The 144,179-nt window shown below is 42.3% G+C and overlaps 2 protein-coding genes across 6 annotated transcripts; both read right to left on the reverse strand.

Annotated features, from left to right (window-relative positions):
* Nucleotides 1–4,510: 4,510 nt before the first annotated feature.
* On the reverse strand, nucleotides 4,511–24,587 carry ACAD9 (acyl-CoA dehydrogenase family member 9). 4 transcript variants are annotated; one of them, XM_080625513.1, is made up of 18 exons: nucleotides 24,440–24,587; nucleotides 22,447–22,540; nucleotides 20,035–20,136; nucleotides 17,313–17,419; nucleotides 16,067–16,167; nucleotides 14,206–14,284; nucleotides 13,055–13,229; nucleotides 12,357–12,430; nucleotides 11,838–11,913; nucleotides 11,099–11,169; nucleotides 10,631–10,750; nucleotides 10,100–10,228; nucleotides 9,225–9,304; nucleotides 8,570–8,696; nucleotides 7,079–7,156; nucleotides 6,227–6,355; nucleotides 5,264–5,336; nucleotides 4,511–4,765 (listed from the first exon to the last, which is right to left on the reverse strand). In XM_080625513.1, the coding sequence occupies exons 1-18, from the start codon at nucleotides 24,575–24,577 to the stop codon at nucleotides 4,665–4,667; spliced, it is 1,854 nt and encodes a 617-aa protein (XP_080481639.1). In that variant the 5' UTR covers nucleotides 24,578–24,587; the 3' UTR covers nucleotides 4,511–4,664. The 4 variants fall into 4 exon arrangements, with proteins under 4 accessions (XP_080481639.1, XP_080481640.1, XP_080481642.1 ...); XM_080625514.1 differs by lacking the exon at nucleotides 24,440–24,587 and adding an exon at nucleotides 22,188–22,332 and having other exon boundaries at nucleotides 22,447–22,507; XM_080625516.1 differs by lacking the exon at nucleotides 10,100–10,228.
* Nucleotides 24,588–35,666: 11,079 nt separating this feature from the next.
* On the reverse strand, nucleotides 35,667–107,362 carry IQSEC1 (IQ motif and Sec7 domain ArfGEF 1; the record flags this gene model as incomplete). Of its 2 annotated transcripts, none has more annotated exons than XM_080625660.1 (14): nucleotides 107,248–107,362; nucleotides 87,905–88,187; nucleotides 82,907–84,171; nucleotides 64,426–64,587; nucleotides 60,229–60,351; nucleotides 59,307–59,473; nucleotides 56,614–56,753; nucleotides 54,993–55,022; nucleotides 52,058–52,183; nucleotides 50,281–50,380; nucleotides 47,055–47,216; nucleotides 46,249–46,425; nucleotides 39,310–39,359; nucleotides 35,667–35,883 (listed from the first exon to the last, which is right to left on the reverse strand). In XM_080625660.1, the coding sequence occupies exons 1-14, from the start codon at nucleotides 107,310–107,312 to the stop codon at nucleotides 35,845–35,847; spliced, it is 2,889 nt and encodes a 962-aa protein (XP_080481786.1). In that variant the 5' UTR covers nucleotides 107,313–107,362. The 2 variants fall into 2 exon arrangements, with proteins under 2 accessions (XP_080481786.1, XP_080481785.1); XM_080625659.1 differs by lacking the exon at nucleotides 35,667–35,883 and adding an exon at nucleotides 37,382–37,978.
* Nucleotides 107,363–144,179: the final 36,817 nt, after the last annotated feature.

The raw sequence follows: 144,179 nt of genomic DNA on the forward strand, positions 1-144,179 counted from the left end.
GAGAAGGAAACAAAAGATGTGTAATTGCTAAACACGTCTGTTATATACCTCCCAAAGTATAGAGGTGGTGACCACACTGGGAATGCAAGCCAGATCAGTTTCATGATCAATGAGTCTATTGTATTACAAATCATTACCATAAAGCACAATGAAACAAGAACCTTAGCTCAAGGCCCCCAGCCGATAAACACTAACACAGCAAATACTGGCTGAAAGTAGGTACGACATGCTGAAACTGTGAGATCAAGAGCAACAACTTTGAGAGCCAATAAATCAGCATTGTGACGAGTCACTATTAATCTGAAACAATGAATGCTTATCACAAATATGATTAGACACACTCTGGTCAGATCTGTTGTTATCTCAACCCTTTGTGCCCCACGTTGGGTGCCACAAAGAACTGTCGTGGTTTAAGCCCAGCTGGCAACCCAGAACCACGCAGCTGCTTGCTCACTCCTCCCTCCCCTTCCTCCCCCTGCTCCCAGAGGGATGGGGAGGAGAACCGAAAGAATGTAACTCCCACAGGTTGAGGTAAGAACAGTCCAGTAACTAAGGTATAACACAAACCACTGCTGCTACCACCAATGATAGTAATGATAAAGGAAATAACAAGGGAAGAGAATACAACCGCTCACCACCCGCTGATCGATACTCAGCCTGACTGAGCAGTGATCTAACCCTTCCGGGTAACTGCCCCCAGCTTATATACTGGGCATGATGTGCTGTGGTATGGAATACCTCTTTGGTTAGTTTAGGTCAGCTCCCCTGTCTCTGCTTCCTCCTGGCTTCCCCTCCTCCCTGGCAGAGCATGAGACTCACAAAGTCCTTGGTCAGACTAAACATTACTGAGCAACAACTGAAAACATCAGTGTTATCCGCTCTGTTCCCAGGCCGAAAGTCAAAACCACAGCACTGCACCAGCTACTAAGAAGGAGAAAAATGACTGCTACTGCTGAACCCAGGACAGGTTGTTTTCAGAAGGGTGAATCTCAGCTCCCCCAGCCAGCTCAGTGCTGTTCCCCTCTATTACCCGCACGTTCTTACGCTGTTGTGTTCTCTCCCCTTTTCTCTCTCTTGGATCGCCTCCTCCTTCACGTGAAGGGTTATTTTTGCTGTAGCAGCTCAGAGCTGTTTGCCAAGTGCTGCAGCAGCAGCGTAATTGCCCTCCCTGTCCTCCTGAGCAGGATCCTGGCTCACTGATTGAAGGTCTCAGCTGTGCAGGTCTGGGCGCTACTGGAGCACAGAGGGGTCACTGGGGCTGTCCCTTGGCTGCTCCTAGCACCCTTCCCAAGGCTCCATTGCTCATCCCGAACTGCATACCAGAGTCCTTCATTCTCCCCAAGCTCCTTGTGCCATTAATACACAGTGTTTACAGCCTGATCCTGGGTACAGACTTTGTCTCTCCAACAGGATTTACATTTTGCTGCGGAAGCAATTATAGACTTGTAATTACGTGGTTTTGTACCAGTAAGGAGGCTCCAGGAAGATCTTTCAACAGTGAAAGGGCCAACAAGAAACCTAGAGAGGGCCTTTGGACAAGGGCCTGTAGGGACAGGCCAAGGGGAATGGCTTTAACCTGCCAGAGGGGAGACTGAGATGAGCTCTTAGGCAGAAGCTCTTCCCTGTGAGGGTGCTGAGGCGCTGGCACGGGGTGCCCAGAGAAGCTGTGGCTGCCCCATCCCTGGCAGTGTTCAAGGCCAGGTTGGACACAGGGGCTTGGAGCAAGCTGCTCTAGTGGAAGGTGTCCCTGCCCATGGCAGGGGGTTGGAACTGCTTTAAGGTCCCTTCCACCGCAACCTTTCTGTCATTCTGTGATTGTGTGTTTCAGATGCTGCCCTGTCACTCAAATCTTGCTCATTGTTTAGGTGTCTGGAGCACACTTGCAGCCACTGGGTCAGGTGTGCTCACATCCCACCTGCCCGCAGCACTGCTGGGGGGGAATCAGCCTCGCCAAGCTGTTCTGGTTGACGATGGGGAATTTCTGCTGCACATTTCAATGCACTTGTGGGGCAAGCAAAGTGCCTGGGCCCTGTGCGACAGCCTGGGGCACCTCCAGGCTGGGGCTGCCTCTCCACTGATCAGCCCGGCACGGGTGGGGTTGTGTTGGTTTGTTGTTGGTTGGGTTTCTTGGTGGGTTTGTTCCATGGAATCACAGAAGGTCCTGGGTTGGGAGGGACCTCAGAGCTCATCCAGTTCCATTTTGTTGGTGCCTGTTTTCACTGGCAGTCAGCTCGTGGCGGGCAGCTGGAAGGTTTTGAAGCGCAGAGGTTGCATGTAAGGGCTTTGTTTATACAGAAGTGATCCGAAGTTCAGGCTCTTATTGCACTGGAGCTGGAGCACCACGTGCCTGAGCTGGGGAGTTTGCCTGTAGGAGCAGTGCTCTGGGGCTCATTTCTGTAACATGGGAGGGTGCAGCAGCTCTCAGTTCATTGCCCACATTCTGGGGATTCCATGGATTTAGAAGGGGACTCTCCCTCGTGCTCAGGGGCACCCGAATGCCCCGGGGCTTCCCCAGAGACCCGGCTGAGCACCTTCCCGTGTGCTGGTTTCTCTCTACAGCCCACCCCAGACCCGCTGGCAGTGGACAACCAGCCCTGGGAGCCCAGAGCATCACCAGCGGCTTTGTGCCAGCTCCTGGTGGGCAGCACAGCCCGAAGGGCAGCAGAGACATCACCCGCAGCCCAACTGAGCAGAAGGTGTTTGAAGAGCTCAGAGGAGCAGATTTCAAGTAAGACAACCCAGGGGCTACAACTGGCAGCCGTGGGCCCAGGTCATTTTAGGTGGGCTGTGTCAGAGGGTTACAGTGCCCAGACATTACACCACCACATTACTACATCAGTAAATGTAGTTCTTAGGGTGTATCCCAGGGAAACAAACCAAATCATACGAAACAATCCGGTGTGCCTGGGAGGTCTCCCTTTCAAATCCAAACTCCAGAATTAAGGAATCAGGTTTGCCACTGGTACAGACTGGCCCTGGGGATCCCTGTGTACAAAGTACCTACATGTTCACAGACTGAGCTGGTTGACACTGATGCTTCAGCCCTATGGCTGGCCTCGTACAGGAGAATGGAGGCTGCAGCATTTGTAACCTAAGGAGCTAAGTCTAAGGTCTTGAAGAGCAATTTTTACTTTTCCAGTTTAACTGCCAGAAACATGCAGATGTTTCATTTTATTTGGACAGTCTAAATGAATTAAACTGTATCAGACAGCAAATGTAACATTAACGGGAACAGAACAATGTGAAGTGGTTTAATTGGTGTTCTGTTCTTTACTGTGGGAGATAATTTCTGGCCTCTATTTTGCTGTCATGCCACCAACTCATCCAAGGTACCACTTCTCTTTAACTGCTCAGTTCTTGCAGCAATGTGATCTTTCAGCATCCCCCACAAGACATAGATCACACTGAACAGGGTCAGACCCATGCCTTTTGGGTGTCAACGTGTGAAACAATGATTCATGAGCTCCTGTGGTGACCCTGGTGTTTCATGGGCTGTGCCTGAGTTTTGCCATTTCACAGCTGGCCTCTGTCTTCCAAAGGCAACGCAGGGCTGCAGCTGGAAGCAAGCAGGATGTTGGCAACAAAACTCCCTGCCTGGATCAGCTGGGTCAGGGCCACCATGCTGCCAGCAAATGTGGCCAAAGCCCACAGCAGCCTTTAACTGCTGCAGCACTGGGTGACCTGGAGTCCTGGTTCAAATGGTGCTTCCCTGAGAGCTGAGCACCAACAAGACTGAAGTGACACAGTCACAGTGACTGATCCCAGTGGTGAGCTCATCAGTGAGGTTACAGCTTTAACTGAAAAATTGCAACTCTCTTCATTAGGAATTTTAGATAGAGAAAACTTCACCTGAGAGTCCCTTTCTTTCTGGCCAGCAGATAATTCCCACTGTTGGAATGTGTTACCAGACACAACTGACCTTGCTGGATACTTCAGAGGAGGCTGAGGAGGCTGTCAGGGGGTTAGTGAAAGGGTGGAGGGAAAAAGAAGTGTAACCTGGCATCAAGTCTGAACAATGCTCATGAAAAATCTCTTGTTTTGTGTGAGGCTTTTTTAAACAAAGATTTAATATAAGAATTTCATTTATACTTTAATATAAATAACCCCCAATTGTTGATTTTAAAAACCAAAGCAAAGGGGGCAGTGCAGGCTGAAGGCCAAAGCCAGAGCATGGAGGGTGCTGATTAAATACAAGGAAGCCCCATTAAGTGGGAGCTCAGTGGGACAGCACAGCCCCATCCCCAGGGACATTCCACCTCCCTGGACTCTTCTGAGCACTGGGACTGGTGTTGGTGCCTGCAGCGTGCTTGGCAGGACAAGCATGGCCCCTCCAGGGCTCTCTAAAGGTGAGTAGGTCGTTGATACAAGCTTAAAATACCAATCTCTTCCCTGGGAAAACACATCTCACCCTCTGAACCTCAGCTCTCTTCACTTAGGTCCAAGGAAACAGCCACATAGACACCTAACAAGGTAACGCAGATTTAAATAAAATTGCTTTATTTATCCTGTTTATATAAAGTTGTGTTAGAAGTTGTATTTTACACTGTTAGACACAGTTCCATTTGGTAAACTCATTAAATAGCTATTTCTAAGGTGTCAGATGCTTGAACTGCAGAAAATGACTCCCAGATACACCCTCAGCAGCATCTGCTGTTAGGACGGGGTCAGAAGGTCCTGTCCAACGGGTGGGAGCACGTGTAGGCTCTCTTCTCCAGGATGTGCTTTGCAGCTTTCTTGATGTAGTCATCCAGATTTTCATCTGCATCTGAGGAGAACCAGAAGGAAAAGCTGTCTCAGGTGCCATAAAGAGCTTTTCTAAGTTTCTTTCCAAAAAGCTTTTAGAATACAAATGCAGCAGCTGCCCCCAGTGCCAGGAAATGAATTAGTTTCCAGAGACAACTGGTTACTGCGGACTGAGTCTCACAGAGCAAATCTGATCAGTCGTGGTCAGTACATCACCAGATCAGTCCAATACCTCATTGGTATTTCCTTTACAAGAGCATTGGCCACTCACAGATTTTTGTATTTCTCTCCACAGCTGGAAAAAATCACTGCAGTTTGTTTTATGTATTAAATGAACACTCTTTATTTTCATCTGGTACCAGTTCTGTTCATCTGAATTAAAAGCAGAGCAGAACTCCTCTGTTGGTCACATCAAACACACACACCCCTACTTTTAATTAGAGTCTGTGAAGGCTGTAAGAGTATGAAATTACTGCATTTTTATAAGAGTATAAAAATGATTGGATTTTACAGAACTTACATTTTTCTAATTGAGCCATGGCATAATTATTCTTGAAATACGCTTCTGTGCAGAAGATGTTGGTGAGAAGCACCTGTGAAAACAGCAGCACTCAGGTGAAACCCGGTGACTGACTTGCAGGAACACAGCCATGTGGTACACCCAGAGACACCCGAACTTCTGCACATCTGCACTGGGAGGCTGTGGTTCTGCCTCCCGGCAGCGCTGCCCTGTGAGCCAGCCATGGGTGCTCAAAAAGGGCTTTGCTTTCTCCCCACAGCTGCTGAGGGCCAGAGCTGCGATGGCCCCTTTGCTCCACAGGGACCAGCAGAGAGCTCTGGTAACAAGTGCAGGAGGGGCCCACACCCACCAGTGAAGACAAAGGTGAATCGGTTTGGGTTTGTCTAACACTGAACTATACCATTGCTGTTACCATAAAACTTCAAATACAATCACTTGTGTCAAACTCTCACTTTACTGTCAATTAATTTACTGACAAAATACTGTTATTGTTACATGTTATTGTTGATGACTGACTGTATGGAAAGAACTGCATGGTAGCAACAGGTTTAAGAGACCACGCAGACTTGCACTTCGTTCATGAACACGTGTGCGTGTGTTCAGCTACTTTCAACACCCAGATAGTGTGTGCAACACTGAGAGGCAACTGCTGTGGTTACTGCACCTCTGCACCAGCCAGGTCAGAAGCACTCTGGTGCACTGTCTTACAGAGAGTCTGCTGTGGTATAAATGTAGACAGCATGCTGAAGCGTGATGAAAGCCACGTGTCACTGAGGCTTTGCAGCACTGCAGACATCAGGATGCAGGCCTGGCTGGGTTGGAGCTCTCATAGGGGAGCATCACGCTCCTGCACGTGAGGCCCAGCGCTCTTGATACAAAACATGTTGGGAGGCAGAATGGGAACAGACCCTGGTTGTGAAGCCCGACACAGAATGGGTGTAACTGATCCTGGAGGGTACCCACCTCATGGTCATGGTTTCTCAGACCGATGCTGATGGACCGGCTGGCTCTGGAAATAGCTGCTGTCATTGCATATAGATTAATAACTATATCTGCCACTCTCTTCAGGACCAGCTGCTCTTCCACGATTGTCTACAGAAGTGATTAGTAGTTGGTTGTCAATTTAAAACCTTAATCAAACACTTCTCTCACACTTTGTATTTAGGGTCACACTTATTCAGCACAGACAGGTTCTCCCCTAAGGCAGAAAGCTTTGGATTACCTGTGCTCTGCCTTGTAACAGCCCTTTGGCTGCAGCCAGCCCTGAAACTGCTGTGACTTGAAACCACTGTGACTTGAAGCCACTTGGTAAATGCCCAAATCACTGAAATTTAAGTACTAAATATATAAACCTGTTCAAAAAATGCATGAAGTGAAGTGGAAGGTGGTGGGGCCTGGTCTGAGAAGCATTCTCAGCACACATCAGTGTCACAGAATTGAAAATCCAAGGTATTCCAAGTTCAGTGCTGCTGTAACTACACCCTCTGCACAGTGTTACTACAGGTGTGTTTGCTGTACATCACAGCTGACCAGTTCAAAACCTGCTGGAATAGCTCTTCCTTTGGGAAGGGGCAGTGAGTCCCAGTGACTGCCACAGCCCCTGGGCAGGCTCAGTGGGTTTGTGCTTACAGGTGGAGAAAACAACTAATGCACCGAGATTGGTAGGGTTTGGTTTTTGTTTTAAACAGAGGTTGTTCATCACATGTTATGTAAAGGAAGTCCTGGTTCTTGCCATACACAGTCCACTCAAGATTCTAGTGAGGCTTATTTGGTTGAGGAAAAGCTATTCAGTAACAAAGATAACAGAATGGTTACCTTGCCAAACCTACTGAGCAGGCCTTTCACGGTCGTGCCAAAATAGTAAATGTTTTCTTCGAGTTTCTTGCCACTTTCCTATAAAATAAAACAGAAAACACAACAATTTGAGTAGGTTTCAGGGCAAACCAAGCACACCCTGACCCCCTTACACTGGATGTCCAGCCACGACAGGCGTTCCCTAAGGAACCCCTGAGGAGCAGGAGCTGCTCTGGGGCTGCCCCAATGATCTCCCTACAAGGAAAGGGATTATAAAATGTTCTTTTCCAAGGGGGAAAAAACCTCACTGGTCAGATGCAACCCTGGTGTCCTGAGGCCCAACCAACATTCATGCACAGCAAACCTAACTCTTACTCTATGTCCTGCAGGTTATGAGAACCCTGAAAATCAAGTTTATGTGGCAGTACTGTGTGAATTCACCAACAGGGTCAAATCCTGGTACTATGTTGGAAGAAAATGTCCAGTGTCATATTTAGCTGGGCTTGTTCAGCCTGGAGAAGACTCCAGGGAGACCTTAGAGCAGCTCCAGCGCCTAAAAGGGCTATAAGAAACCTGGAGAGAGGCTTTGGACAAGGGCCTGTAGGGACAGGACAAGGGGAATGGCTTTAACCTGCCCGAGGGGAGACTGAGATGAGCTCTTAGGCAGAAGCTCTTCCCTGTGAGGGTGCTGAGGCACTGGCACAGGTTAGAACTAGATGAGCCTTTAAATTCCTTTCCAACTCAATCCTCTATGCTGATCCTTGCAATACTGCAAGTGGGTCTGGAGCTATGTAGAGGACATTCCACTCTAGTGTGCAGCTGGGACAGAACTGCTGCAGTTCAAGCAATCCCCCATGTCCCACTGCAGCTCATGGGGTATGGACCTGAAGGAGATTCCATGTTGTTCAGGTTCCTCATGGGAAGGGCACAGTACAAGCAAGTCCTAACAAATCCTTGTACCTGTGTGCCTGAAATGGCTGTGTGGGGAAGGTGGGGAGCAGAGATACAGCACAGGAACAACCACTGTGTTACAGCTTTTCAGATCACTGACATGCTAGGAAAAACAAACCTTATCTCTTTCTCTGTGTTAACAGAACATTCCTCATAAAAATGATGCAATGAGTGCTCCAGCATGTACAGAAATGGTTCACAGCAATTCTTATGTGAAACTGGTACTATTAAACAGGAAAAAATCCTGTGTTTTGTAACTGAGCTGATTATGAAGGGCAGCAACAGACCACCGCAAAGCCTTTTGTATGTGACGGCTCAAATGGATTATTAAATTGGATATAAACCTGGAATTGCTATAAATACAGACTTAGAGCAGTCTTCATTTTACCTTGGTGTGTACCCACAGTATCTCAGTCCTTATCCCTTTGAACCGGTATAAACATCAGCTTCAGTTTGTGCCTCTCCCCTGTGTTCGGCACAAACAGGACACTGGGATGTGACAGCAGTGCACAGGGAATCGCTGCGCTTCCCGATGTGCTCCAGGAGCTGTGCCCCCCTCACCTGCAGGCTGGGATGCACCACTCCACGGTCCCCCACGAGCCCCAAATCCACTTTTCTGCCCAGCGTGTCCCGTAATTTGTTCAGGAACTCGCCCAGCGCCACTCCCACGTTGCCCTTCCTGATCTCCCTGCGGGCCCAGGTACAGAACAACTGTTAAAGGCCAGTAGTTTGTGGAGGGTCAGAAACCAACACTCAGTGCTTTACCCAAGCACCTGCACATTGCCTCAGAATCATCAGATCTGCTCCATTTCACTAGGAGCAGTTACACAGCCTCAGAAGTGCACAGCAAGGGTAACACTCGGCTCCTCTCGCAACTACAACAAACTCCAGAGCCAGTGCATGGACTCGGGGTGTACAACCCAGCTGGCTGAGCCATAAACATGAAGTTACACAATTTTAATGACTGGTCTCATAAGAGAGGATTTTACACAAGCTGGATTTACAAAATAAAGTACAACTGGGACAAGACCCCATAATCTATAAAACATCCAAAACCAACCCCCCCCAGCCTATAACACTGAAGTACCTTTTCAGGCAGATAATACACTGGAACACACTGCAGGGGCTTTCCTACAGTCTCCTCTCTTGGCTATAACTGAACAGTTAAAAGATTCTGATCATTTATTAGAACTATTAGCAATACATGAGAACCTACTTAATTCTGTCAGTCAGGATTTTGCCCGCATATTGCATCCCCGTCAAAGCAATGTACATGCGCAGGATTTCGTTTGTTCCCTGTAAGAAACAGCACAACATGGCATCAGTCTCACATGCAAAGTGGTTTTAACAGATCTACATCAGCTCTGCTTCTACTCTGTTTGCTTTCTGCCCCCTAATCCTGCTCACGATGTCTCAGTAACTTGAACTGTGCTTTTCCCTGAGATGCTCTAAAATGCCTCTGGACTGAACATTACAGTTGTTGTATCATATACACAAAATTATGTAGCATTTGGAAGAACAGTTCTTCAGTTAATGATAAAGTTCCCAATATCAGTGAGTGTTTCCCAGGCAGGTCTGTTTTTATCAGTCTTCCTCTTCTGTTGTCCTAATATTAAAACATCACCCTTCGTCTGTCCACAGCTCTTTGCTACTTTGCTTTATCTCAATTACAAACTCTGATTCTATTTCACTGTGAAGAAGTCTCATTATTAAACATGTGTGTGCATCACAATGAAAAAGAAACCAGACTAAATGCGTTTGGACTAAAAAGCAAATGCTGCATTGCCCTAGTAAAGGAACACTTAAATAGTTGTGGAACTGCACAATATGCCTGTTTGAAAGCAAATGCAGACCAAGAAATTGAGCTTATACCCTAGGGGTTGATGTCTGAGTGAAGGGATTGTATGAGTGATTGTTTTAATATTGATGGCTGAAGAACAACGACCAGAACACAGAAGGCTGGTCACAGGCAAAAAGCACCCCAGGTTAGAAAGCTCTCCTCACACTGGGTTCTGATTTTAGTGGTCAGAACATCTGCCAGGTAACAACCCTGTATATTATTGTCAGTAAAACCAGTCTATTGCTACTTGCCTCAAAAATGAGGAGTATCCTGGTATCTCTGAGGTACCGCTCATAGGGGTAATCTTTCATATAGCCAAGGCCTCCAAGGATTTGCAATGCTTCACTTACACAAGTCCAGGCACCTTCAGAACTGAACACCTGTGGTGGAACAGGAGTCTCATCACCATGCTACTCAGTACCCAGAGAATACAATCCCAGACTGGTTTGTGTTGGAAGGGACCTTAAAGCTCATCCAGTTCCAAACCCCTGCCATGGGCAGGGACAGCTTCCACTAGAGCAGCTTGCTCCAAGCCCCATCCAACCTGGCCTTGAACACTGCCAGGGATGGGGCAGCCACAACTGAGATGCGGGATTGACAGTACGTGGGATGTAGAGGAAACACTGATGTCTGTTGTTTCACCTCGCTGAGGTTTTTGTGTCTCATGTCTAAATGCAATACCTGAACATCACAGCAACCTGGAACATAAACTGAACAACAGGAGAGGTGTTTGCCTGTGTTAACCTACAGCCATAGCAAGTCTTTTCAATCAGATGAATTACCTTGACCATGGCTGCCTCCATGGAGCAGTCTGTAAAGCCTGGCCTGTCCATCATTCCTGCAGTGAGGTAAGCCATACTCTCCATTATATACGCTTTCACAGCCATAATACAAAACTTCTCCTGTCAAATAGCAACGAATCATACAGGAATCATACAGTAATTCAGGTGCAAAGGCCACAGTCAAGCCTGAAACTTTAAGAGCACAACTGAAGTATTTGCATGTTTAAGACATTACCAAATACTAATAAAAAGTACTGCTGCAAAACAGTAATGGAAAGTCTAAAAACATTACCTTTATTCATTACATTTATCATTCCAGACATTTAAAAGATCAGTGCCCAGAGGTCTGCACTTCATGTTCCATTGAATACCTTTGGCAATTTCTCTAACCCAGTACAGCCAAAGGAACCCCCCCACAACCTACATCCTTGCACTCAGTCAATACAAAGCGCAGAGCTTCTTTATTACCTGAATTAATCCAAAGTCGCTCAGTTTCTTATTGAACTGTTTCCTGGTACAGGCATACTCTGCTGTCAGTTCTGAGAAAAGGAAACGAGAAATGCATCTCAGCACTGCTGCAGTGACAGAGCTCTGCTGGTGACTGACAGTGACACAGCTACCTTGAGAAAAACACCCTCAGAACAGCCGTGCTGGTCAGGCCTGGGGACACTGTGCCAATGGCTTTGAAACAAGCATCTGAGGTGTGAACCTGTGCTCCTGCTGAAGAGTAAGGGGAAGGCACCTTACTTACCTATGAGTTTTAGTGCTCATCGATGACTTTAGAGGGACTTCTGTTACTATTTGGGGTAATTACTGGTAGAAACCAATTTTATTACTTAGAACTGTGTACGAGCTTTGAGCCAGTTACTCAAGTTGGAAGTTCTACAGGAGATTGCACCTTGTAAAGGCAACAGCATAGAGGCTATTGTCTTGGTGAGAACACCTCAGAAAAATTAAAAGAGCAGCACCAACTTTCCAGTGTATGACCTGCAAAATCTTTGGTGTTAAAACACTGTAAAACCAGGCTTTTAATAAAACAATAACAGTATTTTAGTGTTTTAAGGAAGCCAAAGCATGTTATGACTGACAATGTAGCCATGTTGTTATGATCAAGACCCATGTTACTATTCAGAGTTAAGTGCTCTCTATACCTCAGGCAGAGCAGTTTCTGCAGGGACTGAGCAGGCAGAACGCGGAATGCACCCACCTATCAGCTTTTTGATCATTCCAGCAGAGGCACTGCCCATGCTGAACCTTCCACTGTTGAGGATATTCATGGCAACCTGTGAAGAAAATGAATGGGGTTTAGGCAATGCTGCTGCCACAGAACTTGCCCTCAGGCTATGAGGGTCACTGCTGTCCTGCTTCATGTTTCCTTAAGCAGTGATTTCCTGGATTTCATTCATCACCAGAAGCCACTTCCTACCCTGGGACACCCCTGACACCCACCCTTCTATTGGTAAGTACAGCATTCGGCACCCAGCAGTAATGCTTCAACACCAGGCTTTAAGGTGACTTACTACATCCCATTTCATATCTGAAATAGTTTTCGGTGATTCAAACTGCATTAAGGCAAAACGTAGATAAAAACGTACTGATCTGCAACTAGACAAGACACCAAACCAGAGGACTGCTCGAGTTCAGCAGATGAAGAAGAAAACAGAATACTGTTTAATGTGGGTACACAGCAGCAGGGGAAGGTTTCCTCCAGCCTTTTAAAGCTTACCTTAAATCCCCCTCCGACTTCTCCAATTACATTCTCTATCGGCACTTTTGTGTTTTCAAAATGCACTTCACAGGCTGAAACAGAGAGTTAAAGCTGCGAATTACTACATAGAAGTACTTAAAGGACATTCAGGAACATAATCTATTGGTTTTGTAACAAGAAGTACAGTTTTCCTAATGCACTGTTTATGACACATTACATATGCTTGGGCAAAGAAGTTAGAATTTGGGAGAAGATGGTAGTTGACATGAATTACTGATGTAAAACATTCAAAATACACTTCATGTACATTGTGTAACCAGAGAACAATAGTTTTGTCTCTATTTTCTAGGACTGATACAGCTGTCAAGTCCAAATGCTAGATAGTGAAAACCTATAACCACCAGTGAGCTCAAGCCGAGCCCATGAAAACTCACTGCTAGATTAAAGCCACTCAGCTACTGAATATTCCAAGTAATTTCTCTCACTGCACAGGCAGGGAAACATTCCCATGTGCAGAACACACCACCACAATCTGCATTTCTAACTTCAGACCCTGCATTAGGAAGGACTCACAGGAAAAGCTGGGAAAAGGAACAGGGAACTTACACTGCTATATGGGATAGATGCTGATGTACCTCTGAATTCAGAGGATCCAAACACATGAGAACATTCAAATATCAAACTAGTTTCTGTGAACAATTTTAAGCGATTCTTACTGTTGGATCCTCGAATGCCCAACTTATCCTCAGGTTTCCCATGGGTGACTCCACCAAATTCCCGCTCTACGATGAAAGCAGTTATTTTGTCTTTCAGTTGTCCATCTTTATCAACAACCTCTGTCCTCGCAAACACAGTGAAGATATCAGCAATGCCACCGTTCGATATCCAAACCTGTTTTGAGAGAGGGAAGATGCACTAGAAATATACCTGTTCTCATTCTGGTGCACTGTTGTTAAGTGTTTCCTAACAGACCAGCAAAGAACAGAGCAGTGAAAAATTGCTGCCTCTTCCCTTACATTCTAATGAGTGCTCTGCTACTGGTTGTGCCTCTTGTGGACACACTTCCAAGGAAGGCTGACCACAGAATGGCAGGTTCAGAGCAATTATACACATAGGCAGTGACACAGATCTGAATTAAGTTAAATCCCATGGAGCGTTTCCTCCAGACTGTTCTTGCCATTGTTTCTTTCAGCAGAAATGTTCCAAGCAGCCCCACTTCCAATTCAGTGTCAAGTCTTCTTTCAAAAATACCTACAAAATCTGGCATAAAGAATGAAGAGGGGAATCATGGGTTTAGGTTTCTTTTAGCCTATGGTGTCACAGAGGGGGCTAACTACCTACCCAAGTTATTTAACTGACCTCCCTGAAGCTGGACACCGTGAGCTGGTGATACAGATAAGGAACACAGGCTTTTCACATCTTTCCTGCCAAGAGTTTAGTGAAGGTTATTCCCCAAAGTGTGGCTTTTCCAGCCTCTGTAGCCCAAAACCAACAGAGGTTGTCTTTTGACAGCGTCATTCTTCACTAGCTTGAAAACCTCGGAATTGTGCTGCAGCTGCCAAGCTGACTTAGCAAAACCAACTGATGGCAGTGCTGCTTCCTATAGCCCTGCAACAAACCCCTGTGCTGATCCTGTCTGTGAGTGCACAGAACCATAGAACGGTTTGAGTTGGAAAGGATCCTAAAGCTCACCCAGTTCCAACCCTCTGCCACGGGCAGGGACACCTTCCACTAGAGCAGGTTGCTCCAAGCCCCTGTGTCCAACCTGGCCTTGAACACTGCCAGGGATGGGGCAGCCACAGCTTCTCTGGGCACCCTGTGCCAGCGCCTCAGCACCCTCATAGTAAAGAACTTCTTCCTTGGATACCTTGGAGCCATTTAATAAGAAGTGCTTCCCATCTTCACTGAGGGTTGCTCTTGTTTGGATGGACGCAGCATCACTTCCACTAAAACCCAAACAAGTTATTAATGTTACAACATGCTTTTAAAAAACAAAACTGTATCTTTTCCCTCTCCCCATCCTGTAAAAAATAATGTTTGCAGTTGTACTGAATAGCAGCGTATAAATATTAGGTTTTAGTTACCAAGGAAACAGGAGCGTCAACAGCTCTAAAGAAGCCTACTTCAGTGACCCAAGGGGATATTTCTGCTGACTAACACGAGGTATTGCTCTTGCACCTTGACCAGAATGTTCAGGATACCAAGCAAGCAGCTGTTTTGAGCTACACCCTGAGCTATGTGAGCGTGCAATGAAGCTGTCATCCTAAAGCACAAGCATGAAATGTCTAAGTTGTTCTTTAAAAATGCACACCCTGGTTTTATATCCATGTGAAAATCGGCTCCACGGAACTGAAAACCAAACACCTGACAGGCTGTCAGTGAGCACCTCGGGCACATCAAATACCTTCTACAGGAGCAAAATCAGCAGGTGAATTACAACAAAGCAGTAAGAACTTTACGTGCCGTGATTAAAAGCTCACTCCCTCTCTGGAGTCACCACCTCAGTACATAATGTACCAAGCAGCACATGACCTGCACCTTGAAAGAAGTTTCCTCTTTCACAACTTCAAATGCCACCACGGCTCACTGCAGGCTTTCAGCCAAAGACAGTTGTTAGCTTCTTGGAAGAGCCAGATCTCAGCTGGTATTTCAACAGATTGGCTGCTTCTGTGCCCCAGAACTAAGGTCTCCAAGAGACTGAAGCTCAAGTTACTAAGACCAGCAATCTTTTTAAATAACACTGGGGTACAGGTGTTTGAAGACCTCCAGAACATGGTCAGCCCTTGCTTCTCACCTGCATGCTACTTCCAGCTCCCTCCCATGGATCATTTTGTTAAAGTAACTGCTAGTTTCAATTCTACCTGCAAGTGAGGTGGCTTTCAGAGGGTAAAAGCCCAGCTTAGGAGTCTTGAATAAAACCCATCACTGGTGGCTGGCAGGAATCTACATCACAGCAACATGGCAAATAGCAAGTACATCAAAAGCTCACTGAAAGCTGTTCTAGCAGACAAGAATTCAGGAAAGACAGTTTCAAGCTATAATTCTGTGCAGACAAGCAAGATTCAGCCTCTAACATCCAACTGGTCTCAGTCCTTCGATCAGTTCCCTTTACAGCCGCGTATTAAACTATGTGCCTGGGTGCTTTTAAAAGTGTACCTCTTCTGCACAGAGTTTGCAACATCAGCAACAGTAAATGAATTAATGTAATACAGATAGCTTTTGTCTTTGAAGTGGAGGTGCTGCTACAAACATGTCTTTCCTAAACTAAGGAAAAACCAAAATGTCTTCACATTATTTTTGGCAGCTCCCTCAATACTGGCTTTTATAATTCTGAAAAATAATGTAAAGCTTCCCAGAACAGTTATAAATAACAGCATGTTATTTCTAACCTAGCACAAAGTATCCTTTCAATTCAGATTCAGTAATGCCAGACTAAGTGGATCAATTCCTGGAATGAAACAATAGTCAGTCATTTAATGGAAACTGCTATAACCAGCACGTTGGGGAAGGAGGAATTACATGACCTGAAATGTACCTATAAAAAACAACAACACAAAACCCCCACCAAAACAAAACCCCTGACTTACAGGTCAGTGCCACAAGCATCAAATAATAAAGATTTAATATATTAACCAATCACTGTAATGAAGATGGAAGTAATAAATAATAAATACTCAATAAATGGTGTTTGGTGCTTTCTGAAGCTTTTGTGGTTACCAAGACAGTACCTTCCAGGCTCAGTGAGACAAAAAGCTGCAATGTGCTCCCCAGATGCCAGTCTAGGCAGGTACTTTGCTTTTTGTTCATCAGTGCCAGCAATGAGGATTCCCTGCAGAAAGAAGTAATAGAAAACTCGTCAGCATCAACCTGTGCAAAAAAAGAAACAAAGCTGAAAAGCTTCCTTAAGTTCAGGAAACTTAATCTGCAGATTCTATGGCATAACAAGAGACAGTTTAATACAGGGTGGACACAATTATTTATCAGACATTCAGATGTGTCACAGCTACATCACACAGCTCTTCAAGTGCCCATAGGAAATGGTCTCCTGCTAGGACTGCCCTCTAGGATGGGCTTCACTGATCTTATGCTGTAAGTGAAGACAGGAACTGTTGCTCGGAAAGGCACCGACAGTCCTTCCCTCACAATGTGTCAGACCTTCATCAATACCAATGTAGTTTTATTTTAATAACCCCAGAAGCAGCATTTTCAAAGCTCATCACAGAACACAACACACGATTTACTCAGGTTCTAAATTCTTTCATTACTCAGCATTCCACAAGGTTGTGTGAGAGTGCACTTTCTTCTATTACCTGTTTAACTTTTGTACAGCAGGTTTCTTACAAAGGAAATCAAAATACAAAAGTAAATGACAAAGCTACATAATTTTTTCTTGTTATAATGAAGTTACTGCTATTTCAAGCTTTAGGCTCCTACCATCCATCCACCACTAAAGCTAAATACCCAAGCCTGTATTACAGGAGTTCAAAATCCGCAGTCTTGCTATAGTACAGTGGTCTTGGAGTAGTTTTCTCCTGTCAGCTCCCCAATCCGCAGCCTCACTCAGCCAGAATGCAGCCTCCTGAGTCCTCGGCATGGCTCTCCCACCTCCCCCTAATTTTAGCCCCCCTGTATTTTATCTTTCAATATTTATTCTACCTATTTGTATCCATTTGGCTCAATTAAAAAACAAACTTGGCATCACTTAAGGCATTTTTTCACAGAACGATCATCTCAGCATTTCCTGGACTAACAATTTCCTCATGCACTTCACACCCAGTCCTTACACTGCATGAAAGCCTTGCACTGAGCCACTGGCAGAGGGTGCTGGGGCACCAACAACCAGAACATTCCACCTGAGCGAGGCTTCAGAGTACTTCTTATTTGCTGCACCTCCACTCCACACCAAAACAAACTTCACCTCACCTCTCCTATGCATCTTGTGTAGAACTACTGGATGTAAGAGAACAGCATTACCTTAAGGCCAATGGCTTGATGAGCTGCCAGAGTAACCGCGATGGATCCATCTAAAGAAGTGATTTCTCCCAGACGTGCGTACATGGTGTTTGACAGACCAAGGCCACCTGCAATGTTTTATTCTAAGTACATACCTTGCAATTCAACTTTCCCCTTCCCCAAAACATCTTTTTCAAATGCAGAAACATCACAAATGTAACTGTTAACTGGAGAGCGTCTTAGTGCAGACTGGATGTAGTGTGTCCACAAATACAGGATAAAGAACATCCCTTCAAAAACATCCTTCATCAGAAAATGTGAGTGTATCAAGAAACAAACTTGACACCAGCACATCCTTTTTGGAGGAATTTTGTGATCTGCTGCTGCACCCACACAGACTAGTTGTATGAAGCTTCGAGAGAACAGAAGTAAGATAAATCAAAGCTGCATCTGCATGAGCCTGATGTTCCAGAATTTTATGTTCTCAGGACTACAAATCCTGCTCCCTGTAATTTCACAGTATTTTATATGTTACTGCTCAATAAACAACTTTATCTTTTATCCAGGTTATAATTCCCCACTTGGGACAGTGGTCTTAAGTGAGGACAATAAATACCGCACTTCAGCAGGTGTCTCTATAGTCCCACTGTTTTATTCACAGTGAATAAATACAAGAACAATTAATTCATATCACTGCCTCTTACACCCTTCCCCTTCTGAGCATGCTTATGTGAATTAAAGCTCCTCCTACCTATACACTCTTACCTCTTTTCTCCTTCCTGACTGGGGCTGGGTTCAGGAGTCACCCTGGAGACTACTAATGATGTGCACACTAATTCCACCGGTGCCCATGTTAAAGAGTCTTTATTCCATCATTTACATGAGCTTCATTTTCCCTATTAATGTTCTGCATTTTAATGCTTCTGGCAAATATGCCACTATGAAAAAATAACCATTACAAAAAATCCCATGCAATGCAGGAAGCACGGGGTATGTGTGGCTGAAGAGTTTTAAAATACAGTGAGCACCAGCAACAAAAATACAGCAGAGCAGGTTCAAACTACAGAAACTGGGAAATAACCTGGTTAGAAGCACGCTAGTTATGGTACAGAAAGAAGTAGCTTGTTTGTACAAGGGGACTGCTTTACATCTTCTGGGGTTTATAAACTGGAAGCTGAAAGAGTATTATTTCACAAGCTTCAAACCAATACAAGAGCAAAACAACACTAACATTTTATTGAAGTGTGATTTCAAAGTCAAATACAGTGCCTTTGAGAGTCTTTAAAACGAGTGAGTGGGAAAATGAGTGGGAAACTCATTTCTGTTAATCAATAGTAAGTTACACTTCCAATGTCATGATGCTTCCCAACACTCTGCTTTGAGTTCTGTCCGTGTTCTCCGCTTCCAACACCTTCACTCAGTGGACACTAACATCCTGCCTTCTTTCAATGTACTTCTTAACTCCTAAACACTTCTTTCTCCCTGTATGGGTTCAGGTGCACTGTCCAGATCTTTCTCCTCCCAAGACACTAGTCTTAAGAGAAAACTGGAGAGAACTTGAAAACCTCTTTTCTAACTTACTCTCGCATTGTATTTCATGAATACCATGAAAAACATCTAATACCATTTCTAATGCATTTCAAAAGCATTAATTAACAATTAATTAATCAACAGCAATCACATCATGTTACAGTACATGCCAGCTTTCCAACATACTTTAATGATTTCGTATATAAACACTTTACTTCAAGAACTGAAATCAATGCAGCACAGCAGCACTAGTTATGTTGCCTAATACAACAGAAAAGGTTTAGTAAAAAATGCTATGAAAAACAGGGTTTTACTTTAGCACCATGCAAATACTGAACTATGTCTCCAGCTTGCTGTAGTAGTACTGTAATCACTGAAAAAAAATGTATTGTTTCCCACTATTCTCTTAAAAAATCAGGTACCTTCTCCACTGAAACTATCTTTTACAGCTGGTCAAGCAGTTTTGTCCTCCTCTGAGCTGTTTCCTTTGAAGTCTCCTTCTTTTAGAATAGAAAATGACAATGCAATGATCTAAGTTCTTCAGAAATTTCATGTAATGTATCAGGGTCAACCCCAATTTTTATTCCATGCATAAAACCAACATTTTCTTGAAAACTCCTTTGCAAGTTTAATTGTTAATCCACTGAAAAACTATTGTCACTGGTCTCAGTTGGCACTACCATGTCCTTTAACACATGAACTTTCTGTTCCGCATCGCGTAAGAAAGATTTTATACAAAAGCCATACTTTTAATAAACAGACATTGTACTTTTACACTTCTATATGGTCAAACACATATCTATCTGCCAATGAGACAGGTGATAGCTTTGATGGATCAGTTCCATGACCAGGTCCACTGGAGTTTGAACCCAGTACAATCTTAGGAACCATCAGCAAGATCTGCAAGTCCCATAGGATGCCAAGTAACTCTACTGCATCCAAAAAATAACAAAAAAGAAAATCCTATGCCAAGAGGAATTTACACCATCTAAGAGTAGTTATCTAACTCTGGCAACCAAGGCAGGAGTACATGGAGCTCCCTCCACAGCCACCCGACATCCATGGTGCTCACATCCCTGGTAACTAGGGAGGAAGACTCAGCTCCTGATTATAGTCAAATGTCTACACATGGAATAGTACAGACACAACTTGCAAGACCCAAAAATGCAATACTTCATACAGACTACTGGGTTATTCTTTTGTGATCACTTACCATACTCCTCTGGAATCTGCATGCCAAAGAGACCCAAGTCCTTCAGTCCTTTTAGAGTTTCAGGTGGGATTTTTGCATCTCGATCAATCTTCCTTGAGTCCACTACAAATACAGAAAGTTTTATAATTTAAAACTGTGTTTCTTTCTGCAGGAAAAAAAACCTCTGAGGCTGCAGAGTTCTCAAGTCAGAGCCAAGGTCACTGCGTGCTCTGAGCCAGCAGCACTATGATCTCTAACCCAACTAGCAGCCTGAGAGCCCAGCGCTGAGAGGGAGCTGCTGGCACATCACACCCCTCCCTGCTCTCATTTTCCTCTGGTCTTCTGAAGTGCCTTTAGAAAAGATACAGGGCTGGTTGCACCACAGACATTCTGCTCACCCCTACCTTCACAAGAACCACTCCTCCTAACTTCACCCTGAGTTACCAACTGCCCTGTGTGCCCTCCTCCCTGGGTGGCTGGAAAAGTCTCTGACAAGGCCAAACTGGCCGTTTTTAGCCTTTTGATGGCAGTCACACGGCCAAGTCTTAAGCACTGGAGAGGGAATTCCCAATTCTGTTTCTAGAAAGCAATGCTCCACTTAAGTAGCCCACCTTATTACACCATCAAAGTCAAAACACAGAACCAACTGCAAGGTCCCAAGGATACTGATTATAGCTGTGAAGGCACAACACATACAGGACTTGGAAGTGGGAGAGATCAGTTTATTATTTAATATTCTCAAACATGTCTCTATGTACAGGTTGTGCATATGTGTGTTAGCTGATCCCATGACTGGAATAGCAAAGTATTTCCAGGATTTTCTACCTGACCTATGTCTAGGTTGTGAAAGAAAAAAAAAGGACATAAATGCGTTAGTCACAAAAAGCTTTTTCTTTTGAGTTATTTGAATTCTTGGGCATTAAAAGAGCTGTTCTGTCCTGTGGCAGTGAAAACAGAATCACATGAAGCAGCTCAGGAGGGCTGCAAGCTGCAGTAAAAGGAACAAAAGCTGTCTGTCCAAAAAAGTACCCATAAAGAAGCAATGGGGTTTCCCTAAGGAAACCTCACATTCACCCCAGTCAAAGGACGCTGTAACTCCTGTATGGAACAGAGCAGTGGGAGGCAACTGAACATTCTGATGCTCTTCTAGGAGAAGATATTCAGGAAGAAAACTGAATTAAAGAATTACATTAAAGAATTAAAGGATTAAAAAACTAAAAAAGAATTCTTGTTTCTCAGGCTAGTGTTTAGCTACACAGTGCCAGATACACGTTTGTGTTCTGCCATCAGCTGCTCAGGGGAGAGAAAGGTGCATTTTTACCTTTTTTCTCCACTATGCCCACACAGACCTATCCATGGTGTCTAGAATTTGTCAAGCTCTGTAGCAGCTCTGAGGAGCTGAATTTCCTTACCCAGTGCCGATCAAATCAAGTTTCTAACTGTGTGAAGCTGCCCTCCTAACATATTCTTACCACCCCTGTAAGTTACCTTGAGTAATGTAGCATTTAGCTACTAAAATTCAGAAGCAGTTGGGAATTCAAATAAAGATGAGCAATTTCCACCTTCAGTTAAGACTCTATAATATGACATTTTTATTCCTCACTTAAATATCAGCGTTTTTTACTCAATAAATGATGTTCCCCAACAGAGCAGAGAATTAAAAACATCATCTGCATGAAATCTTCATTTACAGTCACTGAGCAACATTACAATTTCATAGTTAAAATCACCCGGATCTCACCAATTGTGATCTGTGACAATCACAGGCTTCTTCAATCCCCTGCAGTGTTCTGCAATCTAGACCCAATACCTTTGTCAGGGGGAGATGGAGCCCATACTGTTTAACTGCCTCAGAGACTGCTGAGTTGTTGTAGAATAAATAGACTTACCTACTGCAGCAGTAAAGGAAGAAACACCCTGCAACCCTGTCTAGAATGGGTATGGCTAATACAACTTTTCGCAAATAGAATCATTACTCTGATGCTGGAAAACCATACATGCTTGTGATTTCTCACAGCTTCTCAATGAGTCACCATTTATGAACATCTCTGCTGAATTCTCCTAAAAACAGGTTTGATACAATAGGAAAGTTTAAAGGTTTCAGAACAAATTCACAATATATGGAGCAGCAAATAGCGTCATTCAACAGAGCTAAATGCAAGTTCACATCCTACCTCTAACCCAGAATACTTTTATTTCCTCGTTTTCTCTGTTCATTTTCTGATGTTTTGAAGATTTATGTCTTCTCATCAGCACCCAAATACTCCATATATAAAAGCCATAAATGAGCACGTCTAGAGAACCAGCAGCAGGATGTGACTAGCAATAAATGCATAAAATAACGTAAATATTTTAAGCATAATAATTTTATTCAACTGTTACAGTTAACTCATTTTTAATCACTAAATAAGAATAAGAAAACAATAACTATACCTTCTTCATGAAAGAATTTTTCTACAGGTCCTACAAACTGGTTCATCTCCTTTAGTTCTTCATTGCTGATTTCTGGAAAAGGGAAAACTTCTTCCTAAAATGAGAAGCAAATTATTTTTTCTTTTTTTTTTTAAAAAGCATGACTCATGCAATTGAAATAAAGACCAAGCACAGACGTTTCAAATGCCAGACTCTAAAAAACGTGAAAATTAAGAATTGTGGAAAATGTTCAGAAAGAGCCTTATCTGATGAATTCCACAGGACTCAACTCCACTACGTATTAAAACCAAATCAGAATGTACTACCAGAAATCAGAAACATCAGGGAGGAATAGGGATTTTTACAAAGTTTTTTACAAGTTACTGTTGCACTGTTTCCAAAGCTCACCCCATAAGCACAGCCCATTCCACCTGGTTAATGTCACCGGTACAAAGGTTAGGGCTCACCACACTGCTCTTTATCAGCACCTGGTAGTTTGGTCATACACAGAAGTGGTATGGCCGGACAGGCTTGAATAAATAAACGCAAGCAACTCACACAGGTGAAACGCTACCTGAGTTTCTGCTTCTAATTTTTATCATCTTTCCCCTTTAAAATAGAAGAGTCTACCTCTGCCCAAACACAACTGTTCAGGATAAGCTGAAGAACTGTGTCAGCTCCAAAGTTCATGATCCAGTAAATGCTAGTTTTTCAGCAAACTGTTGTATTGAGATCTGAGGGGGCAGAAAAAGGTGTATGAAAGGGGTTTAGTGTGATGGAGTCTGACTGCCAACTGTTAACGCTGTTAACTGTTTTGGAAGATGTTACTGCTCAACCCATTTGAGTTATTCCTTCTTTCAATTTACTTAGCCCTGCGATCTCTGATGAATGCACACTCCAAACCCTGGATAAACAAGTATTGTTCTAATACAGCGTTCATCTCAAACTGGTAACTGCTTTGTTCAGTGGCATCTCGAGACATAATAAGAAATCCAGTCTTTCCTGCAAAGCATTGTAAGCACAACCTTACATAAAGTCTTGTTCCTCGAAGTAAAGAGAGGATAAATTGACCTAGATTTTGTGCAATGCAGTTTTTCAAAGCCCAGAGCCAATTACAGACACTTGTGTTTCTGTAGCGAACTTGCTAGACTTGCAAGGACAGATGACTGTGGTTTAGCTGCACGCACTTGTGTGCTCCAGGCTTCAGGAAGAGCGGCTGGAAACTGCTCATGGAAAAGGAGCTGCGGATGCTGACTGATGGAGCTGAACATGACTGGCTTGTTTCCACGCAGCCAAAAAGCCACCAGCATCCTGGCCTGTATCAGCACGAGTGCGGCAGCAAGGCCAGAGCAGTGACTGTGCCCTTGCACTGAGCACTGGTGAGGCTGCACCTCAAATCCTGGGTTCAGTTCTGGGCACCTCACTACAAGAGAGACATTGAGGTGTTGGAGCGGGGCCAGAAAAGGGCAGTGGAGCTGGTGCAGGGCCTGGAGCACAAATGTGATGGGGAAGGGCTGAGGGACCTGGGGGGTTCAGTGTGGAGAAGAGAAGGCTCAGGGGGGACCTGATCGCTGCCTACAACTGCCTGACAGGAGGATGGAGCCAGGAGGGGCTGGGCTCTGCTCCCAAGGAACAAGGGATGGGACAAGAGGAAATGGCCTCAAGCTGCACCAGGGGAGGTTTAGATGGAGCTGAGGAACAATTCCTTCCCCAAAGGGTGCTCAGGTATTGGAACAGGCTGCCCAGGGCAGGGCTGCAGTCACCGTCCCTGTGAGTGTTCACACACCGTGGAGAGGAGGCCCTCAGTGCCATGGGTTAGTGACGGCCTTGGCAGCGCTGGGAACGGCTGCCCTCCATAACCTTAAGGGTCTTTCCACACCTCAGCCATCCCGCGAGTCGATACTCCCCCACAGCCGGTAACGGGCAGCAGGAGCGCGGCCGCAGCGCGCCGAGGGGCCGGGGCCAGGCCTCCCGTGCCCTCCGCAGCGCTCTGTGCCCTCCCGGCCCCGCTCACCTTGCGCAGCGCGCCCATGAACAGCTCCTTGGCGAACGCGTGCCGCGCCGCAGCGGTGCGCAGATTGCGCCCGGGCAGCGCGAGCGCGGCGGGGCCCGGCAGCGCGGCGCGCAGGGCGCGCAGCACCAGCGCGCTCATGGCTGCACCGCACCGCGCGGGAGTGACGGCAGCGCGAGCGACGCGCACGTGACCGCGCCCCTTCCCGGCAGCCCCCGCGGGACCCGCCCCGCCGCCGCAGTGCTAGGGCCCGCCCTCAGACCCCGGCTGCGGGCGGGGGGTAACGGGGCAATGGCGCTACCGGAGGCTGTCAGCGCCAGAGCCCCCAGTGCCCCCAGAGCCCCCAGAGCCCCCAAAGTCCCGGCCACCCGCTGCCAGCAGCCACGGAGCAGCTGCCGCGCAGGGACTGGTACCCACAGAGACGCGTTCTGGAGCACGGAGGTTGTCTTTGTGCCGCCTGCCTGAGCCAGCTCCAGAGCATCAGCGCGGCCCCGCAGGGCTGCCCGCCAGGGACCGGGGTGGCTTCACCCGCGTTCAGCTGTGGCTGATGCACTGCCCTGCACGCCGGGGCCATGGACATCGCCACCAAATCCCCGTCAAAAATCAGCTCCTCCCAGCCCGACCATCTCAGACTGGGAGCAGGGGTACGGCAGGGGCTGACAGCCCTCACCGGAACGGCCCTTCACTGGTGCAGCCGCTTGCAGGGATGACCAAGTGCCAAAGACAAACCACCACCACCGCAGCCTGGGGCAGGCACTGCGCTGCACTGAGGCTGTTCAGAGCTGTATTTCTCCTTTCATGGCTTTCATCTGCTGTGCCTTTGGCAGTAAGGTTTGCTGTAGTAAAAAACCAGTGCTGAAACCGTGCCGGCTTGCTGGGCTGGGTACCTGAACCCTGCAGGCTGTTAGGAAACAAGCTGCTCGTGTCCGTGCGAGAGGTCACTAGGCAGGTTCCCATCGCCTGCTGCTCTCATCCGCAGGTAGGTCAGAGTACTGGCTGGCACAGTACTATATGAACACTAAAACCCCAGTTACACAAGAGCAGAATTAATTTGTTTGCAATACTTTTTTCAAGTCCTTCAAAGGCTGTCTTTACTCTCATCTCCCTGTCCTGCTGCCCTCTGTTCTGCAGCTGCTCTCAGTTTTTTGGTCTGTGAGGAGACTCAGAATGCTGAGGATTTAATAAAATGGTATTCAACAAAAGAACAGGTACTAAAGGTAAACACAGGCCTCATGAACTGATTTACTTTGTTTACTTATTTGCTTATTTTACTTACAACTTCCAAAACGTAAATCCTTTAATCTCAGTCCAAACGAGTTGCCATTTCAGTTGCCTCTTAGGCACTGTATTGCAACTTGGGAATGGGAAAGGAGGGCAAAGGGAGGGGCAAAGGTAAGAAACTCTGCCTGAGCTCCAGCAGCTTTGCTCACTGGTGTTTTTGTGTATGTGTATATGTATCCAGATGTGGAATCCTCAAACTCCAAGCATTCGCAGGCAGCCGGGTATGTCGGAGCTCCGTGCCTGATGACTCTGCTGGCTGAAGCCAAAAGCCTTACATGAGTATGTGATGCTGTACCTTTGGGAGGAGGTGAGGAACATTTCACTCGTGGTTGGTGCGTTAGCCAGGTAACATTGAGTTCAAACACGTGTGGAACTCAGGAAACAAACCCATCCTGACCAGAAAGGCTTTCCTTTTCATGGACTCCTTGAGCCCACCAGTCACAACTGTTAGTTTTTGATGATCTGTACCAAGTACTTGTCTTTGTGTGAAATATGGATACCTTAATTAATGAGAGAAAAGCCAGCCCCTTTGCTAGCCGTTTGGTAAAGGGAGTAAAAGGAAAGGCTACCTACAGCCTTGGCTTCCCCCTAAAATTACAGGAACACAGGAGTATTCCTGGTAACAGGAATACCAACTACCGAAACTGATCCTGAGCTTCTAATCTCCACATGTTCAGATCTAGTTAAGTCAAGTTGTCCAGCTTCTAGGTTTGTAAGGTTTTGGAAAAGCAATAGGTGATGCTTAGTCCTATCAGGGCATAAAAAAGCTGGGGAACACTGAGATGGCTCCAGCACTTTGCAGTCCTTGGGGTGGAGTGGTAACATTACTACCTGTATAGGGTGCTTGTATCTCTAGATTGGTGGTATGGATAGTAAGAGTAAAAAGCCTGCTCTGCCGCTCTGCCTTCTGGCACAATGGGTTCAGGGTGCATACAGCCTTCCCACATGGTGTCACAGAGTGGGAACCTGTCTGGCACTGTGGTGAAGTGGTCGAGTGCTGAAGAGATGGTGATGCTCCACCAGTGCCACATCCCCGTTTGGATAGAGATGTGGTAGGTGGTAGGTGAGACCTCCTCTGGGAGTCAGGAGAAAAGCTGTAGGTCCAGGACATCCTCCCCAGACTAACTGTGCTCAATCTGCAGCTGCTCTCTATTGAGACAAGTCAGACTGGTTCTGATCATCACAAAGGGGATGATCTGGCAACTCTGAAGAAACAAACAAAGCACACAGTAAAAGACTGCTTGAAGAAAATGATTGAAACAGTGAAAACTGGGCTAGGCAGTTGGGAAACAGCAGAAAAAAGATGCCTCATCAGGATGTTCAAAAGAACTGAAAGAGCAGCCAGCACACTCCACCCTGTGCATTCATTCACTAAGCATGAGAATGGGATTGTGACCATATCCTATAGAAATACCTGTTTTTTTCCAGCTGCGGGATAAATCACAGTGGAGGACAGCGTATCCACAGCCAGAAACTACAAGCAGACTCTCACTTGCAGAGCATCCTCTTTGTCTCTGTGCTGACATAAATGGTATCACTTTTGTCCCATACTCTTCCTAATGTTGTATGTGACTACAGTTGAAAGCACTTTCCTGGCAGCTGCCGTTCTCTGCAGCCTTTGCTAACACTGAATTCCACTGTTCTGATCTATAGACATCTCCAGAGTGCATTGCACAGACCTGCACAGTATGCTGCTAAAACAATAATGCATTTTTTGCCTTCTGCTTCAGAAACATGCCCAAACTTTTTCTTTCCCCACTTTTATTTACAGCTCATCTCTGCTATCCTGCCACTCAGCTATTCATCCACACATTCGTATCATTCCAGCTGCCTTTGAAATCAGTAGGTCACTCTTCACTACCTTCCTGGACCACCTAATCCCTCAGCTGTTAGAGAGCTCTTCTTAACTCACATTTTGCCATCAACTATGACTGCCACCATGATGTGCATTTCAGTCTGTTCCATACAGAATTGCTTTCTTGAGAAGGAATTAATACAAAAAAGGGATACAAATCAGTACATGCGTGTCACGAAATTACCCACAGGTTTTCCTTTCCTTTTTACTCTACTGTATTTTTCAGCAGCTGCTTAAAAACTGGTATTCAGTAATAGAAACACCTGGTACTACTGAGCTCCTGGAGTCATGGATGTTTTACTTACTGAAGAAGTGCCACTGCAGGTCTAAATCACTTTGTAAAAATATTCTCTGGTCTTTGCAGCGCTTCCAGGAGAACACATACAATTCCTGTTGTAGCCTCTCCTTCCTTTATGCAATTGCCGTTCTGTCCTTTTCAATCAGACACATGGAAGGAAAGTTTTGCACTTGAAATTCATTACCGTCTTCCCCATGGGCACGTGGTGATGTGCTCATTGCACCACCTCTCCTGCCTCTGAATATTGTAAATGAAGTTGGCTTACAAATTAAACCTTGAGAGCAGGAACTGTATTTCCACTTCTGCTCCTGGTCACATGCTGTGGAATCCTGTGTTTGAAGCACAGCTGTTAACAGGGACAGATCTATTCAAGCTACCGTGTGTCCAGAACTACCAGGCTGCAGCTACTGTAAGAAGTGCCTGCTAAAGAAAGAAGGACAACTGTTAGTGAAAGGGGTTCCTCACAGGGTATGGTGGCACTGACAGGCAAACTGTCTGTCAGGTCTGTCATGGTAGATTAACATGAAGCACTAAATTATCTCTTGGTTTTGAGTGTTTAATTGTTTGAAGTATTCTGTTTCTGATTATAAATGTATAAATTTTATAGTTTTTTCTTTACAGCCAAATAAGATTTATTTTTTCAAGAGACAGAAAATCAGCCAAACACTGCACTGAGATCAGGTGTAAATCTTGCTCTGTGAAGGAGATAACCTGAACTCTGTCTACCAACCACACTGTGGGCAGAGCTGTCGGTAAAGAGCAGCAGGCTGGAGAGTACAGGTTTGTATCACACACAGATGACAGTGGTGAGGGAACAAGTGCAGCCACAAAGAGACCTTGCAGTAACTGCACAGTATGAATGGAGAGAGGAGATGGGTCCTGAGCCTCTTGGCCAAAATATATTTTATTGTACCCTGATGTTAGGAGCAGGAAAGAGCCCCATGATCTCAGTAATTTGCTTTATCTCAGATGAGGAATCTGCTTCTACCCTCTCATACACGGAAAGAGAAACAGATGACCTGAAACACAAGGGCTTTTTCACCAGCTTCTCTGAGATATTTCAGATCCACACAGCCAGAGGGATTGTCCAAGCTACCTCCCCTGTGCTTCATTGCTAATACACGGACACCTTTTCTGCATGAAGCTATGCTGGCAGTTTGCAGGTATGTTAGCAGGTCACAAAATACTCCAGGTATAAAATACACGAAAACAATTTGCTATAGCAGAAGAGTTTGTGCATAATCGAAGACACTTAAAAATCACTGAAATGCTGTGAAAATTCAGAGGTATAAACAAACACCTGGGATGCTTTAACTCCTACCTAGAGTACTTGGTACACATTTCTTATTGGGCTAGAAAATGTTACTTCTTGTCACTGCTCTTCTAAACTCAACTTTTGAAGCACGACAGAAGTATCTCCAACTATCATAGAATCATAAATCCCAGACTGGTTTGGGCTGAAGGGACCTTAAAGCTCATCCAGTTCCAACCCCATGCCATGGGCAGGGACACCTTCCACTAGCTCAGGTTGCTCCAAGCTCCATTCAACCTGGCCTCGCACTATGGCCATTGTGGTTGTGGTCGATTTTTGTGTGTGTAGTTTCGTTTAGTTGGTTGATTTTGTGTTTTTATTTTTAATTATAGAAACGGCATTTTTGGAGCCTGGGTTTAGGCTGATGCAGAAGCAGAGCCATGGGATTACCAGCAAGATGGAAAAGACAATCTATAGGATGAGTCATTAAATAATGATGATGTTCACTGTTGCTAGGGATGGATATAAAGGAATATTAGTCAGTAAAAGGAAAATAACAGTCATGAGCATGTGGTGAGCTTGTAGAGGAGGGAAATGCACCTCTGGAGGGAGAGAGCTGCTGAGCTGCACAGCCACGGAATGGATATGCTCCTGTCCAAGGATCATGTACAGGAAAAGGGCTCACTTAGTCCAGCTTGGTCCAAATGTGATGAAACCCATGTCTGAAAGTCAGATTGTTTCCTCATCAAAAAACATAAATCTGTAATGACTGAATGAATTAATTTCCAGCTTTGATTCACTGTGATACCATTGCTGAATAACAGCCTCCTGACCCAGCACACCTGCACAGGCCTTCCTTTTTCCATTTCCCTAGACAAACAAAGCCCCTTGCTTTGTCAAACATTTGCTAATGTATTATTGTGTAGCAGAAATGAGAAGCTGTAGAGAGGAAGTGTTTTTCACTGCATGCAGAACATTTCATTTGCGTCAGAATGAATTCACCTCATTCATCTTATTAAAGACAGATTATTTTTTCCTTGCTCATTATATTTACCTGTTTAAATCACTACATCTAAATCTGAGGGAGTAAATGAAAGCTGAAGTTGTGCATGTCATTTTCCAGCGGAGCTGATAAATTGTGTGCTTGTGTGATTTGTTTGAGCTGGCTGTGGCTTGTGAACCATGATGCTAATTTCACATCTCAGTTCCTGCAAAAATGCTAAATGAAGGGGATTTTTTCGTAACATTTTATCCCTAAAAATATGCATTTATATATGTGGTAAAAAAAATAAATCTAACCAGTTCCAAAGGGATAGTTTCAAGTCAGCATCACCCACACAACTTTCATTAAGTCTCATTTTGCTTAGGAAGTACTTCAAGCAGAGATCTTAATTTTTATCCTGCAGTTGATTTAGTTTTGTCAAGTAACACAGGATTTGGCTTTAATTCTTGAAATAATATGAAACAAAAAGAAAGTGTACTAAAAATACACCTAAAATAAGCATTTTCCTCATCATTTGTCTATTTTAAATATTTCTATCAAATCAGCTGTGCTATGTTCTCCTCCAGGAATTTTCTATCAACAAAATATAGCAGCAAAAATCACTAAGTAAGTAGGCTACAAATCCTGTGTGTTTCCTCTTGACAAAGGTGCAATGCAGCTATAAGACTTATTTAATAAATAAAATGTTAATAAAGATTTATCACGGCATGTTACTGTAAGTTCACTGTTCATCTTATGTAAATACGTCTGCCAGTACATACATGTGCTGAAATAGCCCACAATCCTAAAAAGGTTAAATAGAATTCATGAGGTTGTTTTGTCAACCAGAACCTGAAAAGAGATGCAGATGAAACATAGTTCAGAAGTAAAACGTATAAAGGTCTTTAGTTTGGTTTCCTGTCATTTCAATATTGCATTTCTTTATTTCAAACAGAAGAATACAGAAATACCTGGAAAGCAACCCCCTCTGAAAAAGATGCTGTCTAGACGAGCTTGCAGTAACTCGCACTGCACAACAACTGATCCATGCGGTTCCTGTGTGTACTGATCCATCGTGCAGGCAAACACCTGAAATGCACAAACGCGGGATAGAGTTTAGGAAACGTTTTAAGACATTCAGCTTCTGACTTGCAAAATATGTGATTTTCAGTTATAATTTATGGCAGCAAACCTTGACCTTTTTCTTCGTGTGAGGGTAGGATTGCCTGTTCTAAGTGAGAAGGCAACGTAACTTGTTAAACACTGGCATTTTTCACAACGTATGTACACAAGCTTTAGCAGAGCCTTAAGGAATGCAACTCCATTAAGATGAGCATCTCAAACAAATAAGGATATTAAAATTTAACATCCTCCCCCCCATCAACAACTGTGAGCTGTGAGACCGTCATGTTTAACACACCCTGAATTTTTCAGTGAAGTTACTTGGCATTGCTGCAACTGGTGCAAATCTATCACAAGCCACAGCTGCTGCTGAGCTTCCTTTGCCCATTTCTCCGCAGTTGCGCCATAAATGCTTTCAACCTAGTCTTAGTTTAGGTAGAAGGCAGCAGCATTTAGACATATTACTTAGCTCCTACTTTTCAAATGGATCAGGAAAAAACCCACCAAAACACAAACCCGAACGGATTTGTAACAAAATTTACAGGCTCCGTGAGTTAAATTAGAGGAGACAGACTCTTTGCCTTCTCAAAATGTATCCAAATTCTTAAAATCATAGAATCACAGGCTGGTTTGGGTTGGAAAGGACCTTAAGATCATTCAGTTCCAACCCCCTGCCATGGACAGGGACGCTTCACAATAGACCATGTCCCCAAGGCTCTGCCCAATGGCCTTGAACATTGCCAGGGGTGGGGCATTCACCACTTCTCTGGGCAGCCTGTTCCAGAGTCTCATCACCCTCACAGTAAAGAACTTCTTTCTTGTACCTAACCTAAACTTCCCCTGTTTACACCCATCACCCCTTGTCCTATCGCTAGTCTCTGATGAAGAGTCCCTTTCTGGCATCCAAAAATCATAGCTTCTAAACCAGGAATAGAAGTAACCAGTAAAGAACATCACTGCAAATACAGTTATTTTCACTAACAATGCTCCTGGGAGGCATCGGTCATCTTCTAATGGTCTGCAAAGCTCAGAAGGATGTCACACTGGAAGTGATAAATGGGTACTTACCTACCAAAAAATCTTTGATGGAGATGTGCATCCTGAAATGACAGCTATTTGGAAATAGGTCATGGCTGACTTCCCACAAAATAATTCCAGAACCTCCTAAAATTCATAGAACAAACAGGCACACACCGTGTTTAGTTTAAATTGATAGCTAAGCATTAGTTTCAACAGTCTTTGCAGACACACTATAATCCCCCTGAAATTTGGGAAATGCACAAAAAGAACGCAATCGAATGTGCCACAGGTTATTATCTGAAGTGACTGCAGGAGCCTAACATCAAACATTGCGAAGGCCACATGTGGCAAATACGCCTGCATAGTGATCCTTCTGTGGTATAAACTAAGACACACAACTAAACACAGGTACAAGTAGTAACGGGGTAGTACTTATGCAGGTACATCACTTACTGAGGTATGGCGCCGGCTCCCTGCCAATGGATGTGCAGAAGCAGTGAATACTCACAGCTCAATCCAAAGAGTGTGGGTCACACTTGCGCAAAGGACTGTACCCATGGGAAGGATAAGCTGAGAACACCTGAGTCAAGTGCAGTTGCCTGAACAGGAGCTCCTGAGACAATGGACAGCCAGAGGGTGAATGGGATCAGTGGAGCACGATGGACAGTTCATGGTAAAGAAGACTCAAAATGTGGTTACTGGTTTGCAACACTGGAATGCTTTGCTAAGCAGGGCACTAACAAGTCCCTTCAGTGATACCTCTCACTGTCTGCAGATCTAGGTGATGTATTTATTACTCTTTATTGTACTTTGGAACTAAATATATCTACAGCACCACCAAACCAACCAAAGCCTTTTGAGAGGGCATCACAGTCTCCACGGTACTGACCACTATTCCCACCAACTTTAAGATGAAGACTGAAAGCATGACCCCTCTGCAGGGAGCAGCAGCAATCCCATTGACTCAGTGGGGCCAGGACACACCATTGGAAGGAATTTCCTTCATTTTGGGTCTGAAGAGTTCTTGGATTATACAAAATGAGAAACAAAGAGTTTTAAATGATTTATTTGATTTCTCCACATGACCACAGTTATAGTTTTACATCAATAGGGTCTGTTACTACTTACAAACAGAATGCATATTAAAATGAAAGCACTCCTTTCTTCCCCAGAGTTACAAAAGGGGTCTCAAGCCTCCCCAGAACAGAAGCTTCTTGTAAGCATAATGGTTTTTGAAGTCTCTAAGAGTCTGCATTCAAGACCTAATTCTAACAGTTTAATACAACTCAAAGCTGATTTAAGTTCCTAGCAGGAAATAGGCAACCTCAAAGTGACTGCAGACTTAGAGTAATGCTAGTTTACACACTATGTACAATTTAGAGAATTCTCTATTCCCCTCACTGGTCCCGTTTTCACCGCCCCCTTTTCTCTCTTCCAAATTTGATCTTGTTATTGGTTCCACTTTTCTTTTAAATATATACACAATAATCCATTTTGCAGGCAAGAAGTGCGATGGTATTTTACAACGGAACAGCAAAATGCATGCTTAACTGCAGAAAACACACAGCTTCATATGGAACAGCAAGTCAACATCTAGAGATTCATTGTTTAAATATCTGCTGACTGTCTTTCAGCTCATTTTATCAAGAAACAAGAGGCTTCTGCTGCATGCAGTACATGATGGGAAAATCATTCTACACCGCATGTTAGACTTGGCTTTTTTTAGTAATACAAGACGCACATTATATTAGGATGAACTTTGCTTTTTTGTTTTTTACATTGTTTTACATTTCATTCGTAACTTAAAAAAATAAAACCCCCAAATATATATTTGATTGTTGTCCCAGAAAAGATTTTTGTTGCCACACCTTCATTCTTTATGTTTCCCTTTCACTTGTTCAAATCAGCATGACTACTTTGCCACATCATTGATGGGAAAAAGAACCATGGTCACTGTGCAGTTCTGTACCAGCTTTTGCTTGGCAATGGCATCTTAGGAAACCCCCTCTCAGTTCTACTCCTGCCTGCAGGCTGAAAATAATTCATTTTTTAACCCTATGCAGTATTCCAGTACTATCATTTCCCTGTTCTAGGCATGGTCCCCACTCCTCTAAGCAACTGTTAATGAAGGACGGAGCCAGAGAGGTTATACTACAGCCCTAAGAAGCAGCAAAGTTCTGAAGACTTGTGCTGACACCCAGACACATTTGTTTGTTTAAAGTACACATAAACAGAGTCTAAAAAACAAAAGAAAAAATCTGGTCCACTGTTTCTCCTCATTGACTTGAAATACTGGAGTTTACAAATACTGCTCTTCTGTGACCAGTTTTGTTCTACAGACTAGCCTCAAAATGATCTGTGATTTTACACATGCAACTTAATGCACAATCTCTTTCCCCACATGGACACGAAATCACATGTAAGTGGTTTTTGCATACACATTTTTGACATCTCTTGAATACTTAATCGATTGCACATGGAAAATCAGTGGTCAAGCAATGTGGCTTCCTGTGAAAATTTAGATTATTTATATGTAGCTCTACTTTAAATGAATTAAAGGGGTTTTTAAACATAAAGCAAATGCAGACCTGGGAGACTGAACACCGTCATTGTTAATTACCACACCAGAGTTGGATTTTCTTCTCCACTGCTACCGCATGTTTTGCATCTATTCCCTACACAGGCCTTTTACTTACAACTCTGCATCTGAACCAAAGACAGACTCCGTCACTCAGTGAAGAGGAGCGTTCTTACCTCTGGTGTAATTAAAAGATGCAGTTTCTGAAAGATGTTTGTACCTGAATGGTTCTTTATCTTTTCTGGAACAACCTATAAATTACAGTTAGACTCTACTATTGGTACAGATGTATGAAGAAAAGTCTACATATTGAAATATGTTATCACTTTACTTCAACTAATATCAACAGTAACACTGATATATTTTGCAAATATACAATATGTAGAGTGTAGCCTCACACTAATAACATTAGATGACATGCAGACAGTTCTACTTTCCTTTATAAGAACAGTATATATTTTTTAAACTGCAAAGAACAGAGCCTCAGGGACCCAGGGGAGCCCTCTTAAGGTGAGCCGCAGAATTCAGAACAAAATGAATGATACTTAAAAATCATAATGTAATTACTCATTGTCTTTTCATGAAGATAAGTTAGAGGAGAAGGAGCAGAAAGGGGAAAACATATTGCACTTGTGTGGAACAAACGCGGACAGCTTGAAACAAAAGGCTAAACTCTAGATTGCTGTATTTGCCCTCTGTGGAGGTTAACAAAGTGCTCAGTTTGCAGTTTGCTGGTATTGTGATATCAATGGCATGAAAGGGAAAAAAATTACGCATCCTCTCTGCCCTCCCCCCCAGATATTAGAGATGCCATGAGCAAGCCAATATGGAAAGTTCTTGTTCTCTTGTTCTCATGTCTTCATAATTTCTGACCATTTTATTACCATTCAATAGAAACTTGACTGGTTGTTACTGTAATTACTTTTACCCATCTCATACTGGAACTTTTTGCTCATCCTCTTCAAGGTTTGCTTTTAGGCTGGTACAGTTTTGCAGTTGTGATTCCTTTGTCTCTACTGTTTAGGTGTAAAGTCCTTGCAGTGGCTCAAAATGCTGAAACTACAAAGTAGGCGCCATGTATAACTTTGTACAGGATTTCGGGATAAAAACGGTATATCAATTTGCAAATTGTTTGATTACAACACATAAGCAACAACAGCACAGCCTATTTTTATGTGATGTCTTGCCACTAACTGGACTATGAAAGTGAGGGTTTGAGCATAATCTCAGCCTGCTGAGTGCTGGGTACTATCAAACTTACAAATGTGATGAGTAAAAATGGTGAAGCCACTTTGTTGCTAGCACATGGCTACATGGAATTACATATTTTTTATATATATATATATAAAAACCCTATACTAAATTCTAAAACAAACCTTCAAGTTTTAGAGCACTTCCCCCTGGAAATGCTCGGACTAGAATTCAGCTTCTTTGGGGGTAAAAATGAGAAATTATGGTGAAGAGGAAACAAAGTAGCTGAGGAAGATGGAAGTTTGCCATTGTCATGTTTGAGATGAATGTTTTTGCAGTGTGTACATGCACCTGTCGTCACTCTTCATGTGTGTTCCTGAAATCATACGTGTACAAAAGAAATGTGGATCATGTAAATTCACAGTTATCACAGCCTTTAAAGTGTCTAAGAACTTGTGTGACCAATGCTTCAAGATGACCACTGGGCAATGGTCACCCTACATTGCTACGGTAGAATTACTGCATCGTAATGAGTTTGCTTACCTGAAATAGCAGAGCAGTTATAATACTGATTACGTATGATATTATCGTGTTAATAAAATAAGGATTTATACAAAGCAGTATTGGACTACAACATTTAAATGCTATGTTACTTGGCACATTTAGTAATGATTGCTTAGAAACCTTAGCAAGTCCTGAGGACTTGGAATGAAAATACTGACGTGTCTGAAATTTCTTTCTAACATTTACTGTTTTTGGTCTACTCTTTCATATGTTATTCGTCTATTATACTGTCCTATCAAGTAAGTGGAATTCCTTGTAAGGTCTATATTGCTAGTTTTGTGGACTGAAAAAATTTCTTTCCAAGCACAAATGTTAACTATACAGTATATATATATATATTTATATGTATATATTTATATTATATAAAGTTTACTTACGTACTTTCATCAACCATATCAGGTCTACTTATTTATTTTGCCCATTGACAATAAAAGAGCAAGAATGCAACACTTGGTTCTGTATCACTTTGTCCCTTTTTCCATAGACTAAGTTTTTATTATGCATGTAAAATTGTCAAGGGATTTGGTGGGAAAGGTCGCTTTACTCATATGCAGCAAGCAGCACGTTTTCAAGGCAGTTTGGAAGTAAGAACTAACCAGATGGTGAAGTTCTATTGAGTAGATAAGTAAAACCAGTATTGACTGTGCTAACTTAAATTATTTTATTTAGTAACAGCAAGCCTGTAAGCTCACACAACTCAATTAAATCACCTAGGTAAAAACTGACAATATTACTTGGTGCTTCCTGTAAGTGCCTTTGTAACTTGGTTTAAAACTACAGTTATTAGGAGGGTCAATACGTTCTAGACTATTGTGCTGATGCCACTGTGTTTGGGCTTAGTGCTGGCTGAAGTGGAGGGGGGCGGTGGTGGCCCATGGTGATGCTGAGGGTGCTGGGGATGAGACGAGTGTGCCGAGTGCGGCGGTGGGTGAGGGGAGTGCGAATGCTGAGAGTGAGGGTGCTGCATGTAGGGTGTGTGTGGGGAGTGTGCTGCGTGTTGGGAGTGGGGCACATGTTGGTGGTACTGGTGTGGGTGCTGGAGATGCTGGGGAGGGTGGTAGTGGTGGTGGTGGTGGTAGGGCGGTGGGTTCTGCTGCATGTGGCAGTACTGCGAATGGTGAGAGTGCACTTGGGCCTGTGTCTGCCCCTCGCCTGGCCCTGCGTGATGCATGGCAGAAGGATGCTGTGAGTGTTGCTGATGTGGGATTACTGGAGGGTGCGGAGGTTGCTGTGATGAGCCGGATGGTGGATGGCCTTGGGAAGGTGGCTTTCCCCTTTTACTACCAAATAAGGAACCTAGGAGTGAGGAGGAGTTAGGCATAGTCTGGTGAGGGCGAGATGGACACTCTCGGGTTGATGTAGCTCTTCGGCGCATGTGAGGACTGCTAATGATGGACCCCTAAAAAGAAATTAATAGAAATAAAAATTAAAAAAATCTTAAAATGTTTAAAAGTTCACACTGACCCACAAACTCCTCCTTCAGTGCTCACATGGGTGGACTATGTTAAGAGTTCTAGGAAAAATGTCATTTCCACCTTCTCCGAGTTGCCAAGGAGGCACTCGTGCCCTTCTTGGGGGATTTTAAGCATTTAATGTTCTTCTCTCGGTACTTTAATAACAAAAGCTATGACTTCAAGTAAGAAAAATGTCACGGAAGAGTAACATGACAGAAGACCTTGGAGTGTGTTTTTAAAGGAAAAATACATTTTAAAATACTGTAAAAAATACCATACTTGCTTTTTTACAACCAAAAATAAAGCTACATTAAAGTCAACCTAAATAGCTAAAACACAGAGCAGCAAATACTACTGTTACAATTCTGATTTCAAAACACTATTTTTAATTTATGTTTTTATAGTAGTTTTCCACTACTATATGCCACAGTGCTGCTTCTCAAGCCTACCTCTGAGTTATGTGTGAAACGGAATCAGATCATTTTTGCCACTAAGGTTTCTATGGGATTGGGTTCTTCTGACCCAATGTTCTCTATGATTTAGCCTGGAATGGTGTATTTAGTTGCTGGACGTTTTGGGTTTGTATTGTTTAAAAAGAGCTATGGGACACAACAGTACTTAGGCAAAGTGTGCTAGATTGAAACTGCAATCTACCTAAAGCAAACACAAAAAATAAAGTCAAAAGAAAAAAAGAGAAAAATAAGAAAAAAATCTGCAAGCTGAATTCAGAGACATGAACAGTATATATAAATGGTTTGAAGATGAATGAAATCTCATGAAATCCACATTGAATTCTCCTATCTTAATAATTTTTTTCCTCCCATGCCCTATCTGTGCAATTCCATGGTGTCATGACTGCATACATTGAGCAATTTAACTCGAAAATAAGCAATGGGAATGGTTGAGCATGAAAGTTGATAGTTGTAGCTAAATATCAAACAGCAAGAACAGTGTACTTGGTAACAAAAAGCAAGTGGGCTTTTAAGCTGGGACCAGACTGAAATGATGGCAAAAGGACACATCATACTCATTTAACCATGCTTGCAGGAACAAAGGGAACAAGGTTAGCTCAAACCAAAAATGGCATTGGTCTAAAACAAGCTGTCAGTGCTTTTTAAGCTGGAAGAATACGGAGTGAGTAGCCTAGGCATGCATTTTATTTGTGGCAGGCAGGTTATATGTTAGAAGAAAAAAGAGCAAAAAAATATGTATATAAAAGAAAGGTTTGAAATGCACATCATCACATCCAGCTAGACATCAGGAACTTCCTACTTACTTCCATATTGCTGTCTAGCGATCCTGCACTGCTGCGTCTCCCACGCTTGCCTGCCCAGGACATGCAACACCAGAGATTAGAGATGAGACAAGACCCGGGTGAAAAACAGCTGCTTGCCCTGCATTGCTACAGCAGTCTAAGTGCAACTAGGGGCTGCGGGGTTAACATGGCACTGGACTGGTACAGCAGCTACAGAGGCAGAAACTGCCATTTTCAGGCCATTAGTTACATTTTCTGTACCTGACTGGTTTTTCAGAGGCATTGTTGTTGTGAACCGACTACTGTTAGCGGGGTGTGATTTTTTAAGTAGCTGTACAACTCTCCCAATAAATGTGTTTTAGAGCAGCCATATTTAGTATTATGGTTATGATGTTGGCCAACAACAATTTAAAATAGTTTGATTTCCTGGAATCTAATTGTCTATGAAGTTTCTTAAAAGACTGGTAGCATTGATGTATACTGGTGGGGTGGTATTAATTTAAAAACAGAATCTAATATTGGCATATTCTGATCTTCGGGGAGGGGACGACACCGGTGAGGGGCATTGGTTTTATCACTCCAGTTTCAGTTCTGAACCTCAGTGGATTTCATATAATCTTCTTTCATGAGGTTTAAAAGAACTAAACTTAATTTTTGATCAGTCTGGAATCTGTCTTGACATTATGGCTAGATTTTGTTTGTTTAGCTGTGCAGTGCTTGAGCTTTAAGTCGGATGGATTTGTTCTCCCACATGCCCAAACTGCCTCAGACATTTGCCTAAAACTACAACTGAAACACCACTGTTTGCCTGAAGAGCCAGAATACCTCAGAGGCTACAAGTAGGACTCAGGATCCTGGATGTTCTTTCTTATTTATACTAGCCATAAGTCTTATAAGATCATTATGGTCTAAAGTGCCACCTCAGGATCCATAAGCACAGCTTTGGCCTGGTTGGTCCCGGGATGCTGCCCCACAACACAAGTTTCTCTCAGGAGCTACAGTTCTCTTTATGCTACTGTAATATTTCCCCCTCTCTTACTAAACCCCAGTGTTACTCCCCAGTACAAACCTCTCTACACTGACATTCAGTTGAGGGGAAGGTGTTTGTGGCCAAGTTGTTTCGGTTGACCTGTTAGATTTGCTGGGATTTTGAACAATTCCCCTGGACAGGCTCTTGGTCAAAAGCACTTAATATCTTGCTGCAGTTTTAGCCTCATCGAAGTCACAATTGTACTATTTTATGAACTCCCCAAGAAAACCTGGGCTTGATAATCCCTTATTTTTACTTCTAGCCAGGCTATGACATTTTTTTTGCTCCTCTGACGGGGTTAATACTGATTAATACTCAAATCCTTCCTGCCTGCCGATACAGAAACACTGGGAAAGATAGCCATCTCTTGACTTAGCAGGCAATATTGCAAATAAGACTGACAGCTGCCACAGGTCACTAAATGTGCCCAAAAATGGAGAAAACCAGGAAAATCTACTGCCTTTTGCATAAAGCAGGAGACAAGTCTCTAATAAAATAACCATGACAGCATATATGCAGTATATATGGACAGAAAGAGACAGATGGATTTTTGCTTAGAGTAACTTCAGGGCAAAGTAGTACTAGCAAAGTACTACTTTGTTAACTTTGCTAAACAGACTAAAAACCCTAACTTTGCTAAAACAGAAAAATCCTACTTAATATGCTTGTCATTTCCTTCAGATAGGCACTATCTCTACTCAGAGCACTTTGGTTATGTTCTTAAAAACAAACTGAACTCAATTCCGTATTGATCTGGAGTGTGATAGGAAAGCTATTAAGTAAATCCTCTAGAACATTCCTCCTGCCAATGTGTGCTTATGCAAGACTCTTCTCTGGTGTCCGAGGTGGCATCTCCTCTCAGAAATGCTTCCCTAGAGCTGCAGACTTCCAATGCCTTTCAAGGAAACACTGTCACTTCACTAGCACTGGATGGAAGCATATCTCTGTACTCACATAGTAACTAACAGCTGTGATCTAAAGCAAGGTGATATTTATCAAGAGAGCAGTTTTGCTTAATATACTACTGATCTACTTGAAATTTTTAATTTATTTTTATAAAATTAAGTTTCAGTTAATTTAGTGTTTTCCGATTCATTCCAACAAATCATTGATGTTAGATATGGACACTCTAGTAAGAAATAGCTTTAACTTACATATGTATAATACGTCCCATATTCTCAATCATTCTCTGATTCTACATATGAACATGCATTACATGGGGCTAAGAATATTTCAAATTTAAAGTAGAAATATGAAGTGATTAAAATATTTTTACAAACTGAAACATGCCAAAAGAAAAATCAGTTTCATGAATAAAAATCCATTCTACCTTGCAGAAACTGATCTCACAGATGTGCAGGTCATTACAGGAAATGTCAGTATTTCTCACTGCTACCCTGTATTTCTTGAAACTGTTTACTGCCAGTGAGATACACTGATATCTAAACAATGTATGATCATCTGGCCATGTATATCTTGGAAAAAAAGGCTGGAAAAAAAAGTTCTAAATGAAGGTTTTGGTGAAGCAAACCAACATAGCAGCTCTTCTACAACAGTGAGTTGTTATAGTAGCCTCCAAAGGCTGTGAAAATGATTTTCTCAGCAATAGCAGAATCTATAACCATCTAGCTGATGGGTACTACCCAAGCTGACCTGATTAAAATTACCTACAAAACAGGCTCTGATCATTAGAGAGACTACTTTCAGGGTGAAAAGACTCTTTGTAACCTTCACATTTTCATCTTGATTTCTGGGAGAAATAGGTATATTCTTAAGATCACACACTGATGGTGAAAACAGTTTCTTAGCATCTTCAAAGAGATTATTCTCCAAATACTGATTAAGCCTTGGGAGATGAGAAAACGGCATAACCACACCTTGCCTTGCTGAACTTCTTCACTGCAAAAGCAAGCTGTATCTCTTCCCTCAGACTGAAAAGTTGCTGATATAAAGGTGTTCATAAACAGAGTGGGGCATGTAGCCTTGTAAAATGATTTCACAAAATTGGATATCACAAAAGATATCACATTGGAGATCACAGAAGACTTGATTCATACAAATCCCTTTTGTTTTAAAACCCCAGTAAATTCTATCATGCCCACTACTGTTGAAGAATAGGAAATACAACAACAGTGACAAGGGAAGAGATGGGAAGAATCCCTCCCTACTTTGAAAATTCTTTTAATAAGGGAAAAAAAGGCTGCTGGTACCCTTCATGCAATGTAGTGCAGCAAAATCCAGGGGAGAGGAAGGAAAAAATAACCCAATAACCCTGCCTGCATCTGATGAGGGACTGCCCCATACCACCACAGACCCATTTAGCAGATTAAGAAGGGATTCTGTAGTTGCATGAAGCCAGAGTCTTTAAGGGGATTACAATGCTATTCCACAGTATTTTCCATTACATTTTGTGATATAGGAAATTTTAGAGAATACATGATGGAATTGTTTTTAAAGCAGTCACCAGTCACCAGTGTCTGTGATTGTTCTGAGATAGCTCAGGAGATTATGAGACAAGCATTACTTATATTAATAGTGACCACTGACTACTGTGCAGATTCCAGTGTCACATGGGCATGCCAGCTGTGTATTACTGAGGCAAACCATAAGCAGATAATTTTTAAACCAGTGCAGTGTGCAAGTATAATTTCCACCTCACAGGTTAGGGATGGGTGGAATAAAGCTTGATTTCCATAGGTGCTCACCACTGTCCACTCAATGTGAAAGCAGGGGGTCCTCCAGCAACCCAGAGTCACTGGAGTTCAGACTGACTAGTCAAGAAACCTGTGAGAAACTCAACCCATGTAACCCTCCATGCTCTGCTTTAGTGACCAAATCATTCTTCCCATGTACTAATGGCCATGCTGAGTCTTCATACCTTTCCCATCTTTCTGTAAACCTACTTATTATGTGATTGTATATGGAGTGAGTGGTGAAATGCCCAGAATTGGATTGGAATCTCTAAAACTCAGCTTTAACCGCATTAAAATTTGTCTGTCTTCTAGGATTTTAATGTAAATTAAGAATTGAGAAGTTTGGGACAAATAAATTCAGCCCTTGCTTGACTGAGGCTCAAGCACATGTAATAAAAATGATATATTCTGCTTTTGAGAAAAATAGAACACCAAATACTTTTGACACAGTCACATCTTGGACTTGCTGATCTTGAAGGTCTTTTCCAGCCTAGCTGATTCTATAGTTGGTTGCCACATTCTCTTTTTATTCCTTGGAAAGAACTGTTAATCCACAATGAACAATAGTATCTTTAAAATCCAGAGACCTTCATGCATGTCCTTTTTTGCAATTATGATTTAAGCTATCGTGGCAAATGCATGAAGGAACAACCATCAGAAAGTGATTCCTGACATTGTTACGTGACAGAAGCCTTGCCTTTCCATACGGTTTACAGTTTAGGAGTCGGAATAATTCCGGCTATCAACATCCATTAGGTCTAAGAAGCTTACGAATCATCACTCTTTTCTAAGAGCCAATATAAAGTGGCTTTCCACAGCCAGCATTTACTGCTGTGATATCTGGTAGAGGGTAATGAACTGTTTTGCTAAAGAGTTTTGTCATATATCTGTGCAAGCAAAATGCTGCCCCATCAGATTTCCCCTTCCTTGGATAACGGTTTAAAAATGTTCAATCAGTTTCTTCAGTGTTCACTGGACAATTCTCCGCCTTTCTGCACAAACATGCAACCAGGCAATCTGCTCATGTTCATGATTTATTTCTGCTTAAATGTAGAAAGGAACTCTTTACAAATGCACTTTCATCATGCCTTTTCCTACAGAAAGACACACGTCCACATACTCTTGTTCCTCTATTTCTACTTCTTGTTCCTCTACGTCCACTACTCCTATTCCTCCTTCTTGCTGATCTTGTGATTCATCCACAAAAGAAGAATTAGGGCAACTTAACTCAATAGTCTTTTACAGAAGCAGTTTAACACGGTATAATGACTGGGCTGCAGTATCTTGCTAACTGAAGGGATGTCTTTGTTTTTCTGTGTATCATCTGTCTCTTATTAAAAATAAACCAATAATGAGCCTCACATGCAAGCTACTCACTGAGAAAAGGCAGGAAAAGCATGTATAATCTCATGACAGTTACTACACCAAATAACAAAGCACATAACAGGTATGTAATTTCTCAAGTCAGTTGCACTGCACAAGACCAAACAGAAACTCTCCATAATTCTCAACTTTTAAAGTTAAAATTAAGTTTAGTTGGGTTTAACAAACTCTTTGATAAACCCTCCAGTCTGTGATTTCTACTTTTTAGTATGGAAAAAGTTATTTTCAGTAATAAGCATGGCAATTGTAGGCATGCCCTGTTGAAACGTGAAATGCTTTCATGATTACAAATACTTGTTTATTGCATAAAACCCAAAACATGAATTTAAACACATGGCAATGTTTGAAAGACAGGGTTGAGAAATTCCTATGGGATGAATAAAATTAATCAGAAATCACATTTGTGGGTACAGACACCCACTGAACTCACATATCCAACAATATGGTAGTTCTCCTTCTAATGAAATTAGAACAACACAAAAGGGTGATGTAAGTATCCTCAAGAGATGGAACAGTGGTGAAGACTAGTGGCTTGATCTAAAATCCACTGAAGCCAATCAAGCACCAATATTCAACTTCAGCCTGATTCTGGATCAAGTCCTAGGTCTTTTTAATGAAGCAAATGGACATATGAGTATGAAAGCCTAAACAGAGAATAAAATAATTGAAAGAGCTCACTCTCTACGTATCTGTGTGCACATACATATACCCACAGAACACAGGCTGTAAGTTCAGTTTACAACAACTTTATTTATTGCAGCATAGCTAATATCTCTTCTTTAGTTAAGAAAATGAGTAAGTAGTGTCTACTATCAAAGATATACACTGTATTGAAATTATGACTACACTGTAAATCATCACTGCAACTAAAAGAACAAATCAGAGTGTATAACACAGACTATGAACTAGCAAAATTTATATAGTTGCTACTATCCCCAGAAGTACTTTCTGAATAATGGGCACAGTGTTCAGATATGGCTTTCTGTAAATCACAGGAGTCACATTTAATAGTGACAGACAAGGTTACTGCCCATGGTAGCCTGTATTACATCGGTATGCCAGTTGTGTGTTACCAAGGCAGACCATAAAAACAAAGCATACCAAGCTTCCCCTGGCTTTCCTTTGGCTAAAAAATCACACCACCACTGTTTTCGAGTCGTTAGCTGCATTACCAGTTAATTAATCTCAAGACACATCAGTGGTTTTATGGGCTGTCAGTATTCTTGGCCACTAGGGCTTCTTTTATTGTATTGGCAATAGTATTTCACAACAACCTCTTTGCAAGAATTGGGAACTGTATCTTGAGTTACAAACAATAAAAGAGCACCAGGGACATGCTGTATCTGAATTACATAGCTCTAGATAGAATTTAGTAGGGCTTCACTCAATTTCATTCATCAAGGTGGTAACACAGGTACACTTGAGCACAAAATACACAGAAAGCAGTCATTACACAGAGACCAGTTTCTTATTTTCTTTCTAAGCCTACTGTATGAAGGGGGAGAAGCAAAAGGGAAGAAAAAAAGAAAGGAAAACTAAGTGGTTTACTCCTAGCACAAGTCAATCATTACTTTTACAAAACACTTACAATTTTTCCTCTGTCTTCACTCTCCTTTAAAAGTATACATAGCAATCTACAACGGTTTAAATGCTTTCAAATAGTGGTTGCTTAATAGAACAAGGGTAAAGAAACAAACAGAAATTAAACACCAACTGTGAAAGAGGAGCTATTTAAAACGTTTGAAGTTTCAGTATGACTAGTTCTGGAAGCCCACTGCGTACTGAGCTTTATATGCATCACTCAGGCATCTTTGCATGCACTAGCCATAGCAGGGAGATGGAGGCAGTGCTTACCTGCTTCAGACAAGTCTCTCAGGGAGCTGCTCAGTGCACTCCTCTTCAGCCCCTCCCCAGTGGCATAGCTGTCATCCAGGCAAGCTCTGTTCAGTGTCCCATTGCCAGAGTCTTTTTTCAAGCTGGAGCACTGAGACATGCTTGGTCGCACCACACCCTTCTGTTTTTCTAGTTCAGCTGGAACAGAGAGAATCATTTTGCAATTCAGTTTTATTGAGTTTAATGAAGGACATGGTAACATCATGATCTTCCAACCCTCACGATTCCATAGTTCTATGATTCTATGTGATCATGTATGACTGTGAATAATAGATAAGAGTTCATTTTGGCACTGTTAGATGCCAGAGAGGAGCTTCACACCTGTACTAACAGCTTTACGTTACAACACACAGAAGAAAGGCTATTCCTCCTGAGAAGAAACAGAAGGTAAAATTCCATGTTTAGTCACAAACCCAGAAAAACTTATTTGAAGGGCCATCACTGAGCATTTCAGTGATGTAAATTATCCCTAGAATTCTTCCTGTAATAGATCCTACAAATTACAAATCCAGCTCTCCTCTGGCCATTGCTGTTCGGTTTGTACAGGCTGAATTTCCACTGCAGCTACATTGCAGTAAATAATAGTCCATGAACCCAGCTGAAGCTTCAGATATCATTGGTTTTTTTCTCTTTCTAGAGTCAAACCCATGGAGAAAAACCACATTATTTTCAACTTTTAAAGAGTTCTCATGGGTTATTTGTGTATTCAAGATTTTCTTATTTCAATTACCTCGAAAACGCTCTATCATATGTACCTTGGTACTTACACTCTATTCTGTGCTTTTCCATTTCTTGAACCTCTGCAATTGACTCCCTCAAATCATCTGTAAACTTCTTCCTGTCCTGAGGATTTGGTGCATTGAAATTTATGAGTACTTTGATATCTGCTCCCGGAACAGCTGATGTGAGCCGTATACCGTTGGGATAATCTAGAAAAAAAGTCAGGAAAACCTGAGCTCTTATTATTCTGATTAATAAAAAAACCACACCAAAACTTTTTACTAGTATTACCATCCAGGGGACAAAGTCAGAAAAAGAAAAGTCTAAAGGCACAGAATTAGAATGCAATTCCCTAAGATACACCAGAACTGCTTAACTGTCAAGATACTGAATAAATACTGAAAGATAGTCTTTATGCAGCTGTTACCCCTCAGATACAATGTATGATATAAAAGGAAGATCCCAAGCAGGAAAAAAAAGAACATTTAGGGGATATTATGGACATCCCCACAATAAAAGGCAGATTTTTCAGCAAACTCTCTTTGTCTCTTTTCTAGCTGCACATCTGAGAATGCAAATTGTAACAGCTGGTTGCAGCTATCTCCTGGTTGAGAGAGGTGGTTTCTTTACAGAAAGATAGGTTATAATGAAGACATTTTCTGCTGTAGAAAACAGCATCACCCTTTGCTTGAAGCACAGACCTGTGGAAATGACAGAAAGACTCAAAGTGCGCATTCTAATTCACAACATTTTCTTTTGCTCCACTGCCTGACCTGTTGGTTTGCTAAAGCTCTCAAATACCCACTGAAGTATTCAGCCTGAAGTTCAAGTGCTCTCATGTACTAGAAATTCATTCTCTTAAGAACCAGCAGATGACGGAAGGTAGTCTCTTCCCTCAAAGCCATCAGGTGTCAACGAGAGTTAAAATACTGAGAAATAAGTGCAAATGCAATGCTTTATTAAAAGGACATCTTAACTTCCAAATCAGTTTAACTAGAAGTGAAGCAAGTCCATGTACCATTCTCAGGTGAAAAAAGGTCCCACTACTACAAGCCCCAAAGGTACAGAGGAGAAGGAGGGAGCAAGAATTTGGGGCTTCTGCTGTGGTCTGATATCTCCGTCTCGCATAGAGGCAACATACAGCTGATCTGCTGCTCCTGACCAGATGCATCTACCCTCAATCATATAGAACAGCTACCTCAAGGTGTCTGCTGCTGTCATGCAGAATACAGCCAAAACCACCACATAGGGTGTTGAGCTCTGACACTGGAGAGGCAGCGAGCATGGCTAGAAAGTGCACCATGAGGGGGTAGGGGAAACAAAGGAGCTTCAGAAACTAAACAAGAAAGCTTGGGCCACCTTCATGTATGAACAAAGAACAAACTTTCACATTCTAAACACACAAACATATCTGATTACCAGAGGTACTTCTCCACATTGTATTGATTAAGCATCAGGAAACACAGATTTACTGGCTTCAGAGACACTCTCTTTGCAGTGATCTAGCTGCTCACCCCTTCTAGTTTGTCAATGAATTTGACTGCAAATGTAAAATGTATTTCCCTTATGACCTATTTGTTTACTAGAGATATATGACACCATTCTCCTTATTCTCCCTTTCGGAGCTCATCCATCCAATGGAATTGACTTCTATCATTAGCAGTGCATCACTTGAGGGGTGGGGTGAAGCTTTCTATCATCGGAAGTCAATTCTTCTATCATGAACACCAATCATGTTGCTCAACCTCATCAGTAGCCAAAACAGTATTTTTGTTGCTTTTGCTTTAGTGACATGAAATTTTATCCACTGGAAACCAGGCATTTCTGACAGCTGCTACACACAGGTCTACTGAACAGTGTGATGGCTCTGGCTAAAATACCCCAAAGCTTGCTGGGGACAGGGGAAACCAAGCATATGAATTTTACAAACCAAAAGAGGAGAATACTTCTCTTTCCCAACTGGAAAATACTACATTCCACCTAACAGGCACCGATACTGGAAATGTAATCAGCTCAGTGACTCACTGTAGTGAATTCACCTTGCAAGCCCAACTACTCCTACTGAAGTATCCCAGGGACAATGCTTCCACTTCACTGGGAGGAATCCGACCCTTTATTCCTAGTCTCTCTACAGCTATTTTTAAGTTGCTTGAATGGAGTGTTTCTGTTTAGCATGTTTATAAAATAGTTATTTATTTATTTAACTTGACATCAGAGGAATTCTGTATTCTCCTATTTTGATCAAAATCCAGGATAGAAGTATTTGGCCTTCCTCCCAAAAAATGAATTTTATATAATATAATGCATGCATAAGAGAGAGAATGAATGTGTTTGCATATAAATAACCTGCAAGCTACATCACTGCTGCAAGCTCTACAAAATCTTCCCTTTTGAAATCTCCAGATGCTTTGACTCAATAACAGTGACTTCTTTTGACCAAGATGAGCATTGGAGCACATTCTCAAGGACAAGCAAAAACTAAGAGCCTTCCACAACAGAAAATCACAGAAACTGCTGAATGTCACACTGAACTGTATCCAGCTGATCGGGAAGGTCAAGGCCTGGTTTCCAAACCATGAAGTCAGGTCAAGGAGACTGTCTCCCCATGTGCCACACTGACTGCTGTGCTCTGCTGTGTAGTTAGTGATGCTGTCTCTGGGCTTAAAATCAGGGCATTAGCACACTATTTGGTTTTTTTTTGGATTTTGTCTGGTAAGACTAAATTTGACAAACATTAAAGATAAGAAGAGTTGATTGATGCAGATTACAACTGACATAAACAAGAGGTATCGCAAAATAGAAACTTCAATCCAGGCTCTGTTTTGCATTCATATTTGAAGGAGTATTTATTACCTAGGCATGAAGCTGGGACATAAATCAGGAAAACAAATTAAACAGTGCTTTGAGTTACACATATCATTATGACAGCCATTACTTGTTATCATAGATTCAGTTCCAGCTAACTGTACCATTGACTCACCAGCAGATAGATTTGTTGCTTTGCAAACATTTTACAAGTATTCACAATCAACACATTTAGCAAGATTTGGCTTCTGACTACAACCCCAAAGACCTAACAGCAGCCTTGCCACTTCTTATGCTGACACCATCCAAAAACTGTAAAGTTTTAAACTTTAGGGCTAAGTTAAATTGCGAGCAATTTTATTCCTAAATTCAGAATCAAGTCCTGTCCATCCCTTTCACTCACACATTTCTTATTGTCTTCTATTTTTTTGAATAAAATGGTTATCTAAAAAGAGAGGAAAGACTTACACTGGTTCTCAAACAGAAGAACTTGCATTCCATAGAGGGAAAATGACTGTCGAAAACTGTATGTAACAGAGTTCTTCTTCTTCTGAAAAATCTTGGTCACCTGAAAGCCATCAAATAAACCAAGTGAAACATCCCTTTGACCATACGTATTTGTGGAAAATTATGGTTGAGAGTTAGCATACGAGGAAAAATTTTATACCACAGAAAGCTGTAATCTGCCAGAAAATAGGAACTTGTCTTTTTTTCCTTATTTTTAATGCATCTGATGTATTTAATCTATGACTTCTGAAAGAACAAAGCTTGCTTTGAGGCACTGGTATCTCTTCACCAGGAGGTTCAATATTTTATCCAGATAAAAAGCCTTTGTGTTCTCTGTCCTCCAGAATTCTACTTGAAATCCTGACAAAAACCCCACATCCATACTGTGCACTGCACATGTCAGCAGAAACGTGAGTATGTTTAAATGATCCTTTTAAAAGCTCAGCTGCTGCCACACTTTTCCTCACGCTTTTTTCTTAATCTGACTCTGGGCAGGACATGGCTATCATGGACCTCTTCAGACAAGTTTAATTCTTAGTTGTTATTCTCATGTGATGTGACCTTCTAAACTTGCTCCACTTGTGTGCCCCTCCAAAGACTCTCTTACAGTACCTCATCCATGACCCCTCTTTTCCTCATGATTGTACAGCACCTATCACAATCACAGCTGACTTTGTGGCAACCTTCACTTTTTGCTATAATAGAAGTAACATACTACTACTTACCATCAATTTTGGGGTTCTCCTAAAGTGTGAATGCAATCACTCTTTCTCTTTAAAAGCAAGAGGTTTATTTTTACTAGTTCTTCCTAATTTTAACTTCTGGTGATGGCAACTGGTCAACTGACAGCTTTGTTCAATATTATTCCCAAAACAGTTTGATAAAACTACTGACATCAAAGTAATAAAAAATAACAGAAAACTTGTAACCTGAAGACAACAATGTTCCATTATTTTACACCTAAGCACATTTACAACTAGAAGGCTACACTCACAATTGAAAGGATATTTTTTACCTTCATTTACTTCCTGGTTTTAAGGTCTGAAGAGATGTAAAAATTACACACAATAAAGTTGTGCATCTGAGTCATGACTTTTCATTAAAAACCATCACATTTTTAGTTTAGTTCTAAGGTTCTCAGGTAACAGCCACATACATTCCAAATAAAGTGCAACAAATTTTCTTATTTTGAAGAGTAAATCAACCAAATAATTTCAAGCTGTCACTAGTTTTGTATGTCTGTTTTGCAGAAGATCCGTCAAGTTAAATATACACTGAAAAGTAAGGTCAACTGTAAAACCTATTTCAACATATCCTATTCCCATTTCAAAGAAGAAACATATCTGGTTCATAGAACATCTGTGAATATGAAGCAGTATGTAATTTTGTTTTTCCACAAGTAACTTGAATTCATTATTCCCAGGGAAAAGAATGTCTCTGTTTACCCAGTAAGGAAATGGGTAACCTGGAGGTAATTTTTTCTTTATGGTAAAAGCTATTGCATCAAAGTACTTTCTTACAATAGAGATCAGTAATCAATAAACGGCTTCAGTTTAATAGCAAATTCTATATAATGAAGAAGATTTAAATCTCAGTCATCCCAAGCCTGTTGGAGTACGAAGTAACAGGTAATAGATATTTCTCTTTAGGCATGCTCATGCCCTGAATCGCTGCTGGTTCCCTGGAGCCAGGCATTCTGAACACCTCACTAGCAGCCTGTCCACCTCGAGATACATACCACAAGAAGGTCATTAAATAAAAATATTTCTCGCTGGTGCAATCCAAGCTTCTGAGGTTTATTTGGGTCTGGAACTTCAAACAGCCTACAGTAGCAAACCAGCCTCCGGTGGGGTAGTGAGAGGACCTGTGATAATATAAATAGTCATGGTTAACAGAGCAAGGGGTAGCCAAGAAGAAGCATCTTTCATACCCACAGCCTTCTTCTGAATACTTCAAATATTTCTACCTCTAAGGCCATAGGACTTTTTCATCAATATACCAACAACAGAGAAATAAAGATTTATATGCCACAAAGTTGCATGATACTTAAACTTCCTCAAAGTTCTTGTAAAAAACATTCTCCAACAGCTCACATTCTTGTATATGGATGCCAGAGAAAGTTTCACTGGGGATGGAGTCTTATTTTGTGGAATGATAAAGCCCTGAAAGAACGTAGGGTTAAGCAAGTGGAAGCTAAAAACAAAGGATGTTGCTTTCCTGAGCATTTTATCGTATCTTTATTAGAAGAAAAGTTGCAAAGCAACTTGAGCTTTTGTGAGATGAATACGCTGATGTTGCATGTTACTTATCAGTCGCTGAATTAAGCCAGTTAGTTCATTCCCCAATACCAAGGAAATGGTGACACCAGGAAGAAGTAAATGCACTTTCAGTCTGGCTTATTTGCTCAGGCTGGCAAGAAAACCAAGAATGATTTTCTATTTTCTGATTTGAACTATCTGCTGAAGCTGTCTCCAGAGCTACTGTTTTCAACCTCAAAGAGAATGCATTTCTTCCAAATGCAAATGCTGATATCTTGTTAACAATAATAAAAGAAATCCTTTTAATTTCATAAAAGTTTGAAGTAGAGAATACTCTTTGGTAACTAGACATAGATTTCATTTATACATTATATTTCTTTGTAAGTCGTCATTCTGCATGGAAATTACAAGATGTACGAGGTCAAGAAAACCAGTCAAAGACTGCTAATGCCACTTCTTCCTCTACATGAGCAGGGAGGAGCAAAAAAACCCAAACCAAAACTGAGGGCATACAAGAGTTTAGGGTTCACTATCTGCCCTCATTCCTGGTTGGTTAGCAAGTAATTTGGTGAGACTTCATTTTTCCCCCCAAATCCAATGATAACCATGCTAATAATAGATAAAATACTAATTACATTTAATTTACCTATGGCATGAATTTAATAATCCTCACTGGATTTGCAAGGAGAAGGTATTTAAGAAAGAAATGTAACATGTTCTAAAGGAGCTAATGTGGTGAAGAATGCAGGAGAAAGCAATGGTTTCTGTTTTCAGATTTTTCTGGTAACTGAACCTTCAGTGCAAAGCATCAGAAATGAATGTCTCATGTTCTCATTCTCTCCTACCTTAGCTTAGCTCCAGACAGCACACGGCAGTTGGAGATTTGCCTACAGCAAGGTAAAAAACCCCAAGGAGAGTCACTGAGCCTATAAACTTGCAGACAACTACAGTGAGCTCTGGTATTGAAATTTAACTGCAGACAATGCTTTCACTCACAGCAATAGATGAGCTGGTAAGATTCCTTTCCAGCCTATTTTATAAAGGTCACATCTTCCTGTTTGTTTTTACAGTCGAGTGGTACTGCTAGACATGCATCCATGGAACAGTGATAGGCATGGGAAGCTAGATAGTGATAGGAATGTGAAGCTAGGTTTGCATGATTTTAATTGTTTACACAGAAAAGCAAGAAATAAGACTGAAAAAACAAATGAAAGTTTAAAGTTCCTTCTTCACAGTGCTCAGTTCTGGGCCCTCCTACAAGAGAGACATTGAGGAGCTGGTGCAGGGCCTGGAGCACAAGTGTGATGAGGAACGGCTAAGGGACCTGGGAGGGGCTCAGTCTGGAGAAGAAAAGGCTCAGGGGGGACCTTACCACTCTCTACAACTGCCTGACAGGGGGATGGAGCCAGGAGGGGGCTGGTCTCTGCCCCCAAGGAACAAGGGATGGGACAAGAGGAAATGGCCTCAAGCTGCACCAGGGAAGGTTTAGACGGAGCTGAGGAACAATTCCTTCCCCAAAGGGTGCTCAGGTATTGGAACAGGCTGCCCAGGGCAGGGCTGGAGTCACTGTCCCTGGAAGTTTTCACACACCATGCAGACGAGGGCCTCAGTGCCATGGGTTAGTGGTGGCCTTGGCAGTGCTGGGAATGGTTGGACTTGATGAGACCTGATGATCTTTTCCAACCTGGCTGATGCTATCATTCTCTGGATTGTCCCACTTGAAGATATTAATGCACAGTGCAGTTAAACAGTAAAATCATTAGGATCAAATTTGGATAAGGTAATCATATTTCACTCCTCTGCTAGGAGTTGGTTTCTGTGTTTGTTCAAAAGTACTTGCAATAATGTTACCATGAAATGGTACAAGTGGAACACTGCAGTGGAAGAACAGGTTTAGGATTGTTATTGAATATGCCTATAATTTAAATCTGGAATCAATATTTTCCATGTCCATGACCTTTCAGAAGAGAACTGTTGAATTAACTGGCAATATCTTTCTAGAGTATCATTCAATACTGAAACGGGCCAGAGAGAATTGACACACCAGGACCCAGGTGGAAAGCAAAGGTGCAACTATAGGTTTACTGATTTGTTTACTCTTTCCTGGCTGTTTTATTTCTAGAGTGATAATGGCATTTGAAATGCAGAAAAAGTGTACTAAGGAAAGGTCTGGAAAACTCTTGGCAATACAATCATCAGTCTCTGGGAAACAGATTTTTAAGAAAGTCTTTGCCCTGGGTTCAGCACTGTTACATACTTCAGAGTGTTATCACTACAGCAATAGGAAAATATTGTGTGAAAGAAGCCCCATTTTTTAGAAGTTAATATGTAATAGAATGCATTATTGCAAGTTTAAGAAAATGCTGCCAGTTAAGGTTAGTATAAATTTGGTAGGAGTATGAGAGAAATACCTACACAGCCAAGTCCATGATGCAGAGATCCAATCTACAGTAGAAAGACATATACAAGTTCGTTAAACTTCAGAGAAACACAGTACTGTATCATAGCAAGTAAACAGTCACGGTCTGACTATGACTAAATGCCTATAAAGTAAAAACAAATATTTCTATCAATAAAGGCTGTTGTCCGCTTCCTAAAGTTTCTTTCACACAGTTAAAAGTTTATCAACAGAAGAATCCTTGAACCTAGAACTCCATTGAGCCATTGTTTTCTTAATCCCATTTAATTTACAAGGTTGAGATTAGTTTTAGGATTTGAATTGCCACATGCCTGAACAAGAAAAGAACCATGAAGGAACAACCCCATCTCCCACAAAAGCCTATATATAAACCTAAATCCCCCAACAATTCTGGAAAATCAGTCTCATATGAAAGCACAAATGACTGTCAAATACTGACTTTAGAATATTTATTTCCCTTCTCCTCAAAATATATGTAAAAGCTTTTATTAAGGGAATTTTGCTTTCTTTCTCCTTTGCTTCTTCTAAGAGATCTCCACAATATTTCCTTACTGGGAAACAGAAGTAAATGACAAGTTTAATTTTTGTTGGCCGTCCCTCATTCCCTCCCCATGTTCAGGCTTGTCTGAGAGGATATTACAAACCTTGAGATCCATGCTCTTTGTCTTAATAAAAATCCCTCAAGCCATCAGTCTCTGCTGCAATAAAGTTCCTAGAGCTGATAAAAAACCTGATGTAGGACTTCAAACCCATGCAAGTCCAGTATGTTTTTGGCTTTATTCTGAGCTCCCTTTGGGGCTACTAACATGAACACTCAGAAGATGAGTCTCTAGGACTGGAACTCAGGAAGGCTAAGTATTCACTGTCCCTCTCCACATTAGATACCACTGTTAGCATGTAAAATACTGGTCTTGATAGCTCTGTGTCCACTCAACTCCTAAAACAAAAGGAAAAATGTTGTGGCCTTCCTTTTCTCCCTCCTCTTTCAGCAGATGCTTTGAAGATTCATTAATTTAGCAAAGTATTTCAGGATTTTCCCCACAACAAAGCAAGAGGTATCTTTGGATGCTCAAATCCAGCATTAGAATCCCTGGGATTTGATTTCCAGGGAAGTTCTGAGACAAAAGGACACAATCTCGCCTTACAAGCACCAGTTTACAGAGCTAGCTGCGACGCTGAGAAAGATGCTGAAGTGAACAGTTCTCTATTACTCTTATAACTTATGGAACCACAACTGATAGCACAAAAGTTGAAATAGGAGTCACTACAACATCACTTCAACAAAACAATTCTCTTGAAACAAGCATGAGGGCTGCCTAAAAGGCAGGTATTTCAGTGTAATTCCAGAATTGTAAAGCTTCCCATAAAGAGTTTAAGACCTTGTCACTCATGAATATCAAACTGCAAAATCCATCTGCACTGGGAGCAGTCCAAAATCAAACCCCACCTTATAGCAAATTATTATTTTGATAGTTTCTGCCTTTTGCCATTTATCAGCTAATTTATACTTCTAAGCAATTAATACTTCTAAGCAATTTCTAATAATTCTGTATTGTCTATACTGTACATTGCCCTATGTCTCCTTAGGAACTGACAGGCAGTGCCAAGCGAACTTACCGGCTTTTTTCCCACTATGAGTTTTTCAACCTTCTGCACTTGGGATACATGATCCTCATTTGTCTTCAGTTCCCGTTTACGGATTCGCTCATAAATCCCAATCAGCATTTCTCGGGGGATATCCTCGCCATCATCCACACCTGCAGAATCACACAATGGTTTGCGTTGGAAAGGACCTTAAGATCATCCAGTTCCAAAAGCCCTGCCATGGGAAGCCAACACTTTCTGTTATCAGCCTGGCTCTGAGTGCTCTAAGACACACTGATACTGCTCAGCAATGTAGGCTTCTAGGCAAGGAGAGGGTAAAACCACAGGCAATCTCTGTTTCCTCCGCTAACACTAATGCCCATGCTGCCCAAGACTGGTGCTGTGCTTTTTCCTGCTGGTTTGTTCTAGAGCCTCCAAGACTCTTGTCAGCTTACATCTCCTATGCAGTCCTTGTGGAAGTTATGTTACTCATCACTGAAGCACTCATTTTTGCCCAAAAGCTTGCTGCCCCCAATATGCCAAGACACTGATGGAAATTACATAGGTTTGAGCTTTTGTTTCACAACTAATCTAAAACTAAGCCATAAAAAGGCTAACTTCCTATGTTTGGGGATTTTTAGTCTTTTTCAAGCTTCCTCTTTGGTGTCTAAGCTCAAGTAAGTTAAATAAACCTTTAGACACTCGAATCTCCATGTGGCCTCCTTCTAGGAGTAACCCACTGGGAGGAAGCAGAACTATTCCATTTTGCCTCTGTCATATTACCCAACACCGTTCATCAAATAATTTCCTACACAAGAACCTTATCAGCATCCAGTAAAATTAATTTAACTGACATTTCCTGTATGATTTCAAAACCAATTCATTTACACTGGAAAACAAATCATCAGAATAGCCTAGTTACAGTGTCATTGTTTAGCACTCTGTGATGATCACTGGCATGGTTTGAATGCTTGATCCTGTATTTTTAATAGCAGTGGAAAGAGTCCAGTTTCAATAGGTGACTTACAGCTGGATTTCCTGGGGACAGCGAGATGCATATCTATTTTTTAAACAGGCTTTAAAGCAATAAACTCTTATCTCCCATTCGGACGTCAAAATAGAATATCATGTCATCCAGTGGAACAACTGCTCACCATGACAAAATACAGTTTCTTTGGAACTACAGGCGAGCAAAACTACCTCTGTTCTGTTTCACATCAGCAAGTCTTCCACAGACCACCCTGTGTGATCCAGTCATTTGCAGTCACAGGCAAGGCAGCCTGTTACAAAAATGCATACAACCATAAGGAATTGCTGGCATTTGGGGTAGGGCTCACAGAGAATGTGCTGTATTCAATACAACAAATATAACTGTAGTATTATGCTAAGAGATGAATATCAGGCCTTTTTTTAATCTCTGAGGACTTTACAGTAAAATCTCAACACTAAATTATATTTTGCTGAGCTAAACCACCTGCTATCTTACAGAAACCTAAGGGAATAAAATCACCAACCAGGACTTTCACAATCTGAAATTCCAGACCCCCACAAGGATTTTGTTTTTACTAGGACTAAAATGCAAGTTCCACATGCACACAGGAATGCAAACTGCCATGCCTCTGAAATGCACCAGGATCTTTATGTATATTAAGCAGCTGGATTCTGTGTTTCAGCCATTCAGCCCACTTTTAGCTGTGAGAGAATGGCTGTTACACAACACATCAATGCCTGCTGATGCCTGTTCTGCTGCCATGCTGCTACAGCCATGGTCAACAAAAGAAAAGGGACTGCACTAAGTTGTGCTTATTCTGTGCTTAAAAGCAGGGGGCGGGGAGGAGGAGAGGGCTGCAACAACTGAGCAGGCAATTTTCCTCGCCTTTGCACAAACACACTCTAATGGAACTACAGTAAAAGCTGCTTTTTCCCTATAGGCACAAACTGTTGTAAAGGAAAGAAAGGGATAAGGACTTCAGCCTCACTTTATTTCTCTAGCATCTGAGTGCTCCTCCGTGATAAAAGGTAAATGCTGTCTGATCCATTCTTCCTTGAGTGCTCAGGAACAACAGGAGGCATCAGCTCCTCGTGCATGACCTTCCTGCTCAGCTCTACAGGGACTGCTTCCTGTTAGACATGGCTGAGCACTGGTGAGCTGATACTTCATAAAACCTGTTCTTTTTCACCAGAAAGAACCAGGATAGAAAGATCTGAGGCACAGATTTGAAAAAACATTCACAGTTTTTGGCAACCTAATTGTAGTTTGGGTGTGCCATAGAGTGGCAAGTAGCTTCTTGATCAGAAAATATACCAGTGAAGAAATCAGAATGAAACCTGTGTGCTATTTATGGTGTACTTTTTAGGGAGGTTTTGAAGTTGGGATTTCCCCCCACAGTGAGAATCTAAATCTTTAGTTTATTTCCAAAAGTTCTCATCACGATAGAGTGATTTCTGTTCCTTAATATATATGTGTATATATATGGGAATAAAAGGACCTGACTATGCATTCACTCAAGAAAGACAAGATAAAAATGACAAAAGACTATATGCTTAATTCTGTTTTCACTATTCCAGAAACAGCTAGAACCTGTAAAAATGACAGTAGTTTTAAGTCAAGTGAAATCGGCATCAAGCACCTCATGTTTTTCTTTATCCCAGAAAATACATGATGTCTCCCCAGTGACAGTTACAGGGAACAGCTTTCATGACCTTTCTCAGTAGAGCTGACTTACCTCTTAGATTCTTGATAAAATCTTCTAGCTTCATTTTGCGTTCTGGTTTCACATTTGGGCTGTACATATCTGTGTTTAACAGTATGATGGCGAAGGCTAGAATGAAGATGGTATCAGGGTTTCTAAACTGTCTCACAACACCTGGATTGCAGATACAGTATCGCTGGCTGTAAAAAAGCAGAAGTGAAAGCTGTCAGAGCTACTGTTCTGATTCCACCAAATAAACCAACTCCCATATCCCAGAAGCTCAGCAAGCTATTATTTGTGTTTCATACATATATTTAGCTTATAAGCCACTCCTAGAATGTGGAAGCCTTTGTTCTCTGCTGGCACTGCAGCTTTACATGGAACAGATTCTGAGCTACAATAACTTCAGTATTCCCTTGTTTTTTTTCAGTAATTCCCATTGACACGAGGTAAGAACAGAGCATTGATTTTAGCTTACTGCCACGTGGTGATTTACATCTCATCCTGCCCTTGATCAAGTACACTTGTGTTAGTTTTAATAAGTTAAGGCTCTTTATTCCACTATTGTTGAAATGCTTAATGAAAGGCTGAGCATATATACTCCAAAATGTAAGTGGTGTTGTATTGCACTCATATGAACTACTATATCCAAATACATTGTCAGAGACATTCAACGATCCTGGAATATCTTTTCAACTGATGCCAGAAAGAACTTTTAATTGAGAAAACTCACTATGTTAATACAAATGCTAGACTTGAATGGTACCAGCAAATAAAACTTCCCATTTCATACTTAGCAAATCCACCACAATCACATGCTGGATTTGAAACTATGTAGCTTACAAGAACACTGCAAATCAGCACGGAAATAACTTAGATTTACTTCACTTCCCCAGTTCTCCAGTTTGACACCAGCAGGTTTCTGGTGACTGAATAATTTATTTCAGCCTCATACCTAAAAGCTTCAATGAGCCTTTCTACTTTCTGGGCTTCTCCTTGGACACGGATATGAGCCTGAAATTTCCTGAGTGCTTCATCCAGTTCCATTGTTGAGAAGTCCATCTCATCCACGACACAGCTAGGAGAGAAACATATTGCCATTATGGCTTTTAATTTCTAACAACACAGTACCAAGATTTTGAGGTAAGATTTTGAGACCAAAAAACCCTTTCAATTTTTCATCTCTCATAGAGATTCATGGAGTTGTTTGAAAAATTCAAAATTTGACCAATTGCAATAACTGCAGGTAAGCTGTGAAGAAAGGAATAAAAATAATGGATCAATGTGTACATGTAAGTAGGCCCTTATTATTCTTGTAGCAGAGGAGCCGCTGGAATGACAAATGTCTGACCAATGTGATACACCATTGCCAAGAATAATTACTGGGTTTGTGCTTCCAGGCCAATCACTTATCACAGTGGCTATACTAATAACAGTTAGTTTATACTTCTCAAAACATCCTATCTGAAGCAGCCTGCAGCAAACACGGTCATTTGTACCAAATGGCTCCTGTGTCTAGGAACGTTCTTGTATACAGAGAAAAAAATCATCTTGTTTGGATACTTTCTTACTGTAAGTCTCATTTCCCCATCGCTTGCCATGTCTTTCAGTTAACGTTCTAAATAATTGCTTCTTGCTCTGAAAATGCAGTGCTGACAACAAATAAAATAGCAACCAGTTTAATATAATCAACATGAACTATGTCATTCTAATACTTGGAGACTACTTTAAAATCAAAAGCTTATGAATTTCCTTTCTTTAAACTTAGCTTTTAGTTTTCAAATAACCAGACATGAATCAGTGCAAGTAACAGCACTGTAATGTAGAAACCACAGAGAGAAAGCACGATCTAGTTTTAAAAGTCCTTTCATGGATGTATAGCCATACAATGATAAATTAGAGTAGCTCACATTATTCTTCTACTAACATTGTAGCTAACACAGATTAATACCAAAGTAATTTATTCTCTTTGCCTTGACTGTTTTTCCCTTCATGCAGATGCAGGGGGACACAAACAGATTTGGCAATTCTCATGCTCTTTCCAGTTCACACCTACAAACCTATTATCAGTTCTGCAATGATGCTCACAGCCTTCCCACCTATTGTAAGTTCTGTAACACCTTCAAAAGTTGCTCTCTCCTTCAAAGGTGTAAAGCTGGAGTCAAAATGAAGAAATGAGAGCAACGGGGGACCTTGCTGGCCAACAACGTAATGGGGAGGGGTCTTCATCTTTTATACGAGCTATGGAGACAGCAGACATACCACCATGGTCAATGTTCTTAACTGGAACCGGGACTTTTCTACAAGTATGTCAGAATAGTAAACAAAACTTTGCTCATGGCTATCTAATGACAAAAATGGGAACAAGTTATTCTAGTCATTATATCAAATGGAAACATGAAAGTAAGATCAGACACACTTGTTTAGCTTTTGTTAATAACAGTTAACAAAATGAGAATCCCTGATAATAATAAGATCCTCATCATAATGATAAAGAGAATGTGACTATAGTCACTGCAGGAGAAAGTGAGTACATATATTACTCTGAGTGAACAAGCCTTTGCTGAATGACCACATCTCCCCTAGCACTGTTACACGTCCCAGGCAGGTAAAAGCATGAGGCAGTGAGGCTTCACCATTGCTAGGAGGCAGAGAACTGAAACTTCTTCCTGGGAACCATCTCCTGCTTACCATCTCTCTACAAAATCCAAGTAAGAAGAGTGGAATGTACCCATTTGCTGGGTCACCAACAACTGCCTTGGTTCTCTCTCTTGATACTCTTGCACAGAACTGAAATGATGAAGTCCTGACAGCAGCAGAATGTCATGCCTTCCTCTCACTTTTAACAGTGATCTTTATGGCTTTATTTTATTCTTTGAGTGAGTGTCCTTTTGTTTTCTAATGCAAAGTCAAGACACAGTAGAAGGCCAGGTCCTCAGCTGCATCTCTATTCCATCAAGCACTCCTTGGTAGGCAGAGAGGGAAAGCTGGGGCTCACTGTAGGACAGCAGTGTGTTGGGGAGAGTGTCTGATGTGCCTAGATGTTGGTCAGGGAACCACCATCAATGCCAGCTATGCAAGCTCCACACCATACCAACAATGCCTTTACACTTGAGCTGCCACCAGGCAGCAACTCCAGTAGGCCTAGAATACAGCTCTTGGTCAAATACTTAGGTTACTCTTCGAATATTGTTTAAACTCCACTGAAAATCAGATTTCAAGCAGTTAAAACACCCTAATTTATAGAACTTGAACAAACCCCAGAGTTATTATCAGATGGACAAAATTACCTGCAATCTGTACATGTGGTATTTAAGCTGGAATACTATTCTATTGTCTCTTTTTAAGAAAAAACCTTGTTCCTCTTTGCAGGCGAGGTTCAGAACACTGTCAAGAGAACAGCACTGCCTACAGGATGCTGCTTGCTCCGAAGCATAGCTGAACAGCTTACATGAGAACAGGTTATTTCAATGAAAGGATTGCTGTGGGGTTGCAGGTAGGTGATTATGACCTTACTCTTAACAATTCACCTCACCACAGACACAGCATCTGCCTCAGCAGAGACACACTTCTACTTACTCATATTCTGCTAGTCTGTTTGAGACTGAGGGCAAACAATTTGTTCAAGTTCACAACATCACATCTGTTTATAAGTCATCTCGTCTTGGACCTGCTCTGTTTTCTTTTAAAAAACTAGAAGACACTCATTCTTTGGAAAGTCTTCACCCCAGTCTGACTCATCATTGCAAAATCCAGCCCATCATTACAAGCAGTTAATACTGACTCATGCTGAGTAGGGACTGCATCAAAATCAAGCCATACTCCATCACTCTGTATTGTAGGGCCAGCTGTGTGCTTGTGGTGCAGAGGCTCTTCTGCTGCTTTATGCTGGTTATTGTGCCATAAGAAGGCAGCCTTCAACAAGGCACAAGAAAGAAAGAGAAGACCCTGGAACTAGATGATCTTAAGGTCCTTTCCAACCCTAACTATTCTATGATTCTATGATATATACACATGCCATTAGCTGTATTAATGCAGCATTCAAGCTTGAATCTAAGAAGTTCTGACAGCACAATAGATCAAGATGACTGTAGAGAATGTGACCAACATCTTTGCAGTTAGAAGCCAGTAAGAGCAGTCTGTAAGAACTAGGCAAAGAAAATACAAGGTGTTGTCAGACACTTTGTATCATGATGCCATAATCTTAATATTTTGAGGATTTATCAATATTATGCATCAACACTGAATCCTCAAGAGTGCATCAACAGGCCAATGCAAATTTCAGTACAGCTTTTTTATATGCTGGTTAAAACCCGTGGTCAGAATTTTTCCTAGTCTTCCTCAATGGGCAAGATGTGGGGATTCCGTGTTCATTCTCAGCAGTTTTGTTAAACATCTAACTGCATGTTTACATAATTCCTTGAACAAAACTGGACTACGATGAATTTACAGGTCAGTATATGAGATACAAAACCCCAAAGGCCTTAAAAGAATACATGTTTTAAAGGGACACCCTCTTAAAATGAAGCTTCTTTTTCAGTCTACTCTATATACAAGGTTTGTTATGGAATTTACGACCAAGCTACTAAAAGTCTAATTTTCTGCTTTGAGTTTATTTGTTTTTTAAACCAGTTTTTGTTTATCTAATCCTTTGGAAAAGAACAGTTTGTATAGATCTTGTCAGCGTCTGCCCACGCAGTCTGAAATCCCTGTTTATCTAACAGCTGAGCCATGTGGCTGTAATAATGATTTTCATGTTCTGTTACTGATGAAGCCTTATGTTACATGTTATGTTGTTTCATTCAGTAAATTACTAGAGTGCCTGAGGAAGGAAAAAGACTTTGAAACAATGTACTCTAAGGCCAATGAAATTAAAACATAAATTTAGAGTAAATGTACATGACTACAGGGATTATAAATCTTTGCAAGTATCTTGTTAGATCAATACCAAAACCAGTAACTTAGGGGAAAACAAAGAAACAAATATTTGCTCATGCGCATGTTTTTTTTCTTAACTCTTGGAGTCTGGTTTCCCCCTCCTTCAGAACAAGATCCAGACGTAAGCACAAAGCATTCAGAGACCATTAGCACGTCTGGCTTGGGGAAACTCTCATCACAACGGGCTGAGCTCTTCCCCACACACAATACTCACTCCAGCACATCCCGGTTGAACTGCTTCTGTCGATTTCCCAGGAATTCTCCGATCATCTGTCTGCTGAGGCCTTTCCTCTGCAGCAGGAAGTGGGCAACCCCAACTGGCGTGTCTGGCACGAAACCCCGCTCAATCAGGTATTGGACTCCTTTCTCGGGTTTTCTGAGGAGAAACGACAAATATATGCAGAAATATTAATTTTCTTCCACTGGACCTGCAGGCATTCGATTAAAACTTTACAGCAGTTTTGCCAATCACTTCTGACTAATATAGAATCACTTAGATTGGAAAAGACCTTTAAGACCAGTGAGTCCAACCATAGATGCCTCTGACCTTGGACTGGATCTTCCAGAGACTGGTAACAGGTTAGATGAGGACAAGTGAAGTCATTTGCAGAAGGACTTGACTCCCATGTGTTGCTTTGTGCTCTGAGTTAGCATGTGAGGACTATTTCAGGTGATGGTGCACACCAGACAAGACTACGGGCTAGTGCAGTTTCAGGACAACTCCAGCCACGCTCTAGAACATACCGTTCACCTCTGAAACACATCTTTGCATGTTATTACACATTTCCCTGCTCCGTAACCCTTCCAAAGAGAAGCTTTATACACAAGCAGCTTCAGGCATGAAAGTCAAACCATGTGTCAATGCAAAAGACAAGCCTGACATCAGCTCCTACAAGCTCCTGTTGTTGGGAGAGATGAAACTTCCAGAAACAGAACTAAAAAGCTGGTGCTGAGGAACAATAAGTGAAGAACACCCCTGAGCTCCCACCCTGCTGCCAACAGTTAAACTTATTGAACAAAGCCTGAAGAAGTGTAACTTGCAAGCTGTGAGTACAAAAACTAAGGGGAAAAAAAAAAGAAAGTCAGTCACGCAATAAGAAGCAATTAAAAATAGTGGAGCTCCCACCTCATTTAGATTTTCTTGTCCTTTAACACACCCATTGCCCCAGATTTCCCTCCCTCAGACAAGCACTCTCAGAGTTTCTGCAGTATTTTATATCTCTTTGTACCTTACCCCAGATTTAGCTGTCTCCATTTAGCTCTCAAAACAAAGCAAGCTGAAGCTTCTTATTTTAACATATTAAGAAGTGTGTGCTGCAGAGGATGGCTGGGGATGCAATTGGTTTCTAACAATAAAATCTATGGTTTATAAAGGCAAATGCTGCTTATATTTCAAAGTGATGTAAAATTCCCCTTCCAGCACGTACCGTGCACTGCGTCTTCCAGCAGTGTGACACAACAGCCGTGATTTCTTTTAAAGATATTAAGGGGATATTTTTTGCAGAACCAGTAATTCCATCATAATCTTTACTTTGTAAGGAATGATAATATAACGTGCACCTATAAGAGTGAATCCTTTGCAGCACACTGGATGTCCTGAAAGATATTTCCTTTAAGGCAAGCAAAATCCATTTCAAAGGACAAGGTGACCGTACTATTTTTACGCAAGGTTGATCATACAACCATAACCCTTCCTCAGGGTTTTTAATTGCAAACAACATCACTGAACACATCACCTTTCAGTTCTCCTACTTTTTTACATGACATTATTATACACTTAATACCCTATTAAGAGTTAGATAGATCAAAGGAATATATATGATTGAATCAAAAGGGAGTTCTCAATTCTCAATTTTTTGCATGAGGCTTTCTGTTTTTTTCATCACATATGGTCATCTTCTAAACACAATCTTGTCAAATGTATCTCCTTCAGGCTCAAAGAGCACCCTTTTTCTTGTACATAATGTAATTGCCACCTTTACTCTGAGTTATATTCACAATTCTTGATCTTTCTGAATTTCAATTCACAGCATCCAGCAAAGCCAGGAACAGTTTTTTCCACCCCCCTTTGTTAGTGAGCTACATTGTCTATAAAATTCAGCATGATACCAGCCCAGGAGAGTGTCTGTCCTGCAACTGTCAAATACAAACCGAAGGATATTATCAAAAAGCACAAATGGATCCAGAGATCGCCTTTACTTGAGAGACAAAAAATGCTGGATGGCTGTATACTCTACTAAACCACAACTTGGATTCTTACCACCTTATAAGCTTCAACACTTAAAATCATCACAGAGGTGACAGGTGGTTTATTTTGCATCAGTTCTTATGCAGTTGTGCAATTTTACATAAGCCTTATGCTTTTCACATAAGAAGCTCTGTTTCTTATGTAGCGAATAAAAGACAGACTAGGGACAATGTAGGCCCCCTCTGGAAGCTATCAGGAGAACTGGCTACACGGGATTTGGAGAAGGCTGAGGTTCTTAATGACTTCTTTGCCTCGGTCTTCACTGGCAAAGGCTCTGACAACACCACCCAAGTCTTGGAAGGCAGACGCAGGGACTGTGAGAATGAAGACCCAAGGCCCACTGTAGGAAAGGAAGTGGTTTGAGACCATCTTAAGAACCTGAACATACACAAGTCCATGGGACCTGATGAAATCCATCCGTGGGTCCTGAAGGAGCTGGCAAATGAAGTTGCTAAGCCACTGGCCATCATATTTGAAAAATCATGGCAGTCAGGTGAAGGTCCCAACGACTGGAAAAAGGGAAATATAACCCCCATTTTCAAGAAGGGGAAAATGGATGACCCAGGGAATTACAGACCAGTCAGTCTCACCTCTGTGCCTGGCAAAATCTTGGAGCAGATTCTCCTGGAAGGCATGCTAAGGCACATGGAAAACAAGGAGGTGCTTGGTGACAGCCAGCATGGCTTCACTAAGGGGAAATCCTGCCTGACCAATTTGGTGGCCTTCTATGATGGGGCTATGAAACTGATGGACAGGGGCAGAGCAGTTGACATCATCTACCTGGACTTGTGCAAAGCGTTCGACACTGTCCCACACGACATCCTTGTCTCTAAATTGGAGAGACATCAATTTGATGGGTGGACCACTCGGTGGATAAAGAACCGGCTGGATGGCCGCACACAAAGAGTTGTGGTCAATGGCTCAATGTCCGGCTGGAGACTGGTAATGAGTGGTGTCCCTCAGGGATCGGTGTTGGGACCGGTCTTGTTCAACGTCTTTGTCGGTGACATGGACAGTGGGATTGAGTGCGCCCTCAGCAAGTTTGCTGATGACACCAAGCTGTGTGGTTCGGTTCATACGCCGGAGGGAAGGGATGCCATCCAGAGGGACCTCAACATGCTTGTGAGGTGGGCTGATGCCAACCTTATGAAGTTTAACCATGCCAAGTGCAAGGTCCTACACCTGGGTCGGAGCAATCCCAGGCACAGCTACAGGTTGAGCAGAGAAGAGATTCAGAGCAGCCCTGCAGAGAAGGACTTGGGGTGTTGGTCGATGAGAAAATGAACATGAGCCGGCTGCAGTGTGCGCTTGAAGCCCAGAAAGCCAACTGTATCCTGGGCTGCTGTCCTGGTTTAGCAGTAGCAGTCATTTTTTCTACTGGTGCAGTGCTGTGTTTTGACTTTCGACCTGAGAATAATATGATAAAGCTGATGTTTTCAGTTGTGGGTCAGAATGTTTACCCTGACCAAGGACTTTGTGAGTCTCCTGCTCTGCCAGGGAGGAGGAGAAGCCGGGAGGAAGCAGAGACAGGACACCTGACCCAAACTAGCCAAAGAGGTATTCCATACCACAGCACGTCATGCCCAGGAGGTAGAACTGAGAGTTCCCGGAAGGGCTGGATCATGGCAGGGTGGGGGTGAGGTACCGGTTGGTGAGCGGTTGTATTCTCTTGCTTGTTATTTCCTTTATCATTATTACTATTAGTGGTAGCAGTAGTGATTTGTGTTATACCTTAGTTATTAAACTGTTCTTATCTCAACCCATGGGAGTTGCATTCTTTTGATTCTCCTCCCCGTCCCTCCAGGAGCAGAGGGAAGAAAGGTGGGGGGGGGGAAGTGGACTTCGTGGTTCTGATTTACGGCCTGGGCTTAAACCACGACAGCTGCATCAAAAGAGGCGTGACCAGCAGGTCGAAGGAGGTGATCCTGCCCCTCTACTCTGCTCTCGTGAGACCTCACTTGGAGCATTGTGTGCAGTTCTGGTGTCCTCAACATAAAAAGGACATGGAACTGTTGGAACAAGTCCAGAGGAGGGCCACGAGGATGATCAGGGGACTGGAGCACCTCCTGTATGAAGACAGGCTGAGAAAGTTGGGGCTGTTCAGCCTGGAGAAGAGAAGGCTGCGTGGAGACCTCAGAGCAGCTTCCAGTGTCTGAAGGGGGCCTACAAGGATGCTGGGGATGGACTCTTCATTAGGGACTGTAGTGATAGGACAAGGGGTAATGGGTTAAAACTTAAACAGGGGAAGTTTAGATTGGATATAAGGAAGAAATTCTTTACTGTGAGGGTGGTGAGGCACTGGAATGGGTTGTCCAGGGAAGTTGTGAATGCTCCATCCCTGGCAGTGTTCAAGGCCAGGTTGGACAGACCCTTGGGTGACATGGTTTAGTGGGAGGTGTCCCTGCTCATGGCAGGGGGGTTGGAACTTGATAATCTTAAGGTCCTTTCCAACCCTAACTATTCTATGATTCTATGATTCTGGCTCAGCAATATGAAATCACTTTACTCAATTACACTCCAAACCAGGCTAGGTAGGTCTCCAAAACAGACTTAAAAATCCATTTAGCAATACACTGGAAACCAAGAGCTCTTTTCCCATTGATATTCTATTCACACTGAAGTGCAGCATCAGGAAATTAGGTCTAGGATTAGTTAAAAGCAGCCTAATGTGTTACAAAAGTTGTAACATTGATGCAGTGTAAACTCTGAACTGCAATAACAAGAAAACAGTACCTGAAACCTCTGAGCTGTAAGAATGAAACCTACTCTTTCTCTATTTGCTAAATCACACTACAGCAGCAGTGATATAAACTTCAGAGTGAATAAAATATCAATGGGAAAAGAAACTGTGAAAGAAACTTTATTTCTTCTCCTTCATGGCCCTACCCACTGAATTTGACAACTAGAAATCAATGCGATTGTGTCATATTAGTTTGAAATCTGCACCTGGCGAAGGTGGTACAGAGCTACTGCTGAAAATCAAGAGCTCAAGAACAAAAGAGCTTCTCCAGAGAGTTTTTACTACCTGTTAAGATAAGAACTGTAACTTTCCAGTGTTACTTTGAAAGTTCTGACAGTCATTACTACAACAGGGCTAAGGGGTTTCTTAGGGCAAGCATTAGCAGGGCAATTGTTCATAATGATAGAACCTGTAGCTTCAGGTGGTCTCTTGGTACCTCACCACAGTACACAGCAGTGTACTCTAGAGGACAGCATGACGGAGAGGCAGCCAGCAGCAGCCGGTACCACTCTGTAGCTGTTTGGGTATCACTCGTGGAGCAAGGCAGCCCGCAGTGATTTCAGTTATGAATGCTATGTGGCTCACAGGAGAACTCAGAAGATTAAGGGTCATATGGGAATGTGCACAAATAAGGTTCTCAATCAAATAAGTTTCTGTGGCTAAATGTGGGTATTAAATTCCAGGGGAAGAAAAATTTTCTTATCCAGGGGGTATGTTCCTACCTTCCCATTCAGCTCATTCATGCCAAGTTTGGTTTCTGTTCTGGAAGTCTGGATTGCCAACAGAATTTCTTTATATTTCAGTTGCTGATGATCTGAAACCTTGAATTCATTCAATGCTCTTGACCAAGAAATTGAATTAAATATGGACTACATTTTATCAAACAGCTTATTTGAAGAACAATCTCCTGCGAGCTAGGGAGGTTCAGGGGATTTATTGCCGTTGCAGGCTCCCTCCCACTCCGCCTCAGGTATGACATGATCTTATTCAACGGAAAATGTACTTAACAGTGTTCTGAAGTGCTGTACTTACAATGAAATTCTACTTTAAAAGTGAAGCTAACAATAGGTTAAGAGAAAAATGTACCCGGGGTGCCTTCCTCTCTGGGTTGAAATGCATACAATGTTTTTCTTCTTTTCAAATTCAAAGAAATGGAAGAACTAAACAGGTTCATGGAAATTTAAGTCATCCTCATCACCACAAATTTCAAATATTACTAAGTGTGAAGGAATTGCCTCTTAAATTCACCAGGAGGGCACGTAGGTTGTGGTGTTGAGTAGCAGCCAACCACCAGGAACCCAGTGGAAGGCAAGAAATACCAGAAGCTGACACAATTCTGGGAGGGCAGGTTTTAAAAGGCAACAAGAGCAAACAGGGATTCTCCTGCAGGCAAAACCTGCTGTTTGAGAGTGGACAAACTTTCTTTTACACCAAACCCTAATTTTCCTAATGTGTTTCTGGATGCAGAAGGGAGTGGGCTATAAAAGGGTCATGGGTGTAACATGACAGAGGACATCCGACATCAATTATCCTCGTTTCTGCCTACTCAGAGTTGAGCGTGGACTGTTCTGCACTTACCGCTGAGAGTCTTTTGTGATTAGGAGAATTCCCAGTGATGGTCTGTTAATTACAGCTCCCAGTACCAGGGAAGATGAGCAGTCTATAAATAGCAGCTGTGGAAGCTGCATAAGCACAGCATTCATTTTCAGATTTGAATACATTAACTAATACTAAAATCCACTTTCTAAAGTCAGCACCTTACGCAGCTGATGATACGTGTATTTAAAGAACTTTTGATGTTTACAGGGTTGCCTCCAAAAGAAAGCCTAAAAATGTCTTCTATCTTAAAAAAATACCCAACCAAGGCAAATCAAAAGGAATCTACTGAATGGAAGGAAAAAAATCAACTAACACAAGATGATGTGCAACACCATATTTACATAAGTTTTTCAGATGTTGTATGAAGGGTAAAGGAATTTGCCAGAAACTGATTAGTAACAAGACCTTTAAGACGGTTTAAAGTGACTCTGGGGGGAAAACATTAATGGAGAAAGTAACACAAACTTCAAAATAACAGCTCAAACCAGTAGATTTTACGAAGCACACTGCTTAGAGAGTGCTGCTTATACCCAGCAAAAACATTGCCTTGGTGTGCTGCAGAGGTCAGGTTAGATCCTGTAGCACTCTTTGGAAAAAGACATCTTTAAGAGGAACTGATTTCCCAGAATGAAGAGTGCAAAATCACATGTGGACAACAAGAAAAAAAAGCAAAGAGCAAAACAATCCCAACCCCACCCCTCCTTAAACCCCCATCCCTTCTACAGCCACAACAAGAGTACACCCTTAAACATCGCTGCTGTCTCCTGTGGTTAGTAGAAAGCCTTTCCCTCCCAGACACAGCATGAATGAGAAGGAGAGGGCTGATTTACACAGCAAGTCCTACATGCAGTGCTGACAGCATAAATTCAGTGGAAATTCACACAACTTGCTGACACTTGTGTAGATCTCATGAGAGTGGTGGTTCGTTGAGGGATTATAGCTTGGGAAACTGGGGAGAGCTTGGGTTGGTTTTTGTTTAACAGCTTTGCAGGTTGAATCTGGTAAAGTCACCAAGAAGTCTGTATGTTTGAGCGTGTTGCTAATGTCAGTGATGTACTAGGCTCTCCTAAGAATGATCTGGCTTATGGGATACAAAAGAAGAACAATAAATAGGGTAACAATATCAAAGTTGGTACATTCCTGAGAGAAATATGCTTATCCAAGTTAAAAATACATAGAAAGCAGAAGAAAAATAAAAGGATTTTTTCATATAGTTGTATATAGAAAGCATGGGAAAAGCACTGCATTTCTAATGTTTCTATTGTCACGAGCAAATTAGTAAAGAGAGCATCTAATCCTGAAATTGTCATGATTTGTCTCAATTAACTTTCACCTGGTTGAAGGAAACAGACAGACAACTTTAGGATGATACCTGTTATTATAGTCATTTACACCATGAGAGAATATCATCAGCTTGCAAAGACAGCTGCCAACTAGCTACCAGCTAGATAGATACCAAGTAGCTGCTGCAGAAACTCTGGATTGCCAACGATAACAAAGAGCCCTAAAGCTCCATGAATTACTAAATATGGACTGTCAAAATCACATCATTCCAGTCCCTGGTTTGACTGCTTGAATTCTGTTCAGAGAGGTGCTCAAGACCTGCCAATGTTTGAGAAAGCAGGAAAAGGCATGATCAGAAACAGCTCCTCCTTTGTAGAGGGGAAGGACAGCAGTATCTGCTGACTGACATCCTAAGCCAGTTTGGTCACCATGCTCACACCACCCAACAGGTAGTGCAGGATCAGGGACAGACACACAGATGCTGTTCAAGCCACAACAGGAAACATGGTTAGAAATACACCACCTTATCCTGTTGTTGGACATAAAGTGACACCAGATCCCACAGGTTAGTGGTACTTGGGGAACAAGGCTTTGTATTACCTAGGTACTCAAAATGTTATCTTTAAAAATTATAAGAAATGCTATTTTTGCAAAATAATTGCAATGAGTTAGAAAAGTGAATTTGGTAGAAGAGAAGCTTTTAGTCAGACTCTGGATGGTTAGAAAGAGATGAGCACAAGGGTAGCATTTACTGTTATATACCAGACTTACTGGTACAGCCAGTCTTACTGCAAAGCAAGCCCAATAAAGCCAAGTGCTGCAGATATATGAGTGCTACCACAGCAGTGCCAGCACCGGCATCAGCCTCTTCCAAACCAAACACAGGGCTGAGAGGCCTGCCTGCCAAACTGAACCAGGAGAAAAATGGGGTTTGTGCTTTGTATGTTGGGTTTTTTGGGGTGTGGTAGTTTGTTTTGGTTTGGGGTTTGGGGTTTTTTGGGGTTTTTTTTGTTTTAATCCAGTCCAGCTCCTCCTGCAGCTGCACAACCAGCTGCAGTAACCAAGCCACAGTGTGGATAAAGTGCTCATGTCCACACGGGCCCACAGGAGCAGAGAATAACAAGCACCACCTCAATTTACAGTCAACAAAACCACAGTGCAAAGGTGTACAAAACCTTCCCTGCTTTTGACCTGCTAAAGTTTACAGGCATCCAAAACCACATGAAATCTTCGTATTTCCCTTTAGATGCTCAGACAACAACAGCTGTGAAATGGAAGCATTAATAAACAAATGAGCAAGGGAAGCAGCTTTCCCAAGTTTAGTTTCCAATACCCAGCAATGCCAAAAGGACTATTTAAGGTAAACTAGGGATTTACTCACACAATGTTAACAACCACACATGTACTGTTCTAAAAAGCATTATCTGAGGCTTCTTATCCCCCCTTGTCTGAGAAAAGGGGGATGGGGCTTACCCGATAGAAGATGAGGAGCTTGCTGAAAGAAATTGAGAACTTCAGAGCTTGCTGAAAGAAATTGGGAACTTCAGTATTGCTAAAGGCATACATGTGCTTTGTGGCTCCTTGTCCACGTTTAGGCACACACAGGCACGCTACACTGAAAAGACCATAAACTGAGTGTATCTAGAACCAAGCAAACCAGAACTACAAACATTTCTTAGAGGTTGTCAACACCACAAACAGAAACAGTGCACAAACGTGCTGCTGCAAACATTTTCATCTGGGGGGTGGAGCATTTAATGCAGCTATGATGCCAGCCTTCTGCTAAAAAGGAACCATCCTCCTTGCCTTTGATACCAGAGATCCCATTTTGGAACATCTACAGTCATCACAAACCTAAGCAGTAGTTCAATGCTAAAATCCAGGGCTGGCTTTTTTAGTAGCAAGAATTGAAGACTTTTCTTAGAATCATTTAAGAAGTTAAATATTTTTAAATAGCCAAGTTGGCAAGAACAAGCTAGTTGAACATTCTCCTTTGTCTGGCAGACAGCTACATCTTATTTCTATGGTTGTACTTCTTACTTAGCTTTGCTGAATATCCTACTGCTTCCACAATGAAGCCAAGAGAATAGTTATGTCTATTTTAAACCTTCTGGGAAAGAAGAAAAACCCAATATCCCTAAAATACTACCAAAACTACTGCCAAAACAACTTGTGAGAGCTCACTCAACTATGCAGCAAGGCAAGGGGGCTGAAAGGAAGATTGAAGAAACAGACTGGGAATCATGAGCTGCATCTTTCTTGTGTTACACAACTGTTTAATGAAGAAGAACTAGGTGTAAATTGCATCTTCTGGTAATTAAAAGGAAAAGTCCCTGCACCAAGAAAATAAGCCAAGAAAGAGTACATTTCACACAGCTCCTTCATCTCACAGAAACAGGGAGATAGTTACAGTATTTGGGCAGGAGCCCTGCATTTTTCCCTGAAGCAGGATGACTTCTCACTACGTAATGATATGTTAACCTTCTCAGGTTCATCCAAGACCAAAAGCTACCAGCACAGCTGTGAAGGTCACTGCTTAATTACTGTTACACCAAGTTACCTGAAGGAACCTCCATTCACTGAAAGTTAATTTACACTCATGTCATTAACAGCAGATGTAACCAGGAAATGATCTCAGTGCCCAGTTCTGTTTGGTGGAGGAGCAAAAGACAGGAAACTCTGTGGACGCCTGTTTCATAGAACTGGATAACTGACCTCAGCAGTTCTACCATTAGATCAATCTGTTTCGCCATATCATCGTTTCCTAGTAAAGGAAATCACACATTAAACCATTATCACTGCTACTGAATGTTCAAGCTTGTCTGAAAACTACAGCCTGCACCAGAGCTGCTTACAAATCAATAAAAAGTGTCTAAGAGGCAGCTAAAGGGTCCAAGCAGAAAGCCTGGGTTATTCTAACAAAGGAGGATAAGCTATTTAGAATTTAAAGCTATTTCAGAAATGGGAGTTTTCTGTATAAGAAGCACAGCCTCGAGGAACAAAGCACTTAACACAGTGCAGAGAATCATAAGGCACACCCCGAGCAGTTGCAATGCAGTAGCTGGACATGTCCTTGCTAGTTCAAACACTCCTGACTCATCATGCTATAGCAGATTTAGTAGCTCCTCATTTATTCCCTCTCTTGGCAGTGGGCAGCCTCATTTTTTTCCCCTATTTGTAAGAAAGGAGGAAATATTTCAGTTAAGTAAATGGACCAAAATGCTCTGTGAGGATTTTCTCACCTCCTCTGACCCCATTGCATCTCTGCATTTCTCACAAAGTAGGGAAAAGATTTTGCAGCTGCCAGTAGAGCAAAATACACTCCACTTTGAGACACGATACATGAAAAACCTGCTGGCTGTCTCAGAACTATTTGCCAGGGCTGAGTTTTGCTTTCATGTTTATGCAACTATAGTCAGGAATGAGACATGAAGATGACTATGTCCTTGAAACTGAGGAACAGTCCCTGTGTTAACCTCTTCTAGTGTCCCTGCCCTAAAGCCTCTTTCCACACCCTCACCCCAGATACATATAACAGAAGTACTTCAGCTTCAGTTTCTACAACTCAGCTGACTATGAGTGGGAAATACCGACAACCACTTTTGCTTTAAAATGGATACATTTTAGACAGTTTAAAGAGCTCTGGATTTTCCATTTTCAGATCCACCTAACCCCATTCAGTATATAGATGTGAATAGTTAAACAAGGAAAAGAGTCAGTGCCCCCTTCTCTTTTCCTGAACTTTTCTTCCAAGGGTTCCTGAGCACCCCCAAGCCTCTGTTCAGACTAACCTCTGCCTGCAGAGGCATTTGGGCATCCTTCACCCGCAAAATTTGGTCACTTGAATTTGGGGGGAGGGTGGGGAGGAGTTAAAATTCTGTCACCCAGAGTCCTATGAGATGCTGCTCTGGGAGCTGCTTCCCAGTCAGATTCCTCCATTCCCAGGCTTGTTTTCTAACAACTGACTGTATCCTGAGCACGCACCCAGGCATTGTTAGAGCAAACCAGCTCCCCATTCCTGGCACGGAGCAGCAGGAGGGAGATGTGTGCCCAGAATCTTTAAGACCAGGCGGAGCTGGCAGCAGAGGATGAGGTAATGGCTCCTTCCCGATTCTAGGGCCACTTGCACACAGTTACTGCTGCTCTCAGGGCAGCCTTTCAAACACCAGATTTGCTTCCAACATTTGCTAAAGTTTATACTCCCTTTTAATGGCAGTAAAGGGAATCCTTGAGCTCATATTTGAAACCGGCGCTTAAATACACTATTGGTCGAATCCAGTTCCACATTTCAGCTGGTTTTATGGGCAAGACATAATATATGCTAATCAAAGCATCCATTTTGGAGGAAAAAAAAAAAAAAAAGAAAAAAAGAAAGAAAAATGGGTCCACAGGGAGAAAAGATAAAACAGGCACAGAACAAAGCAAAACACACAGAGTAGATTTTTTTTCCTTTGGGCATTCTCACTGAGGGCTAAATGTTTTTAGAAATAATGAGAGTCATACTAAGAACATTCTTCTCTTCTTACTAACTCCTCGGCATGTTAGAGGACAAGCTACATGGAGAGCTTTGATTTTCATTTTTGTTGGAACCGTCTGTGGCTGAATAATCTGCAGTCCAGATGTTGTAACAACAGCAAAGTTCCTCTTAGCGTACACACGAGGATGGCAAATGGCTGTTCTGAAATCCTGAACAAGCCTATCGTCTCCCCTTTTTTCTTTCTACTGAACCTTTCCAAAAATTCACAGAAGGTATAGGATTGGCAAAGATACTAGAGATCAGCTCACAAAATGAAAGCCTTTGTTCAAAGGTAGAGAGAACGCCAACTTAGTTTAATTTACACCTTCTCTCTCCTACTCAATCTGCACTTCCAAGGTCTAAAATCATTAGAAGTGTTTCCAACAAGCTTTCAACTTAAAATTCTAAGGGGGACAGTCTAAAAGCGTATGTTTTCAGGCAAGATACTAGAATGCTGAAGGGATGGCATGAGACCTGGGAAGAGCAATATAGAAAGTATGTTCAGCCTCTCTTACATGGAATTCTTTAGGCATGTGATTGGTGTGAATGAAGAAACATCAGATTACTGCAGTTCTTACAATACTTAAATATGGCTACTTGCAAAACTGCTTAAAAAATATTAGTAACATCTGGCAACTTCTGGGAGCTTCAAATAGAGGAAAAGTTCCTGAATGTAACAGTGCTTAGGATTCCAAATTACCTTCAGTCTCTACCTACATGTAAATGATAGGAACTGTATACCTCTGTTGAACAGCTAGAGCTGCTTTCATGGGAAATGAAAAATGTGACTTCTAACATCATCATCATTGTGTGTCTCACATCTCCAACCACAATTTCTTCAGGAGTTGCAATTTGCAATTTTGTGCTTGTACAATCTCACCAGCACTCAGCAAATTCCTCCCGTATCTGCTTAGTAAAATAAAGAAATACTTACATTAACATTCCAAGGCATCTAGACATGTTTTTAAAAGTGTGCTCCTGGAATCAGGATCCAATTCACACCAACAGTGATGCTTAAATTTTTAGTAACATCATCCCCATCATGCAACGAATGAAGCTGGTAGGGCTTTGAGGGCTCACAGGTCAAAAAATCACTACATGATGCAAACAGATACGCATGCATTTTTAGCTCTGAATCCTTTGAGAGAACTTGAGAGTAGTGAGAACCTTGGTAATAGCCCGTTATAAAGGAAGCTACAGAAAACTCCTCCAAGCAGTACACTGTGATGGACTGAGGACGCACAGAGAACAGTTCTCCACTTGTCACTACCCTTTCCAGAAAGCAAGAGAGGACAAAAGGGGGTGTGTTTGTATGTGAAAGATGTCTGCGAAAACTTATTGTAGAAATGTTTATAGCCTAGCCTTTGTTCTAGCAATGTAAAGTGGCGTTATCCAAGATGTACGTGTAAGGTTAGGCTGTAAATCCTTCAACAAAACACTACAAAAAAAGAGCCCTCAACAGAATTCTGTCCCAGCACAAAAAGAAGAGCAGCACAGTGGGAACAGCCACAAGCTGGGCTTCACAGTCTCTCCTCGCCAGCAGTGTCAGACATTGGCATCACCACCAGCAAGACTGGCTCGCATGGCAAGAAATCCCAATGCCATTGAACACTGTCAGAGGAGAGGACATTTGACAGTCAATGCCTTCCAATAACCAATATCCCAATGGAGATACTAAATATGATTCTAGTGTCTGCCAGAATAACAAATGAGTCTGAGAAACACAAACTTTTGCTCCCGTATTTTGTAATACTAGCCACGGTCTCATCACATTTTCAAACTACCCCAATGTTGTCCAAGTTCTCTTGAAAATATGTTGTCAATGCAGGAAGTGTTTGTACCCCCTGCCCAAGAGAATGCTGAAGAATGGCTCAGTGTACTCTACTCGTCATGGCTCAGCTGGGTGTGCTGGAGACTTTGAGGAGATAGTAACTGAGGGCAGTACCTGGTACTTGGCAAGGAACCAGAGTTACCATCACTGTCACAGTGGCACAAAAGAAGGGAATGAGGCAATGTATTTCTTCCTACAGGCACATGGCTCTCTACAGAATCATGTTTTACAACTACTGACTGCAAAGCTGACCCAAGGGCAGGACGTGTTTCCTCAGGCTGCTGAGGTTAAACCATTCAGTCCTATTTAATCTATTAGAACCATCAGTGCACTGGCAGCAGAATGGAACCTGAAAATCCTACCAGATTGGGCTGCAATAACTGGTAAACCTGGTATTTCCAGCCTGCAGTCAAAACAAACACAAGAATAAAATCGCAGCCCATTTCACTTGGGTTTTTTGAATCCCTTTTTTTATTAAGTAGCAGTCAAAAGGCCTCTTGAAACCTTGTTTATAAGCAAACCAGTCTCAAAGGCTGGATTTGCATTGGCAGGGTTTGTAGCCTGCAAAATAAACCTTTCTAGGTAGTGTTTTCCTTCTGCCTATGAGGGAGGAATGGTTTCCAGTGTATTCCCTCCCAGACTAAAGCCCTTTCAAGCTACATTGAAGAAAATGCCTAATTCAACACAGCTGGGCTCCAACGCTTCCGCGGCAGCCCAGCACTGCGGCACCTGCAATCCTCCCTTTAGGAAAGCAATGAATGGTGACACACAGTCTGACAGCCTATTGACAGGGTGAAATCACTACTGCCATTCAAAACCAGAAGCATGGACAGAACCTGTTCCTTAGTTGCAATTTCTTTGGCAGAAATTGTTCCATTTGGGTGATACTTTATGTTCTGGTACAGTGGATACCACAAACCATCTTTTAAAAGTATATTCTTCTAATCAATGCTGAGGTTGCTAACGAGTGCCAAGTTACAGTTTGAAACAAAGTCCATGATCAAACGATAGAGCTCCTAGAAAAATGGTTTTCAACTCCTTCTATTTTTTTCTCTACTGTCCCGTGTTTGCCATCCTCCAAGGATCTTTGTGATACTAATATTTTGCATATAGTAGTGATTAAATTAACTAGACCCCCAGCTGTGCTCCAGCTTTACTCCACCCATAACTGGCTATTCTAACAAAGGGCCTCTGGTAAGAAAACTCCACTTTGGATTCTGAAAATTATTACTGTAATAGGAAAGTCAGAAAAATGATAAAGCATCTGTTGAAATTTCAATTGCGAGGATAGTGACATGCTTCTAAAAGCTTCATTCTTTCAACACTCCTAGTGAAAAAAAGCAGAAGTATTTACTACAATTCATGCACTTCTTTCTGGCTCTAAATTCTTCGTATTTCAGCCCAGCTTTATGTACCAAAACAAATGACACGATTATTTGTTAATTAAGGTTTGGGATCTTGCTTTGCAAGGAAGATTTCAAAGACACAATGACATTAACAAGAGTATCTTGTAAAAGACATCCCTAAAATTTTCTCTGGTAGATGCAGACATCCTGGAGATTACTTGCCTTCTCCTAACAGGCAACTCCAATGCTGCTTCTTCCAGCTCTGCGCAGGGTGCTTCTAAGTGGGTGGAGCACTCATCCTCTCTGGAGCTCGATGCCACGACTTGTACTGCTCCCTCATTTTATCATCATAAACATGTCATGGAAGATCACATGGGCAAAAACCATCAAAATGATTCTGCTGCATTGACTTGAATGCTGGAGGGTAGACTAAAAAAACGTATCCCATCACATTGTGGGTGTACATCTGGTTACACGGTAGGAAGCACAAGGAAGAGAGAGAAGCTGGGAAGATGGGACTGATTAGCAGGAAGTCCGCCTGATGTGAAGCCCCCATCCTGGCCATGCCTAACCAGGCTGGGCAATCCTCCTTCACGCTGTTCTGCCAGGGGAACAGCAGCCTCTGCCAAGGAGGCTGACATCCAGGACCTGGCTTTCAATTCAAGTAACATTTGGACACATAAGATGCTGTGACATACTTCATATGCTGAGAATAGCGAGCATAATGCTCAGAAGTTAACTGGAATCAATGCACCTGCACAGCACATACCTGAAAAGAAAAGGGATTCTTCATCTTGAAGCAATCATCACTTCGAAATCCTGGCAAGTGCCGAACACAATCTCTATCCCTTCAGTGACCTCACAAAATGCAATTTGCAATCCCACCTGGTGTACTCTTTAAGAGTCTCCTGAACTTTTAAAAGAATAAAGCTTTTAGAAGTTTCCCGGCTCCCTTTTAAAAAGAGTTTACAGATTCCTGCACCATCTCATTCTCTGATGGTTCAATACCATCACAGAATAGAAATAGGGGAAAGAAGGCTATTAATGAAGATGCCACAATCTGCCAACTTGAAGAGCCATAATCAAAACAGAAATCCATGGGATACTCAGGGATTGTCTGAGCTACCAATGGAATCAGAGTGACTCAGCAGAAGGTAATGAGACTCTTCAGTTCTGTATTGATACTGGAGATATAATGCAGTGAGGGAATGAGACAGTCACATACAGCAAAAGATCATGCACAGAGATGCCTGGAGTTCTTAACATCCCTGTCTCTTCCAATTCACTGCTAGGAAACTGCAAGTTGTCTGACACCCAGTCAATATATAAAAAAGGTTTACCTCTGTTCCAGTCCCTGCAGCAAGATCATTTAGATGTGTTTCAAGCAACAGTCTCTACTCTTCTCTGTTCCTGATGCTCATTTTTCACTGTCAGCCTCCTGCTGATAGGGTATGTCACTAGAAGCATCTGACAGTTTCCAATGCTCCCATTCATTGCTGCATGGTGCTTGACCACCTTTTTTCTTTCACCCTTCTGCAACTGACTCTAAGGACTGTATTATCTAGCTTGAAGTTCACTGACCATCAACTGCTCAAGGCTTAATTGCTGTTCAAAAACCCAAGCAACACCATGTCTTTAAATGTCAGCCAAACAGAACCAGCATCTTCCTTCCATCCTCTGCCTCCCTGGATATTAGTTTTTGAACCTAAAATAAGTAAATTGATGTATCTTCCTACCCAATCTACTTTATGAGCGTGAAAAGCTGCAGAGATCCTTTGACTTACATACTTCCAATTGATTAAAAGCTTCTGTAAAGGCCTATTAACCTTTACAAAGATAAACAAACCTGAAAGTTTTACAGTCAAATCTGGCCCATCCATACTTAGTATGTCAATGCACAGCCTCACACAATGGCATCAAAAAGCTTGAATTGTCTGCAGTGTTACAACATATTCTTACACGATGAACCACTGACCTAATACTCAAGCCAAAACAAATCCCAGCACTGCTAGCTGGAAAGGAGGGCTGAGCTCTCCCAAGCTGCAGGAGGCTGTGAAGCAAGGCCTATAGCAGCACAAAGAAATTGCCATTAGCTCTTGCAAAGCTACAAACTATTCATAAAGAAATCCTGAAGTACCCGGAGAAAAATTTCAAAGGCTTCTGCAAACACTGTGAGCCATCAGCAGGGAAAAACTCTGGCACTTATCATCTTTCATCCAAGTGTTCTGAAGAGCTTTAAAAGCACTAGTATTACAGAAGGTTTAAGTAAGTGATACCCATTTGAGGACAGGGAAATTGGTACACTAGACATGAATTAAGCAGTGAGAAAAACTAGGAATTCTAATGCCAACCTCCTAGCTTTTCAGATTACAACAGCTCTGATGAGAACTGGGTAACTCCTATAATGTGAATACAGAGCTCAGAGCAGTGTATTATCTGTTACCCTCCATCACAGTGTTCATGTTTCTACAGCCACATGGAAATGTCCAAAGAAAGTACTTCAAAAAACCACAGAAACTTGAGAAAATAATTTCATAGAAATTTTAAACAAGTCCATAACTGGAAAAATTAGTAATTATAGGTAGAAATACAGATTTTATGATAATTTTATGACAAATAATATTTATTCAGGGTAAAAATATTCAGTGCATTGGTTTTTAATTTCAAAGTATTGATGAAATCTATTGAACAAATTCCAGGCCCTGCCTGTGTTAAAATAAAAACTCATCTTACACTGCTTGTAATTTCTAATTCCCATCTGACAAGTCTTACCACACCTACATGATTAGGGCAGGAAGAAATCAGAATTTGTTATAACACCAAAAAAATGGATCAGGATTAAGCCACCAGCCTTTTCAACAAGAAAGAATCTGATCCATCTTCCCCAATAATTTACTACCACTTATATACATGCATAATTGTATCTTTTCTTTTCCCCTGAAGCTGCTTAACTATGAACACATCAACTTGTAAGTACTCAAATATGAAGAGTCACCACAAGCAGCTTGTTATTCACTGACAAGTCAACATCAGACACCAGTCTTACTTATGTGATACAAGAAAAATCCTCCTGGTTCAGAGGCCACATTTCTACCAAACTCAGAGAGGAAAGGAGGAAATGCTGTACTCACTTGTTAAAGAGATTCAGTCCAATCCTATAATGGCGTTTCCTGATAACATCGTTACTGAAGGCAGGGGAATCCCAGCTGTTGCGAGTTTCTTTGTGGTAGGTTTGTTTGCTCAAGGTTTGCTCCCTTAGGCTGTCTCTAGAAGAAGATTCTGAGCTGCAATTTATTGTATCATTAGAGTTGGAAGTGCTGTTGATGCTGTCATTGTCTCCATCAGAATAATCAGACTCCGATTTGCTTTGCCTGTTTGCAGTGCCATTGATAGCTAAATGACTATCTATAGGCCTAGCCCTATGTCTGGCCTCCTGTTCCTCTCGGGATATAATCTTGGCAGGAATACTGTGAGGGATGTGTTTTGGGCTTCCTTGTTGACTAGTGATCCCTCGATCATAGGCATTTTGTCTCTTTAGTGAACCCCTCTCGGAGCGATCACTCAAGTCCACTGAACTGTCACTGGGTGGCTCTATAGTTAGCAATGGTAGATGATCCATTCTCATCCTCTGGTCCTGACATTCCAGGGATGGGGTACTCCTGCAGCTTGTATCAGTGTCTATCTTATCATCTTTGTGGGTCATGGACCAATACTCTTGAGAAGAGTTCACAGACCGAAGCCTCAAATCAGATTCTGTGCTGGATGGTCTGTCTACTGACTGGGAAAGTGGAAGGGGCGGAGATAACTCTTCCTCATCAATATATAATGTAACATCACTGTATGATGCTGTCATCTCATCAAGCTTCCTGTGATCCACATTGTGAATGGCTGGTTTAGTTTGAGCACAGCTATCCCTTTCCATGTCACGACTTCTGACTTGATCCGGAGTCTGGACTTCATCTGAATGCAGACTGCGGCAATTCAGTGCATCATCAATGGATTCTGCAAGGGATTTCACCTGCCTGGAAAAAGCATCCTCTAGTTCTGTGATAGCATCAGCAAAATCAGTAGATGCTGCTGGAGACTTCATTGTAGCTGATTCTCCCAGGTCACCACATTCAGACTGTACCAGGGATCCAAGCTTTGACCCATCGTTTGTAACAGAAACTTGTTTTCCTTCAAAGTAAGAGCTGTGGACTTTCTCAGGTCCTTCAAAGGAAAACTGCATTCTCATATTGGAGAGTACAATGCGTCTTGACATACGATTTTCAGACATAGAACTTCTCAGACGCTCAAAGTTTTTGTTCATCTGATACTGGCGAAAAGCTGTTTGTATGGTACGAGCAGCATGTCTAGTTATGAGACGGCCTCCATACTTTCGTTCTAGCATTTCCACCTGGGGAAAGGGCAACACAAGTACTATGTGACTTCATGTAGGTTAGGACAAGTAGAACAAAAAACAAGTTCTTCTAACAGCCTTCATTTTCGGACATTTTTCAAACTGCATACTGGTTTTGGAACTGCTAACTCAAAGCTCCAAACTAACAACTGCACTAATAGTGACATGAATAGTCATTTGCAAATTGCATCATAAAAGTATGACAAATATGTGACTATGTGAAAACTGTCATTTACAATTTCATGTGCTGGCTATTTGTGTGTGTTTAAATGTTCGTTTTCATACATGAGCATCAGTGTGCCCATGCAAAAACCAGGCAAGGTAGCACTCTGATGCAGCATAATGCAGTCATTCTTTCTCTGCAGAGTGGTGAAATTCAAATATAGGGCAAATTGCCATATTTTGGGAGTAAATTCTAGAAGTGGCCATCACCCATCCAGGCATGCATCACCTTCTACATTAATGTAAACCAGGCAGCATTGTTTCATGCTGGCCTGATACCAAAGCGAAACTGAGCCTCCCAGGCCTTTCAGAGAAGTTTCTCTGATGGAATGTCCACATACACAGTCTTCCTCAAACCAGGAAAATATTTCAGACTTTCTAAATACAAATTCAAACCTATTTTAATTCTTGTGATTACACTGAACACTGCCAGTGTTTCCAGTTTACACAATGAATATGCAAAATAAGCACATTATAAATGCTGCCCATTTATCCTAGTGAAAACAACAAGTCGATACATTTGGAATATTAGGTATTTTTAAACATTTCCTTCCAAAGGTGAAAAGCATTACTTATTTAAATGACACTGAACAAGATGAGGAACTAGCTTTATCATTTCCTCCCCCCAGCATTTAATTTCTGTTCTGACCACTCTTTGTTGGATCCATATTATTCCCAAAGACAAGCCATCCATGACAAATCAATGTTTAGTACTACAATTAAACCCACTATTTTCCTGCCAGCAATTTTGTATAAGTTCACGCCATTTTCATAACACTCCAATGATTCAAAAGTCATTTTTCCTTGCTTGCAAATCCAGGTACCCTTTTTCATTAGAGCCCATGTTTTAATTCCTTATGTTACATGGACGTGCACACACAACCTCTCCCCCTTTTACTTTAGAGATCCCACTAAGTCATTGCTAAGTTCAGATACTGATGTGCAGAGGGGCTTCACCCTTCTGGGGAAGGAACTAAATGCTACTAAAAATATAGTCCATTATGTCTACCACTGGGGAGTAGTTGATATATTTCTTTCAGTGCTATTGTTGGGTTCAGCTGCTCCTTCCATATCAGAGATGATCTCCTTTTATGCTTGGTGTATTTAAAGATGAGTCACTGATTTTCATTAATTCTGAATTCTAGATGCAAAAGCTATTATGTACAGTTATTGGCATAAACTGAGGAGGCCAGCTTACTGCTACGGAATTGTTTTGTTGCCTGTATCTTGAAAATTCCATGAGCTGGGCTCAGAAAGCTGTGACTGCTCTCTGAGATGGGAATCTGTGCATCTCTGCATAATTTTCTATCACTTGTCTGTAAACGAACTGCTCAGCCTTTCAACCCCAAGCAGGGGTTATATTGTCAAAGAGGTTAGGAGGTTACTTGTCAGACATTCCAAAGATTTAAATCTTACTAGGAACTTTTATCACAATCCTGCCACTGCTGCCACACATCTGCTGCTGTTTCTATCCACAGTGTACGTTAGGTGTGTTTAAATAAATCATGAGATTATTTTGCTGGACTAATCTCAAAAAAAATGATGAATGGTCCATTTAGTTATCCTTTCAAAATTAAATGTCAAAGCTAAAGAAAAGAAAACTAGCATAGCTGGTGTGAAAAAATGAAACAAACCCTAATCTGCTATAAAACAAATTACCTGGGCTTTCTTCTGGCAAACAGGCTGCTGTCTTTCAGGCTTACACAGAAAATAACATCATTGATTACCATAAAGCAGGAGGGGTTGGTGGGAATTTTAATTGAGAGTATTTTGGAATTTGCTTACATGATTTACTAGACTTGTGACTAATATTTCATGCACCTTTTAAATTCATATTGAATGCACACTGCCTTTAGGTAAAGCCTTGGACATTTTCCTAAATAGTTCTGAAGTATCTTCAGAGGTTTCAATGAGAGCTTTTCAAGAGCCATAAGCAACTTTTCAGTATCAAGCTTCCTTTATGTATCACTTTTTATTGTGTAGGATTCCCTGAACAAATCCAAAATAACATTTGCAGTCCTCATTCTCCATCAATCCAGCATAAAAGGACAGATGGAATTAGGCTCTGCGGAGTATCTGCAGTGCAGGAGACATCTTTAGTAAGCCTTACACTCTGTGTCAATCCCTTATGAGACATCAGCAAGAACAACTGCCAAAAGTGGAAAAGTAAGTAACATTTTAGGTCTCACAAGGAGGTCCAATTTAATAGCAGAGCTGGCATAATTTACATCAAGAATCAGGAACCTGATATGTCCCCGCTCCAATATAGAATTTGGTGAGCATAATGGCTAAACTACTCTCAAACTTTCTATCCCAAATCCTGGCTTCAACTTTCAGTCAGAGCTCAAGTTCTGTTCCTCCACGTCTCTCTGGGAGAACATTATATTATCCTCCAACCTGAAATTTCAGAACAACAAACAGATGGCAAATGAGACTTGGCCTCTATAAATTTCACTGAGGGTCAATGTGTGGTCCAAAACAGGAGCGGTCTGCTTCCTGTCTGGAGAATTCTGCCTGCTCTCACTTTCACCATGTTACCACGCAGGCTGGAGGGACTATGCAATATACCACAGGGATTCACAGTAAACAAAATGTTCTGTGGCAATAAAGATCTCCAACAACACAACCCTCTGCTCCAATCATTGATGTACTGGCTACTGTATTTCTATCAAGGAAATCCAGTGCATTCTATGTATTTGCTTACCTGAAGCTATTACAGCATCATTTTTAAATGATAGATATAAACTTATACGGCAATAAGCATCTTTCAAACATAACAACATTCAGAATAAAGCTTAAAAGGGACGGATGAGACTGTCTTATGGAAGTGTCTTTTTAGGAAGAAAGGCTTTGAACATCTACATAACTTTTATCCAGCTCTTTCTAAAGCATATACGAGTTTTGCCCAGCTGTGTAAAACCAATTAAGACCTTGAATTCCTTCACAGATATAGAATCCCAGACTGGTTTGGGTTGGAAGAGACCTTAAAGCTCATCCAGTTCCAAACCCCTGCCACGGGCAGGGACACCTTTCACTAGACCAGGTTCCTCCAAGCCCTGTCTAATCTGGTCTTGAACACTGCCAGGGACGGGGCAGAGAATATCAGCTGCAATAAGTTCTTCCTTTCTTTCAGCAACACAAAGACATCCAGGTTTCAAAATGACTCATTTTCTTGGAAAAATACTTAATGTTATTACATTTAAGTTCTTGCTCAAAGCATGAAACCACAATTCCTAGCAGAACTGCTTTTACTTTTAACACTATTAAAGTATCTTTTACACCTTTCTTCAGGAAGCGGTAAGGTGTAACGGGACACAGGGATGACACAGCACAATAAAAAAAAGAAGTCACAAACCTCAGAAATGCTGACACATGACTATTTTGAACTACGTTGTTCACAGGAAAAAAGGTATTTTCAGCATCACAACTGAAGTGATGATAGAAAAGACTTTTTCCAGCTTGCAGACACTTTACCATTATCATAACTTAGGTAACAAAGCTCAAATACCTGCTTATCTTGTAGATCTGAAGAGAGTTCATAGCTCTCAGAAAGAGATCTCGACCTTTTAATAGCTTCTTCCTCTGCTTGTTTTCGCAGTATGGATGTTGAGTGCTGAAGTTTTGGCCTCCGGGATCTTTGTTGTCCAGGGGAGACAGAATACAGCCCGTAAGCAGAGTGATCGTAATGGTCTGGACTGAGAGCTGAGCTGTGTGTTATAGGTCCTTGATGGTAAGTAGAGGGGCTATCCAAAGATGTGCCAGTTTCGCTGCTTGGGGCTTCACCCTCAACACTAGACAGAATAGAAAGACAGAAAAATCCTCAGGTGAGTATTGCATACCAAAATCATCAACAACAAATAGCATAGTTTTGCTTAGTATCATTTTATATAGACACCCAGCATGCTTTGTTTAAATTCAGATGCAGTTAGTACAGGGTAACGTGGCTTCCATGTCAAACACCATAGTTTTCATTGCAATCTAAGCAAGTCTCCATTCTGTTGCAGAGGTAATCTTTAGAGCATGAGTCAAGCAAGAGAATGGAGCTTTCAAGCATCACTTAACTGTATACAGTAATTACTAACAGCATCCTGAGTAAGTCACTCAGCAACTACTGTGCAAAATAAATGAAAACTTAATTTCTTCTAAGGCTGCTCATTTCCAAGTCATTCTGCTTCAAAATGGCAGAACCTTATTTGTGCCTTTCCTTCCTTTGACAAATAAAAGCAATACCTTCTCACTGTTACATTCCAGACATAAAAGGATTACTTTCAGGTTACTCAACAGAGATTTGGGATTTAACGAATATTGTGAGCTACTATGTTACTAAAAACTGAAACTGGGGAAAAGTACCTACAGGAGAAACCTCATTTATTTCTCTGCTAGTGAAAGATTGCTCTCCTGGGATACATTTGGCATGCTTCATAGGAAAGCATCCCAAGGGATGGTGTTTTCAGCTAATAAAAGCAAAATAATTTCAGGTACGGAAAACACAATAGGAGCTAACTGGCAAACAAAATACCATTTTCACATGAACGCTGTTATTGCTAAGGAAAAAAGGAAAGGAAAAACCCTTTATATTACAAGAGCTGTACACAATAGGAAACATTTTAAAACTGAGTGCTAGCCAAGGTTTATCCTGAAGCAGTGACCGCTAACAGTAACTTGTATTTGGTTTCTATCTGCAGTAGGGCATTCCCACATCGCTATAGGTCAGGCACTTTCAATCTTCCATCTTTTTCACTTTTCACATAAATATTTAACATCTGCCTCATCCTGTGTGCACAGAGCACTGACAGAAAAACTATGTTTTACTTTATTTAATCACTCAAAAGACATAGCAAGTACTCCTTACATGCATGAATGAAAGCATCTGCAGCACTTCTCCCACCTTTTGCTTTAGGAGCAGGTACATCCAAACTTTAAAGGAGTAAAATTCCATGCTCCCGCCATACCATGTATTTCTTATTTTGCTTTTATTCACATGTACATGAACATAAAAAATAAAGCCCTCCTGCTGCCTCTCAGACCTGAAGTGCTGTGACCCATGCTACAGACACATACCACAGCAGTCCCTTCAAAGGACTGAGCCATTGCTGAAGGAACGCTCTTCACTGCCCCATGGACTGCAGTGCCAGAGGAGAGCAGGGTTCACACTGGCACAACTCTCCCAGCTGGAACAGTGAGCACTTTTGAAAGTGAGGGAGAAAAAAGCCCCTTAGATTTCTCCAAAGGTTTCTATAAACACATAAAACTGAAAGCAAGGCCTCTTTCTGTGCCCATGAAATTATGACTCCACCAGAAAGGTATTTTCAAGCATTCTTTACCCAAGCGGGAAATATTTCCAGCGTGCACACATGACTTTTTCCAGAAAGGAAACGGACAGGAAGCTAATCTCTTTCCCTCTGTGAACCAGCTGGCTTTCAACTTAAAAATGACAAATCCGCCAGGGATTTGCTACTGACATTGAAACTGTAACCACCCATTAAAAACAAACAAATCATGCTCTCCAAAGGAGCCATGGAAGAAATTAGAATGGTACTGAACTGCTTCACATCACACAATACATTTTCCTGTTCCGCTAACTGTGAGGCTGCACTATTTTGTACATCACAGGTTCCTAATTACAAGCTAGTTTGTAAGTACTTTTCATACAGGTATGGTAGATTCGTTCGTAACAGGAAGTTCGGAATTACCACTATTTCCCCTTTCTTGGGTTTGGTGACTTTTTTGCCTTCCTTGCCCTTCAATTGTGGACTATTTAATAACCCTTCCATGCTGATTATCATCTCATACTGACATTTTCATACCTTCAGTGGATCACTTAACCTTTTCATCAACAGGAAGGGTACTGCCCTAATCAGAAAGAATCAGAAGGGGGCCTGCCCGAGGCTCTCATTCCAGTTAGAGGCTTCCTCTTTATCTTTAGTTTGTCTTTCATACTTTTTCCTGACATAAATATGATCCCTGTCTGCGTATAATGCTTGATCTCATTTTGCTCATGGGGCTAATTCCTGCCATGACATCTGACCCTTGAGTCAGGGAAGTAGTTATCTTTTACAACAGGCAGCCTCCTGCCCAACAGCAGGACAGCCCTTCCGAGCAAACACACGCACACAGTTCTGCACATCTGAGGGTTTCCTCCCATTCGGCCCTTCCCTGTCTGTTAAGTTAAGAGCAGCTGAAACTTCATATGAGTTACTTCATATGAAAGAGACTGCATGACAAAGAAAAGCAGCTTGCTTCCTACTTCTTCCTACTTTACATGTGTTTGGAAAAGAAAAATATTTCAGCAAATATGACATGTGAAGCTTTAAGGATAATAAGATGTATTGCTCCACTGTGGAGGAAGTGCACACAGAGACACATGGAACAGGAGCATGGAACTGAGCTTCACCCTGCCTCTGTGTATTTTGAAAGCTGTATGCTAAAAAGGGTCCCTTTGCTTCAGAAGCAAAGATATCTCAGGATCACTAGCCCTTGTTCTCATGGAGGAGTTCAACTTACCAGATATCTGCTGGAAGTACAATACAGCAGAGAGGAAACAGTCCAGGAGGCTCCTGGAATGTGTGGAAGATGATAACTTCCTGACAGAGCTTGTGAGGGAGCCAGTGACGGAAGGTGCCCCGCTGGACACGTTGTTTGTGAACAGAGCAGGACTTGTGAATGATGTGATGGTTCAGGCTGTCCTGTGCATAGCAATCATGAAGTGATTAGTTTTCCATTCTCACAGAAATAAGGAAGGGGGTCAGCAGAACTGCCTCTTTAGACTTCCAGAGGGCAGGCTTTGGACTGTCTAGGAGCCTGGCTGACAGGATCCCTTGGGAGGCAGTCCTGAAGGGCAAAGGAGTCCAGGAAGGTCGGACATGCCTCAAGAAGAAAATCTTAAAGGTGCAGGAGCAGGCTGTCCCCATGTACCAAAAGATGAGCTGGAGGGGAATAAGACTGACCTGGATGAACAGAGAGCTTTGCCTGGAGCTCAGAGAAAAAGAGGAGAGATCGCGACCAGTGGAAGAAGGGGCAGGCAGCTCAGGAGGACTACTCCCTGAGGCTACGCAGGGAGAACGTTAGAAGAGCCAAAGCCCAACCGGAACTTAATCTGGCTGCTGCTGTATAAATCAAGAAAAAATGCTTCTATAAATAGATTAGCAACGAAAGGAAGGCTAAGGAGAATCTCCATCCTTTATTGGATGCAGGAGGAAAAACATAGTGACAAAGGCTGAGATACTTCTTTGCCTCAGTCTTTAACAGTATTACCAGTTCTTCTTGAGATACCTGTCTGAGCTGGCAGACAGGGATGGGGAGCAGAAGGAAGCTCCCAGAATCCAAGGGGAAATAGTCGGTGACCTGCTATACCACTGGAACATACACCAGTCTAATGGGCTGGATAGGTTCAAGGGTGCTGAGGGAGCTAGCAGAAATGCTTACCAGTCATGTTCCATCATTTCTCAGCAGTCCTGGACAAATGGGGAAGTTCCAGTTGACTGGAGGTTAACAAATGTGATGCCCATCTACAAGAAGGGCTGCAGGAAGATCCAGGGAACCACAGGCCTGTCAGTCTGATTTTGGTGATGGAGAAGTTTATGGAGCAGATTATCTTGAGTTCCATGACACAGCACACACAGGACAACCAGGTGGTCAGACCCAGTCGACCTGGGTTTATGAAAGGCAGGTCCTGTTTGACTAACCTGATCTCCTTCTGTGACAAGGTAACTGGCTCAGTGGATTAGGAAAAGGCTGTGGATGTTATCTACCTACACTTGAGTAAAAAGCCTGTGACACTTTCTCACAGCACTCTCCTGGAGAAACTGGCTGCTCATGGCTTGGACAGGTGTACTCTTCACTGGGTAAAAACTGGCTGGATGGCTGAGCCCAAAGAGTGGTGGTGAATAGAGTTAAATCCAGCTGGACTTGATGATCCTAAAGGTCTTTTCCAACCTAAACGATTCTATGATTCTAAACCAGGCTCAGAACACAAGCCAGGGTGACAGGGCTTCATCTGTCCACTTATTAAAAATGCCAACACACAGGATTCTGCTCCAGGTTTGCAATAAAAATTAGAAAAAGTCCCCTGTGACTAGGGGAATAGTTAGACAACTCTCTAGCACTCCTTCACTTTCAGCAGCCACCCTGCACACTCTTTCTCAGATGAGTGAGAAATGCAGTATATTAAGAGCACTGCAAAACCGAACAATATAACACTTGACCCCATCCCCGCTGAAATTAGAAATAACTACTTAATAAAGGTCTCCAATGTGAGGCATGTGCCCCCTGCTATACATGTCCAGTAGAACTACTGATAATTTTAGTGTTTAAAAATATCTAGCAGATGAATTTGGTTCATCTCCCTGCAGTGTGCAATGGCACGTTAATAGGGAGACCAGCAATACATTGAGCATTCCAATTGTGTAACATTAGGAGAATGCAAACCAGCTGAAATTAACCTTTCATTTTTAGAACTCCAACTGTCTTATCACATTCCTGTTTCAGCAGAAAATAGACACTCATTATCTGCCAAGCCAGAAAAAGAAAGGTTGCTTGCCAGTATTTTTCAAAGCAGAAAATGGAGCAGCTAAAGAGTGAAAATGGAAATTAAATATTTAAAAATACTTAGTACTATTAATATGACTTTGCATGAACAAAACTTTAAAACTTTGATTCTTTGTACATCTAAATTACTTTTTTCAAATTGTTGCCAGCCCTGACTGAATCCAATATTTTATCAAAAATTGATACTGGAAGCTTCTTGGTGCAAAAATCTCCACTGTTAAACTCCCCCCTGCCCCCAAACACACCACTCTATCAAAGAACAATAGGGAAGAAGAAAGACTTAGAGAAAAATGGAAACCGATTGAGTTCAGTACTTTTAACAATTCTCCACGGATATATAAAACTGTTGGTGAAAATCAGATTAGTTTTACTTTTCTTCATGACTATAAACCAGTATTAAATACCAAACATAGATGCATTCAGGCATTTTTTTTTTTTTTTTTTTTGGCTGTGCATGGCTCTAGACTTCCTGCAAGAGCTAAACCATATATTCTGCAAGCAGTTTTAAGTTAAAATCCATCAGCCCAAGTGACATATGTGGACATAAGGAGGATCCATCCACAGTCTCTGTCGCAGGGCAGTGAGATCAGGGTGATCCCACAGTGCGGCTCACACTGCATTCACCCATGATGCACATTGTGTTCTACCAGCCACACAATCAGAGCTCACCGCTCGCTCTGAGTCACAGACTAACACCAGCGTGCATGCAGTGGCTGCCAAAAGCTGCTTTTCTAACTAATGTGCCTCCATGTCAAAGCTGAGTAACATGGTGCACAGCTGTATCTTTGGACTGAAGTAGCATACAAAAGATTCAAGAGGACAAATGTCAAGTAAATGATGTTGATGGATAGGAAAAGGTTGTGGGTTTTACTGTTATTATTTCCCACTACTCAGATGATGAGTTTATTTCAAGAATTACCTAACAAGAAAAAGCTCTGTCTGCTCCTTCCCTTTGTCTAATTGTCAAAGGCAGTTGTGTGGTTAGCCATGACCAAAAAAAACCCTTTCTCTCCAGGCATGTTAGCAGCAGAAACCTGGCAGCTCTTTTTTCCCCCGACTCTCATTTTATACCCTCAGTTATTACTTCTGATCACAAAGGCTATAATTAGTAGCCAGTACACTACCATATTTCAAAACAATGTATTATTTGGAATGTTTGAAGATCTACTGTTATTCTTTCATGTATTTTTCATTTTTATATTCACACCTTCCTTTTCCTTCCAACCTTGCCCAACTGTCACCTCAGCAAAACCAAAGCCAAGCACAATAAAGACAAGATTTCAAAAAACAAGAAAACTTCAACATTTGAGCTTAAAATGGAAACTGGAAAGACTCCTGAAGACCTATATTTCAGTAAAGAGCAAATCCCACGCTTTTCCATGAGTTTAACTAACTTACTCATTCCACTGACAATACTGGCAAAATGATCGCAGAAGCTGAAAGTTTGGATCCACAGCACAAGCATCTACATCTCAGAGAGACTATACTATGACAGAGAGAGACATGATAACCAAAAAAGCAGAAATTCCCTTTATACTGAGGCCTGGTACCTTGTATTTAAGACTACATGCATGTAAAGAGGAAGTATATAACATCAGAAGCAAGGAATTATACAGTGTTCCCACTCACTCCATAAACCTCACAGTTTACTAGCGGTGAAGTGCATTTGTAGGACTAAAATACAAAGATAATAAGACCATATGCTTGCAAAAATAATCCAAATGTTCAAACCAGTATGTTGCAGATTTAGTTTGGAACATACAGCAACAAAGAAATTCAACATGCTTCCAAATAATGTAAACGCCAAACCAAAACTGCATTGCAACATTTTAAAATAGAACCAAAAGACCCTCCCAGCACACCAGAGTAAATACTTGAGAAGTTATTTTCCCAATGAACGTTCTCTGAAATCATGTTGTTTTCATCGTTCATTTAAAATGGACTTTCAAAAGTGCAATATGAAGACAAGAAATTAAAACCAGGCCCTAACAACTGGATGGTACACGCACGAGAACCAAGCAGCATTATAGTCATCCTATAAGGTATTTGGTTTGGACATAAAGAGAACTATGACAATACAAAAGTTTGTGCTGCTACATCGTAAAGGTTTTTCCATGGCATTTTAGATCCGTAAAAGCACGAACACAAGGCACACAGAGGAAGTTCCTTTTCTTCTAAATTGTGGAAAGTGTGCACAAGTAATATGAATACAGTAAGAAAAAAAAATGGTCAACTTAAAATTCTAGTCAGCACGAGCTGATAAAAGCACTTAGCTTTTGCTCTTACACTACAAGTGCTCTATTCTTTGGGAAGCAGGCAGTTGTTAAAGTGTGACTGTGGGAGAGTATGGCTTGCCAGAGACTGCAGTCAGCACTCCAGGTAGTCTGCATAATCTGAATTCAAACTGAACTCAGCGAAGGATTTATACATTTATTTTATTTGTTGCAACAGTGAAGCACTGGCATGAGTAGATCTTCATGAAATTTCTCAATCAAGTCCATCCTTTCTGTAATTCGCATACTACTCCCTAAATACATGTAACTTATTCCCTTCTTCAGGAAAAACGCATGTAAACCTGGTTCCCTTTAGGTCATATCTACAAACAGAACAATTCAGCAAGCTTATTTTCTCCCTGTGTTCCAGAAACTTTCCTGTCCATAGATATTAACATGCTATCTACACTTGAATCATCAAGATGCCTACGGACCCTGCCATGTGATTTATGAGATGGAATTAAATGAAAACCAAAGAGCAAAGCTTTTGGTATTAACACCTCATTTCATAATCATGATTCTCAGCAAAACTTCTCACTCAAAGATAAATATCCTCCATGAATAGGCCCAAATGCCCAGGAAGGAAGAAGTGCTATACATGTGGTTTACATCAACTATCTATTCTTAAAATTTGCAGGTTAAAAAACGCAATCTCTGACCATAACTCCTGACTATAGATAGCCACTAGAAACGGATCCAAATTCTCTACCTAGCTCAAAGAACGCAGATCAGAAGTTGCCCATGGAACTAACTCTGGGTAACAGAGAGAAGCATGATGGCAGCTGCTAGAGCAGCTGGTACGGACAGACACCTCCAACATGAAGCCTGTTGGAAAAAAGCATTTACATGGCAAAAATGTTTAGGTCAAATCTAGGCATTCCCCATAGGAACAAACCTTTCCAGAAGTTAATTTCTTGCATATAACTTTGTCTTTATAAGTGCAAAAAAGTCCCACTTCAGTTGTGAATTTTTAAGTGACAATTACGAACAGAACTCTGCTAACTGAAGCTGTGAGTCCCCGTACACAACTGAATCTGCACACAGGCATTCATTTGGCACAGGAGTACACCCACTGCTGTGATTTAGCTTTCATTTCAGTACCTGTGGCACCTTCTGGTACAAACTAAGAGGTGTATATGAGTACAGCTCTGACGAATGCATTGTATCATATCAGATTATTCTCCACAAAAATGTAACTTCTTAACATGCAAAACCAGCCACATGTAGTTCATACTAGCTTGGTTTTAACACTTTTCTACTCCCCTTCTCCCTTCTCACAATACTCCACAATGGAGTGAGAACATTTGAGCAGAAGCATATCATTAATACAGTTTGCAAGAGATCAGCTCTAGTTCTTACTGCCATGTCTGTTTTGTACTTCCTAGTAAACAAAAGTCAATTATATTCTGAACTTATACAAATCCCTGAATTCAATAAATGCAGTAACATTAACAAACCAATCTACCTTCCAATATACACTGTCAAAAGTTCAAAGCCATTATGATGAACAACAGCATTCACAGGCAGTGACAAAAGCTTTGATTCACGAAAGAAATATTGACCAACGTGTTTTACTTAGAATGCACTCTCAATTCAGCTGTTTCTGTTAAAAAGAAATTAAACCTTTGAATGCACATCAGAGTAATGTCCCAGGTAATTCATCTTAGTGAATTCAAATATCACTGCAAGAAAAATCCAGACAAAATTTGCATTTGTCTCAGAAGCAAACACTAACAAAGTAACTGTTTCATTCTGTAATGTTCCATGGAGTAAGAGTGTCAATTGCAGCCAGCTCAAGTCAAAACACGATCTGAGACCATTGAGAGAGCAACCATTGTTCCACAGACCAGTACCACTACGTGCACTGCAAACCTTCAGTTGCTCTCTGGGCCAAGACATGAGTTCAAAATAACAGAGAAAACCAAACACCCCCTTGCTTGGACACTACCAAGTTTTAATTCTCACAAAAAAACCTCATGAAAGGCATTAACAAAAATGCTTTTATAAAAGGGCATTCTGACCCACAGTCTTACATGCCATTTCTAGCAGCAGAGAGCACAGGAAGAAAGAGAAAAAATTATTTTCTCCATGCCAAAACAGACCATAGGAATTAATGTCTCTTCTGAACTGGAGATGCACACCAGCAAGGTGAAAACAGCCAAACAAAAATCTACCCAACTTCTCCATTTTAGGAAACAAACCTTTACAATAGATTAAGAACTAAGAATATCCATTTGAAAAGAGCTTACCTGAGATTATCTTCAGCTTCCAAGGAGGAGAAGGAAGGTTAAACACCTTGCATATCAACTTTGTCTAAGTCAAGCAGTGGCTAGCAGACACAAGTATTGTATGACTACAGAAGGGTCAAACAGACCAACCAACCCACACTCACTCAGTAACCATTTAGTGCCTTATGAACCTTACCTGATAAAGGCAATGCTGCATTTTATTTTCATTATTCAGCAGCTAGAAAGTAACAAAGGAGACTGACAGCATCAGTACAACTGGAGTACAGCTTACAAATGCCAGCTCCTTTCTCAGGTAAAGACGGCAACGTCACTCTGATAAGCTGTGTTAATCATCACCCAGCATATGTTTATTCAGCAGTGACCCTACCCTGTACTTCAAGCTCTTTACAGAATATCTAAAATATTATTAGAAAATGACTATAGCAATACTTTGAGGCTTGTGGCTGGAGGAAAAGTTCTCGCATTTATCAGCCCCATTTGTAGAATTCTTAGAGATTTTTTTTATGATTGGCTACCCCTCTTAATGTGTCAGCATAAAACATACTAACAACAGAAAATGTCGTGTATGCTTCAAAACGATGCTTGCCTTCTTATAGGGACTAAAGCTAAACATTTTTAAGAGTAACTGTGGTATCTGAGCATTTCACAAAACCTACCAGTGCTGACTTTGTCCTGTTCCTCCTCTGTAAACTCTTACACAATAGGGTAAGTGTCAGAAATCTGTGGAGTTTCTCAATGCAGCTGTGGTAGAATTTGACCCCAACTATTTACTAGTTATTCAGATATACCACTCAGCAACTGGAATTCCCTTATTTAGCATATCTATGCTCATACGGCATGTGTTTGAGATAGTAAGATATTAATACACATTCTACTGCTTATATTATGACATGACCTTTATACAATGCTAATTTTAAAAAGAAAGATTTAGTTTCAGCAGCTGAGGAAAAAAATACATTTGCATGCACAGCTGAAGCAGCATTTGATATAATGCAAGAATCCTTGGTGTCCTGTACCAGCCACACTTGTATTTCACCTCCACTGTGGCCTCAGCTGTTGTGTCAGGCCCACCAGAGGAAGAGGTGATATAGAATGGCACTGCTGAGAAATCTGCTTGCTGGCAATCAGGTTATGCAAGAGAATAGATACTAATTTCCTTTCCCCAGTCAGGTTTGGGGGATAATAGTCTTCTTTCTCCTCTTATACACTGTATATCATATAAACATGAATTAGTTTAAAGATCCTTAACAAAATCCTGGGTTTTGAGTAAATAAGATGTTTCAGGTATTGAAATTTCGTACCTAGAACGAAACTATATTCTTGTCTTAGATCAAATGTGCTTCATGAAGCCTATCATTTAACTCATTTTAAGGTTTTGCCTCTTTATTATTTGAAATGATAATAATAATTTATTATTATTAATCATACAAAGAAGATGCAACATAGACAACTAGGAACAATTTTTTAGCAGGCCAGCCTTTCCCTTCTAGTATGCCTGAGTGCCTGGGCAAAGGGAAGTTAATCATCATAAACGAGAGAGTAAGTAGAGAGTCCACACAGCAGAAATAAAAATAAACCCACTTTTTTGTACTGGGCACTGCACCACATAACATCATGGATCACATCACAACTGTATTCATTTAGGCCATATTTTCATTTAAAGTAGCAAACAAAAATTATACAAAAAGACCTATTTAAAACAACCCATTAGTAATATCTTGTTTTCTAATGAGTTGTGCTTTAAAGCAGTGTCACCACTTAACATGAAATGCTTTGTTTTCTCACTTGCGTTTAAGAAATGGTTAGCTGAAGTTCCCCATTTTTAAAATCAGAAAGAAAGGGTTTGTTCAACTTTCAGTGATCATTTGACTTCTGACATTACAGATAAACCTGTAACATTCTAGAGCAACAGATAGCAAAAGATAACCTGTAAGGTTAGAGAGCGACATACCTAAAAAAGCAATCAAAAAGGAGGATGGACTGTTAAGTCTGATCACAGAAAGACCTTTCACTGGTCTAACTGAATCTAGAACTATATATAACAGTGTCACTCAGTTTTAAACACTGCACAAACCCTGCATTTTGACTGCCAACTATGTTGTGCCAAATCTAAAAAAAAACCAAACCCAAAAGAGAAAGAAACCCTTCTAGTTTTGTCTGTGAAAGAACAATGTGATTTTAAGATGTTTAAGTGCAAACAGGCACAAGAAACTCACCAGGTAAGAGAGAAGCTAGATGAGAACATAGAAACCTTTTTCCTGCTTCCAATGAAGCTGGAAGTTGGAGTGTTGCTATAAAGTTAATGAGAATGGGAACCGGTCTTGAGCATTCTGCATGCACCAAGAGGTCTGTGTTGTAACTTACTGGAACAGAATCCCTGCTAACCTATCCTTAATCACAGGCATCCTCATAAAAGTGAGATTTTTATCCTGTGCAACACACCCAAGGTTTACATCAAAGTGTACAGAACATAATGTTTAAGGAAACAAAGTGGTAAGAGATCTTTTGTTTGAAATATGGAGTTTGGTGGAAAAAAGTAGTTTGAGGTGTTACTTAGGTTCAAGTACGTGTTCAAATACAGAAGATATTTGCAGACATCCTCAGGAAGACATCCTGTGTCTTAGTATGTGTAAATCTTCACTCTTAGGAAAGTGAGACCTCAGAAGATTGCTTACAACGTCTAAATTGAAGAGCTGACATGCTTTTTCTTCTTCACAAACTTCCTTCCCTTTACATTTCCTCTCCATTATGCTGAGTCTATATATTTTATAGTTCTTTCTGTTAGTGGGAAATTAAATGTAGGCTTTCACTACAACTTCTGACTCACCTCAATGATGGGAATGAAAAAATAACACAGGTAGCAATTCCTGTCTTGGAAACCTATAAATGCTATTTCAAAGTTTGCTATAAACCAAGAACTTTCTCCTTACAAAGCTTATCTATTATCTAAATGTTAATATCTGCCCTTGTGTTCTAAAGAATTTTATTAGCTACTGACAATCAGTACCTAGATGTAGAGGATTTACTGTGCATACACAGAATAACTATCATTATTCTGTCATTAACTGTCATATATACAGGAGCATGTAGCAGCTCCTTTTCAATGCAGTGCATAGATGCCTAGGACAGCTCTGTACCTCTTGCTCCCAGAAGCATGGACAACCTGCATGGGCTCCTGCTGATACAGTCAACTTAGCTGGGGGTTGCGCGTGAGGCTGAGCACCCACAAAAGAGCATCGGGTCTAAAATGCACAACTCAGATCACTCTTAGGATGTATAGGCTCTTTACCACAATTTAATTCATAGATCTGTCCACAACGGAAAATGGTCTTCTAGGACAAGAGCAGAAGTCCAGTTCCTAAAAACAAGCGTCACCATTTTAGGAACTGAAAATCAAATATTAGGCAAAGGCAGATTTTGAAAACATCAGCCAAAGACAGACAGAAATTATCTTGTGTAACATGCTGCACTGTGGCAGCACAGGAAAACCCGAAGTACCTTTCCGCTAGGCTAACCTACTCAGAAACACCTTAATCACATTTTAATAGCAAAACAAGAATCCAAGTTTGCAACAGGTTGTCACCATTTGGGATGATTCCCATTAAGGCTGGGCAATCCTCTCTTCTTTCAATTTTACAAAGCATTAACTATGAACACTAATAGGAAACCATTAGAAGTCTCATTCTCCCCAAACTTGAAGCATTAGAAGCAGCTCCTGCTGGAGATCAGTTTCTACTAAATGCTCCATATCACTGGTATCTTCTAAACAAGGTTCACAGGATAAAATAGAAGAATATATAAACAATAATGAACTGCCTTTCTTTCAAGAATCTAAGAACAACTGAAAATATCTAACATTCAGAACCCGTGAAATGTTAACTTCAAAACATGAGAAGCACCCCAGACACCTCCAGAATGGAAATTCAACAGCTATTTCACAGCACATTACAATAAAGCAGAACCACATAAGAAAAATAAAGACAACTTTTATACCCAATTGAAAGGGCAGAGGGAAGTTGCATTGAGAGAAAAGCTCTTTATGAAGCTGAAACATGACCAGAAAGTCAGAGGGTTTTACAGGCCTGTTCTGTCATATGTACTATTAGACCCCTAGGAACTGCAGCTGGATCAGGAACACTGCAGTCTGTCCCATTTGAATGATGACTTCCTCAGCACAACCTCGCAAACAACAAGGGAGACCCTGTCTTTGCTATTATCTTTAAAAGGAGGAGTGCTTCCAACTAAATCATCTATTCCTTCACAAAGATTTATCCTTGGAGTTCTGTGCAAGTACTGACATGGCCTACTCCAACTTGACTCATGAAAACTGAATGGGTCACAGCTATAATCATTACTGATGTAGGCTACACTAAAAAGAATACACTAAACTCAAGTTAGATATGGTCCAACGTATGGCAGCCTAAGCTACAGTGCCCATAGCCACTGCAGTATTTAACTTCCTGTGATCTGCGACAGAGTTAGGTCCATTCTCCTACGAAGGTGGAGACTGAAAATGAAACAGACGTCAAGCTGTGAACTTTCCTGTAGTGCAGTTTTAGGACTCGCTGTAAACATACTCTGCCACAGAAAATCCATCAGGTTGGCATCCTTGCTTCCTTTACACTGCATTAAGATAACCTGAAAGATCATGCATGTATCAACAAACAGAAAGAAGTCAGTTTTCTTTTTCTCTGTTCTTACCAAAACATTTAAACTCATGACATATCCATCCTTGTTAATCTTGCTAATTTTACACGAGTGACATTTTTTGGACTAAACAATGCACGTGGCCCCCAAAAGAAGCTTTGGATTCTTTTTCTCTTGCCATGCCCTGTATGTAGCCACTTATGTAAAAGGAAGCTAAACCATAACTGCTTCATTTTGTTTGTGCTTGCATGACATGAGGCAACAGGGAATTCAGTCCTTTGTTTTTAAGTACAAGTTTAACTCGGGTGACACTGAACTACTGAAAGAATCTGATTAACAGATATACTACGTCAATTTCCTGTCTTAAAGGCTATCAAAACCATCATTCTAATTTTCTGCTACTCTCATAGGGACAAAAGGGTTGGTTTTATTTATCATACCGAAGCTTGGCTTTTTTACTTTGCTTTTATTAAAGACATCTTAATAATAATTTCATTAAAATGTTTCCAGCCTTTTGTCTTTGGTAAGGAAGCAAAAGAAGATTTATCTAGCTACATTTGCAGTCCCCTTTAACATAATACTAGGGCTTTGTGCTCCAGTGGATTAAAGCAGCATCTGTTCTTCTCTGGAAACCTGGACTCAAATCACAGTAGTGCAGTAAACTCTGCTTGTACCATAACTGGAATCATCCTTCCTCCAAATAAAATTCAAATTAATTCCTGACAGACACAAGAAGGGCTATGTAACCAAAATACTTTTGGTTAAGATGTCTTTCTAAAAAGCCCATCTTCAGTAACTATTTCTGCATAACAAAGATGCATGAATTAAACAAAATCTGTATTTACATAAGTTTTGACATAAATGACAATATACATGATGCTAAAAATCATCTTACAAATCCAGGGCCTGATTCTACTCTTACAGCTAACTACGTAGTCTTCTCAGGCAACAGAAATAAAGAAGCAAACCTGGGAATATGATTTTGGCTTGTGGCCCATACTCATAAATGGCCATAAATGACATCTAAACAAAGCACAGTTAACTAAACCAATGCACCAACACACCTTCTCCCCAAACCCATGATTCCTCTTGTCATAACTCCAGTTGCTCTGTGGATTACACAGTGTCCAGGTTAAGGGCACGTCCTCATGTATTTAATGTAACAAATAGAGCAATCAGGGCTCCATCTTGATTACAGTTTCTGAGGTCTCCTGCAGTTCTTTTATTAAATAAACATAAAAAGCAGTAACTGATTGACAGCTACTGTGATTAAAATATGCTTGGCTCTGAAATTAATCATAAAATTGCCATCAATTCTGACAGAAAAAGAACTATGCACATGCTGAAAGAGCAAGAAAATCACACCCTTAATGTTCTTTCTAAATTACAGTAAATCCTTGCAAGGAAGAGGCACAACAACCCATCAAATCTACTTCCATGCATCACAATGCCCAAAGCCACAAAGTGGGTTTTTTTCTCACAAAATTTTGCTCCTTCACAGGTTTAAAAAACAAAACAAAACAAAACAAACAAAAATAAACCCCAGTAACTCAAAGCATCCATTTACACCTGTCAGAATCAGGCAAAAACTGGAAGCCACAAGGATTTACAATAAAGAGAGTGCATGTTGGATCTTGAGACGCTATGAAGGCCTAGTGGATGCTTTCCAGAATATCTTTATGGCATTAATATTTCCAAAATAAAGTTGCCCTGATAGTAGACTAGACCCAATTTTGCTCATTGAGAGTCACACAGCTGAGGCTATAAAGTTAAGGTAATGCATTGTCTTGAATTTCAATTGGAACATCACAAAGTAGGCAAAAGGACATGTTTTACAAGGAAAGCAATATTTCACTTCTAGCACTCTTGTTTCCTAATGTTCTCCTAGAGACGCTTGAAGTCTGAGTATCAGTGGTGTTAAACATTAGGACGCACAACTGAAATATATGAGGAAATGTTATATACCTACAGGTAGCATCTTCATGAGTGTTGGTTTAGGATGACACCTTGTATCCACCAACAGAGGACTGGCTACGTTTAGGCCAGGTTTTATAATTCAAAGCTACTTCATAGTGGTGTTCAGGCCAAATACAGTTTGCAAGCATAATTAGAATAATCATGTAAGTGTGTTAATCCACTACACAATTATGAGATCTTCCTCTTCAGAAAACTTGATCCTTGAATGCCATCTTCATATTCCAGAGAAATCATGACCGGTATAAAGGTAAACTGTTGTTTCCAGAGTAAACTGTTCCACCCAGAGTTCTAGCACCTAATCTCTAGATCCATAAATGCATGAAACAATCCCAGCCTCCAAGTGATGGAAGAGCATTCTCATGAAGACTCCATATTTTGAGGAATGATTTCTATAGCCATGCAAAGTTCACTTTGAAAAAATTTTAATTTTGCAAATATGAATTGATCACAGGGTGGAAAAAAACCCATGTAAGACCACAGGGCTGTCTATCCTAGGCAATCACTTCCCAGGTCTCAAGAAAAACACTCTGGTTGCTGGAACAAGTAGTTCCTTGTCAACTGTTGGTGAAGGCACCTTCTCAAGCAAAGGAGGCCTGCTTGCCCAGCAGTAACACACTGCGTCAGCTCCTAGCAACCTTCCAATACAGATTTGTAACAGGAACAACAATTCAGAGTTACTGTTTAATTTGCTATTTGTACTTTTCAGGTGAAAAACTGAATCCTTGGACTTTCCTTACCTGGAAGTTGTAAATTATTCCATGAAACTAAATTGCAAATTGTTTATTAACTGCACCAGGATTCCCAGAGAGCTTCTAAAGGGGCAAAGAAACAAATAGATGCTGTTCGTACGCTGAGCACTGTAATTGTTACTGGTTAGTTCCAGATCTTGCACTACAATCAGTATCTTGGATCATAATGAATTATTTCAGATTACTACTGGGATGCCAGCTAACTTCACACATGAAACCTAAATATCAAACACCCGTTTAACTAAGAGGAAAAAAACAGCTGACTAGTATATAACAGTACTCTCAGCATCTGCAATTTCAGGAGCTGGAACAAGACACCACAACAACAAACTATATCTGGTACAGAAGTAGAAGTAAAATGGGCAATGTGTCATTTTATTCTCCGTGGCTTACGTTCTCCCCAAGCACCAGGCAGATATAATTAATTCTGTGTTCATGTGAAGGTTATCTGCCACAGGAACAGACACAGTTAAATACAACCATCCAAACTAAGCACTCAGCAATTCCTCTCTTAACACATCAGGCGGAATAATCAAGTTTAACTGAAAGGAAGTGCATAGCAATGTGCAAATGGAAGAAAAAAGTCTGAAACAATGACTGAACAGCAGAATGTGACTGTGTGAATAGAGGCAAGTCAGTCAGTAAAGTAACATTTACCAATTATGTTTTGTAGCAAGCCATGAAAATGTAATATCACTTATGAAAACATTACCAAGTGCACACAGGAACCTTAAAAGCTCAACTTTATTATTTTCCTTCAGGGTAAAAATGGGCTTGAGGATCATTTAATGTGTGACTAAATTGTACTATAAAACATTTCTCTTTATGAAAAAATACAAATCCTTTCTTTCCCAAGAAAGACACTGTTGCATTCATATGTTGGTGCATTCATATGTAGTTACACTGAATCTAGTCACTTCCTCCTTTTATATTTTTCTAGAAGTGCACACACCCAATTTAAGATAGTGTCTATCTTTATTTAAATTGAGTATTTCTTTAACGGCCGATCAGGCCAGAATGTCACAGAATTATTTGGAGGAATAAACTTACACAGTGCACTGGAGATAAATTCATTTTGTGTCTGTGCTTGCCAGGATAACTGTTTTAGTCTATCATAACCTACACACAGTATTGCACAAGAAAAACTTGTCTGTACATCTAGTGTTAGAGTGGCTCATGTAACAGAGTACTGTGCTTTTATAATTTTGACACACATTACTTCAGTAGTTAACAACACCATAACAATAAAGACCTAAGGTATGGGAAGTTCCATTTTCTGTTTGTCTTGCATCAGTTATCCAGTATCGCTACTTCAAAGGCCTTTGAACTGAACTGTCCTTTCTCTCTCTGGCCAAGTGGATGGGTGGTGATGGTACCACCAGGCTCCATGCACCTGCCCATGCCGGGAGCCACCTGCCAGGTCTCCAGGTCTCGCTGCTGGGAACAGCGAGTCCCAGAGCTCTGAAGCAGAACCCCCTGCTCGTCTGATGCCAGCCATGTGATTTCTTGCACTGTGTCAAGATCAGGTGAAAGAAGTGTATTTATGGTTGTGTACACACACGCGTGTACCTCTGCAGCAACGCACATGCCAAGTCAGATCGCACCTAGCTGCACCATTCTTTAAAGGCTTCTGGATTTGTAACTTTGCCTACAAATGAGGGACGGGTCCACTTCTGGCACTGCATAGAAACAACCACAATTTCAAACTTATGGCAAGCATAAGTGTGATGAGGAAACGGCTGAGGGAACAGGAAGGGTTTGGTCTGGAGAAGGCTCAGGGGAGACCTTATCGCTCTCTACAACTACCTGAAGGAGCTTGTAGTGAAGTGGGGTCAGTCTCTTCTCCCAAGGAACAAGTGACAGGACAACAGGAAACAGCCTCAAGCTGCACCAGGGGAGGTTTAGATGGAGCTGAGGAACAATTCCTTCCCCAAAGGGTGCTCAGGCATTGGAAGAGGCTGCTCAGGGCAGTGGTGGAGTCACTGTCCCTGGAAGTGTTCACACACCGTGTAGCCGAAGCCCTCAGTGCCATGGGTTAGTGGTGGCCTTGGCAGTGCTGGGAATGGTTGGGCTTGATGAGCTTAAAGATCTTTTCCAGCCTGATTTCTGCTAGGATTCTATAGTTCTACAATACCGCGAATCTCTGCCCCCGCCCCGACCCAGGACACCAGCCCGTGAACAACACGCTCGCCACGAAGCCACCGCTCAGACAAAGCGGGTGACCCCGCGGCCGCTCTGCCCGGCTCCCCTCCCTTACAGCTCCCCACAGCCTCCATCGCCGAGGCCAGACAGCGGCGGGGCGCAGCCCTTTGTGTGTGACAGGACGGAGCCGCCGCCGAGGCGGGCCGGGGGGAGCTCCCGTTGTTTCCCCCGGCTCAAACCCAACCCCAGCCCGCGGCAGTGTCTTACCAGCTGTCCAGCTCCAGCTCCAGCAACGACTGTGTCCTCTCGGAGCTGCAGTGCAGGCACCACATGGCTGCTCCAAACTCACAGCCGCCTCGCTCCCGGCCGCCACCATCGCCGCCGCCCCGCCTCCGCTCCCGCTCCCCTCAGCGGCCGCGCGCAGCTCGGTGGCGGGAAGCGGGGGGGGGGGGGGGCTGTGAGGGACGGTTTCCTGGGCAACGTGAGGCGCCAACGGCTGCGGCGAGCGCCCTCCCCTCACGGCCCCTCAACTATGGCCGGGGCCTTTTGGGCCGGTTCCCGTGCAGTGCTGCCCCCGGAACCGTCTCGAAGGGCCCCCGGCAACGGTGTTGTAAACGATGGGGACTTAGTTTAGCCTAAAGGAGCTACAGGAAACCTGGAGGAAACCTTTGGAAAGGCGCCTAGGGACAGGACAAGGGGAATGGCTTTAACCTGCCAGAGGGGAGACTGAGATGAGCTCTTAGGCAGAAGCTCTTCCCTGTGAGGGTGCTGAGGCGCTGGCACGGGGTGCCCAGAGAAGCTGTGGCTGCCCCATCCCTGGCAGTGTTCAAGGCCAGGTTGGACACAGGGGCTTGGAGCAAGCTGCTCTGGTGGAAGGTGTCCCTGCCCATGGCAGGGATTGGAACTGGATGAGCTTTAAGGTCCCTTAAACCATTCTATGATTGTAATTTTATCAACATCACACACATTCAAAACAGCAGCATCGAAACTTCCCTGTTGTTGGTCTGAATATTAGCACAATAATGCAAGTCCTATCTGCTTCCCATAAAACCCTGTTTTCATATGTGTTACCCTGGTACAAGGTGGTTTGAGGTTCACGATACCAAGGCAGAGCGTGAACTGATGCTGTGGAACACGCAGAAAGCAAATACACAGTAATACATCAAGTGCTGTGGAAGCCTGGTGACAGGAGAATGATTTTGGAAAGAGTGGTTGAGTTCTTATTTAAAAACTACCTGTCAGAATCTGGCATTCAAATGAGTAATTCAAAAGAGATTTTAATTATCATCCTTCATTGCTCCACTGAAACCTGACCTAGAAAGCTTGTGGATTTTGCTGCATCATATCCTCAGTGTTCTCACAGCATTTGTAAACGGGAATAGAAAGAAACCTTCACCTCCTCCAAGCACACGGTAGCTAGTAAAGCTAGTTCCGGCAAGCAGGAATTCCTCACTGGAGTTAAAGAATAAACACTAGACCGCACCACCTGAATTTCATCATCACTATATTTGACACATGAAGAACAATCCTCCCTCAGGTTTTTCAAACAGATTCACCATGCGGTGATTAAAGTATTGCATGAAATCAAGTCTAAACAGAGTAAATTGTAACCTAGTAATTCATAAATGGAACCATCTCATCTCCTAGAGTACTGTAAAAGCTGCTTTAATTTATATATATGCCTCATATAGAAACCACACACCTGCGAAGGAGTATGTTGAAATCATACAATTTTCTCACACACAATAGCATTTTACACACATACAAAGCAGTAACAAAAATGCTTCATGACACTTCCCTACTCTTCCTCCCTCAAAGCCTAGAAAATAGAAGGGTTTGCAGCCTATCTGGAGGGGCAACCCGAGTGCGGAATAACTAAGGAGTCTGCCAGTTCCAGAGCTCATTGTCCCGAGGGAACATCACCTTACCAAGTGTTTGCTCCTGTTCAAAATGCCGTCTGAGCTCCTCTGCTCTGTGTTTGAAGAGTCCTTGCTGAGTGACAGTGTCTTTGGTAGACTATTCCTGCTGCAGTTTTAGCTTTACAGGTCAAAAGAACAGCTGAAACTGCACCACAAAACCTATGGATAACTAGGGCTTCGTAAAGGTACAAATAAATGAGTGTTTAAAAAACAGTAAGGTCTGTGTGATTAATATCCTGTAATAACACGAGAGAGCAAGACAAGTTTTAACTTTGGGGTTTCCTGTTTCATGGAACCGTCAAAACATCTTGCTTTCCAAAATAAGTTTCCCTTCATCAAAATAAGCATCATGTCTATGTAAGCTGGGCAAGCTGTCTAACCACAGACACTCCTTGTCTTCTTTTCGATGCCAGGGTACTGGAGAAGGGGAAGCTAAGGAAGCAAACAAGAACTGTTCTTTGAGGGGAGGGAGGGGGGGAGTGGTTGGTAAACTCGGCATTAATGGCTTCATTCATAATCATTTGCACAATAATCGGTGCAATTTTGTGTAGGGACAGATCAATTTGCACTGTACTTTTTAGGAATGGAAATACTCCAGTACACAAAAGCGGCACTGGCTGATCTCTGCAGTGTGGGGAAACTCAGAAGTTTAGCTAGAAACTAAAAATGTTGCTCCAACGAATCAGGTCCAAGGAAGAGCACAATGGAAGGCCTGATGTGCCCTGGTGCTGTATACACAACATACCTCTTATTTACAATACATTCCATGAGAGCTGATCACATCTTTCTGGATGATAAAAAGAATCAAAGCAACTTTACTTAAACCCAGTTACACATTTGGATTGAGTGTGTGCTTTGCATAGTTTCCAAAGGAAGCATTAGGCATAGATTCCAATAAGCCTGGGTTTAACTAGCTTTCAGTGAAACTCAAATACACGAAGGAAGGACACACCTACACCGACTGTTTTGACAGTAATGCCACTGCAAGTCTATAACCAGAAACTATGTACACTACCATGCTGCTTTCAACATCTCATGGTTACCCAGACAGTCTCTTCCCTACAGACATTCTGGGACAGGCAACCATCCATACCACATTTTTCTGGTCCTGACCCCATGCTCTCCTGCACCTACCTTCATCTCTACTAGTAAACAGCGACAAATCCAAAGCAGACATAAGCAGTCCGCAGAAGTCAACTGCTCCTCTGGAAACCAGTTTCCATTTAGAAACCAAGTGCTGGCAGTTTCAGCGTGGGCTGAGCAGGAGGATATGTACTGAAAAGGGCAGCTGAAAAGCTCTGACCTCAAAAGCAGTCACAGAATCTTCTCAAGAATGTGCTTTTCTGAACCTGCTTCAAACAGGATCTTTCTTCTACAGATACGAACATGCTAGATAAGCAACCAATCAAGCAACAGTAACACATCCCACTTCAAACACTACATGGATAATCATTACAGCTTTCCTCTCCTCAATGTCAAGAATCCAGAATTCTCAGTTTTGTTTCAACCTTTCTGCTACAAAGTTTTTGTTAAATCATGGCTTGTTTTAGTAAGTCTTTAAAACCTAAATTAGAGATTAAATACCAAAATCATCTATGTATTTAATATCTTGCATGTATTCCAATGGGGAAAATTAAACAAAGGAAACCAAATTCTTGCTGCACTACGCAAATGGCATTGTGGTTTCTGAGTCAAGCAGCCTGATACAATTATTTTTGGAGTGATTTTTCATTTATGTTTCAACATTCCAAAGCCATCTTTGTTGAACCATAACCCATACTGCATAATCCAGTCTCTCAGGTAACAGTAACCTTAATCCCATCTCCCTCAGTTAACAGTAACCATAATCCATTATCCCTCAGGTAGCCAGTGAGGATTTTTCATTGACATCTAGGCTTGAACTTTTAGGACAATTTTTTGGTGGCACATTGCTACATGGTTTTGCTATCCTGACTACACAGGTGCAGGGTATATGCTCTGTGCCAAACATACAGAGGTAATGCTTCAGGCCTTAGAAGACTGAGGCAGAAGAGGCTTCTATAACAATACAGAGCCAATGTGGACTTCTATGCCACTTTATATACCTGCACTTTGCAAAGGAAGCTTTGGCAGAACCAACAGGACATACAGAGGCTATTCAGTCTGTTGCTCTCCCACTGCTATTTTGTCATCTAACCAGCACTACAGCTGCCACCATGATAGTGTAGAAATATGCAGTACAGGGTAAGGAGTTAGGAAAGTAATTTTTCATGTCTTAGCATCCTTATTCCTAGCAATTTGTGGAGCACAGCTAATGGACAACTCAAAATTGCTCCATTAAAAGAAAGATCACCTTGACTTAAAAAAAATATGAGGAACTAGGAAGTTTCAGTGCTAGAGGAAGTGAGCAAAGGTTTCAGACTATGACCTCAGGCTCCCTAGCTCAGCCCAGAAGTCTGAGGTAGGTAACTGTGAAGCAGGCAGGCTGGCTGAGCTGGGGAGAGCTGAGAGCCGGCTCATTCACTGCACCCCACTGCAGTGCTGGCAGTGTGACCAGCAAACACCACCAACATACTCACAAAGGCAGACCCAGGTTTGGTACTATGGCCATGTTTAGCAATAGCTCAGCAGTGAACATTGGACTACTCGAATTTCCTTGCTAAAGCTAACTATGTTTAATTTCTAATTAAACCTTGGATTAAGCACAGCACTGAAATTTTTGGTTATCCAGTAATTTACATAAATAACTGTTATTTAATGTGTTAATAGCTAAAACAAAGTTTATAAATCCCCAGAGTGCAACAAACTCAATTTGTAATTATAAGCACACAGCAATTTGTATAACATGCCATCTAAATCTACGGCAATTATGACCCTGCTTAAGGGTAATTCCCAACTTAATCACATTTAATACACCATTATTTCCAAGATCTAAAAGGCTGAAACAGGCATTTATCTTGCATTTTTCTTGAACAAAAGCAAAGGGTTACCAAGAAAAAAAATTGCAGAAACTACTAGGGAATTGTTTCCTTCCTGCAGAGTATAAAACCAGCCATGCAACACTGTACAATAAAAATGCATACACAGGTCAAAATACGTATTATTCCTCTTGCAGTGGGTATTTGGGGGGATATTAATCCAATCCATCCCTTCTCCACCCTTCCATGATGAAGTCTCTGTTTGTGATGCTTTCTCTACACCCATCAGAAACTAAGTGTTCTTTAAGAAAACATTGGCGTATACCAGGTTTAAGGACATACAGCACAATGCTCTTTCACAGTATTCTCTTTTGGTGCATGATGAGAATTATCAATAAACAGCAACTGATTCTCTAACTGCATAAAACATAGTGATAATTTTCCCACATGACCTGGAATTGCAGAGGGATTATCAAATATGTCAGGTAATTCCTTAAAGCCAGCACATAACTGCACTTATCCCAGTTTTGTGTCCCACCAAAATGGGTATCTTATCTCTCTCACTGTCCCAGTTTCAGCTCTCATACATTTGTTCATTTCCTATGGCTGTGTACTAGTTCACTCAGTTTTTTACTGCTGATATACAAAAATCAGCATCAAAATGAAAACTACAACTTCATTTTTGAAACAGAACTTATGGAGTCTTTAAATAAACACATCTAGGAAAAGGCTTTCTGTTGTTCGTTGCTATGGAGTAGGCAAAACAATGACTCTTTGTAGTCACTTCACTCTCCTAAGAGCAGTTCCACAGCCTATTTAAGGCAAAAGAAAACTTCACTGACTTCAAGGGTTTGTTGACTTGAAACAGTACTTCAATTACCTATCTCACACCCCCCCACACTTTATAGAATATGAAATGGAATTATTGCTGTGTTAAGGATGGCAATATTGAAGCACAGAGCATAAACCACAGCAGTGGAAAATGAGAGTAACTTTTCACAGCCACCTTGCAGATCAGTGGGGGGAACAAAAAATTAATCAGATCTACATATTCTGCTTCTTTATCCCCTCCCACAAAACAAGGTACTTCGCTTATGGAGGGAAAAAAGGGGCTGTATTAGCCCCTCAAAAGAAACCTTGCCAGGGAAAGGCTGTGCTTTGCAGCAAACTCCCTTCTCAGCACTTGCTAGAAGATTTGGGCAAGAGGCCTGATTTCAGAGCTAAAAAGGAAATTCCACAATGATAACCATGTTTCAGAATGCTAAAATACACAGATTTAGCCATGCAAACCAGACAGCCCTGTAAACTACTGCAAGCTGTGAAACACATAAATGAAATCTTCAGCAATGGGAAAAACAATGCTTAAAGAGGATTAGACTGCAGTCAGATCCTTAGACCACAGCCAGGATTCCCCATGCAAAATTCTCTGCTGTCAGTATTCTGACCTGGTTTTGTCCCTCAAAGTCAGTAGTTGATCCTACAGACTCTCGCTGGTGCGGGGAGCTGCTGTAAACTGTATTATTAGGTTCATTACAGCACTGACAGACTTTTTACATCCACAGGAACATCACTGGAAAAAACAACATCAGACAGAGCAGACTTGGGGCAGTACTTCAGTGTTTCTCTCAGAGAACTCTGAAACATCAGTCATGCTGTTCTGAGTTGATGTTTTCATCCTCTCTGGTGCTGCTGCTGCTCCCCATGGTGAGGCTCACAGCAAGACAATTTCATTTTCCACAAAATTCGTCAGTTACTGGATAACTACGTTTCTTCATAATATTATCAAGATATTCAAAATGTCTCTTGAGAGATCCATAGGCATGGATGGGGAACAACAGGTTTTTGCTGCAAATACCATACAAGGACCCTTTAAAAAAATCTCTCAGGGGGCTTTCTGCAGCCATCAGTGTTGGCATGAGTCACCCCGGTGATACTATACCTGAGAAGCAGAAGCTGCAATCTAGGTGAATTGGCACTGAGCAGTAGTTCTTCAAGAGAAAACACTTTCTTCTCACAAATCCACGGACAGAAGGATAGTGGATGCTTGGAAATCCCCCAAAGAATGTACAGAGGCTAGCAAGGAGTCAGAAAGCCCCTTCAGAAAGAAGTTCATCTGTAAGCGGGGAAGGCCACTCTATTATTGGCAGGAACTGAAGACTGAAGAGAGTGAAAGGGAAAGAGAAGCCTTTAACCTGTGTTCTCTGGGGCAATGAAGGCAGGACTCTGTACCGCGAGAATACAAGGTGGCTGCAGTTACAAGTTTGCTGATACCATTATACACACAATAGTCCTTTGTCTCTTAAGAGTGAAATACGTGCAAGAGTGGCTCCTTCATTTTCCTCCCTTGGAGTGGCACGTTTTCTGATGAACTCGGCATTCCTGTAACTCAGGACACACGTAAGCGTTGGCAGCACCAAGCCACAGAGTTCTGGGCTTCCACTGGCTGTGCATTCAGTGCCACTGCTGAGCAAGGGTGGTGGGCACTGGCTGCACGTGGCTCAAGATTGAGAAACTTGGACTGTAAGGAATATATCCTGACGCTCTAAAACAGCAGACCTCATGGAAAGAAAGCTGAAGCCATGAGCTCCCCCTTCCAGACTGTTACTTAATCATAATAAAGGAGTGAAAAAGTAAAGTAATTCTCCTTTACTGCGGAAATGGTGCAGATTTGTGATCAGATAAAGCTAGTACTGCCATGGAAAGAAGCAGTTTTACCTTCCCCTCACCTCTTCACCTTACCTCCACCCTCTTAAGCAGCTGCATGTGTTCATGTTGATGTGACAGGGATGAGCAGATTTAAAACAAAGTGGGGTTTGGCAGGTCATTTGGGTTGTTTCACCTTCTACAGGGCAGAGACATTTGTCAAAGTTGCACACTGAGAAACACTCAGTATCATTAAAGCTCGCCGAGTATGTACTTAAGGCACTTGAGAGAGACAATGCAGAAGTTCACCTTTGCTCTATAACTTTATGTGTTGTCTCTAAATGGGACCAGAAGGGAAAGATTATTAGGATTTGGAAGTGCTTAATTTTACAAAGTGGCACTGTTAAAAATCCATATGAAAAGTCCACCGTCACCACATGATACAAAGCTCTGTACACTGACTACGTTGTGGTTAACAAATTTGTCACCAACTAAAATATCTTCAGATGAAGCTGGACAGAACACGAACATGGCGGTGATGCATATACTGCAGGCAGCTAATACACAGTGTATTAATGCACTTGAAACACCATGTGTAAACCAACTGGAGCTGAACCATCCTTTAAAAACATGCTATACCAGAAGGTTCCCCACGGCTTCCTCTCCTTTTCTGCATTCATTTTCTGGCAGTAATGATGTGCTTTCTGCAAAAAGCAATTCTTGGGATTAACGGGCAGACAAGATTAACAATGCTTAGTTATGCCTCATGTCATCAACATCTCAAAAGCTCTCAATCCCCAAGAAAAGCATAGCTTTGTTTGCTTGGTGTTTTATGTTTGAACGATTTACAAATTTAGTAAGACGAGTGAGCTTCTGTGCACATATTGGTTTTGTGCACACCCTGAAGTCAAGCAGAAAAATCTATGGCTGATTTTAACATGGCTTTACTAATGTTTTCTCATTGTGGAAAACACAGGATGGGGTTTCTTCGAAGAAAAAGGTGAAAGAATTACAAACCCCACAAATAGCGACAGGAAGCTTGTGAAAATACTTAACCAGTTAGCATTAAAGTCAGTATCTGAATGCTGCTAATTTATGTTCTGTGTAGAACTGTCTCTCCAGCTGCATGTGTGACATCTGGCTCAGTGTAATGTGGCACATTGAGAAAACACGTGTACAGTGCAGCCCATGTGGAAGTTCATATTTTCCATGACCTGTCTTTCTGCAAGCACCCTTCTAAACCCAGCGATTTTTCTACTTGAAGCTCAGATTGTGTTACAGCTGTTTATTTTGATAGCTACCACTACATCTAAACTGCTACTGGGGTGACAAGCCTCACTGAAATGGCCTATACATAGAAGAAAAATTGACCCAAATTGAATTTTAAGGTAACGAAATCACTTTTTCACTAACTGCATATTTAAAAAAAGGAGTAAGAAGGTTATAAGGAAGGTCTGTTATTGACCTAATAAAGTTAGATTTAAAGGTATCTTCTGAAAATATTTCCATGGCTTCTGTCTCAGTGCATGACTGTGCAATTCAACAATTGTAATTCAAGAAGCGTATTTATCTACATTCACATTCTGTCAAATCTGTCAGCACGGAGATGCACCAGTTCACCCAGATTCAAGACTTGATTCACGTGCAAACATATTTACAGATACAGCACTTTTTGGCAGTGGCACATCCTTAGGCTGATAGCACAAGGACTGTGCCAGCACTGGATCATCTCATCCCACAGAACTCAGCAGAGGCCTCCTGCTTTATGTATAATGCACAAGGTGACCATTTAGGAAAACTGAAACACAAAAAACACATTCCCCAGGAATGATCACACAGCAAAAGGAGTTACTGTAATAAGGCCACCCTATATATATGTACACAGTGTAGGAAATAGCTGTGGCACTAACGTGTGTGCTGACAAAGTCTGAGCCTTCACTAATTGCCTGAAGTCCACGAGACAGATTTAGTAACCATAAAATCTCAATCCTAGCGTAAATTACGCAAACAAATATTGACTTTTTCCATGGTAACCTTTATAGCTAATAGAAACTCTGAAAGGGAACCAGTAAACGCACACCTCAGAGGAACACTCCACACTACCACAGAATGAAGAGCATTGAAAAAGGAGTATTTCTGCTCCACAGTTTCCTGCACTGGAGCCAGGAGGGCATCACAGCATGTGTTGGTGTCCTCTCCAGGGAATATGATGAGCTCCCAGCAAAAAGGCTGGGCAAAACTGCCATTTACACATATAACACTACCAGATTTGACATGCAATGCAGCAGGAATTTAGAGGCAGGTTATGTATAACTACAGAAGGATAAATTCAAGGATAAAGAGGCTTCAATATTTGTTCTATTTTGCTCATTCACAGATTCTCCCTAATGCTGTCCCTTCACCTGTCATGCTGAATAAACCAGTACAGAACACAGACGTATGTATGGTAAAAGCACACCTTCAGCTTACCTACTTGGCAATACTGACCTATAGAGGTATACAAAGGGAAAAAAAGACCAGGAAAAGTCCTCTTTGAAATTATTCCATGCAGAAAACTTATTACATTTGCTAATATGTTAAATGAAAGAAGAAACGTGTCCCACTGTTAGATCCATAGGGAACACCAGGAAAGCAGCCCTGTGACACGGGCCTCTATTTAAAAAGCTTGTATGAGTTCTGCCTCAAACCTCTGTAAGGCACCAACAGAAGAAACAATTTGCATATGGCTATGCACAGTACATACTGTTCCTAGATGAACAGGATATATTTTGTTTCCTTTTGGAAACTTGTAACTCCTTATGTCTTGCACAACAGCTGTATTTTGGCACAAAACACAGCACTAGATAGTGGAAAGAGGTAAGGATGCTGATCTTTTAATATTTTATTTACTGCAGTCCTTGTTTTGAATCTAGTTAAAAAGGAAAGAAATGATGTCCCACTTTCACTCTGGATGGAATGTATCAGGAGCTGCTGCAGGGAGCACAACACACACACATCAGATAGGGTAGGCTGCCACAGCCCACCCACCTCTCAGCAGCCCTTCCATGGCTCTGAAGGCAAATCCCTACTGAAACCCCAGCACCACTTGCCCCACCAGGTGAGCAACGAGGGACCTGTGCCACAAACCAAAGTGCATTTTAGACACCTCCTTCAGAAGACAGAAATGGCAAAAGAAATCGCACCTTTGTCACCCATAACAGGGAGCTTACTTTGCAATACACTGCACTGCTAAAGGCATGTTTAACTTTTGATTGATGGCTTGCTCTGCCACAGAAAACATCTAATAAGTCTCATCCAAATCACAGACAAAGAGAGAATGAGAATGCATCATGCTAATTAATTACATGGTAGAGTTAAGGGGAGGTCCCCTTTCAAATGCAAACAGTGCATTGCCAGGAAGAGCCACCCCCCGGTGTGTTAGGAAAAGCTGCTAACCAATCTGGACATTAGAAACAGGAAGTCGTTTGAATATAAATTCATTTTCTTTACCACCATGAAATGTCCTTTCCCCTCTAATCCAGGTGCCCATGTTATGAACTGTTGTAACTTGGCAAGTAAAAATGTCCCTGAGGCAATAAAAGAGATGAAGAATGCATTGTAAATGGGTGATCTTAGTCACCCACCATAAGATTATTCAGTGACCCAGTTTATATCAATGCTACTTATCTTCATCAATATGGAGGAAACATACTCTGGACTCCAAGGGACTCTAATTTCTCCTCCTCAGCTCAACACACATAGGACTGCAATTTAACCAATTTCTATCCTTCTGTGTTAACTGACTAGAAGTGATTCCCCCTTCGCTGGGGTAGGATTTAGCTCAGTGTGCTCAAAGCTCCATTTGTCGAGAATCCAGAAAACTAAATTACAAGGAACATTTTATTTTGTTGATGGAGTGCAGAGTGGTGAGTGAGGGCAGAGCACAGCCAGTTACATGCAGCTGGGATCAGCTACAATAGGCACAGTGGGGTAGGAGAAGCTGGACACAGTCCCAGACATTGTTATTCTATGGAAACCTCACCATGGCTTTCTGATCTCATGAGCTTGGCAGGTACTGAGGGTACAGATGAAGATGGAGTAGGCTATTCCATTGACTGGGAGTCATCTAGAGTCCTTCAGAAGGCTTCTAGCAGAAAGAATATTTTATGGACTGCAGATTTGAACTCCTATCCTAAATCAACGGTAAAGCTAAGCTTAAGGTGCAAAACCCACTGTACATACCCAAAGGGGACCCTAGCACCCAGGGTGGATCAAAGCAACCTACTGAGCTAGCAGCCCAACTGCTGATGGACTTGCTCCATAACTCGAGGAGCACACAAGTGTTCTACAGTGTGAGCTGTAACCAGTGGTTATTCTGAGAACCTGGTGCTCTTCCTCTATATGTGGAATGCAGTGGTTATTCCTGTTTGCAACCCAACCAAAAAGAAGGAAAAGAGCATAGGATGAGCACTTACATGCTTACTTATCAAGTAAAACCTCTGGTATTTAAATTTAGGAAGAGAGTTCTGACTTCCTGGAGAGAGATGAAAAATGAAGATAACTATAGTCAAAAAGAAATGTTAGATACCTTTACACTTAGTGATTGGATCACCAGCTTGGATATTATGCCATCTTTTGTTTAAGTTATGAACTGCAAAGAAATTGAAATGCTAAGGAATGCTCAATCTGTTTAAAATTTAACCTCAAGAAATTCAGCCATACTTGATTTAAAGTTGTGGTTTTTTTCTTCCAACAACATAAAAATAATAGAAATGAACAACTTTTAACACTGCTACTGTTTTCAGAACACCTTTCAGACACTTACAACTGGCAACAAAATCCTCTGTTTTTCATAAGTAGATGATTACAAAAACTTCACAAAAATAATAGTTTGATGTGTCCAAACTGGACCAGTTCTTGCTTTACAAGCATTTCAGTAGCTTCTCCTGTGTCACTCAGAAGCCTTGTTACCCATCACAATGAATTTCAACAAGAAACTCTTTTCAGATGTGTGACAGATCTTTAACTTCAAACTGCAGCAAAGATGCACCTTTATTTACCTTGTCCTGTTTCTGCATATTGTAGACAAAGAATTTACCTGGGCTAAATATAAAGGAGATCAATCGTTTTGCTTTGACCTTGCCTATAAAGCCAGCTGAGCCTATCGCAATATTCTTTAGTTGGTGCTATTTAATAGAAAATACAAGCAAGGAAACAGCTACTTCCAAGCATATTCCAGCTACCAAGGATGGAATTTACTTTCACTGTTGATAGCAGAAAGGTCTTTTTTTGGGTTTTTTATTGATCAAATTAGCTTTCACTCATGGTGAAATACTCCAAGCACCCTTTTTGCACTGTCCCAAAACCTCTCCCATGAGCCAAAAGGAAGGAAACAGTCAGACATTCCAAGCTGCTGTTACTTCAGATGGATTCTTTTTGAAATTCACAGGAAACAAGTACATTTTGAAGGATGTGCAAAAACCATCTGGGTATGATGGACAATGTCAAACTTTCTTTGAGTTTTTTACTCTGGAGTGGACATCGCATAAGTGCCCAGTGGCACTTAAGAAGCCTTTCCCAAGATAGACTGGGTAACCTGAGAGGATGACAGTTGCTCCTTTCTGCACCAATTTCTGGTTAGTGCTGTGTTGAGCCATAGGATGAAACCACATCTAGATGAGAACTGGAAGGAGACACAACTGGTTCTCAGGCCTCCATTTTTCAAAGCTCCTGCCATTTCAATGACACAGAGATGAGAGGTTGGGTTTTCTGTTTGTTAAGCCTGAAGAAAGCATCCAAATGGTGACACGTGTTTTGTGCTGCACTTTGTGGCATTAGGATTGTTGAAAGGAAGTTGCAGCTAAGAATATTAGAAAGGAAGAAGCAAACTTAACACAGAACAAAGGTGAAGTCTTCCACACTGCGACAGAGTATCCAGTGCTACTGTCACCCCTTCCATCACAGCCTTCTGTCACAGTGTGTCTGTCTCCATCACAGCCTTCTGTCACAGCCTTCCATCAGCTGCGACTTGCCTAAAACATAACCTTAAGAGCTCAGACAGAAACCTGCCTGTTTCATAGACCTGCATTTCCCCTCCCTACAATGCAAACAAACAGACGTAAACCAAAAATCCCCTTAATGTTTAAACAATAAAGCACAGAATTCCAGCCTCACAAGCACTCGCTGCAGCAGATTCGATGCAGAAACTGGGATTCAGTGCAATTGCTGCTTCTCTCTGGATGCTCAGAAATAGGATTTCCCTTTCGAATGGTAATGATGCTCCAACTTGCAATACTGCTCACAGGCCACAGAACATACATGTTCATAAGAAAAACATTATTCACTGCTTCTCCCAGTTTTTCAACTGTTCTTTTCCTGCTCAGTGCCACACACAAGGTCTTCCTCTCCTCCACCACCCAAACACAACTGAACAGTCTGTCACAAATTACTATCTCCTTTTAAGTCAAAGATACGCTCTTGAGCAAACAGCTGGTGAATATTTCTGCATGTGCTGTGCATGACTTTACATAATGCTCCGGTGATCTTGCAGGGAATTATAGCTGCATGTTCATCCTTGAATCCATTCATTTCTAAAAAATGAAGCATTTAGTATTTAAAACTTGATCATAAAGAAGTGCAGACACTTCTGTAAAGTTTTCAAATAAAAGTAATTTCCAGTCTGCTATGGATTTTATTATACCAAGTAAATCTCTGCACAAAAATCTCAGGGATTTGCTCTTTACTCAGATGAATTCCAACTGCGCATCCCATTTTCTGTACTAGAATACCCAGCTCCATATTTAGAAGGTTCTGCCTGCTCATGCCCTCACACAGATCAATCCTACCTAAAGCATTACAAGAGCGTATCTACAGGTATGGGCTGCCACATCAAGAGGGAGGCAATAAGCTCTCAAACTCAAGACTGTATTTCTACATTTCTGTTTTCAGAACATGCTGACTCACGTGTGCGGCTGCGGTTGACACAACAGCATCTCTTCTACAGGTGGCAATTCCTCCTGTGTTTGTGAAAGAAGTAGAGAAGACTTCCCATGAAAGCAAGAGCTGCGGAATTCAGATGTAAATGCTGTCTCACAAGGCTTGCTGGATGTCTGGGAACCACCCTCAGTGCGCTGAACAGCTCTGCCAGCAGACAAGGGTTTGGCAAAATCCCAGATGGGGGACAAATGCCTGAAGCAAGTTAGCTTCTGCTATAGAAGCATCCGGAAACACACTGAATGTTCGAGGTCTCTATCATTCAAACCATAATCTAATCAATTTACCCAAGCCATTAAAACATTCCCCTCTGGGTGAACGGCAAAGGCACAAAACCACCACTCATTTTGGCTCATTTCTATAAAGTGTGGTCAGACATACTTTGATCACGAGGCCAGGCAAAAATGAGCATGATGCTGAAGGTCAGTTTTCCTTCCTGCTCTAGTAAGATAATTTAAGATGTGATTTTTATTTTATGTACACACTGTCAGTTGGTGAACGTAGCCATGTTTGGACACCTTCCTCTGCACTGTTCTCTCTTTCTGGATCTCAGTGGACTCACTAGAACTAAGTCCCCCAGACTCTCTCGGCTCTGCTGAGAACACAGTTTTATCAACCTGCTTTCATTTCATTTGCTGTGTTCAAAAACCAGGAGGCTGTGAGCTGATCTTGCTGCTGCAGATTTGAAAGAATACTGATATTGCATGGGCTCAACCAATACCACATCACTGCTGCCTTCATAGAACCATAGAATGATTTTGGATTGGAAGGGACCTTAAAGCTCATTTGCCATGGGCAGGGACACCTTCCACTAGACGAGGTTGCTTCAAGCCCCGTCCAGCCTGGCCTTGAACACTGCCAGGGACTGAGTAGCCACTCAGCCACAGAATTCGAACAGGCCCAAGCCACCCACCCAAGCAGCATGTCTGTGCTGCACTCTTCATCCAGACAGTGACATAGCTACTGAGCAGCAGCTCAGCTCCAGGCAGTGAGGTGCTCATGTTTACCATTAATGCTATATCTACAGCTAAAGTGTAATGTGCATCAGGTATAAACCCAGAAAACTATAAAGTGCTCCTGGTGACGGTTCCTAACAAGCTGTAAATCCCAAGCGCTGTAAGTAGCAGGCATTCTCCAAAATGAAAGTTAAGTTTGCTGGGGGAAACAACCTGTTCACTTATTCTTCTGATTCTACTTAAATTCTATAAATACTATGATTTTTGCAATTAATTATATTAAAAGCACTAAAAACTGATGATATCCAAAAAACTCAATTGGGCTCAATTGGGATGTCCATTTTCCCCTTTCAGGTTGAACCAAACAACACAATGTCACAATTCCTCATATAGGATAACAATACTATGCAGCTGACAGTAAGCAGAACAGCCTTAGAGACAGGTGCTGGAACAAAGCCGCTACTGAAATAGCTCAGTATTTATATCCTGCCTCTATAAGAATACTTTGAGAGATAAAACTTAACTATGTTTGCTTGATGGAAGCAGAAACAAATGTGGCTTAGAGAAACATGTCTGTCTGTGTCTGCTTCTTTTGGTTCATGTAAATCTGGCTTTTCCCACTAACATTCTGCAGCCAGCTGGACTAGGAGTTGTCTTACCTGACACTACTGCTCAAGAGCGCTTAGGTCAGTCTGCAGAAAGAGTAAGATCTGTCCCGATGCCAGTTTTTGGTACTTTGCCTTTGAACGAGTTCTCCCACTCCTTTCTGATGAAGTTGTCGTTTTCCCATAAGAAAGGATTTATGACGAGGTGATGTACTCTGCATTTCACTTCACTTGTATTGCTGTAGAGAAGTCTATCCAGATTTACTCTGGGCAATGTTTTTCTCAGATCTCTCAGATACTTCTAGCTACTTCTCACTCCTGGTTGGCAGGAGAGCACTGTACAATGACTGCCAGAATGATAAACTAATAACCTGGTCTTTCACAGGTAAATCTGCATTGAAATCACCCTGCTGCAGTGTGGGGAAACAGCACAGCTCCTCTGTGTAAAGCCTTCCCTTAACAACAGGCTTCAGGCCTTGTCCCAGGATGAAGAGAGAATTAAGGATGTACAAATATACATAGGGATAAACAAGACAGGGGTTTTTTTAGGGTATGGAAGACCAAGAAGGTTCTTATTAGCAGTATTATTTATCTGTGGTTTTCCAGCATGGCTTGTTTCAGAGTTGCTCTTGATTTACAGATGACTGATGAAAAAGATGAGCACTTATGGAAGCAAAGCATATGAAATGAAAGCAGAAACACTGCTGAGTGAGACCAAACTACAGCAAATATATTCAGCGATGTCCAACACGTGCAGGAAACTTTGCAGTTCCACTGACACTGCAATGGCTGTTACCAAACACCAGCTGAGGATCACAACTGATGGGACAAGGAAGCACCGCCTTATTTGGTTCATATTTTCTAAACCACAGAGAGAAAAGAGAACATTTAATAAGGTCAGTAAACACATCACATTTTAATTACTTTGTTTCTCCTATCAGGAGTAAAAGCTAATATATATTTTTACTGCATGTTCTCGCTCGGGTTTTATATTCGTTATAGTAAGGTACCCTGTAAGACAATCTAAAATTTCCATTAATGCCTTAAATGCAAGTGCATTTTGTAGAAGTATTTATAAATATTAATAAGATAAAATTCACAAGAGCAAAAGACACCATTTGCAGCTATAAATGTTTAATTTGGAGGGAATGGGAATAACAGTTTCATCTTCATGCAAGTCATAAGCTATATTAAAATAATACTTGTGTACATAGTGTTAAAATGACAGAATGAACCAGTACTGGTCTGAGGTGATCTTTTATTCTTTCTAGTCTCAGTCCAGTATGTGACTTCTAGGTCCAAAATACCTGTTTGTATTGGAGGAATCTGGGAAGTGGCAGCCCAACTGATACTAGTTCTATCAATTCAGTGTGCCCTTCCCTAGCAGCGCTTGTCAATGTTGCTGCTAACACTAAGTTTTTACAAAACCTTTCATGAACTGACACTGAAAGACAAAGCTTGCCAAGGTCCTTCACTGACCAGTCCGGGTGAAGGGCCACGGTGCTCATTGCTTTGTACATGAGCAATGGACCAACATCTTCAGAAATCAGTTTAAAACCACAAAATAGGCTTCTACCTTTTTTATTCGTTAATAGAGCAGTCACCTTAGAAACCAAGTCAGGGGTCAGAGCCTCTGGAAAAAGACTGAAATCTGGCTCCAGGACTGAGAGTGGGGATTCCAAGAGCACATTGGCAATCACTGCTTCTCACGGGACACCAAAGGGAGCTGAAAGAAAGCGCCTTTTCAGTGAACAGTTGCCAAGGTTGAATTTTTCCCATTGATAAAACAAAACATTATCATATTTACAGCCTTTCCGCTTTACAGACTCCCTGGCTGGAGCAGCAGAGGAAACTGAAGTACTGCAGTGATACTTTCATCTCCTCCCCCTGAACTAGGAACTTGAGCTCCCCTGCTCCTTTAGGGCCCACAAAGGCCAAACCACAACTCTTTTCTGAGGTGGTGATCTGGAAATAACCTGACTAGGTTAATATCTCAGTTTCAGGATCACCAAAACACTTGGGGAAAGGATTAATGGAAACTGAGAAAGCTCCCAAGGATCTGATCTCTGCACAGCTCACACACGCACTCACCTGGAGCGCTGCCTCTTGCACACAGCTTCTGTGAGTATGCACTCCAGTCGGAGAAATGCATACACGGTTTTCTGTTTGGTTGTTTCATTTACATATGCAGCACCTAAAGCCCCAAACTACATGTATATACTGCCAGATTAACGCACAAAGAAACAGGACCATCAACATGCAGAATGAGCCATTACAGTTTTGCCATTTTCACTCTTAACATCCAACCAAAGATATTAAGAGGAATAAAATGCCTGTCAGTTATGAACAGAATTTCCCTGTCCATACATCATACAAAAAAAAAAATTCTGCACTATCCTGCCACAGGATGACACACAGCAGCACCAACGAGCTAGTGATGGACTAAGACAGATGGACTGTCATGATAGTGGTCATTCAAAGTCAACATGTTAAATGGCCATAAAGGACTAAAAATGTAACTTCTTAAGAAGAATAGAATTTTGGAATGGTTTGGGTTGAAGGGACCCATAGAAAATATCTATTCTATATTAAAGCTCATCCAGTTCCAACCCCCTGCCACGGGCAGGGACACCTTCCACTAGAGCAGCTTGCTCCAAGCCCCTGTGTCCAACCTGGCCTTGAACACTGCCAGGGATGGGGCAGCCACAGCTTCTCTGGGCACCCTGTGCCAGCGCCTCAGCACCCTCACAGGGAAGAGCTTCTGCCTAAGCGCTCATCTCAATCTCCCCTCTGGCAGGTTAAAGCCATTCCCCTTGTCCACGTACTTCCAGTATTGAAGGGCTACCTGAAGTATTTCATAATTACCTTAAAAGGACTATTTGTTTCTCCACTGTAACTAGCATGAGGTGTGGTGGTGGGTTTTTCCCTTTGTATCTGTCACTTAAAAGCATGGAAAGAAGACCACAGCAGAAAAGAAAGAGTCAGTACAGGCTGTGACACAAAGTAAGCATCATATAAAGCAAAGCACTGAATACAAAACAGGGCTAAAGAAAATGATTCCATATAATCAAACTGCTGTTCTGCCTAGGCCGACTCCTGCACCATCAGCAGTAAATACCTGCTGATTTGACAGATAATCATCCTGTCACATCACCTTCAACTAAATCTCTCCAGATATTTTCCAGACCAGTAAATAAACAACAACATAAAAACATCATGCTCAGGTATAAACATGCAGGAAGCTGAGCTGCATATTGTGCTATTAAACTCTTTAAGTACAATTTAGAGTTAATTGCCTTTCACAGTGGAGGAAAAAACTCCCCCCTCCCACCAGCCAGTTCCATGCCTGCTTCTCCAAGATTTAATTGCTTACTCCAACTAGGATCAGAGGCTAATGAGCATCTTGAGCATTACATTTGACAATGGCAGCTCAGCGGAAGGGTTCAGGTTTAGTATTTTTCTTTGTTTTAGACCAAGAGTTACAGTGTGAAAGCCTCGTGTCTCTTTCTCATTAAACATTGGCGTGCCATTGCCATCACAAAACAACCTCAGAGAGGCATCACAATCCTTTTTCAACTCCAAAAGGCAGCTTAGACTTCTTCTTTCATAAACAGAAGAACTGAAATGGGGGGAATGGTATTTTAAAGCATATATTCATTGCAGAATATTAAGAGTGTATTTATGAGATGATGCATTATTCATGCCCCAGAAGGCAGCTGGTTATTTCGCTCTAGTCAGTTCATCACAACACAAAATGCCGTAGTGTTGACTCTGGGGTCTAGAAACTGCTGGAGCTACAGAGAGTCTTCTTGGCCCTGAATTGCCTGTGGTGTTACACTTAAATCATTAAAGAGTAAATAAGCCTTCATCGATTAAATTCCTTTTAAACCCAGGATTTTAATCCCTTGATTTTCTGTGTCTACATATAATTTTGCAGACATGCATAATATGCATTTTCTTTTTCAGCTCTACAGCATGTAGTTGCTCTCAAACCCCAAGAATGAGGAAATGAGCAGCAGTACAGGGAGGGTGCAACACTGTTTTTAAATTACATTCCAATTGACCTGAGAGCAGCATGTGGAATGGTGTCCCTCCAGCAGCGAAAGCCTTCTCTAATGAATTCCAAAGGAAAACCATTTACTCCTGAGTTTTTGCTTAGCAGGTGCTCAACATGCTGCTGTGCACACTGTAAAGTTATGTCCTGTGAATGATAATAGAGAGAAATCATTTAGGAGATAACCAAGATCCACAGCCTGTGCTGTGTATCTTCCTGTTTCAGGCCATACACTGCAGCGGACTCTTTGGCTGGTTTTAGAAACATGCTTATGCTAACATATTCCAGTGTATCGCAGGTGTATATACACATGTATCTTCCAGGCCTCAGCTGCTCTTCACCTGCATCAGTTGTTCCTCTTCCACAGGCTCTAAGGCTGTCTGTCATTGTTCCATGTTTTCATTACTCCAGGTCATATTTATCTTCAGATGAAGTTTCCTATGATATAAGTACATCCCACTTTCTGCTGCAGTTTTATAATGGTGATTTCCTTCCATTGACTACAAAATCAGCTACAAAAATGCACGTAAAGCCCTCACGCCAAGCTTATTTACACAGTGTGGATATAGGGTGAGGTGTCCCTGCCCATGGCAGGGGGTTGGAACTAGATGATCTTAAGGTCCTTCCCAACCCAAACCATTCTATGATTCTATATAACTGGAATAAAAACTGGGCAAGGTACCATCTCATCTGCTTCCTGGGAGGAACAATAAAACTGGCCGGTTCCCTACTACTTAGTTTTCTCCGTGATATTCTGGGGATATACTCCTATTTTTACAGTCCAGCATAGTAAGGACCAGATGGTTTCAAATATGTCAACTCATTCAGAAAAGAGCAAATTTGAGTAAACAAATCTTTTCTTTGCCTTCCATCTCTCCTCTATGAAATAAACTCTGTGGAAGCGAAATCAGGAAGAAAGGTTACATCTCTGCTTCAGAAGTCATTCCTGGACCTCCTCTCTTCTCTATACCTGCTTTGTATTTTGCTATGCCAAACAAGGGGGAAGAGGGAGAGTTCAGCCCCCTGCCATGAGCTAAAGTGTCAGACTGTGAAGGATGGTGGTCAAGTCATTCACTCCCTGGTGCAGTACTTCCCCCTCCACAACAGCTGCAGAATCCCAGCTCCTCTATGGGGAAAGCAGCTGTGGAACCTCCACCCAGCAGAGCCTGCAGTGATTTTAGCAATCAGGAACAAAAACTTGACGCCCTTCTGTGTTGAAGTCATGACCCCCACAATCAGGTTCATATGAATTCGAAGACACAGAGCTCTGGTGCCTGGGTGTCCAAAACAAGCACAGGCAGATACCAAACCGCTGTAGCACACTCCAAGTCTGACATGTGAGTGCTTATGAAGCTCTTTATTGAACCTGCTGAGAGCAGCTGCCTCCAATGCAGCGCTGTGAGAGCAGCTTTCCAAGGTGTTTTGAAAGGACTCCTCCAAGCCAGGCAGTCTTCCTGAGCTTGTTACACCATGGACCCACAAATAGCTCATTCAGTGCGGTCCAGAGTATTAGTCTTGTTCAGCTGGACACTTTGTGCTTAATCCTCACCAAGCAACAGAGTGTGGTAAAGGCATTCCTCAGATCTGCCGACAGGAAGAATCTGCTGTCAGAAGTCGATCAAATATGTAAGCTTTCAGAATACCCCATCTCCTTAGACACTCAGAACGTCTATTCTCTATTACTCCTCATAGTAATTACATTAGGCAACTTCACATTCAGTTGTCATGAAATGGCAGCTTGCTCTAGGAAAAACATGTGAAGTGGCATTTTAGTCCTATTGCAAATGACAGTTCAGGGTCAGCAGCTGGCGTCAGCTGAAGAGAACTGTATCAAGGAGAATTTCACAGTGTTTGCAATAAAAAGGGCTCTGCCACGTATTTTAGTGGCAGTTTTCTCTTAAGTAAAGCAACAGTTAAGCTTTCAGTAAGTAACAATGGTGGTGTCTTTATTGCCTCTCCATAGATGCACACTTAATTACTGAGGACCTGTGACAGAACTTCTTATATTACAATTTAAACTCCCCCATTTGTTTCTGCCTTTTAATGTACCGAGAAATAAAAGCAAGAAATAGCTTGTATTCATCATCAGAAGGGCTGGGAGAGGTTTGGGAGCCTGGAGATGTCACCAAGCCAGGGTGGAATTGTTCATACTCACAAAGGAATTTCAATGGCAGATGTTTTGCACAAGGTAGTAACCGTGAACTGAAACTGGGAGAAAGAAACACTCTGGGAATCCTGTTCTGAATCCATGGAACTTAAAACATGATGAATGTTATATGAGGATTACATCACCACTGAGCATGGAGCCAATAGGTCCTGTCACTTGGTGGTGGTGATCTCAATCACAAAACTCACTGCTCCACCCTGTTTCGGCAAACAAAAATAAGTAGTGGTTTGGAGCATTTTAGGAACGTTGAAAATATATTTATATATATATTAAAATATATATTTTTTTTTTTTGATAAAAAAGAAAAAGACCTTCAGTTAGTAGAAAAAATGCATTCCAGGCCTGCTAAGGATGTTACAATGTTTGGGGACACTTTCTGGAACCTTACTGAGAAGGATCAAACTTGCTTTTGTAAACTCTTGCTTCAGAAGGACTCCATGGTAAGATACACATAGATGTTATTCTAACCAAAAGTTCCTTCCCCTTAATTTAAAGGTCCAGAAATGTGCAGTTCTCTGGCAGCCAAACGTCATGGATATTCTAACTCCAAGAAACCCTTTTTGATTATTATAGAAAGAATCTTGGCAAGCATCTACAGCAAAGCACACATCAGGAGCTAGAAATTATATTACACTTAAGAAACACTGCTCCTCCATGCTGACAACGTAACTATGTCATCTGGGGGCTGAAGGGAAACTCTGGTTCACAATTAATTGTTCAGTGTAGGAGTCAGCTCTGCAAATGAAGCTAGATGCTCTGCCCTCGTGCAGGACCTCTCCCTTGGTGAGCGTGGTGTGACCCTTGCTGACCATGAGGTTGCCTCAGAGCTATTGGGGTTTAGCACAGCTGCAAGAACATCACTGCAGTGTTTCAATTCGAGACACAAACACGTTATCCAGCCGCTATCCAAACACTGCACTGCTTTATGGTGCAGTTGTGCGCAGTCCCATTAAGCAGAGGAAACCTGCTCTGTGTTTCTAGATCAGAAAGGATTGGTCCCAGAAGTCATTACTTAAAGCACCTCAGCCAGCCAGACTTGGTCCCACCCAGGGTTAGGCAAGGGTTTCTCAATCTGGGATTGTCGGATTTGGCAGATGAGGGCCAGATTCAGAGAAGGGAACTCAGATACCGCACAGACATCATTCAGTGTCACAGAAATGCCTTCCAGAGCTGTTCTACCATTCTTCAGCTAATAGAATGGCTATTTAAAGAAGGCCCTTCGCAGTGATCCAGTCATTTTGAACAGGACTGCTGTGCGACCAGCTTTGGTCATAGATTTTTCTATTCTTATTTAGGGAACAGAGAGCATCCAGTTATTTCTGCACAGCTGAAGAGAGCAATTAAAATATTCATTTCCATTAGTCCTGATTCTCTAGAATACTTCCGGCTCAAGTACCTATCAGAACCAAACCAAAGGCAGCACGGTGCCAGGAGCTGCTGAACAGTTTGGTGTGAAGTTTCTCCAACGTTTTCATTTCACTTCATGCTCACACGCCTTCCTTTCTTTTACATTACTGCTCTGCGGTGTCAGGACAGTCACAAATTAGTGTCTCTATAGCTAGTGAAGCAGTGCTTTGACAAAGTATAGTCAGGCAAGGCAAGCCCTCTCATTAACTGTTCCAGATGCATGAAAACAGGCAATTTTTCGTCTAGGAACTGAAGGAATTCAAGCACACCACCTTTTAGCTGTGAAAGATCATGTACACACATGAGGTAAGTGTGGGAGGAGATGTCCACAACTCAGAACTTCACTATTGTTAATATTTAGGCTGCTTACAGAATACATTCAGAGGTACAAACCACAAAATACCACACAGCAAGTCTGAATCCCTCTTCCTGCAGGAATGGCACCCTCTGCATTTCCTGACAGACCGCATCTGAGGGCTGCAGGACATTAGATCAGCTTATTTGACCAACTGACCCTGCAGACTTTGTTTTTAACGTTACCCACTGGTGTAGCTCACACACCCCAACAGTTTCCCCTCCTCTTTCTAATGGCACACTTTTGCCAACAAGGCACTGTCCATACACCCAGCAGCAGAGCTTCTCTGCACACAGGAAGCAGGAAGAAACTTCCCTCAAACACCACAGTTCCCTCACACACTGGCTGGTACCATCCATGGTGTACAGTGCTTTCTGCAGCAGGATTCACCACTGCCAGCCTGAAGTGCATTCCCTGGGCCAAAGCAATGAGTGGAAGCTGCAGGCTGGCTGCCTAACTGGGATCATAGGAGAAAATCCTGCTGGATCTTCATCTGCTTTAAAAGTATGAAAATCCCTCTGCTTTGATACACTTCCTGGTCTTCTGCTTTGAGCTGTGAAGTTCATGCACCAGCCTCACTTTTCATCTCCCACACCTCTGTTTGCGTTGTGTGAGAAACAAGGGTACACTCAGCAACTGTTGTAAACAGGGGGTTAGGGGAAAGTCTTCCCCACTTAGGTGAATGCTGTAGGTACCTCTGAGTGCACCCAGGAACCAGCGCTGCTCACAATGAGACACAGAAGCATATACATTTAGCTGCTGCTCTGCAGCTACCTTACCACAGCAGGAGGGATGAAGTTCAAACCAGTGCTAGGGATCAATGATCACTAGTTACTGCTTTTTTCAACTTGTTGCTTTTCCCTTCCATTGCCATCTGTGGTTGCCTGAGCCTATCCTGGATACCAAAAAGAGACAGGCAACATCTTCAAGCTCATTGAACTTGATTCTAAAAGTCTAATGTGAGAGAAGCCATGGAGTGGTATGAAGTAACAGCTCAAACCTGGGGAGAAGGAAACATCCATCAGCCCAGGAAGTGACAGACATAAGCTTGAGACCATCTCACTGAGGTGCCCACGTAGGCAACTACATTGAAAACTGGTCCTACATAAGACCTACATGTTAGAATGTATTTTTTCTCCAATGTCCCTCAGTGACCTCTTCATTGCTCCCAAAAAAGCGTAACTGCATGTGACAGTTTTTGCTTGCATTTGCTGGTAGAATCACAATGAACTTTGCTCAGGTGCACGGATGGACAGAGCAGAGCTCATAGTGCCCTAGAAAACCAATGTATTGCTGGAGAGCAGAGATCAACAGAGGCTCTGCAGAGACCACAAAAATGGCACATATGCAGCTGACTCCCAAACCATCATATCTACTCTCTTCATAAGGTTTTAGAAGCTTTTAGAAAAAATCTGTTGCATGCCAAACATTTTGTCACCCAATAAACTTTTTATTTACGGTAAAAAAAGCTTACTTTTTTAATATCCTAAAGCATGGAAAAGACTTAAACCTAAACTGTGCCTATACCGTTAGATGCATATACTTTAAAACCCCCAAACAACTGTATGGAAAGAGTTAATAGCTGATTTGCCACACCTGACCTACTATTCTACATTTCACAGTTTGTTGCTCCCAGTAACCAAGCTCTAATAGAGATGAGCCTATATTTAATATCAAGCACCCAGACAATCACTAGACAGTCCATGAATCTGAGAGACAGAATTTACTCAATTCCATTTTAATTTCTATTGTGTATAAAAGTGTTTAGAGTGTGAGCCTTGCTGAGAGCTGACAGAATAGCATTATACAGTAATTCAAACGCTGTAAAGGCTGCTAAGAAATCTCCACTGAAATGACAGATCTTGGGAAGTGCTTAGAAATGCTCTTTCATCCATTCTAGATAGGTTTAGGGTAAGAAAATATATATAATAAGATCATATATTTACAGCACATAGGCTAACCTTTATGCCATTTCCGTAATCATATTATCCAGAGTTGGATAAGACCTGCAGCACTGGTAGCACATGGGGTCTTTCTGCGCTGAGGTTCGGTTTGTTATAAGAACCAGAGAAGCCGGGAGGACATTTCTGTGGGCATTGCTGTTCTTATCCACAGTCCTCCTATCGAGGTATCTGAAATACTCTGCCAAGACTGAACATTAGCTTCCTTCAAACCCCTGTGCTCAGGAAAGGGGAAACAGATTGACTCTGTATTTCTGTGCCAAGATAAATAAAAATGTCAGAGGAAATGAGCGTTCTGAAGCCTGGGTAACACCCTCTGAGGGTGGCTTCTCCTTGCCTGCTCAAATACCCACACTCTTCTTTTTTCATAAGAAAACCAAGTGAAAAGAAAACCTGCTCAATGGCACAATTCTGCTGTGACCACAAGCAAGCAAAAGAACACAGCCTCTGTCCAAGAGGGAATTTGGTCAGATAACATCTGGCTCCCAGCAGATCCTGTTTCTTTTCACCAGGGTTTGCTTTTCTCTTCAGGTGACTGTGCTCTTCCCATGGCATGGGTAGCACTTGCTTACTGCTTTGTGCTCCCTAAAGCATCAGCCAGTTCAAAGCGTGACTTAGCCCTGATGTGATCAGAGCCAGCCTTCTATGGCTCAGCCAAGACATGAGTCAATCCAGGCAGTAAACATTACATACAGCTTCATCTATTGAGGTCTGAGCAGCAGGTAAGGGAGACAGAGCAGCACCATAATAAATCAAGGTACACAGCATCCCAGCCTTCCTTCAGAGAGTGAAACTCTTCTTACCATAGCTTATCCTCCTCTCAGACCAAACTTGAGATCTGAAAGATCTTACGGTATTCACTAAAGGGTCTCCATCAGAAATGTATATATCAATTTTGTGTTACTCCTGGGTTTGAATGCAGCTTTGCCTATCATAGACCACTAGTTTTCCAACAGAAACAAATAAAAGTCAACATTCTACATATCTTCACTGTCATACTTCCACTGTACCCTCCAGTTTATAGTCTCAGAAGTGATGAGACAGCCTCTTTGCCCAAGCTTCTAAACCAGCTAATAACAAGTCTTGAGAGCATGGACACAAGAGTACCACGGAGACTGGATAAAGAGACAAACTCTGTTGTTTGCAATCCAATTAACATAAAAGCCTACATAAATAAAAGATTCCCCTCATTTGCTGGTTTGCTTCACAAACTGGGTTTCTTCAAGGAGGCCTGTTTGGCTGCCAGGAGCCTGTTTACCTACGTAGGAGGAGCTGGGACACTTGGCTGGGTGCTGGCATTTTCTGAAGGAGGCAGAGCTATAAGATCAGATATTCTGAGCCAAAGAATATGCAAAAGGTTGATGTAACAGTGCCCTGAAGACTGCTGGAAGATCCAGCACTCAGCTCATGGGAGCTTGCACAAGAGAGCTCACAAAGCAAACAGAAAGACTAACAGCATGCACAAGCGTTTCAAACTCTGCTATTGCTCCTGACCTCAAGCACCATTTTATGCGTCAGATGCAAGCTGGAAAACACTTCTGGTATTGATATGCAAACATGCACACCAGGCATCTTGCTTCATTCCAGACTTCCCAGATCTGACACTGCTGGAGCAAACAGCTTGTACTAGGCTGCAGAACCCTCAGTAGCAGTGTGAATTGTTTGGGGTTTGCTCCTTTTGCATACTAATACTTTGTTATTGTCTTACAGCTGACAGCTACTTCATTCACTTCCACTGATGCCTGGGCTCTGGGCTGAAGCAGAAGTTGCACATCAATCTCCTCGGCAGGTCTCCTCATCCCGTCAAAGCAAGGGTGGGTGTGAAGGCTTAATCCAGAAAGCTGGAGCTGGGCTTTGGTTCAGCCCCTTGCAGAAATGAGGACAAGAACAAAGCTCTAGCTCCTGTACAGCTTGAGGCAGGAGAGCGCAGGCACCTGGCCTGGGTCCGCTCTCTAGTTAGAACCAGAGCATCAGTGCCTGGTCTGAGAACACCCGCTGGCTGTGGGAGGTGGGGAAGCACCACAACTCCAGCCCAAATTCAGGCTGCTGAATGCATCAGCAAGCACTGGTGAGGAGACAAAGTCCTCTGCAGTTGTGTCCCTTCCCTTCCTGCTGTCTGTGCCAGAAATGTCTGGAATGTGAGCTTTGTGCTCAGGAGGGCTGCGGGGCTGACAGTTGAACCTGGCATGGTCAATAGCATGAAGTCACCCCGGAGTGCACCAGGCTCGGCGGCAGCTGATCCTCCTCCAGGATGGAGCCTTCGGCACAGCCTGCCCCAGGGCTCCTCTCCCAGCCACAAACCTCTCCTTGTCCTCATTCGCAGGGGAAGCTGCTCCTACAGCAGGGGTTTCCATGGGCCCCTCTGCTGAGTGAGGCTGCCCCATGGTGCAAAGGTGAGGCCAGTCACGGGGTCGAGAGGCACCGTGTGCCCGGGTGGGTGAACCTACGCCCTGGGGTCTGCTGAGCAAAGAGAATGATTGCTGAAAGGTGCTGTAGGGTGGGGAGGTGGACGGAGCAGCCAAGCGAACAGCCATGGTGAGCTATAAAGTTCAGGGGAAGCACTGCAGTGGGATGAAGTGACAAAACAAATGGTATCAAGGGGGAGTCCCATGACAACAGGACTCAAAGTAACACACAAACAGGAAGGGAAGGAAGGAGGAAATTTAACCCTGCAATTATTTTCTTTGGCTTATTTCCTTTCCACCCAACCTTCCAGACTTGTATTAGCAGGCTAATGTTACTGTCATCCCAATCCCCAGCAATGCTTTTGAGATTCATGTCTGCCACTGATTGAAGAGCATAATGACACAGATAGGCTACTCTATGGATACAAATGCCTTATGCTCAGGCACTTAAACCAGGTTGTTGCTCTCCCTTCCCCACTGCCCAACTCATTGGTTTTGTGACTGATGACACAGTGGTGGGGTTTTTTTCCCATTAGTCTATTCATCATGTTAATCGAGAGATACAAAACACCACAGTTATACTAACATGTCCTACAGATAGCATCCAACTAGTAAGGTCTTATTACCAGGAAATACTTTCCTACAGCCCTTTACTGGAAAGAAACACATCTGAGGCTAGCCCACTTTTGGCAGCAGTTATCAAACAACAAAAGAAAGAACAGTGTCTAAAAGGCAATATAATTTCCCCCCCTCTTTTGGAACTGAATTCAAGAATATTCTTTGGATGAAACCCTATGGCAGGGGCACACAGCTGAACCAACACCCTTTGCTGCACACATAATAAATGCAGGTCAGCACCACAGGCTGCTTTTTCAAGCTACATCCTTTGATCCCTGTGCTCTCCCCTCTGCCGATTGCTACCTTGAAACTTGTCTCAATTGATTCTATTCCTGGCTTAAATCTTAGGATAATACTGTTGCAGTGCACGACAGCAGTACTATACTGCTGCCTCGAGCCTGAGTGGGCCAGCATAACCAACCCCTTGCCTCCCAAGAAGTTGAGTTTTCTCCCTGGTGTCCCCCAGTATAATTGCTATTGCTCAGCTGATGCTTTCTGTGTTTGCAAAGTAGACTTGAGCGTTGCATGAATGCTTGGAAAAACTGGAAAGACTGGGAAATACGTTTTCACAAGTGTCCTTTCTCTGTCTGGCAGATATTAGTTATTGCTATGTTGGTTGCTGTGCTCATACTGGAAGCTCAAGGCAGTACCAGCTCTGTTTCCCCTGCACTTTATTAACACGTGGAAGTAAAAACATGGGATGCAGTAAGCTATGCTGTAATGTGTAACTTGTGATTACACCCATTTAAATAATACTGTCAATTCAGCATTGCCTGCAAGACATGGAGTGCAGCTCACTTAGAAGTCTGGTTTCACTTGAAAGAGCTAAAAATGTTTGCCAAGCACCACACTCTGCAGATGTCACGTGCACAGCATGTACACACACAGAAGAGCTCTTGTAAAACTGTTATTTCTCTATCTCACTGCTCAAGCATAGGAACAGATACTGCCTAATGCTCCTCAGGAGCTGCGAGAGCCCAGCACTGGGAATGAATCTAACTCTGCCTCTGCTATCAACTCTCATCTGCAGCAGAACAAACCGTTCTCTCCCTTCCTCTCCCTTAGTCTTTCCATCTGGAAAAATGAAGGCATTTGCATCTGTATCATGGGTGCCTGTGCTGTGCATATAAATCATTATTTGCTTAAGGAAACAAATGGAAGATGAAAAGTTCTGTATTTCTGATTTATTGCATTTATGTGTATTTTTATGGAACAAGCCCACAAACTCAGCTTCATGAAGGAGTCAATCCACGGTCCATCAAATTCGCTTTCATTAAGGTGATCACATAGGTACCTCCTGCCTGGTATTAGTTAGGAAGGAGTTCTCACTGCAACTCGAGATGAACATCAACCAGCTATTGCAGTGGAAAACATGGTATTGAAAGGTGGCAGACACAGCTCTCCAAACCACATCCCAGTCACGCACCTCTGAATGCTACTACCCTGAGTAACAACTGCCAGCACCAGATTAGCACTTCCCATGACAGGATGCTACTACACAGCAGCTTCAAGGAGCCCTCAAATAGCGTCATCCTGGTACATGTTCACACTGGCCATGCCACATGCCACGTATTAGAAAATTCAGCTTCCTGACAAAGTGGCTGAGCATCCCCCCCCCCCTCCCCAGGCCACTCGGTCTTCATGTGTCAGGCATGTAAAAACCAAGTATATTTTAAATAAATAAATAAAAGTTTATTTCTAACTCCCCCCCCCCCTTTTTTTTGCCCCTTCTCGTGCTTCAGGAGGTGATTTCATTTTCCAGCAGGCACAGCACAGCAGTCTGATAACCTTCTGTCTACACTTTCCCAAATCTCAAGTTTCTGCTACTGAAGGAGTCCCCTCCAACAAAGGCAGTGGCTTCCCCTGGGGAGCAGTCTCACAACAAGGTCCAACTTGCCTGCAAGTGTTTCTTACCCGAGCAATAATTTTCTCCTGGAAAATGCACCTTTCCTTTGGAAGCTTTTCAGTACTGTGACAACCCCGAGCTGGGGAAGCAGTGACGGCAGAGCTCTGGGAGGTAACAGTCAGTCAGAATTTACCTAGCTAAGCTTCCAGCTCCCTGCACATACACTGCAGTTCCTGGTTGCGCTCCCTTAGGATACATTTCTTCCTGTGGTAGCTTTCCCATTTAGGTCAGTGTTAAACGCGGGGCTGCCCATGTGGCCCCCAGCGAAGGGCGGGTGTGCACAGAGCCGCCCCGTCCCTCGCAGCAGCCCCGCTCAGCGCTGCCCCTGCCGGAGGCTCCTTTGTTCCCCCGCAGCACCAGGGCGATGCTGAGCAGCCCGATAGAGCCCTCAGCGCTGCAGCACAACACAGCACTGCCCTGCCTGCACCTTAGCACAACCGGTGTTACTGACATTAAAGAACAAAACCTACATTTGTGGACAGAGGAATGACAAACTGCTCCAAGCTCACGCAGCGGCTGATGTGCTGTTTGCCCTTCACGAGCACTGTTTCAAACTGGCAAGTGTGTATATGTAGATGGAGGGTTTATTGCTCCGCCGCTGTTCAGCATGGGGGCCATTCACTTTTTACTAGAGTTCCTTTGCCATAAGGAGCATGACTGGACTAGTAATGAGGCTTGCCTTGTCTCTCTACCCTCTGTAAAATTAATGATTTCATCAAGAAGGACTTATGGCCCCCAAAGTCCCCCCTTAATTTGTGTACTGAATATGAGACTTTTACATCCAACATGCACAATCTAAATACTATATCCAGGTCACAGGAAACCAAAGCCATGCATGTGAAAGGCTCTGGATCTTCAAACATGTAACCATCTATATAACTATAAGCACTTACATATATACATACACATGCCCACACACATATCTAGAAGCACAAATACTTCAATTCTAATGAAGCTATGCATTTATAAATTCAAGACCTGCTTTATTTTCCTAAGCTGAAAAATGCTATCTTTTATTCTCATTTAGCTGAGAAAAAATGTTTTACGTTATTACTTTCGGAACTAAGAATTAGGAAAAAAAAACCCCTAGGTCATTGCTTTTAAACGGCACCATAATTAAAGGATAACTTAGTGAGAGAAAAAGTAATTTTTAATGATATTCAGTAGTATTTTCCTCCTTCTCAAGCCCTTACAACTCCCATGACACAGAGCTTGCCATTTGGTGCTGGACCCATGGCTGTGGCACCTGGCCTTGCTCCATGAGCAGGACACACAGCACATGCTGGCGCCTGCCAAGCCCTGAACCGAGTGGTGAGAAGAGCAGAGCAGAGCCCCATGGTCGCCTCCAGCTGAGCGGGGCTGCCGTGGGCACAGCACAGCACCAGGGGTTTGGGCTGACCAGAGCCAAGCTGAGTTTCTGTGCCGGCGACCTTCTCAGAGCGACGCGGGATCTCACCCCCAACCCCCTGTAATCCACTGATGCAATGCTACTGACACCTCTCAGTGCTCCAGGAAACTCCCTATTCAGATGTCAGCCTCACTGAGCCCCCCCAGGTCTGCTGGGCAGTGGAACTCACAGTGCACAAAACTTCGGTCCAAGTTCACTGGGTTCCCATCACCCCTCCCCATTCTGCAGCACAGAAGCGTTGCTGATCTTTATATCAAGGAGCAGATGATAAGTCAAGGTATTTTTCATTCTGTTTATTAAGCTTCCCATAAACCAGACAGCTGGCTTTGAATCTGAACTCTAACCAGGCTGATGACTTAAGGGCATTTTTCACTCCTTTACTTCCAACTCTATGCAGACATTAAAAGATCCTGAAGACCACCATCTCCAAATCAAACTACCATGTAAAGACTAAAAGCACTGACTTTTTGACATGCAACACACATGAGAGATCTGGGTTTCCAATGGGAATCTGCAACTTCCTGCCCTTGCTTGTGTTTGCCAGAACACAGTCAGACCAAATCCAAAGCAGTTTAAAACAACTGGTACTGGGAAAAAATAGGAACGATTAATACCACATCAAAATAAAAAGATATTAAGCTGCTGTCATTAATCTAATATCCTTTAAATCCAATGGCACGACAGGAATTAACAAATATGGTTAAAAAAAGGTATGAAATACAGGACATATTATAGCTACAAATAGATCTGAAAGAATATACTCGCCGCCCCCAACTCTCTGCTACTTCACCACATGCTCTGGCTGCCCATTACGTAATCCCAAACCTCCCATACCCACAGGCCAGTCCGAGAGCTCTGTTCAGGAACTCTGGCAAGGATTTACATCCCTGTCCTGAGAATCCACACGTTCCTATGTGCGAGACACACACATGACTGGTTTGTTGAAACCTCCTCATGGCTTGCATGAAGCCCCCTCCTTTAACAACTGCACAGACTGCCTGGGATTTAGCAGAAGGATTTTGCTTCTGAAACATTCTGCTCCCTCTGCCGTAGGATTGGTTATTGTTCTGCTGGTCTATTTAAAAGCAGATACACCAAGAAGAATAAATACATGGAGTGACAAAAGGCACAGAAATTCATCGGGAGGGATCCAGGGTGGGCACAGACTTGATGGACTAAATGCAAATAGAAACCTGAACCTACAGCCTAGAATCGGTGCTCAAATCTCCATCACACAGCGCATCAGCCACGATGATTAACAGGCTCGTTTTCCTGCTCAGAACTTGATATGCATTTAGAGACTGAAACCCGACATTCCGCTAATTCCAGCCAGTCAAATGGAGAGCTCTGCCCTGAAAAGACCGGTTTGCTGTCATTTTAAGGACAGCAAAACCTCTGTTCACGACTACTTCAGGCATGACAGAAAGCTGTATAACTAGAAAATGTCATCTAGAAAGCCTTGTTTTGCCTCGCCCCCTGCCCAATGCATGCACACAGAGAATTCATTCCTATTTTCCTCCACCGCCAGCCCGAGACATTAAATCATCATCTCTGTAGCAAAGCTACTGCTGCAGCAACTTCTGCACTGCATCATTCACCTACCTCTGACTTCATTGTTCCACGGGCCATGAATAAATCAATCCAAGCGTCCAGGCGGAGCTGTCACAGTTGCCGATGCGGTGGATGTGCAGCAGTCACAGAAGCCGAGCGAGCGGGTCCTCCCGGAGGATCCAGGAGCCGGAGCTGGGTCAGCGCTGCTGCGAGGCGAGCGCAGGGCTCGCAGCTCACGGACACGCTGTGCTGATCAGCACATTCACCTGCCAGCGCTGCGAGGGGCCGGACCTGGAGTTTCTGCTCAGCAGCTTCCCACCGAGCGTGCCCTGAGCACGGCTCTGTGGCAGTGCTGGCTCTAAGCAACCTCCCTGCAAGGTCAGTGCCCTTCTCAGCCCTGCAAGATGTAGCAGGCAGCTCCAGGAGCAGATGCTGGGCTGGATCGAAATGATGACGCTACATGTGCTTTCCCAGAACCAAATCACTTTCTAAATCTGATACTGACTCTCAGGTAATATTCAGCTCCAGTACTGCTCAGCCTCAATGTTGCAGAAGCATCAAAATGCTGCACCACATCTTTAATGCCTAAGCAGAAATTATTTTATCTTCTAATCAAAATCTTACTCAGTTTCTTTTCCCTCCTGGATTATCCTCTCAAACAGCACTGAACTGGACAGAATATGGATCAACCTCTTCAAGCTCTCACAGTACCTCTTGCCTCTGTTAGATTTCTGCCCATCACTGAAGTGCAGCTCCTCCTGACTGCACCAATGTGGACCTTCCACTGAAAAAGCCACTGATCAGGCTTTGCCTCCAGCCCTCTGTTCTGCTGCAGAACATCCTCTTCAATTCTGAAACGCATATTCTGCATTTGCTCTTACTGTGGCATTTTCAACCCATCTTAAATAAACCCCAAAGCATGGCCCAGAGTGCTGGTATTTGTCTAGGGCAGCATACAGTAGTGTAAGTTTTAAAACCACTGCTTACAGTGTTTCCGTCTAACTCATGAAACTTGAGCTAAGCTTTTGCTCAAGCCCATGTGCTCTTTGGAACAGCCTCAGTACAGGCAAACACTACCCAGTCAGCCCCAGCTAGCGCTCACCACCTGCCATGGCTCAAACAGCACCAATCTCAGACATGCCATGAGCAAAAGGAAACCAGGATCTGTTCCCCCAAAGGCCAGATCTTTGCCACTGTTTTGCCAGAGGATTTGATGTCACTTGAAATGGTAAATTTTTGATCAAAAATGTCTCAACTGCTTTCTGGAGTTTTGCCTGCAGCTGTAGTGGTAGAGGAGGAGCTTATGTTAGTGGCATCAGAAATAGAAATCATACATGAAGTCCTCCACTCAGCTTCGCCTTCCTCTCAGGTACCTGTTCAGCACGTGCTGTGACATATGTGGCTAGGTAACGCTGCTGATGGTACTTGGCCTGCAAGATGAGGAAGTGTCCCCGTCCCTGCTTGGGACGAAGTACCATGAGCTCAGCTGGACTGAACTTGGAGCCCAAGGGCTTTTACAATCCTCTTCCCAGACCTGAGAAAGAGTCACATCTGCTCCTTCACTTCTTGCTCACCAGAGTCCTCTGATGATAAAATTACCTTATTTCACTCAGCTCCCTGTGTTCTCCAGGATAATGTCACTGGTTATTTATACAGTCTGTCAACAGAGGACCTGAAGCTCAAGAACTGAGAAGTACGGCAGAAGTTAAATGTGACTCAGGGCAGGCAGACACAGTTTTTGCCCTTTGACAAACTGCAGCATACGGTAAATCACAAGGGATCTGAACACCAGACTGTCACAGCAGGCTGTCAGTCCCAGTCCCTGTAACAAACCCTGCACACAGCCTGTAGCTGTTCCCCTCCTTCCTCCCTTGCACACTCACTCCCCCTCAGCTCCTCCTCACTGACAGAGACCTTCCCAACTGGCTCCTCCCCACACGCTCCCTTCCATCATTCCAACCCTTCAATTTGCCTCTGCAGGGCCACAGGATGCTTTTTACGAGACAGAAATAGCGCTTTCAAAGGGCCAGAGTGCTGACATGCATTTTCAGACAGATCCTTATGCAGCCCAGTGAGCTCCACTGCGGAGCGATGGCTGGGAGCAGTCAGGATGCTCCAACAAATGAACTCGCAAAAACACGAGGGAGATAATTCAACCAGGGCAGGAAATACAGAGGGACAAACAGGATACACAAGCACGATGTGTGCTACGCTCCTCTCTTGCTTTCTCCATCATTCCCAAGCAGTCCTTCATGTAAGCCCAAGATCTCCAGTGCAACCAGAGGAAGACCTTCATTCTTCTACTCCATGAGGCCCCGGAACTGCAAACCTCGTCAGCTTTACGCTCTGGTCACAGCTTAGTTCCTTTATGTTATTTTTACTGCACTTCCGGAGTTGTTTTGGGAGATGGATGAAATTGTAGGAATTGTTTTGCTTTTCCTCATGTTCCCTACTTGAAACCTCCCAATGGTTCAGTGACCTCAGCCTCTAAAGCAAGACACTTGTGATGCCACTACGACCTTCAGAGACAGACAACATTGTCGTGTGGAGCTCAGACACCTGCATTAGGTGCAGTGGCACGAGAAAAGCAGCCATAGCAAAGGGCTCTGGGTGCCAGGAAAAGGAGCATTGGCAGAAACACCAGTAACAGCTGTGGGAATGATACGGAAGTGGCTGTTTTGCTCTGACATGGCATCACTGGGTGGGGAGGCGCTGGCACAGGGTGCCCGGAGAAGCTGTGGCTGCCCCATCCCTGGCAGTGTTCAAGGCCAGGTTGGACACAGGGGCTTGGAGCAAGCTGCTCTAGTGGAAGGTGTCCCTGCCCATGGCAGGGGGTTGGAACTGGAGGAGCTTTAAGGGCCCTTCTAACACAAACCAGGCTGGGATTCTGGGATTTGCCCTTCTTCCATGAGCTAAAGTCTAGCACATTCTCAGGTAAGTCTCCCTGCAAGGCAAAGCAGAAGAAGCTCAAGATCACATAATTCTGAGCCTGCTTTTATTTATCTCTGTAAGGTCAGGGAAATACTCACCTGCATTTATCAGAACTATTCTAGTCTTATACCAGACCCTTACACAAGATGAAAAGTCAGGAAGTTTCACCTTGAATGGATGCAGATTGCAATTTGCAGCTAAAAGGGCATTAATCTTACATGGATTATGTTTCCTTTCTCCACTTGGACTTGCACAGTTCTCCCTGCCTGCCACCTCCAGGACAGTGAAAGTTGCCAGAGGGACAATTTTGGTTCTGCTTTGCCACTGAACAACATCTATATACAAGCCCTCCTGATGCTGCCTGAGGCATGCACATGCATGCATGAAACACACACTGCGTGTGACTTAACACAGGCTAAGGAAACTATTCCAAGTCCTTCCCCA

Source organism: Psittacula echo (assembly GCF_963264785.1).
Source record: "Psittacula echo genome assembly, chromosome: 9".
NCBI lineage: Eukaryota > Metazoa > Chordata > Aves > Psittaciformes > Psittacidae > Psittacula > Psittacula echo.

What these genes read in the sequence shown, in the direction of transcription:
- ACAD9 (XM_080625513.1), bottom strand. Translation starts at nt 24,577, where the DNA reads ATGAGCGCGCTGGTGCTGCGCGCCCTGCGCGCCGCGCTGCCGGGCCCC. An exon ending in TCATGGGCGCGCTGCGCAAG is followed by an intron (nt 22,541 to 24,439) that starts GTGAGCGGGGCC and finishes TTCTCATTTTAG; the next exon opens with GAAGAAGTTTTCCCTTTTCC. An exon ending in ATCCTGACTGACAGAATTAA is followed by an intron (nt 8,697 to 9,224) that starts GTAGGTTCTCAT and finishes CTGGGCCCGCAG; the next exon opens with GGAGATCAGGAAGGGCAACG.